We start from the raw sequence: 144,179 nt of genomic DNA, 5'->3' as shown, positions 1-144,179 counted from the left end.
ATCAAAAAGTAAAATTCTAACTAAATCATACATATAAATTGAAAAAAAAAATCTAATATAATCATGTGTAACAAATTAGTCTTTTTTTTTAAGTTGGTCCAAAATACCTTTTTTCAATGTATTTTGAGTTAGCTGAAAATGTGTGGCACATATATACATTCAAAAGGAAATCTTTGAGTTAAACAACTTATAATAACTGAGTTTAGTCTGTTGCCATTGGCAGCTTCTTTTCCATTGGCTTCTGGCACAATCTATTTGCATACTGGTGTGTCACTTGTTTCTGACACTCACCATCAGTGTGTCACCATCATTCCCCCTACCTAAGGTACATTGCCTGGCATCTCTCCTAGTAAGCATTTTCTGAGCTGCTTATTCTGTGTTGGCTGCCTTTTTAATGATGTACTCTCTATAGCGTTTTCTTTTTGTTTAAAACGGTTGACTTATTAGGGTTTAAAATTTACAGTGCCTCATGATTTCTAGAAATTTAAAAAGTACATGTCTGTAACTTTATGCATTCATTTAATTTTACGTCTTAAAATCATAGTTTTGTTTTTCTTTAATGCGCTATAGGGCTGAACTCCTACGAATTAAAAAGCTATGTGTTCATTTATGTTAGATCAACATGGACTGCAATGTTCTTTGGTGTTTTAAAGCACAGCAGGATGAAAATAACTGCAAACTACCGAGCTACTGCAGTCTCGCTATTTCAGATCTGCCTGAGCTTCCTGCCTGACACTTCCTTATTATATGAGAACACTACACCCCAGAATACCTCAACAGCTGGCTGTTGTAGCACGACACTGCCAGACAGAACAGACAGCACTTTCTTCTGACAAGACATTGTGATGGGAATGACTGAGCAGCTCAGGTGAGGTGTACCTCAGGGCTCAGTAAGAGGCGCTTCTCATTGTTTCAGTATATGTTCTTCAATTAAACAGCCTGAACAAAAGAACAAAGGCGGGACATGGATGAGCTTCCGTGGTCTACGGCATCAGACAGTTGATTAAACCTTGTCTGAGAGAAAATCCTGCTGAACACAACACACCCGGTGCCTCGGCTCTCCTCGCAGATAATGTATCTTTAGCTCCTCTGGTTATAGAGCTATTGAAGTCAAAAATAGTTCCCTTCTTTTCATCATCTTCAAAGCAGCGTTCACAGTGTTTCACTGGTCTGATTTACCAAAGCACCTTTGCTGGTGTCACACGTCCCCACCACACTCTTTATTCATGAGATGTTTTCCACATGAGCTGCTCGACGTATTTGTGCATCTAACTGAAGCCTAAGGGGTAGTGATTTTAGATTGCTATGGATCTAGTACACAGCTTTGAGAAACAGGGTCAAATAAAGGCCTGCTATGCTATTCTCAAAACACACGACACACAAATGCAAATTAGCGTGAGTTTAGATATATCTGCATTGGATCTACAGCAAGGTTGCCTAGACTGTGGCTCCAAAAAGTATGGAGAAAGATGCTTATTGCTGACACTGGAGGTCTACTCTGCACAGATACTACAGGGGTTGGACAATGAAACTGAAACACCTGGTTTTAGACCGCAATAATTTATTATGGTGATGGACAGTTTTGGTGGAAACAGGAGAGTTGAGGTGCACATTGAATTCTGCCGTGATTTGAGCAGCTGTAGTTTTTTGGTACGTTTTTTGGATACAATCTGGGTTAGCACCCGGACATCCCTTTCAGACAGCTTCCTCTTACAGCGTCCACAGTTAATCCTGTTGGATGTGGTTGGTCCTTCTTGGTGGTATTCTGACCTTACCCTGGATACCGTGTCTCTTGATGCATCACAAAGACTTGCTGTCTCAGTCACAGATGCACCAGCAAGACATGCAACGACCATTTGTCCTCTTTTGAACTCTGGTATGTCACCCATAATGTTGTGTGCATTGCAATATTTCGCTATTTGAACCTTCACACTCTGCTCTAACTCGTGCAATGTGCAATTAATGAAGATTGTCCAACCCCTGTAGCTAGCTCCTGGAAAGACCAAACATGAATGGGAAGATCTGGAGCAGCTGTGCCCAATGCCAACTGGCTAGAAGGTTCTAAAGCCCACCAACATTGGTCTTTGGTGCTGTATACACACATATACGTAGATATATACTCAACATATTAAACATTTTTGTAAAACTTAGAACACAGAATAAAGATGACTTGCTCTTACAACCTACAATACTGAGAACTGACAATCAACACCAACATTATACTGCTGCATGTATAGGATAAGGTAGCTTTGGACAACAGACAACACAAAGATGGTAAGTAATAGACAGAGGCCACACCCAGTATGTAAATATATGGTGCCAGGAGCCTTATGGGGAAGCTGTGTGAACCAACACTGTAGAAAGAGCCTTGACTTGTGTAGTAACAGCTAAAAGTTGGTTGAAATCACATGGTGTTTCATTGGCTCAACAATAATTTTTTTAAACTCATTTTATTGAGTTAACTTGATGATAATAATAGTTCTCCTGCCTAAAACACAAAATCACTTTTTTTTAAAGTGTATTGGTGAATGACAAACTGGAAATCATCTGCTCATTTCAGTTCCTCAATGTCTCAAATGGCCGAATTATGATTACAATCACCTGTTGACACCTGTATTTAGACTTAGACTTAGACTTGTCCTCACACTTTTTTTTGTTTGGAATGTGTTGCAGGCCTAAAAAGTTTTGGGTTGTATTTATGTTGTATTCATTCACTTAAAAAAATCCCTGTTTATAAACACTGTGGTGCTCTCTAATCAAGAAACGAGAACATGACCCTCCCTAGCAAACCATCGTGACAATAACGGTAGACCACAGTTTACAGCAGCTGTGAATTTATTACTTTACTCATAACCTCCTTACAATAAAACCAGTAAAAATAGCAGAGCTACCAGCAACCGCTACAATTCATCGATCATCATCACTTTTATAGGAACACCACACCTCAGAAGAATCACGATGTGGTCAGCGCTCCTCAGTTACAGCAGCAACAGCAGCAGCAGCAGCCACACGTAAACCCCACTGTTCCTTTGGGCAAATAAGGTTCATTTCCTGCCGGCGGCTTCGTACGACACGGAAGACCCCGTCCGACTCGGCCCAGACCGCTCCGACCGGCAGACTGACCTCTTCCTACTCTCCCGCTCTGCTCTCCTGCCTAATTATGGTGCTTCTGGGGCGGGTAGAGGGACTCCAGCCAAGAACAACAACAGCGAGGAATGAGCCGCGAGTTTTCCACAGGCCATCGCTCTGCCCTCCTCTGCCCTGTCATCCCTCCATCTGGGCAGTGATGTAGAGCGCAGGCCTGGAGGTGCAAGCGTCCCACACTAACCCATTTATAAACACTGGAGGAGGGAGACAGGAAGCGGCCCACAAGGTGGACCAGGCCAGGCTCTTTTACAAGCGGCAACTGTTAAGGGACCGAGAGGAAGCTCGGGGCGATGGTTGCAGCACTAGCGAAGGTCCAAACAAGACCCAGACAGTTAGACTATATACCTATACTGTACTGTAAACCCAGAAGTTGTTTGAACTCAAATAAATTAAGTCTGTTTAACTGAGATCTTTGAGTTGAATCAACTTATAATAACTTTAGTTATTTTAGTCTGTTGCCATTGGCAGCTTCTTTTCCATTGGCTTCTGTCACAATCTATTTGCATACTGGGAGTGTCCAACAGTTTCTGACCAACACTCACCATCAGTGTGTAGTGATTCCCCCTGGGCTACCTTAGAAATAAATCAACTTTCCCTTCAGTTCTAACTTGATGTTTTTTTGTTTTCTTTCTTCCCATTACGTAAAAAAATTTAAAACCGGCTTTTAACGCTTTTTAACTTTTCCAGTGTTTTTTTTTTTTTACTTTGACTGTGATGATCAGTTTAATTCAATTTGCAAAGTTAAATCTAATTTTAGATTTTGTTACTGTAGTTATAGAGAACACTGCTTGCTTTTACAGCTTACAACACAGAGCCCAAGCTGTTACCCATAACATAGGATTTACAAGTTTACAGCACGGGGGGAATCACTACACACTGATGGTGAGTGTTAGTCAGAAACTGGGGGACACACCCTGTATGCAAAGAGATTGTGCCAAAAGCCAATGGAAAAGAAGCTGTTAATGATAACAGATTTGTTGATTCAACTCAACGATCTCTGTTTGAATGTGTAAATGTGCCTTCAAATGTTCAGCTAACTCAAAATAGTTGAGTAATGTTTAGAAATATCCATTTTTTACTTGTAAAACAGACTTAATTCGTTCAAATTCAAATTACTTATGGGTTTATAGTGTGCAGTATCTGATGATGCTTCTGGCCATGGTATAGTATCTTTGGCTTTAAGGCAAGCTCTTAAGACAGCAGCAGCAGTGTGTGGACGAGCATTGTCCTGTTGTAGAGCTTAGATTGTCTGCCCGAACCCGACCTGACCCGAGGCCCGACCTGAAATCGGGCCGAGATTTCCCACCACATTCCTCAGGCCGAGTCGGGTCAGGCTCCAGAAAATAGTCTGAGATGTAGACATCTGTTTTTTAATTCTATTTTTATTTTTAAATAAAGCTCTGGTGTGATAATCACAATGTTGCTAAGTAACCAATTATTATTGTTAACAAAAACGAACCAAATAACAAAAACTGAAAGTGAAAAAACTAATTCATTTATAAGCGCTGTTTTCACTCCTGCAATGGTACAGCGGGGGGTGTTGTGCCGATTCTGTCCGCGAAGCAGGAGTCGGATTCAGCAGGGAGTCGGATTGGGCACAACAGCGGCAGCGCGGCGGCACCTCGCGGTCCGCGGTGTTAGTTGTAAGCGCTCGCGCTAGCTGCAAAATACGACAGAAAACACTGAGGGAGCTAGACTAGAATATGAGCACGAGGAGATAAAAGAGAAACATGAGATACAGTGTGTGAGAACCTTTACCTGTGAGTAGCTCATACACCCGAAAAAAGCAAATATCTCGGGTCGGGTTGGATTTTTTGGGCCCGATCTAACCTCTTTCCTGTTGTGATAGTACACCAGATCACACCAGAGGTAAGGTCACTTGTTGCAGGACCTTATTAACGCAACTTCAGGCTGTCAAAGTGCCTGAAATGAAGAACGAAGGTGATCTGGCATTGTATAAAATTGCGCTCACACTCACACCAACAAATTCAAGCGCCATGATTAAGGATTTGTGGCCACACATTCCAGTCCGAATCCATATCCCGTTATAAATGAGACAAATATAATACACCATGACCTCTCAGTGAAAATGTGCACACTGGTCGTTTGTTATCGTCTTGGAAACATGACTTATGGCTGTGCTCAAACAAGATATTGGATGTGATTAAATGTGTCTACTGTCCTGGGAAGGCTTTTTATTAGGCGGCTTTAAAGCATAGCTGTAAGGATTTGATTGTATTCATCCAATTTAAGACAATTCGGGGAACCGATTACCCTGATGAAGTAAAGTTTATTTATAGCTATTATTAAATATATTATTATATATTATTATAAGATATGCTTACTTAATGTCTACTATTTAAGTGTACTTAAAACACACTAAGTACTGACTTTAATTAGAATGATAACGTTAACGTTAAAGCAGCACTAGGTAGGATTTCCTTGATTTTTGATCTTTTTAAAGAAGTGAAATTACAGCTTGAAACTCACTGCAGCGCTGCATTGAGGTGTAATAGGAGGAATAGCGGTGCTCTCGTGTCTCGTGTGCCGGAGCTCTTATGAGCTCAAACCAGACTCTGTACGTTTTTTTTCCGAGGCGGCCACGACCAACGCTCGCGAGAACTGCAACCTGCTTTCCGACCTTTAGTTCTAACAGTTCTACAAGGACTACTGGTTCATTCTTTACAAACTAACATACAGACACTCTGACAGAAGCTGGAAAGAGACCGAATATGTCTGTGAAAGCCAGAAAACGAGAAAGAGAAACTAATCCGCCTGAAACATTTATTACACTCTGCAACTGTAGGGGGAGCCCACGAGCACAAAAAAAAAATCTCAATCCTAACTAGTGGAGCTTTAAAAGGTAAATTAAGTATTGGTTCCTGGCATAATTTATCAGCATAATGGATTTGCCCATTCTGCATTATGCACACCATTAGTGTGTAGTGTTACCAACAAGGGCAGAAATAAGGGGTTTGAATATATATTTTTATTAGTCCCTAAATATGCATGCAATATGAATACCGTTTATTTGAGCAAGGTTAGCTGAAGGTTTGGCTTATTTTTTATGGATTAAATTCTGAACTTAAAAACTTACGCAACGCAGAGTTCTTTCATAGTAGCTTTTAAACATAATGAAGTCTTCACATCACAGAAAAAAGTAATTTGCTTTTCCAACCTACAAGGCAATAGTCCGACAGTCTACCAATATGTAAAATATGGCACAAAACACACCGAGGGTGAGTTAGCATAAGGGACACAACCATTATGCAAATAAATGATGCCATAAACCAATGGGTAAGATGCATGGGTTAACATGATCCTATATTCTTTCAGTAAGCTCTTGAAAGGGTGAAGTGCAGTTCATTTTACTCGTATATTTAGTAGTAAACGTTCACAAACGGGCAAATACTTTAAAAAAGTATTTTATTTTAGATTGTATTCTTTAATTCTGCACACCAGCCAGTATAACTGGGCACTAACACAATTGTGAACCCTGTAACACTCAACAATGAAGAAAACAGTGACTTGTTCTTGTATCTGACAACACTGCATACAAGAATTCAGCTATTACATTATAAGTCTCTTAATAGCTCAGAGAAAATTCTTTAAGGGAACTATTTTACAATGATGGTGAGGAAGGTCACACCCTTTATGTGTAATAGTAGCGACATTAACCAATGGGAAGAGTGTGAGACTGACTGATAGAAAAACTCCAAGAGGAGAGATCTGATGTGATACCATAACCTCTGAAATAAAAATATAATTTGAATTAAAATATTAAATAAAAATATAATTTGAGTTGAATTATTTAAGTTGTTTTAATAGGGAATGGATTTGCTTTCAGGCAAACTGAGAAAAACATTGTAATTTTTCATTAGACCAACATAAAAATGCACTTTAAATCAATGACACTGTTGTTTTACTTTTTTCAGTGTACATTCAAACAAAGATCTCTCAGTGGAACTAACTTATAATAGCTGAGTTTTGTCTGTTGCCATTGGCAGCTTCTTTCCTATTGGCTTCTGGCACAATCTATTTGCATACTAGGTGTGTCCCCCATTTTTCAACCCTCACCATCAGTGTGTAGTGATTCCCCCCAGGCTACCTTAGGTAAACTTATAGCTTATACGTTGTACTGTGTTGTAGACTGTAAGAACAAGCATAATTTTGGCTGTACTCTCAATACTGGAACTGGGTTTAGTTTGTTGCAATTGCTAGTATCTTTTCCATTGGCTTGTTGCATGATCTATTTGCATACTGAGTGTGTCCCTATTTTCTGTCAATCTCTCACCATCATTGTGAATTGATTCACCGTGGGGTTACCTTAGTTAAACTTGTAGCTTGTATAATATCTTTAACCACCTGGTCTCTTTGTTGTAGGTGGAAAGAACAAGTTACATTTTCTGAGCTGCAGTCTCTGTATTGGTTGTGTGCTTTACTCTAAAGCTGTTCAAAAGAAGAATTATAATGCCAAGCAATTGAAATTACAAAATATATTTTAGAAAGCATTACTTAAAATTTTAAGGCAACATGTTTCCCTCAAATTATTTAAGTGAATTTAACTCAGCCAGGTTTACAGCATATGTAATCCAGGCTTAATCTCTGTCTGGAAAACAAACTGTCCTATAATGTTTAAAAAGTACTACACATCTTTACAGCAGTCCCGCATCAGACAGCAAATCCATAATCATTTTGCATAATAGCTGTTTTTTTTACTTACCTCAAAGGCATTAAACATCCCAGCTGACTCCATTATCATTCCTATGAGCTTTTCTGGTTCTTTACGTTTCTCTAGAATACAGCACCTCACTCTGAGCCTCTGTGAAAGTGAATACTAGTGATATAGGCTTCACAACATTGTTCCCTTTACATGGAAGCTTTCATTTTACTATTTATATATACATCTATATACATTACACTACGTTTTAAAGCACAGCTGCTATAATTTATCTTAAAAAAAACACCTTCCTCACCTACATTATTTAACACGTATCTTGTATTTAAAGCTGTGCCATGAGCAAAGCACTACTTCCAGTACATTTGACTTATTTCATTTCATACAGTTCTCTCGTGTAACTGACTGATTACAATGCTTAAACTCACTCATTCAGAAGAAAGGAGTTCAGTCAGACACCAGCCCAGTAAAGCAGAAGTAATTCTGCTAAACTGCTGCTTGCCTGTAATGTATATAATACAATGCTTCTTATCCTCACTGTTGTACACGAGCCAGAATCTTACTCATACAATAAGACCCCATTCAGTCCTGATCGCCTTCTGTGGTTTTGAGCATCAAAATATGTTAAAGAAGCCAATTTCTGCCACTTAAAAAAATCTCAACAAAACATATTTTTTGTTATAATTATTATTATTATTATTAATAAGTGAATTTTTAGTAATGCTAAATAGCGACATAGTAGCTCAAAATAATAAAAAAATAAAGTATCTCAAATTGGGGCTCTGAGTGGTCTAGCAGTCTAAATCGCTGCCACTATGATTGGGAGATCACTTATTTAAAATCCCGGTCATGCAGCTTGCCATCAGCTGCCGGAGCCCTGAGAGAGCACAATTGGCTTTGCTCTCTTCCCACATCACTCCAAAAGATGATGTCATTTAGCACAAGGCATCTGTGAGCTGCTGTATCAAAACCGAGTCGCTGCGCTTTCCTCCGAGCATGCTGTGATGCTACTCGGTAATGCTACATCAGCAACAGAAGTTTTTAAAAAAGAGGCGGAATCTGACTTCACATGTATCAGAGAAGGCATGTGTTAGTCTTCACTCTCCTGGTGTTGGGTCATCACTAGTGACAGGGGGCAGTCCTAATGAGTGAGTTATAGTCATGGGGAGGCCCTGGTGACCGCGGGCAGGACCTCTCGCTCTCTCTCCAGGGTTGGGATTGGGATTGCGTCTGCTCCGTCCATCCGCCGACAGGGTGGGGGGGGTAGGGGGGTAGGGGGGTAGGGGGGTAGGGGGGTGGCGGAGAATGATTTGGGTTGTTTTGGGCAGGTTGGGGATAGGGTGGGTTGTGGGTTGGGGTGGGTTGGGTTTCGTTAGGGTGGGGGGGGGGCTGTGGGTTTGGGCGGGTAGGGCTGGGTTTTTTTTGGTAGTTTGTTTTTCTTTCTGGGAATTTGTTCATGGGAAAGGGGTTTATGTTCTGCTTTATGTTTACTAATTAAGGGGCGGCCCTCAGGGGTGCGTCAGGAAATAGGGGGCCAGGTGGCCCAATTATTGCGATTGCGCTTTAACTGGGAGTTAGGGGTATGTTTGTTGGGGGCTGGGAGTGGTGGTGGGTTTGTTTTTGTATGATGCTATGTATGGCCTGTAATAACGGAAATAAATGCGCTGGTTGCTAAAAAGAAAAATATTGAGATAGCAATTTATTTACTTAACAATAAATGAACAAATGAAGTTGTACTTACAAAACATCCTTCTAGACAACCAAATAAACTTTTACACACAACCAGTTACTCTCATACTCATCCACACACAAGTTGAGAGGCGACAGCCAATCGTGCTCAGCGTACTCTCAACCAGAAACAACTGTCTACCTGAAGGACTGAATTGGGCAGTGAGGGGTTGAACCAGCAAGGCTTGCCAATCCATATTGGTGCATACCGTCATTCACACATCAGGACAATTTTTGGGCAATTCAGAATATCTAATTCACCTGGTCTCCATGTTTTTTAGACTTTGGTAGGAAACCGGAGTCCCCGGAAGAAACTTCACCTAAAAAGGGACAAAAACACAAGTCAAACAGGTTGACCTCTAACCCACCATGCTACCCTTAATAATCCAGCATAATATAGAATTTGCTATCAGTCAGTCTTTCAAACATCAGTCCAAATGCTTCTTTTACTTCCACTGACAGTTCTGTAGCTCTCAGCTTGAAATGCATGTGAAAAGTGTGTATATACACCTAACTTCAATTGAGAACAAGAAATATGAGTTGTTGGTGATTTGGGGAAAGGATTAAAAGACATTTAGTCTTCTCAGTAACGATATGAGTGTTTTAAACTCTAAAAAGGTATTTTGTGTTTTAGTAAGGAGAACTAAAATGATCAAGTTGAGTGAATTTACAGACCAGTACAACTCGATAAAATGAGTTCAGAGAACTTCCACCTGAAAATTAAAAAAATGTTTGTTGAGCCAATGAAAAAATGTGATTTCAACCAACTTTTAGTCACAACACGTGTCAATGCTCTTTCTACAGTATTGGTTCATGCAGCTTTCCCATAGGCTCTTGGCACCTTACATTTGCATATTGGGTGTGGTCTCTCCCTTACTTACCGTCTTTGTGCTGTCTGTTGCCCAAAGCTACCTTATCCTAATACTTGAAGGAAATGACTCGGAAAGTAAAGTATGTAATTTTAGAAAAAGACGTGTATATGTATGTATATTAGCAGATATTACAGATGATTATTGAAATTGCTTATCTGACACATGGCCTTTTTTCACTGTTTCATTCTGTTCTTTTAAAGGTCTGTTTTTTTAGAGGGCTGCATTTTTTTTTTTTTTGCTGTTGAGGACAGAGCAGAAACTGGGCAAGGTTGGGCTGAGCTTATGTAAATGAAAGACGAGGTTAAAGTGCTCTGGCCTTGAATAATCTGGCCTAAAATGAAAAGCGTCCCAGCCTGAAATCCCGCTGCCCGTGACCCCTGAATGTCACTGTGTCCAGTTCAGCAAAAAAAAAAAAAAAAAAAGCGCATGCAGACGGGAGATTACAGGCTGCGCTCTGCAGTCCGTCCCCAGCGGAGAGGAGGAAATGTAACCCAGCGGTGGCCGAGCTCGTCCCCAGAACCGCGTGACCGGAGGCAACGGAGGCAGTGTCTCTTGTTTTTAACAGTTCTCTGAACGACCTGCGTCTGCTCCTCTCGCTTACTGAACTGAAAAACACATTTACATTTTTAACTGAGCGCTGAACATGAATAAACAGGCTGTTTACAGAGCAGAGAGCTTTCCGTTGCAGCCTGATCACAGTCTGAGAGAAACGTCGAGCCGGGAATCGGTAAGGCGGACTAGCGTCAGAGACCTGTCTGCAGAACTGCACTTCTGTGGGCTCGGAGCTGAAAACCCGGTGCTTTGGTGCTCTCGCTTACGCAGCAGATGTCCGGGGGGAAATCTGAGAAAGGTTAAAGTGACAGGATTTGGCCTGAATCAAGGGGATTTCTACGCTTTTCTTTATCCCAGACTTCAGCAAAGACCACACGGACTGGAGATATCCCTACTGTACCCGTACTTACTGAATCAGCAGACCCAGCAGACCTCACCAGCTGCTGTTTAACCCACTGCAGACTGCCTAAGTACTAAGTACAACCCCAAATCCGAAAAAAAGATGGGACAGTATGGAAAATGCACACAAAAAAAAAATAAATACAAATGCACTATTTTTAATTAACTTTGACCTTTATTTCTTTGGAGATTGAGACACATTTCAAAAAGGGTTGGGTACTGACAATCTGCAAAAAAAAAAAATAATAATTGTGTCGAAGAATTATAAAACTATTTCAGAAAACGTCCCTAAATGTAAAATTGTAAATACTCTCCTTTGTCCCACCATCTAAAAATGAAAAATCCCTCTGCACTGCACAGGGCAAAAGGCTGTCACTCAGTATTGGATGCTTCCTGTACAGAATCCTGGCTGTTTTAACACCATAAATTACCAGCATTTTATACATTTTCTGCCAGATATTACATAGCTATTTTTGAAAGTTTCTCTTTAAGCGTTAAATATACACACTAAGAAAAGTAAGTACAGATTTGTACTTAAAAGGGTACTGGGGCTGTACCTTATATTGAGGTACAAAAAGTACCTTTCAGTGAAAGTCCTTTTTTGTACCCATGGTTTTTATGCCAGTAAAGATTATAAAGATTATAAACATCGCCATCAACTAAATATGGCTCAAAAACTTGATGATCCCAAATTGTCTGGCTTCCAAATAAAAAATATGCCATTAAAGTATATATTGTTCATTAGTACAGTGATAGAGAATACTGAATGTACCTTTCGGTTTGTTTAAATGGTACAAATTTGTACTTATTGCTGTTAGAAATTACTTTGTACTTCAGAGGGAACAAATCTGACCCTGTAAAGACCAGTATTGTACCTTTGAGGGTACAATTATGAAGAGTGTTCCTCTGTTTTTTAGAGTGTACAAGAAACATTACTGAAATTCTACTGAAATTGTAATTGTAATAAAAAATAAAAATATTGAAATAAATCTGCAACTGTAAAAATGTAATGGATAAAAAAAATCACACAATTGGCTCTTTACTCAACTTTTAAAATTTTAAACTCAATACTTTCCTAAATACTGTGAAATTAATCATTTCACTGTCCTCCAAACTTTTCGTTTCTTTACGGTTTTCTAGTTTTTATTTGGGGTGGGCGATATGGCTCTAAAATAATATCACGATATTTCAGGGTATTTTTGCGATAACGATATACTTGGTGATATAGAAAAACAGAAAAATAATTAATTAATTTCAGGAATATAGTATAATAGTATAACAGTATGATCATAATGTGGCAAAATAAATAATACAGCATAAAATAATATAATGCAGCAAATAATATTGCAGAATATTTAGTGCATGCATATAAACTGCAAACTAAAACAATTATACAATAAATACATCTAAAGCTTCACAGTAAATAATAGACTACTTTTAAGACAGAACATCTCTATTATCACAATATGGATTTTTAATATCATGATATTTCTGTGTCGCGATATATTGTATACGATATAATATTGCCCACCCTTAGTTTTTATGTCTAGTTTCAATCATGCAGAATTCGTGGCTGACTTCCTCTTAAAACTGATCTGAAATTATTAAGAGTATTAAAAGTACAATACAGCTTCTCTAAGTGTTTTTAGGAGTCTCCAAAGCATTTCAAAATGTGAATAAAATGTGAAATATTTTATAATGAAAAAGGAATTGTATCACCTTCACCTGCAGCCCACATCTAGGCCAAGGACTGTAATTACAGAGGTCACTTTAACCTGGGATTTATCTGTAATTTCACAATTCAACTGTAATTTAAAACGTTTCTGGTTTCCGGTATTTGCAATTGCAAGTCTTAGTTGCAATAAGAACACATTTATATATATATATATATATATATATATATATATATATATATATATATATATATATATATATATATATATATATATATTACTACTCTCTCCCTCGGCACACCCTCTCCATCTCTCTCTCTCTCCCTTTCTCCTCACCAAAGCCTTAAACCAAGTCTGCTCCTGACCTGGAATCCCACACAGGAGTGTGGAGGCTTTCATTTTTGTTTGTTTGACTGCTCTGAGTTGGGGGTAGTATTTTGGTTGGGTTTTTCACTATACTGACCATCACATGCACCCACAACACAGCACATACACCCTCTCTATCCTTTATTGATTGCATACATGTTTTAGTGGCTCTATTTTCCCCCAAGCAGACTGAATTGACCAATAAACAACGCTTCAGGGTCCTTTCTTTTTGGCTAAACTGGTCTCCCTGTCTTTGTGTACACACACTGGTAGTGCCCAGACCGTTACAATATATATATAAATATATATAAGAATCTACTCAGTGCGTTAATATCTCATAATGTTTCATATGGCTCTTTCAATGGTATTGATATAATTAGTTTTTATCTGCTTAGTCAATTTTACTCCGCCATAATTCATTTTATTACTTCACAGTACACAGCAAAAAGGCAAGTGTTAAATTTTAACTCTTTTTCAGGGTTTATACAGCTCCACACTCTTTGGAGTTAAATCAACACTTTCAAAATAGTTAAACATTTAACACCTTGCCAGAGTTCCTTTTTAACTCACATTTGCGTTTCTTTAAATTCCTAAATTGTTCCACTAAGACTGGAAAGAGTTAAAAAAATATACTAATATGACTTCATTATTTAATTATTATTCAGGACAGGTTAGCATGTAATTTTCCATTGTATCTCTTAGTGCATTACCAACACTTTATCACAATTTACTGTACCTTGCTCTTATAGCCTACAATATATTGGCTAGACAAACAACCATTAAACAACATATAAAACACTACCCAATGGAAGGTAGCCCTGGTGGGCAAGATTTCACACTGATGGTAAGTTAGGATCTGGGGGACACACCCATTATGCAAATAACATGTTTGACTGGGTGGAGTTTAATTAAATCTCTGTGGAGTTGGCCAGTATTTATTGGGTTTAGTGGGATTAACAGTGAAATATTCAACTCTGTCAAATAACTCCAACACTGAACACCATTTAAATCTGAAAGAGTTCAAATTACACTTTGAGAGTGAAAATCAACTCTCAGCTGTTTAACTCTGAAATTTCAACTCTCCTGTTTTTGCTGTGTATTGAAATCATTTGTAAAAGGGTATTTATTTGAACTTTGCACATTAGTTTGAATCTTTGCACTTTGCACTTATTTTTAAACAGACATGTTCTAAAGGAATTGGCTTCCATGGCTTTTCTGAGGTCACATGGTGTAACTTACACCATGTTACACCGCTTTTCAGTATTGGTTAAAGGGCTGCACTTCTTTTTTTTTTTTTGCGTTGCCTCATGAAGGTCAGGCGAGGTCTTTTCGTTTGCAGTATTCTGCCCACTCTTTCTTTAAAGCATGTCTGAGAAAAGGCCTTTGAAGTCAGTTTTGCTACATGACATATGAGAAAATCAGAACTGATGGATAATTTTTTTTCAATGTATTGAATTCTTTAAAATTCACCCTCTTTGGAAGTACTGTGTGTTGAGATATTTAAACATCAAAATCAGACCAGACTGTTATATTTTGAATGTTATAGCATGCATCACCATATTATTGGCCATTTCAAACAAAAATTGAAAATCTAAGCTTACTGTAATTAAAAGGAAACTATATTCTTTACCCCCAGAGAAATGTGTGTACAGTATATTAATATGCAGGTCTTGTTTTATGACCATAGTTTTACTTAGCTTATGTTTCCATATAATATAATAACAGCTCTTAACATAATATTGGTGGCTGAAAATGTTTGTAATAACGTGCATTATGTCAGGATAACATGGTGGCACCCATGTTCACTTCAAATTAGGCATCCTTGGAAGTTCACAACACTGAAATAAAGAAAAAATAGCAATCGAGCTATGAAAATGCACTGTACACTTCACGTGATTTTTTTTTACACACAGAATTGCACAAATATTGTACACTATAAAAATGATTTTTTGACTTTGTAAATATAATTACGTTTGTTTAAGTACTTTCTACAAGAATAATCTAGTGCAGTCTAGTTACTTAAGAATTTCTCATATTATTGTATGCACTACTTGGTGTTTCTTTGTAATTGTTTGTCGTCAAATACATTTGTAATTTAAGTCTAAATGCCACAGTAAAATTTACAACATTTTTGATGAAGTAAAATGTCTCTTACAGCATCCACGCATGCTCAGAGACGTCAGCTTTTGTTCCAAGTAAACTTTTTTCTCACTGAATGTAGAGGTTGAAATCACTCTAAATTTATATATTTTTTTTCTGTACAAAATTTCAAAGCAATTGTTATTTTGTTTCCATTGTAATATACAAGCAAACTTTGTCCGACAATCTCCATTTTATAGAAAATCGTGCGGCGCGACAATCAAGAAACTACTACTTTGGAACTTTTATGTTGAAACCAATTTGAAGACAGAAAGTTGCATTATGTAACTTAAAAATGTTTGTTGAGCCAGTAAAAAAGGTAAATTGAACCAACTTTTAGTTTTACTACATGTGTCAAGGCTCTTTCATCAATGTTGGTTCATACAGCTTTCCTATTGGCTCCTGGCACCATATATTTGCATATTGGGTGTGGTTTCTCCCTTACTTACCATCTTTGTGTTGTCTGTTGCCCAAAGCTACCTTATCCTGTAAGTGTAATATATATATGTGGTGGTTGCTAGGTCTCAGTGTTGTTCTATCTATCTATCTATCTATCTATCTATCTATCTATCTATCTATCTATCTATCTATCTATCTATCTATCTATCTATCTATCTATCTGTTATCCAAAGGTGATCTGGCTTTGTACAAAATTTTACTCCAAATGTTGTATCTGTTCATCTTGGATTTGTTGGTTGTCTCCTACAGAAAAAAGCAAGACTCCTCACTTAAGATGACCCATTGTCATACTGCTTTTATCTACCCATCCATCCATCTATGAAGACCAAACATGATCTGGCATCGTACAACACTTTCTGGGCGTATGGTGCACGACAACAAACTATTTATCTTGGATTTATTGATTGTCTCCTCTAGGAAAAAGCAATACTCATCACTGAAGATGATCCATCCATCCATCCATCCATCTCTATCTCCATCTAGTTTTTGTTCTTAATAACCTCCACAATTATGCACATTGTTAGTTTGTTCCAACAAGATCCAAAAGATGGAGTCTCTCATGATGACAGTAGGAGAGAACCCTGGTTTCAAGCATTTAATAAACATTCCATCCCAATAAACAAAACATGGTTATAATAAACTTCCTTTGTTATGATGAAGTTAATACAGGTGAGGTTGTACAGAATGCCTAGCCTCTTTATTTAGGTGATCTGGCATTGTACTCCAGATGGTGTATAACAACAAACTGTTCATCTTGGATTTGTTGCTTGTTGTCACCAGGATGTATGGATGTATGGATGGATGTATGGATGTATGGATGAATACTTGTCACTGAAGATGACCCACTGCCATATTGCTTTTATCTCAGACTGATACTGATACTAGGTATACTCTTTCTAAAAGAAATAAAGAAATGTATAACGAAAATACACACATGACATGTTTTACAACTTTGACAGCAATGTCCACATACAGCAGCACACCTTTATCCACCCATCAATTTTCTTCTATCCTTTTCAGCCCTAACCTGCCATCTTTCAAACACACGTTTTTTTTTTGTGTTTTTTTTCGTACTAACATGTCAAAGCAAGGGATCTGCTCTGATAGCATCTGCCCTGACTCCTCCTCTTCTAATCCCAGCTACATCCACCCCATCTCTGCACCCTCTGATCTACACGCACTTATCTCCTGCGCCGCCACCGCCGTCTGATATTCCAACAGAACAAATCCTCTGCTGTCAGCGGCGCTATCAGAGGGTCCCTTTAAAGACCTTCCGACAAAATCTGCTCCCGACACTCGCCACGCTGGATCTCGGCCCGACGTCTACCGGCCGCAGCTCAGCGGTGGGTTAATTGTTTGGGGGGCTGGTGGGTATGACAACAGGAGAGCCCACAGGACAAACGTGTTTGCTCTGTAATCACACACACGATGACACTCCAGAAACAGCGGCGTGGAGAGGTGGCAGCCGGCGCAAGGTGCCTTTGATTAGTCTGGGCCCCGCTGGGTTAACCGCTCAAAAGAGCCCTTTAGCCAAAGCTGCTCCTGAGTCCCTATGCAACGTTCAACCCACATCACCTTACCTCACTAAAATAATGCCTGTTATTCTGGATTCCATAATTACATTCATTTTATTTAAAAAAAAAACCTGAAAAAATGTAAAGAAAACTTTTTCTAAAGTGAATGTTTTTTTATGTATCAACAACCTAGTTACAGTACTTTCAAAGCAAAGCACTATATTGACTTCTGTTGACGTTTTCTTCTTCTACTTCCTTTTTTTATTACTATTACAAACTCTTATGAACTCTTATAAACTGTTTAACATAGAAACTTGGTTTAAACTTTGTCGTAGGTATTGGAACTCACATAGCTGTTAAGACTTTTCATGGTTCTACTCTTCAATTTCTATCTATCTATCTATCTATCTATCTATCTATCTATCTATCTATCTATCTATCTATCTATCTATCTATCTATCTATCTATCTATCTATCTATCCATCCATCCATCCATCCATCCATCTATCTTTGATTTCAGTGAAATTGAATTGACACAATAGGCACACAACAGTAATAACACATTAATAACACCATTATATTAAATAACTTTATAATACCATGTAATAAAACAATAGTAATAACACCATAGTAATAATTTGTAATACCCTGTAATAAAACTTCAATAACACGATAGTAATAACACATGAGTGATATCATTGAAATAAAATTTTAATAACAGTTTTAACATGGTCATGACACAGAAGTTATAACACTAATCGCACAGAAGCAGCAACATCACAATAACATGGTAATAACACAATAGTTAAACACAAAAGTAGTAACATTGTTATAACTTGATCATAATACAAAATCAACATAGAAATAACAGAAATAACATTGTAATAACATGGTAATACTATGCCATAAAAGCAATAGTAATAACATTGTAAAAACAGTGATAACAATTGTGATAAAAATGTGATAACAATTATAATAACAGAAAGTGGTAAAAACATGATATTAATAAATTAGCAAAGCGAAGAACTTGATTGTTACAGGATGGCTTTTTTATCTATCTATCTATCTATCTATCTATCTATCTATCTATCTATCTATCTATCTATCTATCTATCTATCTTTGATTTGATTGATTTCAGTGAAATTGAATTGACACAATAGGCACACAACAGTAATAACCCAGCAATGACACCATTATATTAGATAATAATAAAACAATAGTAATAACACCATAGTAATAATTTGTAATACACTGTAATAAAACTGCAATAACACGATAGTAATAACACATGAGTGATATCATTGAAATAAAAGTATAATACCAGTTTTAACATGGTCATGACACAGAAGTTATAACACTAATCGCACAGAAGCAGCAACATCACAATAACATGGTAATAACACAAGTTATACAATACAGCATTGTTACTGTATTGTATAACTTGATCATAATACAAAACAAACATAGAAATAACAGAAATAACATTGTAATAACATGGTAATACTATGCCATAAAAGCAAAAGCAATACCATTGTAAAAACAGTGATCAAAATTGTGATAAAAATGTGATAAAAATCATAATAACAGATAGCATTAAAATAGCATGGTAATAACATCTATCTATCTATCTATCTATCTATCTATCTATGCTGGTTCTATGTAGAAAAGTGTAGAAAGTCCTTGTCTCTGGTCAGGAAATGATGAAATGGGTTGAATGGTGTCTGGAGAAGCTCGGTGGCCACAGACAAAGTGTAAGTAATGGCTGCATGATCAGAACACCCAGGGGCTGGAGGGGTCTGTCATACATCTGGCATCACGTCACGTCGATGGTGCTTCAGTGTTGTGTGACAACCGGGCCCCATTACGGTGATGAGTGGAGGAGAGACGGATCGAGGTTCGAGACGGAGCAGCATCTCACCTGATGGATGAGCAGGTGAAGTGATGTTACGCTGACAGGCTGTGATTCACGTGTCCTCCATAGCCAAGAAATTACCCCCTGAGGCTGCCACCGCCAGGTGAGGGCAGATACATTATGGATGCAAGTTCACCACATACAAATTTACACCAAGGTCATTGGCAGTTCCTGAAAAAAATACCCACATGCTGCTTGCACCAGTCCCTTCTAGCAAGTCCGTAGCAATGGGCCTTATTTTTCAAAAATAATAAATGTCTCACTGCCATGTTCAAGGCTTGTGCTATATATTTAAAGCAACAGTATGTAGCATTTCTGCCCTAAAATAGCTTCAAAAACATCTTCAAATTCATTTAATGCTCCACTGACTAACAATAGGCAGAACAGTGTCTCAAACCTAACCAGAATATTAAGGAAGTAATTCATTTCCCTCACATTTTCAATCAGAGATAAGTCTGGCCATGGCATAACATGTGTGTCCTCAAGACATGCTCTTAAGATGGCAGCAGCATGTGGACAAGCACTGTCCTGTTGGAATGTTGGAGTGCACACTCAGAAATGGTAAGGTCACATGTTTCAGGACCTCATTGCTGTATTGCTGTGGACTGAAACTCAGTTATTTGGAGGGTGGTTCTTCTTAATGCATGGAGGAAAAAGATCACAGCATTCCAAGACAAACACTTTTTTTGCTCCCCACAGTAAAATGTGGTGTTGGTTCCATCATGCTGTGGGGCTGTGTGGTCACTGCCCAAAATCTTTCATACCACTGTCTGGCCACAGTGAGTCCCTGCTGATTTTACACCTGGATATCAAATCCAGTCCTGATCTGAGCACAGAAGACCCATGGTTGATAATGCTTGATGTAAACAGCACAAACGGGTTGTGAAAAAAAAAAGAGAACAGAAGATTTTTTCCTCTGTTTTATTACCTTTTTACTCTTTGTCTGTGAGATCTTCGAGATTCGTAAACGCTGTAACACGGAAAGCAGCATTTTTCTCCATTCCAAACTGCAGCGTCTGCGTTGGGACTGAAATGAATAATTAAGGCTCGGCGGATGGTGTCTGTAGGCATGTAAAAGGTCAGACACGCCTCTGCCATCAATAATGGAAGGAACTCATCTGCCTTGGGCAGCAATGTAAGTGCAGGCTGTCGTTTACAAAAAGACAAATAAATGCCAAGTGCGATGACTATTTGTTAGTTCAGAATGAAGGAGCGGCTCTTGAGATTATGAGGGTGGATTGTTGTTTTTTTTTCTTCTTTTTCGTTCTTGCTTTCTTTCTTTCTTTCTTTCTATTTTCCGCCGAGGAAATGGAAACAGCGTCGTCAGATTCTGGCTTTGATCTGAGTCTAACTCTGGTGCTCTTTTTTCTTCCCCTCCTTTTTTTTGTCTTTTTTTTTTTGCATGACAACGGTGAATTGTTTTTTAGGCCAGAGATGCTATATTCAGATTTGTGTCTTTTTTGTTCCATCTGCGCTGCATTACTCACGGCCATGCCACTCACTCCTCTCCTCCCTCCCTCCTTCCCTCCCTTCCTCTATCTATTTCTGTCTGGTCGGCCCGGCAGATCGGCCAGAATTGAGCCGCCGACTGGCGACCCACTGCGAAGCTGAGTGAAGCAATTTTGTTGTCGTCTTTGTTTTTTTATCTCTCAGCTGGCTCTCGACTTTAGGCCCTCATTAATTGTCTGTAATGAACGTAATGGTAACTTTCCCGCTGCAGAGTCCAGTCGCTCTCTTAGTGTCAGAAAATTAGCCGCAATTTGAACCCCCGGACTCAATCAAGTTGTTAAGCCGCTCACATTACCGACTTTAAATACCTCCAGGGTTCATGGCAGGACTCTCCGGCCCTCTCTGGCTCTCTCTGGCTCTCTGTAGTAGAGATGTGTTTTGATGAAAACTTTGGCGATATGATACATATCACTGTACACGGCTTACAATACTGTAAGCAAAGAAATATATTGCGATCTTTCCCCTTGGATAAAGGCAGCAGATCTGGGGGTTCATGGACATGGGGAATTGTGGTAAACTGAGATGCTGGTGCTGTTTTTTCTGCCCACTACACACGATGACTCAGGTTTGTGGACGGTAGAGTGGATGGATGCCAGAGTTTCAGGGTGTCTCCATGTCTATGTTACCCTCTGGCTTTTTCCTATTAGTTAGGCTGTTATATTCAGATCCGAGTCATTAATTACAGTCTGATAATGTTTCATATCGTCTGTTCTCCTTAAATCCAGTCAAAACCAATTCCATCTTTCTGCCTTTCTCTGAGGGTGCTTTCACACGTGCCTTGTTTGGTCCGGACTTTTGGACTTTTCAGTTTGGTCCGAACCAAAGTAGCAGGTGTGAAAGGGGCCCCAACCCCAACCCCCAAAGAATAGGTATAGCCACTGGTTGCATGACCACATTAATGTAGCAATGTTCAGTCGAAGTGTCTGTAAGCACTTTGTAAGCACAGTGATATATTGCATATGTATTGATATATTGTTAGCAGAATGATGCGGACAAACATAGGGCCACTGATTGCAGGACCACATTTACTGTATGTAACCTTGGGCAGTCAAAGTGCCTGTAATGAAACACAAAGTGATTTGGCATTGCCCAAAATTGCTTCCTCTACCATGGCACTGCCTATTTATCCTGTTTATAGGCAAGAACTTAGAGTCGCATTATGTATACAGGGGTTACAATTCAATATATCACTATATATATATATTGCGATACTGTAAGCAAGGCAATATATTGCGATTGTTAACATTAAACAGTCATCATATTACAGACACCACCTTATATTAAAGGTCTCATTCCATCGTTTTTTCATTCATTTTAAAATGTTGAGCCACTGACATAGTCTTTGAGTCTCTGTAAAACGTGAAATCCCCCGGAGATCCTATGTAAACCTGTAGTTACACACAGGGGTGGGTATTAGTTGTTACTTTTTTTAAAATAAAATTAATACAGTTTTGCTAAACCATATTTTATCATACTTCAACATATTCATATTTTCTTACACCACTACTATCCAGGTCTCTCTGGGTCTCTCTAGGGATGGTATTTACTAAAACATGTGGACTGGAATGTGGAAGAACCTTCTGCTTTGTGCGACAGAAAGCAGAGACAACAAAACAAGGGGAAATTCAATTACCCTGCACACTGCTGTGCAAATAAACCTCGTTTTGCAGGCTCTCAGGACGCAGACAAAACAGCACATTTCAGGCTCACGCTGCTACATATTGCCATTCACATTTCGATGCATACTGCAAGCTGACAGTGTGCATCAGTGACCACTTGATGCAATACGGTTAAAGGCAGGTCTGCCTGATTTTTTGAAGGAGAAACAAAAGAGTGAGCACATTTGTCAGGCTGTAGGCCGTATGCAGGCCTGTGATTCATCAGGCTGCTAACAGAACGCTCGCCAGCAACATCAGGGATTGGTCAGTGCGTTCAGACACACGAAAGAAATTTCAGATAATTTGCCTGTAGTGCTTTCGTTCGTGCAGCAAAGCTGTTAAAATGGAGATACCATCTTACAATATCTTACAATTGCATCCCACACATTTTAATAGGTGATAGGCGATGTGAATGGCCATGGCATACTGTAGATGGCCGCAGTATGTGGATGAGCATTGTTCTGTTGGAAAAGCATACCAAGCAAATGCAAACAGAAATGGTAGAACCATTGATTGCAGGACCTCATTAAATGGCGTCATGAAATAACGAAAGTTTGGGAGGAGAAACATGCCTTAGACCCTTCCTCGCAACCCTTCACTTCTCTATCGCCAACCTTTCTCCCTGTTTTTTAATCTCTCCTGCCTGGTTCTACGTATAAGACACTGAAAGACCGGTTACCTATTACAAGCAGAAGCTACCCAAACCCAAAACCCAAAGTTCTCTTTCTGATCTTTAATCACTTCCCAAAAAAATTACAAGCAGATTGCATGTTCTGAACTAGCAAACGTAACACCGGGATGTCAAAGTACCTGTAATAAAGTATCTAAAATCTAAAGGGGATCTTGGTCCTGGTTGCCTTCACAGACAGATTTGTTGGTCATCTCCCCCAAGACAACTGAGAATGACCTGCTAACAGTCTGGCACAACTACCCACCAAGTTTCATTCCTGTCAGTTGAATAAATAAAAGAATGAATGAATGAATGAATGAAGTCACACTTATATAGCGCCTCTCTAAAAACCCAAGGATATCTTTTAAACACGTTTTACGCACAACCATTTCTACTCAGCACTCATCTACAAGCACAATTGTGCACTGCATACTCTCAACCGGAAACAACCGTCCATCTGGAGGCTTGTATCGGGCACTGGGCATACAGTCCAATATATATTTCTACACATACAATTTAGTATTCAAGACTATCCAAAGTATCCAATTTTTTCCAATGATCTCCATGGTTGTGCACTGTGTGGGGGAAACCAGGGTCCTTGGAGGAAACCCTCTGGTTCTTGAACCAGTTTCGTTTGAGCTTATATAACCGTGGTGCTTTTTAGCAAACCAGCCCTTGTTTCCACCAGTTTTATTGGAACCATCAAAACGTCATCAACAGAGGGTGTTGCACAGCAGTATTGAACCAATATCGTCACAGTTCGTACTGAAGAACCTAGTATTCTTTGTTTGCCGCTGCAAGCGAATGGTTCAAAATTAGGTTTGGGAACCAAAATAGTTGAGAATGGCTATTGGAGAACATAGAAACTCTGCCCAGATGGAGACTTGAACCCAAGATCTCAACACAGGGAGATGAATGTGCTAACCACTAAGCCACTGTGCTTCAATAAGGTTGATTCTTTATGGATGCAACTCAACTTTTTTGATGACGACTTTCACTTTATTATATTGTCAGTATTGTGACAACAATATTTTTTAAGTACTTTGTATTTATATTTCATTAACATTTACAGCACAGTGTACCCATGTGTCACTCCAAACCAAGGGGGTGGGGCAGGGGGTCACCAACTCCCAGTTCGCACCCAGTCCTGTATCTATAACTGTAGTGTGCTGCCCCAAGGAGTTCACGTTCAGGCAGTGGTGGCCTCAAATCTGGAATATGCATTGATTTTTCTGACAAAGCTGAAAACCTTCTCAGACTTTTTTTTTATTTTCTGAGAAAAAGATCCATTCCTGAAATACAGTACCTCCCTGGCATGGTGCGGCCTGTGGGCCCGGCAGCGTGGATCAATGCCAGGACTAATGCGCCTCTCTTCTGGGCCAGAACGCACCGCGTCTGAGCGCCTTTCGGGTCCTATTTATGGGCCAAAGGTCATAAACCTTGAGCGACGGCAGCCACTAAAAATGATGCCGAGATATTACCGAGGGAACAACAAGGGCTGGGTAGAGGACAACAATGCTAAATCTAACCTCGCTGAACTCTCTCTCTCGCTGGAATGTTGTTTATCTCAGCCTGATATAAAAAGCCTGCTGGCATGCTTTAAAGAGTGGCTTTTTTTTTGTTTTACTTAAACGCACAACAAGGGATAATATGGCTTGTGTATTTCTGCTTCTTTACCTTGATTGAAAAAGCTGGCTTTCTCGTTGCTGCATAGGCGCACTGTTTATACACCGTTCATATCAACACCTGGCAATTATTCCTTATAAGGACATAAGTATCACATACCTCTGTTACTCGGGACTGGTTGTCAGGGATGACTCACGATTGAGGCATCTGTAGATGTGAACATGAAGTAGCTTATCAGTTCAACTTATGGTGCTATAAGACTGCAGACTGCAGCACAGAAAACACATTTTCTGGTGAGAGTAAAAAAAAACCTTGATAAGTTGTGAGGTGATATCTTGTGATTTACATTAACTGCGTTTAGCTGATACCTTTTTTTTTACAGAGGAGGACCAATGTAGTGTTAGGAGTCTTGCCCAAGGACTCTTGTTGGTGTAGCACCAACCACCCAGACCAGGTATTGAACCCCAGTCTCCCACATGATGTGGTAGCTTACTGGCAGGTAGTGGTGTTATCCACTGTGCCACACCAACCAAGGTTGAATTAAGCACTGACCTGCGTGCTCATGGCAAGGTGACATGAATACTGGGAGCCAGACGGACTGTCACGCCCTTGCTCTGTTGCTCTATGTTTCTCCGTTTCCCAGTGTGTTCCTCAGTAATTTTCCGTCACGTGTTTCCAATTTGTAGCTCCGCCCCCTCGTTACCTGTTTCCCCAGGTGTGTACTTCCTCTGTGTGTATATATACTCCTCCTGTCCCTCGTTTATTCCTGTTTATTTTCTTGTCCTTTTTAGTTTGTTTCGTTTTGTTTTAGTTTCTAGTCTCTCCTTTGTTTTGGGTTGTTCCCTTGCTAGTTTCTTTGTTTATTTGTTTATTATTTATTTATTAAAACACTTTCCTTACCTGCGTATGCGTCCGCCTCCTCGTCTTCCTGCCTGGCTGTCCCTGACATGGACAATAAAATATTCCATTTTCAAACTTCAATGTGTTTAAAACATTGTAAACATTTTACATTACTTTGAGGCACACTGATTATAAGGTGCACTATCAATTAATGGTTTAATTAATTTTACTGTCTATTTTCATACATAAGATGCACCAAATTATAAGGCACATTAAGAGACACTACTAAGGATGCATACATCGAAGAGAACAATGTTGTCGGCATGTTTCCCTTCTAATGGGGAAGCTGAGGAAAGAGTAAACAAAACTGTAATTCTAAGAAAAAAAATACTTTCCAAGTCAAACAAGCACTCTACACAGATTTCTCTCATTAAAACTGTTTATTTGAGTGAGTGACGTGCTTCAGTTTATTCACAGTAAGCTTAGATTTCCAATATTTTGTCTAAGGATGAGTTTTCAGTGAAGTTTCTCCAGCACTAAGGCTGGGTGCAGCAGCATTAGCATTAGCCGCTAACCGCAGCACTAGAGGGATGCAAATGCCATGCTATAGTGCTACACAGAGGAACCCTGAATGTTCCGGCAACCCAGGTACCTATCAGCTAGTGGGTTATCCCATTTAGCTTGTTTCAACTAGTGCTGCTGCACCCAGCCTTAGTACTTCACTGGAGTGGCTTTCCTGCTCTTCAATGCCTGACTGGTAGATTTTTGGTAATATTAAAGGATTTTAAGTGTGCCTTATAGTCTGAAAAATACAGTAATTCAGGCATTACCAGGCATTGCCAGTAAGGACCATGACCAGCAGAAATCACATCCATATTCATTGTCCTATAGCTTCAATGGAACATGGACAAAGCCCATATACCATAAAATATTACATGACATTTAGTATATTATATACTGTGTGCAAGAACCTGGCTTTTACTACACACAAAAATGTTTTTAAAAAAGCAACTTATCATATGGTTGGCTTAATTCTAGAGAAATAAATATATTAAACTAAATTATCACGCACCTATATAGAGATATATTACACAGGCAGTCAAAATGTGGCCTAATTTAAATTCTTCCCACACATTCTTTCCCACTGTCAATCTTTGCTGTGTACCTGAGCTAACATTAGCATGATGCAAAATTTGTTGCCAGGTTTCAAAAGATAAGACCTGCCAAGCTTTTGACTAGCAACAGGTACACAAAACATAACTCAGCTCAGTATTTAGTAATAAAAATAATTCAGCTCTGTAGCTGTTTAAACTGGAAACTGGCATATAAGTGCAGTGAAAGCAACCCAATAGCCCCTGTAAAAAGACTGTAAAAAATGTACTATAGATTTAGAAATCTGTTATTATATATAATTACAAGGGACAAGGGACATGGCAAATGGTCAATACTGGATGCTGGTGATCTTCAGGCCCTCAGGTGGGATTATATTAATGGATAAGGAATCATGTAGTAACTTAAAAGTGTTAAATAAATAAAAATACTCTGTGAAGCATTTAGGTGAGCTGTTATCTGAAGTGCTGTTAACTATGGGTTTTCTGAGGCTGGTAACTCTGATGAACTTATCCTGGACAACAGAGGGAACTCCTGGTCTTCCTTTCCTGGGTCAGTCCTGATGAGAGCCAGTTTCATCGTAACATTTTTGCAGTCATCGCAACTGCACTTGAGGATACTTTAAAAGTTTTTGATTTTTTTTTTTTATTTACTGACCTTCTTTTCTTAAAAACTGATTTCTTAAAGTAATTTTACACTTTACTTAGTTAAGTAGTTCTTGCCATATGGATAATATATATGGAAGATTACTCAAATCACTGTAAAAAAACAAGTCACTTTAACTTAAAATCATTAAGCAATTAATTTCCTGACTTTTTTTAAGTTGGTACAACTTTATGACTCATTTGTTCTCTAAACTCTAAACTGTAAACTTAAAGTATTGAATCACTTTAACATATAATTTATCATAGTTATTTTATCATTATCTAATATTTTAAGTTGGCTGAACTTGTATTATATTATATTTAGTAGAGGTAATTGAAAAATGTATGCTAGACTTGCAAACTAAAAAAAATGTGTTGAAATGAGTTGCTAAAACATTTTTATTTCGATTAACAAACTCATCAACAGAAAAACTCTACTAAACTGAACATTTTTTAAAAATAAAAATATAGAAATAAAGACTAATTAATCTAACATTTTATTTGAGTATTTTTTTTTTATTTACTTTTCTGGACTTTTGCAGTTCACACAAGGCAGCTGCACACAAAACAAAGAAATAAATAAAGTAAAAACACAATAAACTGAAGTGTATTTACCTACTTTTTTACACATTTACTCAATTAGATTTTACTCAGTCAATCAAGTCAAGTAGTTTTATTGTCAATACTGCATATGTACAGGACATACAGAGAATTGAAATTATGTTACTCTCCTTCCCAATTTTACAGCAAGTACAGATAATAGATATAATAAAAGAGAGAATGGGAGACACTATGTGTACAATACAGCAGGGACACAAATAGACATACATGAGACAGAAACAATGTGCAGTAGTGGTGGAGGTGAAATAAGATATATAAATAGAAATAAAAAGAAATAAGATATATAGTATAAAAGAGTGGGAGACACTATATGTACAATACAATAGAACACAATAGACATACGTAAGATGGAAGACAATAGTGCAGTAATGATGGTGATTGAGATAAAATGACAGTATAAATAGAACCCTTATAACGGTAGTGCAAATATGGTATATAGCTTAAGGCTGGTAAAGTGAATGAGTGCGTAAAGTACTTAAAGTTCACAGTTTTTGGGGAATTAAAGTGTGTATTGACAGTGCAAGTATAGCAGTAGTGCAGATATTGGGTGTGTAGTGCAGGTCCGTTTTGAAAAGTTCCAGTGCTGGATACTCAGTGTATCTTAGTAGATTTTACTACAACAACGTAGCGCCAAATGGCTTTTATTATTTACTTAATAGTAGGAGTAGTCATTTAGAAATTCTTTAGTAATGCTTACCTGCCAAATATTTTATTTATTGAAATACTATTTAATATTCAAATCCAATCAAATATTAGTGACAAAACAGTTTTAAAGGAATGTGGTAGCTACACTGGTCTAAGGAAATAATGTCCGCAAGTCTTACTAAAGTCTTTTAAAGATTTACTGTATTTCTCTCTCTACCTTCATTGGCATTTCTCTCATTTCAACGTCTCTTGAGCTACTGTCCATTGTTAGTTATGCTCAAACAGGTTAGCTAGCACAACTGTACTGTGTTAAAGCTGCTCTTATTATTGTTTAACACATTTAACAATGATGGGAAATCAAATGACAATGGCTCACTAACAATAAATAAAAATAAACATGCCAATAAATATGTCAATTTGACAATTACATATTCATACAACATTCCAGCGATGGATAATACCAAATTCTAAATTTTAATTCTAAAGCATGGTGAGCCGTAATAAATGTATTGATTTATCAATTAATTTATTCCTTTCACACAGTCTGTGACCCATATGGAGTTTGCTAATTTAATTATTAATATTATATAACTCTAAAAGAAAAGCTTTCCTCAAGTGTTGACTTTAGATTTACATCGCTTTAACTTCTCTTCCCTCCATCTGACAAACGTTGAATGCGTTTAATACGCTGCAAGATAATCATTTTCTTGGTTATAGCGTTAAAGGTTAAGGTTGAGGTCGAAAGAAAAGCGAAGTAAAAAAGGTATATTTTCAAGCTTTTGTCGCAGTTTCCCTGTATAGACTGTTACAAAGCCCTCTTTTTTTCCAGTTCATGTGATATAATAGCATGTTCTTATGAGCTCACTTCCCGTGAATCATGTCAGGCGAAGCAGCTGGAGAAAGGAGAATATCTCTCCTGTACCACTTCCTTTGTTACACCTTGAATAGGAGTTGAAAATTGGCTCAAGTTAAGGAAGGCTTAGAAAACTGCTCAGTGACTGATTAAAGCAATTTCGTATGTGAGTTTTCTCCACGTGTAACTGCTGGCATTATCGCTGATATACACCTGACACTAGAAACGGAGAGAGTTTTTAGGAGGGAGGCCTAACTCAAGTCTCTACTGAAGGCTTTACATTTATTTTTTAATACAGATATTACAGGTTACATGTGGTCTAGACCTATCCAGGGCTGTTTCAAGACATTTGGGAGCTTCAAGCTAAAAAGAAGACCTAAATAATATTTACTGAGCACATTTTTGGATGTATATTGGTATACCTAGACATACTACCAGACAGTGGGGTGCACAGACATTTTTGGGGGCAAGTGCTCAGGGGGGAAAAAGGGCACTTTTTATCACTACCATATGCACAAATCAAGCCCTGAATATAGTTCTGGCTTCAACATGAACATCAACATGCCCACTTAAGTTTACTGCCCCCCCAAGCAAATCAGTCCAGAACCGGGGTTGTATGTGGTCGTCCTCACGTTATCTATCATTGATTTGGGCTAGAGCGGCTAGTTTATCTGGTGACCAGTCGGCTAAAGATGCTTAGTAGTTTGGTGCTGTATGAGACATTTTACTGCACAACAAACTGATTTCACGTTGGGCTTAGAGGACAAACGGTAGGATTTTTTTTAATGTGTATTTTACCTGGCTGGTGAGACACGGGGGAGAAGAAGCCTATCTGTTGCCGTGCGTGCTGTGCTGAAGACTCGCTGAACTGAACTGAACTGCTGCTGCTGCAGCGCATCTAGTGTGCCCTGCGCGACCGCGCGGGGTCATGTGACAGAGGAAGAGAGAGATCGGGTGTGTGCGAGCTGATTTCAAGGGATTCTGTTTTCACTCGTTTTTAATCGCTCAGGTTTTCAAAAGATCATTTCAAACCGGCCTCAGTAAAATCTTAATAATAATAATATTTAAAACAAAAAAGCAAAAAAAATTTTTTTTTGTAAAAGGGTAGGGTTTATAAAGGGCAGAGTTGGTGGTGCTTTAGCACGCCTCTGCTACCAGACATGAATGTTCTCGTCTTGTTATATAAGGTTACATTATAGTAGGTTATTTCTAAACAAATCGTAGGTTATTCCTACGATACCCTTATTTGGTAGATAGATTATCACAGTAGGATAACTAGCATAGCAGAGAAGCTATGCCACCATTGTCAAAACTTTTAACTGTTAAAATCATTACACTATTGCAATGTTCTGATTAAATACGATAAACATCTATGAATGAATCTAGAACAGATCTTTATTTTTCTTATCCTTTTAATATTAAATTAAATGACATGTTCCACTGATCATCAGTAAATTTTACATTTCTTTTGAAAATCTTTTGAAAAAGGTCTAGTGTGACGTTTCCACCAATCAGTGATGGTTTGTAGAGACATGTCATCTGCTGGTGTTGATCCACTCTGTTACTGTATATCAAGCCCAAAGTCAGTGCAGTGTTTTCCCACAAAATCTTACAGCACTTCATGCTTCCCTCTGCTGACAACTTTTTTATGGAGATGCGGATTTCATTTTCCAGCAGGACTTGGCACTCTGCCCACACTGCCAAAAGACCCAATTGGTCTTATATAAAATTCCAATTCTATTCTTTTCTGAGACACTGTTTTTTTTTAGGGTTCTCATTGTTGGCTGTACAATAGATCACTCTGTGTGTAATACATCTATATAAATAAATAAACGAGTTTCACATTTTCAACTGAATTACTGAAATAAAGTAAATAAACTTTACAATAATATATTTTTTTATTTAAGATGCACTAGTACACTTACTAAAAAAACACTGCTTTAAAACAATGATGAAATACAGGCTCATTCACATTAATAGGCTCTCCTTTTTCATTCGACTGAAGGCCAAAATGTTCCCACACTCTTATTGTTTTATTGTTCTTCTTTTTTTTTTAAGAACATTAAAAAAAGTCTATAGAACTGGGTTTATAAATGTTCTCACCTTTAATTTGCAATACGCCAAGGATATGAAATGCCTGAAGCTAGGTACATAAATGTTCAGTTTGGAGCTATTCAGGTGGGAGAGCTCTACATCTCGTCCATCTGGCACAATTAAGGCTGCTGCTGTTTTTTTTTTTTTTTTGCTGCGCTCCCTACCTTTTCTTGCTCCGTTGACATGAAATATTGAGCAAAACTGAGCCCATTAGAATTAGGCTTCACAGAAGCGGTGGAGGGCGGTGGTGTGAGGTGTGTGCATGCATGTACGTCAATAAGCCATAACATTAAATCCACTGGTCAAATGGACAGGTGAAGTGAAGCCAGTAACATTAATTATCTCGTTACGATGGCATATGCCAATGGGTGGGATATACAGTACATAAGCGAATAGTCAGTTATGGAAGTTTATGTGTGACAAATAGGAAAAATGGGCCGACAAGCATAAGAATCTGAGTTGCCCAATATCTAAATAGATTAAGATGGGCTGTAACAACGTAGTCCATTTGGGAAGTCCAACTGGGTTTCAGAGACAACACATTTAGAGACAAACCCATCCAGAGCCCCTGCTCACCTGGAAGCCACCTTCACCACATCCCACCCATGTGAGCCCCACATGAGCATGTTGGCTTAATAAATGAAACCATCATTTGATTTTTTTTTTTGTATTTACTCAGGTTATCTTTGTCTGATATTAAAGTTTTGTTTGGTAATGGAAATGGTAATGGAAAAAATGTAAGAAAAAAAAAAAAAAAAAAAAAAAAAAACGAAAACAAAAGAAATCTTTAAGGTCGCAAATATTTTTAATGGCACTGTAAAAAAAAGGATGAAAAGCACAAAAATGTGCTTAAGAAATAATGATCTGCTGCAAAGGTCTCAAACGTAGTCAAATTATTCAGGTAGAAGGGTAGATACTAAGGTTATCACTTTTCATAATTGGACCCTCAAAGGTATAAAATGGTCTTTACAGGGTCGGATGTGTTCCCTCTGAAGTTTAGAGTTTTTCCTAACAGCAGAAAGTACAGATTTGTACCATTTAACCAACCAAAAAGTACATTCATTATTCTGTATCACTGTACTAATAAACAATACATATATTAATTATACTTTTTTCATTTGAAAGCCAGATAATTCTTGGATAATCAAGTTCTTGACACATATTCAGTTGATGATTATGTTTATAATCTTTATAATCTTTACTGGTACAAAAAAAAAAACATTACATTACATTACATTACATGTCATTTGGCAGACGCTTTTGTCCAAAGCGACTTACAATAATGAAGTACAAAAGTAATAGGAATTAAGATAAAAGTAATAGGAATTAAGATAAACATGGGTATTTAAGTGCAAATCTATACTTATTTTTCTTAGTGTGTAGGGTGTTGCAATGGTATATGTTTATACTTCCCGACATCCAACCACAATCAGATTCACTCACAGTCTAGATGGAGAGAGTTATCTGGATAGGGTTTTTCTTTTGTTTTTGCACAATGAGAAGCAGGACTGAGAACTAACTGAAATTTAAATAGGAGTAACGAGGCTATTTTTAAAATGTAAGGAGTAGAGAGTTCAGATAATTGGGTTAAAATGTAAGAAGTCTAAAAATATTTAGCTTCATTACTTCTCCCCTCTGATCTACTGTTCATAATGTCAGGCAGGTGAGCTGGTTCTAATGTTATGGCTGATCGGTGTGAAACAGAGAGAGAGAGAGAGAGAGAGAGGGGAAAGTGGGGGGTGGGGGTTTAGGATGGGAATTATGTCCCTATTATGCCCCAATATCTTATCCCTTCTGTCCCGTAGCGCCCTCTAGCCGCACAGAGCGGCGCTGCGGGCTGGTGCGGTAGCAGAACGCGGGGAGATGCGTGCGGGGACTCGCGCGCTCGCTCGCTCGCTCTCGCGCTCGCTCAGGCTCGTGGAGGCACTGAGAAGAAACCCAACCAATCCAGTCCGGTCCCGGTGACGCGGGAGAGGGAGGCTTCGGCACGGCACGGCACGAGCTCCATCATAATATTTAACACCCACTCCCCCCTCCATAACCCCTCCCTCCCTGCCTCCCTCCATCCGTCCGCTGCCTTACCACCCCTAACCCTGGAGGAGCGCCGCTCACTGCCGGCCTGGCTGGACGGGCAGTGACCTGCGGGAGCGGAGCTTCTGGCGGAGGGACGGAGATACTACACCTGTCACGAGAAGGAAGGAGAAGAACGGGGCTTTTTTTGTTTTGTTTCGTTGTTTCGGGCTATAACACGACTTGACGTGGCTTTTTCATTCTCTGATCCCTTTTTTAAGCGCTAGATTCGCTCGTTTATAGCCGGAGGTGGAGCTCTCCGAGAGCGGGGAGACGGACTGCGCTGATGCGGCTTCGCGTCGCCTACGTGCCGGAGCCGGGATGCAGCTGGCCGCGGTTATTATAGGCTCGGCGGGGACCGGGCTGTATGGAAAGACTTATAGATAAATAGATAGATTGATTATCTATCTTAGGATAGATCTTTCTATTTATTATTTTTCTCATTGTAAACTTGTAAAAAAAACAAGATTTATTCTTCTTATTATTATTTATTTGTTTATTTATTATTTTTATTCCTTTCTTTCCCACGTGTTATTATTAATTGGGCTTTACTGAGTTGCTATATCTAACTATCTAACGTTATATATCATCCTATCATCTTCAGCATGCCGCTGATGTGGCACTCATAACTAACTCATAAAAAAGGACTTTTTTATTATTTTTTTTGTAAATAATATTTTCTTAAAAAAAAAAAAATGATCCTCTTTCGCAAGTTCAGACTGCTCATCTTAATGGTGTTTCTCGTGGCGTGCACCATGCACATCATGATCGACCTGCTGCCCAAGCTGGAGCGGAGAGCGGCCGGCCCGGTCTCCGGCTCTGGAGGAGTTATAGGCGGCGTTGGTGGTGGTGGTGGAGGCGGTGGTGGAGTAGGAGGAGACGCGGGCTGCTCCTGCGCACACAGCCCCAGCGAGGAGCCTCGCGGGCGGGCAAACCAACGTTCCAGAGCCGCTGCAGCTCAAGCAGGCTGGCCGGGCAAGCACACGCTGAGGATACTGCAGGACTTCAGCAACGAGCCGAGCTCCAACCTCACCTCGCAGTCACTGGAGAAGCTGGCCGGCGCTGGGGACAGGGCAGAGACGGTGAAAAGAGCGCAGGAACCGGCGGAGAAGACCCAGAGGAGCCTGATAAGGGAGAGGGGCAGCCGGGACAAGGAGAAGCCGGACCAGCGCGCCTCCTCCCGGCTCACCGCGCTCTACGAGCACCCGCTTTACAGGGGCGAGCTGCCACCGCTGACGGACGACGACACGCTGTTTAATGTCAACACTGACATACGGTTTTATCCTAAAGCTGCGGGGAACCAGGAATGGTAAGTCAGCTTAAAACGAAGCCAACATTACACGAAAAATGTCAACATTTTAATAAGAGTCTAGGTAGTGTAGTTAGTTAGCTGGCTACCTCATAAATCTCCCTGCTAAGGTACCTAGCAGGTGTGGAGGAGACCCAAACACGTTTTGTTTAAAAAATTAAAACACTTTCAGGCTCGCTCATAAAGACTTATCTTCTTTAATTGTGTGTAAACATGTGTGGTAAAACCTGGGAAGAGTTTTTAAAAGGAAAGCTTCTGTGCTTCTTTCATAATTTCTTTATTTTTTAAACTATTTTGTTATTTTGTTTTCCCATTCCAGATTTAGCCCATTTCTAGTTCTGTTATGGTAACTATTGTTTGAATTATAATGTCAAATAATGTCATATTATAGCAAAAATAAATGCCATGAATTATATTTATTTTAGAAACATTTCATACATTGTGCCATATATAATCAATATATAACTATTTAAAATAATAGTGCAATTGCACCCTTTTAACTCAACACAAAAAAAAACCGAAATCCTATATTTTTTTAAAGTTGACATAGAGACTCAACCAATACAAGATATAGTGTGCAATATTTTTAGGCGATATCAACAAAAGTGACATAGTGAGGTCATGTCCCTATTGTCGCTGACCAAAGAAAAGCATATATCTCTAAATGTGTAGATTCACATTGTATCAAAATTTCATGATAAATTGACCAATAGAAATGCTCTAAAATAAAATCTTGAATGAAATATTTAATTACACTGAGAATTTTTTTTTTCTTCGGTGTAGTTACAAAACAAATTGGAGATACATATTTTTCTTTGGACAGTCACAGTATATATTGTGCGATAAATTGAAAAGCGTAATTATTGTGACAGGCTTACCGATATGTATATCATGTACAGATACATATAGTAGTTGTCAGTATCCTCTGTGGGCATTCTTGTGGTCGTTTTTTTTTTGTGTGTGTTGATATCGGAATTATATAGTATCAACCCAAATGAAGAAATATTTTGTAAGTTTGATAAGTTTTATCCATATCGTCCAACCCTAAAATAAACCTAAATTACCATCACACCTCTAAGCTATAGCCTAATTGTACGTCACTTCATATATCCCTACAGACAATCCAATAACCTCACAATATCACAATGGGGATTTGAGAGCCAGTAAATGGACCTGAAGGATTTAAGTGACTACTAAGTCTACTTACTCAATGCTTTTTCTATCCAATGACCAACTTCCTAATCTCCTTTAATAACATTTAACCAGTGGAGTGATTCAGAAAATAGTTTCAGTTCTGTGATTCACTAAACTATTGAAAATGATCTCGTTAGGTGATCCACTATCTTCCCTACCATTAGTTTAGATTCAAGGTTTAAATGTATACCCTTACTTTCTGTTTCCCTAAGGGGCTCTTTCTAATTCTCTGCCATCTGAGAAAGTGTGACAACCTGATGACAAAGGATTCAAAAGCCATGACATGTGGCTACGGGCAGTGTACGTCCTCATGACTTACAAATTAGGAAAGGCTGGAAAAGCTCCATGTTCAGTAGCTTCCTTTGTACCTTCCCCTTGTGAGCTTCGGTATCTGCTGTTCTCCATCAGTGTACCCTTGAATACGATGTGCCCTCCGGCTGTAATGAACAGGTATTACATAAAAGCTCCTTCTTTTGGATTTGGGCCTCAGAGAAGCTCTTATCTTCACAGACAAGAGATATTTATTGGTAGGTCTTTAGGTAGCAACTGGGGCTGAGCAATATTTTACAAAAACAAAAAAAAAATCCTGATATTCTTCAAACACATGAGCGATTCTTGAGTCTGATTTTGATTTTGTTAAAGTTCTTATTACACAACTAAAAAGCAATCTAGATATGCTTAAATAACAAGAAACTGCACCATTTAGAGCTATTAAATCTGCAAAATTGTTTATTTAATAATCATTTGTCAATGGGGTCAAAAGTGCGCAAGCACAAAACAACTTGTACAAAACTAATATAGAAAAAAGAGTATTAATGAGCTATTTTTAAGAATAGCAATCAGTTTTTTATATAAATCATCTTGAAAATTGCACTAAAACAGTAATTCAATTAGTCCAATGATTTCAAATTACTACCCAGAACTTATAGCAACTAGAACTGGGCAATATGATATTATTTTTTCTGATTGTGATACATTTTGTTTTGTAATAAATTATAAGCATCTTTAAGTAAATTGTACGTCATTTGACCAACTGGACATTTCATTGCAGAAAGTGCAATTAATTGTGTTAGTTTGAAATATTTTTAATATAGTACTTATTTAGCATTTTTTAGGAATCTTCTGCTACTAATGAATAAAAAAAAATGATGGTAAATAAATATTGCATATTGTGATACAGTATATTGTACCATATCGCCCAAACCTAGTAGTAACTAGGGGTGGGACAAAATATTGATATTGTGATATAGCCTATTGTATTGTTTATGTTTGCGATACCTTATGGATATGCGGCGTCAGATATCAATATTTCTATTGAAACATATGCGCTCTAAACTCCCTAAGACTTGCCCCCCAATCTGACTTACTAAAGTTACTGCCACGTTACTCCACATGGAGGCGCTAATGTAATAAATAGGGTAAACCTGCAGTAAGGAATATCGATCAAATTCGGTGAAACCAGAGACTGTAAAAAAAGATGGACGCCGTGTCTCCGTTCCCATTCATTCAATGAAAATGAAGCCAAAATCTTCCGCCATGTTGGCGATCCTGACACCCGATTCTGCGCAGTAGAGACCAGAGGAGGGAGAAAGACTGTGGAGAGCAACCTACTCATTTGAATAACCCCGCCCCTGAGGGCTGCCTCGCAGTCACAGACTGCAGAGCGGGGCGGAGCGGAGCTGACGGTCTGTTATTGGTCCCGCCCATAACCAGCCCTTTTACAATAACCACACCTTTTTTGAATAGAGCTGAATAACGTTTTAAAAAACGAATTCTGTGGGGATTTAAAAATTTGACAATATAAGCAGAGGTTACACTAGCTGCTGCATTTAAATAATGGAGGTAGAATTACAGTATATTAGAAAAAAATGTGATTGTAGGTTGTCTGTTTTGCCATTGAAACCTATGGGAATGGGTGGGGTTACATGGCTTTCTGAAGCCAAACAGCAGGGGGCGCCCGACCTGTGGTGGCTTCACTTTTGAGAGACGATGCTCTGTCCAGCTATATACAGTCTATGGGTGAAACTGACACCAATAAATTTGTAATTCCTGGTATTTACTTATTCAGGAGTATTTTATCCTCTTCAGTAACACAGATGCAGTGAAGTATCGTAAAGAATTTTCTTGCGATATATAGAGTATTGTAGAATCTGAAGCAGAACGAAATCAAAGTGAAATGTCAGAGCGGCGCTACACTGCAGCAAGTGGCTGAAATATTAATTAATGGACTAATTACCACAGGGTGATGACACATAACAAATGGGCCAGTGCGGATTGCTGGAATATGCTGTTTTTTTTTCACGTGCTGCACTGCAACAAAATGTTGAATTAAGCTGTTACAGATAAAGTCTGGAGCCTGGGCTCTGATAAGCAGCTCACCTGCTCTCTCCTCATTGCTCATTCCTCATAGGAGTTATTGCTCTTTCCATACTGATCGTTCATAGCCTGGGTGTCCTGTTTTGTGTGGAATAGGGATGTAGTCTGGTTGGGGAGGGAATGGGGCGGAGCTAAGTGAATGCTTATTGCTGAGTTGAGTTGAGCTGAGCTATTAACTACAGGTAGATATTAAGTTTGTTGCTGTAACACAAAAACCTTGTATCGTAGTTTTAGTTTCCAGTGATTAATTGATAAATGGAAATGCTCCAGAAATCAGATCAGAAATCAGAAATAAACTGTATGCTAAAAATAAATACAAGCAACATAAATATTCATATAAATATTCATATAAACCTTCAATTTAAATTTTTTGACCTTTCTCTATATCAGGGGTTGGCAATTAAGTTTTGATGCGGGCCAGATATTTTCCAAGCTTGTGGAGGGCCACAAGTAGTGGGGGAGGGGGGTTGGGTTTTGGGGGATGGAGGCGGGGAATTAACAATAATAATTATAATAATAATAATAATAATAATAACAACAATAGGATGGGGTGCTACAGACTAGTAGCTCTCCAGCCCAGAGGGTTGTTAAACCCAATTGCAGAACAGTTTATCTCAAAGCAGGTAAACCCAAGAAGAAAGGAAAAAGATACATAAATAAACACACCGCTCCTCACACAGGATCAAACCTGGGTCGTCAGGGTCGCGGCCCAATACAATATCGCTGCCCCGGCTAGTGAATTAGTACGAGGCCAGGAAAAAAAAACTATGTTATAATGAGATAGAGAATCCGAGAATGAGCGGAAAAACTAAAACAGGTGGACACTAAAGTCACGTCTAGCGCAATAGAAAGAAAATTGAGGAATGTAAACAAAAGCTTGCCAGAGAGGCTTTTTATTTTTATTTTTATTTTTTCATTATCGAAAGGACCAATAGAAATGCTTTAAAATTATATCAGATTTCGTCAGAAACCCTGCATCTCAATTTTGCTCATTTTTGTTTTTCTTAATACAATTGAAATATAGCACTTAATCTTTGCAATGTGGCGGAATTAATGTCATGATTTAATTGACCAAAACAAATGGTCCAAATGGAGCACAAAGTGGTCCAGAGGTCTAAGGCGCTGCAACTACGATCGGTAGATCGATGCTTCGAATGCTGGTCATGCAGCTTGCCATCAGCTGCCAGAGCCCTGAGAGAGCACAATTGGCCACAATTGGGTGGGTAGATGGCGCTCTCTCCCCTCATCACACCAAAGGGTGATGTCGCTTAGCACAAGGAGTCTGAGAGCCGATGTATCAGAACCGAGTCGCTGCGCTTTCTTCCTAACTTTTGGGCTGGGCGAAAAAAAAACCCGCCAAATTCCTCAAATATAAGAGCGATTCTTGATTACGATTACGATTTTTGGTTTTTATAAACTACAATTTTACTTTTTTTGTTTTCTTCCATAAATAGTAAGTAGACACCATCAATTTCAATATTAAACATGGTGCAAACATAATGCCCTTTATTTATTTCAGGAAAGAAAAAGTACAGCACAGGAAAGAAATTAAGAGACCAAAATGAACATTGTTGTTTTATTCTATAAACTAGGGACAACATTTCTCCCAAATTCTAAATAAACATATTGTCATTTAGAGCATTTATTTGTAGAAAAGTAGAAATGAAAATAAAAAAAAGATGCAGAGCTTTCAGACCTCAAATAATGCAAAGATAATGCTTTTAATCACAGTTTTCATGCATCTTGGCATGCTCTCCTCCACCAGTCTTACACACTGCTTTTGGATAACTTTATTCCACGCCTGGTGCAAAACTTCAAGCAGTTCAGCTTGGTTTGATGGCTTGTGCTCATCCATCTTCCTCTTGATTACATTCCAGAGGTTTTCAATTTGGTAAAATCAAAGAAACTCATCATTTATAAGTGGTCTCATTTTTTTTTCCAAAACTGTATGTAAAATATGAAAATTACTGCCACATAAAAGAGTTCTTTACAGATGTTGTTACTGAAGCAGATCTCTATCTACTGAGGTTCACTCTGGCAGCTTCTGTATGTATATTCTAAATGCAAACAATCTTTATTATGCCATTTTCAAAAAATCGCATTAAAAGAGTAATTCCATTATCAAATTAATTTGATTAACCTCCCAGCCCTAATATGATGAAATCATCAAACCATAGAGAAGCACAGTGTGTGGCATCTTCTCTGCAATTTTATTTCATTGAACTCATGATCACACAATATCATTATTTTTTTTCCCATTCTAAATACAATGGATATGTTCCACTTTGCTCCACTGTTTAGGGTCCATGATTCACAGTGCATGATTCACAGTCAAAATCGTGCATGTCAACTTTTATTGATGCCATTATTGCTCCCGCAGTTTTTTCTCCCGCTGCCATTACATTAGCGCTGGAAGCTAATGCGAGCGCTCTGTCGTTTCTAGGAACAACGAGGGGAACGAGGAGGAGGAAGAGTACAACCCGACAGGGGAGGCCACTGCTGAGTCATACCCCAACTGGCTCCGCTTCCACATTGGGATTAACCGCTACGAGCTCTACTCCAGACACAACCCGGTGGTGGAGGCCCTGCTGAAGGACCTGCAGGCGCAGAGGATCACCAGCGTAGGTGAGGACCTGTCACTGTTTTGTGGCTGTTTTGTGGATATACAGGTTCTGCTCCTGTATTTGTAATATTTGTAGTATTGCTGGCTCAGGAGAGTAATCCCCCCTTCCAAAAGCAATTACTGCCAAGTGGTTTAGTGCCATTATGGGCATGGCACAAGCCAACTAGGTCACTTGTGTTTGGAGTGGAGTGGTGGGTGAATAGCAATGAATTCTCAAAGCTGGAGGGCTTATGATTGTAGCTTGTGTGTGTGTGTGTGTATTAAGAGGATTTGCAGTATTGTGGAATTAATAGACAGGACGATGGGCTATTTGAAGTCTTCCTGAATTCATGGAAATTGTTTTTTATGGGACAGACAGTGTGTACGTGTATCTATAATAATTATATATTTATATGTATTTATGCATACTCATTGACAAAAGAAAGCATGTAGAAAGAAGGACTTCATGGTATTTGCCCCATTACAGATTTCTTTTCTTTTTTTTTCTTTTTATAAAAGTCATACTTACATTTGTTTTAGATTAGGAGGGGAACTGTGATGATGTAACTTGGGGTACAGTTCAGAACAGCTTGAGACGGTTCTCAAGCCAGGTCCCCCCCGCAGCTAGGTGAGTAATGAAGATGAGTGATGAAGATGAGGTTGGTGATGGGGTGGAGGCGGGTGCAAGGTTGAAAGTCACGAAGATTAAAGAGCTCCGCAGGACAGTAGATAAACTCGCGAGACAGTTTAAAAGCTCCGCAGGACAGTAGGTGAGCTCCGCAGGACAGTAGGTGAGCTCCGCGGGACAGTAGGTGAGCCCCGCGGGACAGTAGGTGAATGTCGCGAGACAGCAGCAACAGGACAGGGAAAGTTTTTGCTCTCCCTCTCCCTATTAGGTTACAGAGGGGCGTGTAGTGTCATGTTACGGTGTTTGTTGTTGAGCCACTAAAGTTTGGAGGATGAAGAAAAAGAAATTCAACTGATTTGAAAGAATCAGAAAAAAATCTAATCTTGACTGCAAAAATCGATTCTGAATCGAATTGTGGGATTCCCAAAGATTCACAGCCCTATTATGCAGTGTCTCGCTAGATCATCACGCCAGCATCTGGGGCAGTGTGCCGCTCCACAGCAAGGAAAGGCAGGATTGAAGGCACTGAGGCCTCTATACTTGAACCCAAATGCTGTTTGGAACTCTAAACAGATTCTGGATTTGTTGCTACAGACGTTACAGTTGTAGCAACAAATCTGTTCCAGTATGTATATAAGCATGTGTGTGTGTATGTGTGTGTGTATGAGCAAAGATACAGTATGTGTGTTTTCATAGCAGCATGTGATTCGAAATTTCTATAAATGATAGCTGAGGACTAGCAAGACCATTGTTCTGATTGGCTGTCAGCCTAATCTCTCTCTCTCTGAATATCAACTCTCTCTCTCATAGCCCTACAGAGAGGACCATGATGTGACTTCATGTGCATCAGTTCAGGCCATCAGAGCTCTGGTGCTCTACACTAAACCTGAGCAGCAAAAAGCCTGGTGAATTTGATTACATTTGCCTGCGAGGTGACTGTTGTGCTTACGTACGGTACGTTGCGATGACAACGATCAAACAATAAACTGTGCAGCCCTACAGTGGGTACGGAAAGTGTTTAGACCCCTTTAAAAATGTTCACTCTTTGTTTAATCGCAGCGTTTTTTTTATTTCTCATTAATGTAAACTACATCTACTCCAAATGTATTAAAAATGTACAGCACTACAAATGTATTAAAAATTAAAAACTAAACTGAAATATCACATGGTCCTAAGTGTTCAGACCCTTTGCTCAGTATTGAGTAGAAGCATCCTTTTGAGTCTTCTTGGGAATGATGCAACAAGTTTTTCACACCTGGATTTGGGAAACCTCTGCCATTCTTCCTTGCAGATCCACTCCAGTTCCTTCAGGTTGGATGGTGAACGGTGGTGGACAGCCATTTTCAGGTGTCTCCAGTGATGCTTTATCGAGTTTAGGTCAGGACTCTGGCTGAGAATGGTTGACCAGTTGTTCTGAAGCCACTCCTTTGTTATTTTTTTAAGCTGTGAGCTTAGGGTCATTGTCTTGTTGGAAGGTAAACCTCCGACCCAGTCTAAGGTTTCCGTCCAGCATATCTCTGTACTTGGCTGCATTCATCTTTCTTTCAGTTGCAACCAGTTGTTCTGTTCCTGCAGCTAAAAAAACATCCCTGTAGCATGATGCTGCCACCACCATGTTTCACTGTTGGGATTGTATTGGGCAGGTGATGAGCAGTGCCTGGTTTTCTCCACACATACCGCTTAGAATTAAAACCTCATCAGATCAGAGAGTTTTATTTCTTATAGTCTGAGTCATTCATGTGTTTTTTCATGTCTTGCACTGTGGAGAGGCTTCTGTCCGGCCACTCTGCCATAAAGCCCCGACTGGTGAAGGACTGCCGTGATATTTGACTTTGTGGAACTTTCTCCCATCTCCCTACTTCATCTTTGGTTCTTCTTAATCTCTCTCACCAAGGCTCTTCTCCCACGATTGCTCAGTTTGGCTGGACAGCCAGGTCTAGGAAGAGTTCTGGTCGTCCCAAACTTCTTCCATTTAAGGATTATGGAGGCCACTGTGATCTTAAGAACCCCAAGTGCTGCAAAAAATATTTTTTTAACCTTGGCCTGATCTGTGCCTTGCCTAAATTCTGTCTCTGAGCTCTTTGAGCAGTTCCTTCGACTTCATGAGCTGTAAGGTTTTATATAGACAGGGGTGTGCCTTTACTAATCAAGTCCAATCAGTTAAGTTAAACACAGCTGGACTCCAATGAAGGTAGAAACATCTCAAGGACACAGCAGAAGGGTCTGAATACTTATGATCATAGTTATTCTTTTTGTAATAATTTTGCAAAAAATATATAATATATATAATATTTTTTCTGTCAAGATAGGGAGCTGAGTGTACATTTAATACAAAATAAAATGAACTTTTTCGATTTTAGCAAATGGCTCCAAATAAACAGAGAGTAAAAAAAAATGGTACCACTTAAAAATAAGACTACCTTCATAAATGGTTTATAAATGGTTTACAATTAGTTTATTAATGCTCATTACTTAGGTTGTAAATGCCCTAAAAATCAACCCAACTGCTCAATCAGTTATAACACTTAATTAGAAAGGGCAACAATGACCTGTTGTTTGCCAAATAGTGAACGCAAAGCCATCTATATTGTTGCCGTTTCTAATTATGCGTTATAACTGATTATTAATGATTTTTAAGGCATTTACAACCTAATTAGTAACCATTAATAAACTAATTTATAAACCACTTATAAACCCTTTATAAAGGTAGTCTTATTTTAAAGTGGTACCAAAAATTTAAAGGGGTCTTAACACTTTTGGCACACACTGTATTCACACTGTGAATAATTTTAGTGTATAATCTAAGAAACAGTACAGATCTATGAGAAAGAGTCATAATTCAGATCAGCACTGTGATTTTTTTTTGTGTGTGTGTGTGTACACAATACACATTTATTATGCACTGTAGATATCAGCTGAAGCGTAATGACACATAAGAGCATAATTGCGTGTTGTGTGTACTGTCGGCAGTCCTGCAGTACCTGTGCAGTGTAGCGGCCTTGTTTAGTGTGTACACAGTGAATGTCCTCAGACCAGTTTTGCAGTTTTCTTTGTGCTGGCTCAGCTTACCGCACGCGAAAGAGAAAGAGCACATTCCTCAGCAGCTTATAAAGGCAGATTGTATTCCCGACGCTTGCGTACGCAGGGAGATATGAGTGGCGGCGGTGGACTATCTGGATGGTGAACCTACCTTATGCTGTGTGAATGAGGACCTGTAGCAGCGCGCAGTCTCTTACGGCTGGTGCACGGAATGAGAAAGCGACTGTGCTTTGTGTGAAGTGCGGGGATAAGGATAAGCAAAGTGGCAGAAAGCCAGGCCAATAAATCTGATATAAAACGCATTTGTCTGCAGTTTATAGGCGCTTCTTTTGCGAAATAATGGAAGAAAGTGTGCGCTAGTGTCGTCTGGGTTATGGCGGCCGTGTTTATGCCCCTGGCTCGCTCACTGCTCTCGCTAGATTTCATTATATATGAGGCCAATTTGTAGGCCTGCGATGGAGTTAGGCAACAGGGTAATAATATTATACCACAATATTTACATTACAAGACATTTTTATGATACACAAAAAATATATATATATATATATATATATCTTGCAGTCAAAATGCATCAGTATGTACAGAACCCTCTACGGTAGAGTTACCCTCAGGAAACAAACCCAATTTTTTATTATTACACCTTTCCATACCATTACATACCTTATTTATATATGTATTTACTTATGCACATATTTATCTTTAATATAATGTTATACGGAATATCTAAGTCCAGTACAACATTGAGGTGTACAATCAGAGGGTCATAAATAAAAATATGTATATGTGTAAAAATATTGAATTTTTACTTTATTTCAGTAATTCAGTTCAAAATGTGAATCTCATATCGTCGCTGTCCTATGAAAAACACTTATCTCCATTTTTGTCAATTTTTAGGTTACTACATAATTTAAACAAATAAACTGTCCCTTACACTGTGCCAAAATTTCTTGATAAACAGACCAATAGAAACACTTTAAAATGACCTGAAATAAACTCTTTTTACCTTGACTTCCATTGAAAGTTTACAAGGTTTTTTCTCTCTCCTGTAAAGTTGCTGTTTTGGAGATAAGTGTTTTTCATTGGACAGCGACGATATACAGTATTATAGATGTAAATGTATTGCACACAGAGTGATCTATTTTAAGTGTTTATTTATTTTATGATGATTATGATGATTATGGCTTACAGCCAATGAAAACCCCAAAATCAGTGTCAGAAATCAGAAAATTTGAATATTATATAAGACCAATTGGTATTTTTGGCAGTGTGGGCAGTGTGCCAAGTCCTGCTAAAAAATGAAATCCGCGTCTCCATAGAAGTTGTCAGGTGTTGCCGGTGTTGATCCACTGTGTTATATCAAGTCCAAAGTCAGTCAGTTTTCCCGGAAAATCGCTTCCCTCTGCTGACAACTTCTAATAGAGCTGCAGATTTCATTTTCCAGCAGGACTTGGCACACTGCCCACACTGCCGCCAATTGATCTTATATAATATTTGAATTCTCTAGGACAAAAAATATAATTCATGTCATAGAGGGTTAAAAAAACAGTAAAAAAAAAAAACTATCCTATATTTAGTACAGTAATTTATACTTAAAATGTTCAGTCCCAAATCTAAACTGGACTAAATACACTGTCTGAAATAACATGTGCAGGTAGGTCAATGTTCTTTAAGCTCTGGTGAAATTCCTGATATTTTTTTTACATTGAATCAGTTTCTCTGATTTTGCTATTTATAGGTTTATGTTTGAGTAAAATTAACATTGTCGTTTTATTCTATAAACTACAGAAAACATCTCTTCCAAATTTCCTATAAAAATATTGTCATTTAGAGCATTTATTAGCAGCAAATAAGAAATGGCTGAAATAACAAAAAAAAAAGATGCAGAGCTTTCAGACCTCAAGTAATGCAAAGAAAACAAGTTCATATTTGTAAAGTTTTAAGAGTTCAGAAATCAATATTTGGTGGAATAACCCTCGGTTTTAATCAGAGTTTTCATGCATCTTGGTGTTCTCCTCCACCAGTCTTACACACTGCTTTTGCATAACTTTATGCCTTCACTCCTGGTGCAAAAAAAAATAAAAAATCAAGCAGTTCAGCTTGGTTTGATGGCTTGTGATCATCCTCTTGATTATATTTGAGAGGTTTTCAGTTTGGTAAAATCAGACACTCATCATTTTTTTATAGTGGTCTCTTTTTTTTCAGAGCTGTATATATGAATGTTGGTACTTTATATCATTATTAGCTTCCTGTCATAAGAGACATGGCATAAGTCATAAAAACACAATACTAGTTCCTAAAAGTAGTTCTAGTTCCTTCTTATGTGTTGCGTCACTTTAACCCGTGTGAAGTAACGTCTTGTCTCGGTTCCTGTAAATGATAAACAACAATCACTCCAGGATCTCACAGTCGCTCAGACTGACTATTGTGTCGTGTAAAGAGCACAATCACGGCACAGGAAACGTGCAGATTGCAGTTATTAGCTGCCTTTGGCACTGTTGCTCCATGCCCTGGTAATCTCTACTGATGAGAGACATAGGCTTTATTACCAGCGCTCCACCCCAGACACTCTGACAGTCATAAACGGCAGATGGTTGCTTATCTACGCGTGGAATTGGATTGTTTATTTATGGGTCAAGGCATAACATCTCATTGTCGGGGAGCGTGAAGAGGCTGGAAAATATGCGGCAAAAAAAGTTCTGTAATAGCGCAGATTTAGCGCAGTGTGTTTGTGCCTCGCAAATGTGTCGTGACCAATGAGAGAATGTCTGTGTTTATGTGTCTGTGTGAAGCTTCTTAATCTGATGGAAGTGTTTGAGGGCTCTTGTCGTTCATGTTAACAGCGTTTCGCTTTTTCCCACAGCGATGAAGTCTGGAGGAACTCAGCTCAAACTCATCATGACCTTCCAGAACTACGCACAGGCGCTCTTCAAGCCCATGAAGTAAGTGGAATCCCTGATTTATCGTCCATAACACAAGAAGATTAGGGGGATCTCGGGTGCCCCCAACATACGAGAAGCACAAAGTGCACAAAACGCACCATAATCCTGCTTTATATGCACTTCAGAGCAAAGAACCCCAAACCCTGAAACCCTGAAAAGCTTAATCCTGAGCTTATCCACAACTCTGAGTCCTTTACTGAGATAAGTACACACCTATTGTGAATACGAGGGATGCACTGAATATTTCAACCTGAAAATATAACTGAAAAGAGTCATATACAGTACCTGTTAAAAGTTTGGACACACCTCCTCATTCTCATTTTCGTTTTTCTTAATTTCTTTATTTAATGTGTTTATTTCCTAAATTATAGATTCATATCAAATACATTAAACAGTTAAGATACTCATATGGAATTACCTAGTAAATAGAAGAAAAAAAAAGTGTTGGTCAGTGCACACAGTAGTGCTGCCACTATGTTCAGGAGATCACTGGTTCGAATCCAGGTCATGCAGCTTGCCCTCAGCTGCCGGAGCCCTGACAGATCACACTTGGCCTTGTTCTCTCTGGGTGGGTAGAGTAGATGGAGCTCTTTCAACTCATCACTCCAAAGGGTGATGTCGATCAGCACGGGGCATCTGTGAGCTGATGTATCAGAACCAAGTCTGATGGCTGACTAGCTTCACATGTGTCGGAGGAGGCATGTGCTAGTCTTCAACCTCCTGGTGTCGTGGCATCACTAGTGATATAGGGGATATACAGCTGAGAAGCATCTGAATAGGTTCTTTATTGATAAACACGTTACATTCAAACCCAACAAAAAAAAAAAAACAAGCAGTTCCAGCTCTTCTCAGATCTTTCTTTCCCACATTGAAAAATATCTTCTTGCTTCTGGCACCAGCAGCAGCAGCAGCAGCAGCAGTGCGTGTGTTTGAGCCCGGCTCGCCGTGTTTAGATGTGCCGGAGCGTCCGTATGATCGTTCCTGGTGGGTAATGATCAGTCTGTTTTTAATTAACATCGCCGGGCCTACATGTTAATTAAAATGAGAGAGGAGCCGCCAGGAGCTCTCGGGGAGGATGCCAGCGGAAGCAGAAGCAGCGCATAAAAAAAAAATTAAAATCCTCACTGAATGAGTGAGTCAGTCCGCACCACTCCCACGGATCAGAACGAGCTGCCACCTCGCTCGCCCGTGATCAAATAATCGCTCGGAGATGCTTGATTTCCTCTCTGACTGCCTTTTCCGTATTTCATTGCACCTCATCGCGGCACTGGACCATCAAAGCTGCGTTTTCAGATGTTATACTGAGGGGTAGATAACTGATAACTGTCGCGTTAACCAGTTCAGTTGGTACCACTTTAAAATAAGACTACCTTTATAAAGGGTTCATAAATGGTTTAGAATTAGTTTATTAATGGTTACTAATTAGGTTGTAAATGCCTTAAAAATCATTAATAATCAGTTATAACACATACGTAGAAAGGGCAACAATGACCTGTTGTTTGCCAAATAGTGAACCCACAGCCATCTATATTGTTTCCCTTTCTACGTATGTGTTATAACTGATTATTAATGATTTTTACAGCATTTACAACCTAATTAGTAACCATTAATAAACTTATTGTAAACCATTTATGAACCCTTTATAAAGCTAGTCTTATTTGAAAGTGGAACCGTTCAGTTCAGGGATGGGTTTTCCAAAAGCTTCGTAACACTAAGAAAACTTCGTTAACCCATACTTAAGATTGATCGTTAATTAAACCCGTGCATAACTAAAGTACTACGTAAACTCGCTTGCAGATTAACGCAGAGTTACCAGACCCAGTCGTTATTCTAAAAGAATTACTTTAAGGGAACTCTGCTTGCAGTTCAGCACCTCAAACACCAGGGGCCACCAATTTTGAGGGAGACAAATTATTATCATTATTTTCATGCTTGAATTATTATATTACATAGACTGTGTATAGCTGGACAGAGCATCGTCTCTCAAAAGTGAAGCCACCACAGGTCGGGCGCCCCCTGCTGTTCGGTTGCAGAAAGCTGTGTAACTCCACCCATCCCCATAGGTTTCAGTGGCAAAACAGAACAACTTTCAATCACGTTTTTTTTCTAATATACTGTAATTCCACCTCCATTATTTAAACGCAACAGCTAGTGTAACCTCTACTTATATTGTCATATTTTTATATCCTCACAGAATTCGTTTTTTAAAACTTTATTCAGCTCTATTCAAAAAGGTGTGGTTATTGTAAAAGGGCTGGGTTACACCTAGCCGGGGTGGGACCAATGACTGTATGGGTGGGACCATAGACTGTGTGAGCTCTGTGGAGGCAGCCCTCAGGGGCGGGGTTATTTAAATGAGTAGGCTGTCTCTCCGCAGTCTTTCTCCCTCCTCTGGACTCTACTGCGCAGACTCGGGTTTCAGGATCGCAAACATGGAGGAATATTTTGGCTTCATTTTTATTAAATGGATGGGAACGGCGACATGGCGTCCATCTTTTTTACAGTCTCTGTTATATTATATTATATTATAATATATTTTATCATATTATAATGCCAACTTTGTCTGTAGCTTGTATTCTAACTGAACATATTGGAATTGACCAATCAAAAACCCACAAATAAATCATTAAAATCCAGATTAGCAATGGTAGAGCTTTTGACATTAATGCTGCAAAGAATGCAATGAATATATAGACATATAGAAATATAGAGATAAAGGAGCAGACGTAATAACACATATGACTAAATTAATTAATAAACAAAATTAACTATATTAATCCTACAATCTATTTTAAAACAGTAAACAATCTATTAAAAAAAGTTTAGTGTTCTAACATAGATTAGATTTTTGATTATTTATTTAGACATATGTATCTTTAGGAGTATTTTATCAATGCCAAAGTGCATCCTCTTGTAATTTCAATTTCAGAATATATACATATATATAATGTTGTTGTTTACAACACATTTCTACGTTTTAAGGTGGTATAGTGAATAAATACTGCATATTGGAAACCCACCCAGTTCAGTTAAGATTCCAGTGCTCACATCAGCAGCATTCTACAGAGATATTCCAACTTTACTGCTGTAAATTACAAATCTTACAAACCCCGACAGAAGCACTAATAACAGAGCAGCCGTTACTTTTTATTATACGCTTTTGTACGCAGAAGTCCCAGAACTGAGGGATTTGTTTTCCTGGGTGAAATGTCAGTGAATTGCCATTCAAACCATTTCAGAACTAAAGCTAATCTCCTCACAAACAATCTGGAGACAGAGCTCACTAAAGCTGTACAGCTTAGATTCTGGAGAAAAAGAAAAGAAAAAAAGAAACGTTTTTGTCATTGCAATTGAACAGAAACAACCTTTCTTATGTTATCTTTCACTTGCCAATTTCTTTAAGTGCAAATTAGGAATGCGAGGGAACAATCAGACTCAGAGGTGCAATTTCTATTGTGAATTTACCTCAGCAGTGCCACTCTAATCATAAATATACCTCCATATATCATACTGTTACTTCAGCAGTGCTAATCTAATCATAAATTTACCTCAGCACCTCTATTCTAATTATACATTTACTTCAACAGTGCCACTCTAATCTAACATTTACCTCAGCAGTGCCATTCTACTCATAAATAGGCCTCCACTGTACTATTCCTATCAAACATTTATTTAGCAGTGCTATTCCAATCATACATTTACCTCAGCAATGCGTTTCTATTTATACATTTACCTCAGCAGAGCCATTTTAATAATACATTTACCTCAGCAGTGCCATTCTACTCATAAATAGGCCTCCACTGTACTATTCCTATCATACATTGATTTAGCAGTGCTATTCGAATCATACATTTACCTCAGCAGTGCATTTCTATTTATACATTTACCTCAGCAGTTCCATTCTAATCATATATTTAGTTCAACATTTCTGTTCCAATCATACACTTACTTCAGCACTGCTATTCTAATCATAAAAGTACCTCATTAGTGCTATCCTAATCATAAGTACACTTCAGCTTCAGTACTATTCTAATCGAAAATCGAAGTCAGCAGTTCTATTCTAATCATATATTTAGTTCAGCACTTCTATTCTAATCGTACATTTACTTCAGCACTGCTATTCTAATCATAAAAGTACCTCATTAGGGCTATCCTAATCATAAGTATATTTCAGCTTTAGTACTATTCTAGTCAGCAGTGCCTTTCTAATCATATATTGACCTATTTTAATCATAAATGGTCCTCAGCAGCGCCATTCTAAACATAGTTTTACCTCATTAGTGCTGTTCTAATCATAAATTTACCTCGGCTGTACTATTCTTATAGTAAATTTAAGTCAGCAGCGCTATTCTAATCATAGATTTACCTCAGTAAACACTGCACTACAATTGAAAATTAATCAGTCATTATTCTGTCTTTTTATTGATTCTCAAGCTACTCATACAGGCCCCACGTGGCAATGTTGTATGGGTTAAACCCCGTCACCCCAACCCAAAAAGAAAAAATCAAATCAAATAATGACACACCCAAACACACACATACAAAAATAGACTTGTTTTCACAACAAACAGTGGACTTATAAAAGTTGACCTTCAGGTTCATCCCCCATCTGACAGGAAGTCCACATTCCTCTTTTCTGTCTCATGTCTCCGTGTCTCTTGTCTATGCAGTCTGATATGGAATACAATAAAGTGAAAGCTCAATACTATAAAAGTAAACATCAGTGAAAATTCACATCACAGTCTCTTTGAATTCAGTACCAATAAGTCATGTTCATTCCATTTGGGAAATGTGTGCGCTCGTATCCGTACCACATGCCTCCAGGCGCTGCGTTCTGATCTCCCACCTATGAGAACCTCGAGCAGCGCAGCTCTGCACCTGCAAATTCAAAACACGTTCAGTGAACTCGTAGCGCCATGCTATTCGCATCTGCCTGAGGCCATTTTTTACCCTTAGCCTGGAGTGCTAAAGCTAATATTGTTATTGCACATGGTTTAGGAGGGTGTATGTGGCAGATTCTTATCAAAGTTTGCCTCTGAGCAGATAAACCACTGCAAGGCTTTAATATAGTTGGCCAAAAAAAGGAAAATTTCCCATAATTACTAGGAGCGTCTCGATTCTCTAAATCCTCGATTCGATTTTATTTCCGTTTTTTGGGTCACGATTCGATCCGTTTCGATTCGATTCTTGATTTTATTTTATTTATTTTTTTACAGCAGAGAGGCCTTTGCCAGTTTTAGATTAGTCTATAGTCAGTCATTGGTTTAATTCATCATCATTTACAATATCTTATTTCAAAAGGTGGGCTTGATATAAGTGATGCAAAGTGATACAAGTGATCTGTAATACACCACATTAGGCACTAATGGTCAAATTTAAATAATTTAATTAAGCTATATATGTAATGCCTACTGCTTTTTCTGGTAGCAGCAGTGTGCGCTATTAAAACAGCAATGTGCAACATAACAAAATAAATAATAAAAAAATACAGGAACAGTCATGTACAAAATAATAGAACAATTAGAGCCTTAATAAACTGAACTCTATCCTACTATAACAGTTAAACATGAAAAATCATGAAAGACTTGGTCCCTGAGAATGACAAGTTTTTCATGATATATTATTAACTTTATCTGAGAGAAAGATGCTCCTTAAGGTACCAAAACTATTAACATATTTGAGGCTAGACAAAACAACTGCTATTTTTATATTTTTAAGTTTTTCTTTAAGAAGATGAGAATGTCCACATTCTCTGGAGAAAGGGCTGCTGTTTGAGCAGTCACAATGTCCGCGGCGTCGGCTACAGTGTGCTGCGTCGATGATCTTTTTGACTTCTAGGCTCGAGACCATGACATAATTTTCGATTACAATAAAATGACACCTCTAATATTTCATGTATAAACTAATATGTTTATTTATTTTGTATTTATAGTTTTTCTTGCATTTTTTGCTTGTTAATTTGGAATTTGTGCTTGTTTATCTGCAAGGAAGTGAGTGTAAAGAAGTTACCATTCCATCAATTTGAAATTAAGGGACGTTGTATACAGCATCATATACAGCATACAGCAACAAATATGTTTATTTTTTCTCAAACATATACCTATAAATAGCTAAATCAGAGAAACTGATTCAGAAATTGAAGTGGTCTCTTAATTTTTTTTAGAGCTGTAGGTAGATACATAAACACATATAATATTAAGTGTGAATGCCTTTGATATATGTGATATTGCCAATGCTGAGAATACATAACATAAAGTTCTGTAGGTTTATGATCAAATCATTAATATAATATTATTATTAAGTGAAGAAATTAAACTGTAAGAAGGAGCAATAAATGGAAATACATTGGCATGGCAAAAGTCATGGGATAGCAGTATGTAAATTGATTAAAAAGTGTTTCCTCAGAGAATGTTATGTATCATTAGAATTTAAGCCTTTGAGTATTGTAATATTACATTTTTGGTGTATCCCATTTTATCAGTAAGGAATTTGATCACATAGGCCCAAACTAGACCCACAGGGAGTTCATATACCTCTGAAGCTATAGAGCCTGAGGGATAACAGTCCCTGTTTTAAGGCCAATGAAGTGCTGAGCGGCTGTCAGTCGGCGAGGGCGTGTTCGGTGAGGTGCAGTAGCGGCGCAGTCTGCAGCACTTTAATCAAACGTGTGATACTAAATTACACGTCTGAGCTTTAAGCTGACTCCTTCTCAGAGCTGAGCTTATAATCGAGTCTGAGAATGCAATCACGCTCAGCCCGGGACGCACCAGAGACAAAAAAAACCCTCTGTCTCAGGTTACATGTTGCAGATTCACACAGGGAGAGCGGACCCTGGATAAAAAAAGCAGAACAGACGCGGTGAAACGAGGACATGAAAGCAATTATAACAGCAGAGCTGCTGCTTTTCCGGTCTTATCAGCCCGCTGCTGCTCATACGGCTCAGTAATATGCATTTATTTCTATGTTTAGCGAGCTTTTAATGGAAACGGCAGCTTGTCGCATACATATAACACATTCTCTTCCAAGAAGTCAGAAGGAAAACAGTAATTAAATATGATTAAATAGGATTAAATGTGATTTCGGACCAACACGCAAATATATTTTCTTTCCGTGTTGAATCATATCACGCGTCATTAAGTTATTGCACCTTCTAGGTGTGAAGTAAACAGTGTTTATGAAGTAAACACTTTCTGCCAGCCAGCACAATCTGGCAGAGCACTGGTTTTGGCTCTGCAGTAACTGTGTTATATAATGCTATGAATAAAATATGGACAGCCATGACCGGTTTAATTAGTGTGCAGTAGGGTTGGGCAGTCAGACTGATAGTGTATATTGTCCCAGATATTTTAATAGCATTCATGCTACTTATTTTCTGCTAATATAATATAATAATAATGTAATTACAGGAAAAAGGAAAAAAATAATGTTTAATTAAAGTGGCAAGCCATATTATTTTGTTTCCAAACTGAAAGCAGAAGCATTTCTGAGTGGAGAAGGGATTAAAATATATTGTGTTTGATGGTAGCAGTGTGCTAAATTGATCATCCCTGCTATACCTTATATATTAATTCTAAAACCTGGGGTGTCATGTCACTTCTTTTGGCCATGTTACGCATCTTTACATATTTACGTCACACGTACATCTTCTAAAAGAGGATCCGGCTCAGTTTTACTGAACGCGAGTGTCTGGTGGAGCATTGGAGACTTCAGAAGGAGAAACTCAAGAGCTCAGTAGCTCATTCACTCATAGAAAAACTAAGAAATGAAGGAGTGAAGTTTCTGACTGAGCTCTCTCTCTCTCTCTCTCTCTCTCTCTCTCTCTCTCTTTCTCCCTGACTGAACATAACCTGGAATCAGATTCATCCGCTCTGAAAGGAGACCGCATCACACGCACCCAGTTTGAAATGATTCTTCTGCATGCTCGGTGCATTTACCCATTCTTACCAGAGAGGGCCCTAAATCCCAAAACTTACAGACATCAGCTTTGATAGTAGTTTGGGAGGTGTATGCTTTTTGGATATTCATGATGCTTGACAAACATGTGGTACCATGTGACAAAGAAAGAAAGAAAGAAAGAAAGGCATGCTGTTCCCCCACCAGTAAACAAGTGTTATAGTAGTTTCCCACTTAACTAAACTCTTTAATTAACTGACTGAGAACTCTCCTCAGTTCTGCTGGCTGGGTAATAATGTCTGGTAGTAATGGCATCTTGAGGGCACCAGATGGTGCTCTGAAAACTGTGGTCGAAACAGACATTTGGAACTTGGGAACTTTAGAACTTGACCAGGATAAAAATGTAAACATATTGCCCACTACTAGAATATACAGCGGATCTGATGGTCATACTATTAAGTGATGATGAAAAAAAAGTTATTTTAACAGCAAAAATGGAAACCAATCAGGGTCCTGTGAAATAGAGATATGAACCTATGACAAATATGTATAGTACAGAGTTTCTTACAAATAAAGGTGTTTTAATTGTTTCTTTAAATTATGCCATAGAAGAACCACTATTGATTATATAAATCATAAATCAGATTCATATGGTAATCTTAGGACCTTCTTCCCGGTCACAAGACTCAAGACAAGATGCTAATCTTGTCTTAATAGCATCTCTATGTATCTATGTGTGGCTTATTCTTAAAAAAATGGAAAAAAAGAAATATCATAGGTCAATCATTGAGTTTATTGAATGTATTAATTTCTCTCTATTTCATTTTCTTACTCACAGTGTGAACATGAAGATATCTTAAATATAGACCTGCTGAGTCTATCTGCATCACAGTCAGCATTAATGTAAACCACTTGACCTTTGCTTCTTGATGATTGGTTTAACTTTGCTCCAATCTAAATTCAACCAATCAGATCATTCTGCATTCAGATCATCAGCTCTGACAGATTATTATAGAATTCTAGGAGATTAAATGTTTGTTTTATATCACCATAGGCTCCAGTGTAGGACTGTTATGATTTTTTTTTTTTGGCCCCACCTGTTGGAAATATGTTGTGCAGTCTATTCTCATGCAGTCAGTCACGCAGAAAGTGCTTATTCTTATTGTTTATTTGTGCTACAATAGTGTCTAATATGTTGCATGTGCAAAAATGCAATTCTCAGTGCCAGGCCTTTACAATGGTTACTTTATTGAAGTCTGTCCCCATCTACTTGTCTTAGGTTAGCTGGTACGCTTACTGTCCCTTGTCTCACTGCTAAACCATTGCCACTTTTGAAGCTCCACAGTTGACAGACGTGGTGATCCGCCAACCAACCCACCAACAAGTTGATTCCTTTAGGGGTTTTTTTTCCACTAGCACTACAATGACCCTCCACTTCTTACAATATTAACAAAAAGTTAACTAGCTCTATTCTAAGGGGTGTGACTTAAGCTGTAAGCAATAAAAAAAACCCTGTATTTTTCCATATTTCAATCAGCTGGTGGTCACTTTATGAACTCACTCCTTACTAACTTTAATCCCATCCTGTGTGCTATTTTTATCACTCCCAGGATTGTTGGATACTTTGTATATTCTTTCATTCAGCTTAGTAAAGCTCTTCATAGACAGTTAAAAAGGTGCAATTTAACACTTAAAACTTCACATCAAGCCCAATGTGATGAGCTCTGTAAACGTGAGCAGATAAAGAGGAAAGAAAAATGGATTTTCTGAGCGTCTATTAAAAAAAAGAGTTGCCATATTTATTTTATCCAGTGTGAATCAGCGATGCAGACAGTGTGACAGTGTTATAAAAAAATCATAAACAGCATTCAGCAAGCCTTTCTTTCTGAAGGTATTTCAGATGGATATAAGTTTGATGAGCTGTTTCAGCTCGGAGCTCTTAGCATCTCCCTTTGTGAAATAAAGAAGCACAGATATCAAACAAGTCTTGGCTGATCGATTGTGGCTGGTGAGGGATATCAGGCTATTTCTGGAATGCCTTGTAGAGTCATTGACAAAAAATAACTCGCAGTGAGGGAGTTGCTGGAATGGAATGGAACTTCATAATTGTAAATACGAGGATAAATGTATTGGGGAAAACAATTGTGTAATTGAAAGGAGGCTTTAGTACCCTGATGGCCACTTCTAGACCTGGATACAAGATGAGATATGGTTGGGCATGGAGGTATACAGGTTCCTTATGGCATCATGAGGCATATTTCCCCCCGTAGATGTTGCAGCTGGGATTGTAGATCCTGTTCTACACTTATAGGCTGCTAAAGCTGGTGTCCCAGCTGATTCCATGAATGCTCCTTGATTTTTAATAATCTGGTGATCAGGCAGGTATGAAAAAGTACTGGAAAATGCCAGGCAGGCATATATAGCAGTTTACAATCTCTCATCAAGAGGTACACTACCTAAATGTAGCATCTAAAAGCATTTTTTTAAAGGGCACCTAGATAAGCACTTTTTATGCCCTCTTGTGGTCAGACTAAGTGTCTAATCAGACTGCAATTGTAATCAGTTCATTGTGCATTGTGTTTTTATCGATTATATGTAAAAAAATATATAAAAAATGTTAGATATGATGTTTTTTCATATGACAGCAGTGATGTACTCAGTCGGGTGTATACAAACAGTTGAGTAGTGCTGAACGTCGGGGTGCATTAGGAGCAGTGCTGTGGTTGCGGTCATGTGCTGTGTTCACACTGCAGGGAGCCGAGCGATGCTTTATTGTGATGGATGAACAGAGTCTACAGGTACTCCTGGTTCCCAAGCTTTTCCTCCATCCCTCTCTCTCTCTCTCTCTCTTTCACTTACTCTCTCTCTTTCTGTGTATATGGCTCGTCCGCTCTTTAGTTGTTTAAAGGCCAGAGTAATTCCTGGAATCCAGGCTGAAATTGCAGTGCTCTCTCTCTCTTTCTCTCGCTCACTCCCTCTCTCCCTCTCTTTCGCGCTGCTCCTGTGCAGCCGCACAGTGCATCAAAGCCTCTTTTGATGTGCTGCTGCTGCTTTGAGCTAGATGCAAATCTGTCTGCAGGCATGTAGAGGGGAAACAACTCTAACGCCTGCTGCTGCAGAGGGACACTGAGAGAGAGAGAGAGAGAGAGAGAGAGAGAGAGAGAGATTGAAAGTTAAGACAGAGAGCGACAGGCAGAGAGAGGCAGGCCGAGAAAAACAGAGAGAGAACGCAACATTTAATGTGAGGGAGAGAGAAGAGAGAGAGTTACAGGGAGAGACAGAAAGAGAGAGAGAGATCACCTCTCACTGTGAGGAAGGATAGAGATAGAGAGAGAACGAGTAAGCACCACTCACTGTGAAGAAGGGGAGAGATGGATAGAGAGAGAGACAGAGAGAGAGAGATAGCACCTCTCACTGTGAGTAAGCAGAGAGAGTGAGAGATTTCCACTTACTATGAGGAAGGAGAGAGAGAAAGAGAGCTCACCTCTTACTGTGAGTAAGCAGAGAGAGAGAAAGCACGGCAGAGAGAAAGAGAGCGAGAGAGAAAGAGCACCATGAAGAAGGAAGGAGAGAAAGATAGAGAGAGAAAGAGAGATAGGCAGAGAAAATAAAGTGAGACAAAGAAACACCTGAAAAAGGAAGAGATGAAGAAATGGAGAGAGTGAGAGAACACTGTTTACTATGAAGGAAGACTGAGAGAGATGGAGTGAGAGAAGGAGAGAGTGAGAGAGAGGGAGAGAGAGATAGTGACTCCATCCTGTATCCACACCTATATTCTACACTCACGTTCAGCCGGCTAGTTCCCTCCTCTTTTTGTCCTTCTTTTTTTAGCTTTGTCTCACTCTCCCTCATTCTTTTTCTACCATTCTGGCTCTCTCTCTCTCTCTCTCTCTCTCTCTCTCGCTCCCTTTTCGTCTCCCTCACTCTATATATCTCGCTCACGGTCTGTGTGGGAATAAAAGTGTTTTACTTCCTCTCCCTCTCCATTTAAAGGTCTGATGGTGGGATACCCCATACCATCAGAGTGAGGGAGTGTGAGAGTGAGAGAGAAAGTGTGTGAGAGAGAGAGTGAGTGAGTGAAAGAGAGAGAGAGAAAGAGAGAGAGTGAGTGAGTGCTAGCCAGAGCAGAAGGCTGCTCACTGAAGGATTTAATTATTCCTCACATCCAACATTGCTGAGTCCACAGGTATATTGTGAATAGGAGGCTTTTGGGAATGCCCAATTCATAGGTTTGACCATATGAAGGGTCCTGTAAAATCTGTTTCATTAGCTTATTTTTTATAGTATTTCCATATAAAAAAATTAGCATCATCAATCAACTACAATTATATAGACAACAGCAAAAAGGCAGTGAAATGTATTTTACTAAAATGTATTCATTTATACATCTACAGGAGAGGTGGGATAATACAGTATATCGATATTGTGATACATGATATCAATTTGATCGTATCGTATTATATCATATTGATATATAGCATCAAATGTGGATATTTTTATTGAAACCTAGGTTCTCCATACTCCCTAAAACTTGGCCCCAATTTGAATTACTTGAGTAAATTTAAGTTACGAGTTACTGCTTCATTACTTCACATGGTGGTGCTAATCAAATGACTCAGGTAAACCTATAATAAAGAATCATGGTGAATTGCTAGTGTCAAACTGACACCAATAATCCATAATGCATAGTTTTAAAGCATTGTTGTGCGATACAGTATATGGAGTATAATAACACAGTTACGTGTTGACACTGCAACGTGATTGGCTGAGAGGTGTTCTACGAGTGCCGTTATCAGCTGGTAATGCACTGTAACTGAAGCTCTTCGTGTATTACTCCACCACATACAGGTAAACTAGCAATGATGCAGCGATTACAAGCCAAACAGCGCAGCTACAAACAGAGCAGCAATGGCGGAGTGTTTATAACCAAACAGATCATATTTTCTCGTCCTCTTTAACTTAAAATCTTTCAATAAACAGCGATAATGGAACTGTGGTATAATCGCATTAATAATACACTCGTGGTTCGTGTTATAACGTGTAATATTGGCACCGCAGCCGAGTGCCGTAGATCAGCACCACAGTGCCAGTATTACACATTATAGCACTGCCTTTCATGTACTGTATTATTGCTTAATCGCAAAATCAAGCAATATCATGACTCCTAAGTGAGGATAGAAGTATCCCTCATATCTTTGGTTTGCAGCATTTGAGAGCATTGTGCAGTTGTGCAGAGGTAGAGATGGTATACATTAAAAAAAACTCTATTTGAGTAAGAACTACTTAACTAAGTTAAGAAAAAAAATGACTTCAAGAACTGAAGGTCAGTCAGTCTGAACATTTTCAAGAACTTTGAAAGTATCCTTAAGTGCAATCTCAAAGGCCATCAAAAATGTTATGATGAAACTGGCTCTCATCAGGACCAGCCCCAGGAAAGCAAGAGTTACCGCTGTTGCACAGGATAAGTTATAGGGGTGTGCCATATCGTATCGTATGTGATAATATCGCCAAAAATGTTGAATATCGTGAACGATATTATGCCCTGAAATATTGTGCCATATCACTCACCCCTAATTAACATATCAGGGTACTATTTTTTTTTATTGTTTTTAGTAAAACAAAAATTCACACTGTTCTCATTTCCCATTATATATCTACTAGAGACAGATTATATCTGTTCAGTATCATTTAATGTACTTTAATCCTGGATGTATGGAGATATTTGGAGTGCATTATTAGTATCATGACATTCTGGATCATTGACCTCTATTATAAATCTGATAAAATTATTTTTTTTAAATATCTCAGTTAGCCATATCATATCGCATGCAATACAATAATACAATAATACAATTCAAAATATTTTTTCTAATTCAGTGTTTTGTCATGTCGTTAAAAGTATCGTTATTGTGAGAATACCATGAAATATCGTGATATAATTTTAGAGCCATATCGCCCACCCCTAATAAGTTATTTAGAGTTACCAGCTTCAGAAAATGCTATATGTGAGCCAACTAAATGCTTTACAGAGTATTTTGGTTTGTTTAACACTTTTAATTTACTACATGATTTTCCTTATGTGTTTCTTCAAAGTCTGGATGACTTCAGTATTCATATATATTTAAATTAAAATGTATTAAAAAAATAAAAACGTAGAATGAGAAGGTGTGTCCAATCTTTTGACTGGTGACAGTCATATTATTAATTGATATTTAATTCTACCTCGTTTTCCCCTCAATTCCCATTCATAAGACCTCTACCTGTTATCAGTTAGGAGGGACCATAGACTGTGTATAGCTGGACAGAGCATCGTCTCTCAAAAGTGAAGAAACCACAGGTCGGGCTCCCCCTGCTGTTCCGTTTCAGAAAGCTGTGAAACCCCACCCATCCCCATAGGTTTCAATGGCAAAACAGACAACTTTCAATCACGTTTTTTTTCTAATATACTGTAATTTTACCTCCGTTATTTAAATGCAACAGCTAGTGTAGCCTCTGCTTATATTGTCAAATTTTTATATCCCCACAGAATTTGTTTTTTAAAACGTTATTCAGCTCTATTCAAAAAAGTTGTGGTTATTGTAAAAGGGCTGGTTATGGGCGGGACCAATAACAGACCGTTCCGCTCTGCAGCCTGTGACCTCGAGGCATCCCTCAGGGGCGGGGTTATTTAAATGAGTAGTTATTTAAATGGGCTGTCGCTCCACAGTCTTTCTCTCTCCTCTGGTCTCTACTGCACAGACTCGGGTATCAGGATCGGCAACATGGTGGAAGATTTTGGCTTCATTTCCATTGAATGAATAATAACGGCGACACGGCATCCATCTTTTTTTACAGTCTCTGGGAGGGACCAGCTGAAGATCAGCACACACCATGCCCCCTTTGATACAAGCAAAGCCACCGCATCTTTTTTTAAAACTTTTGCTGATGCAGCATTGTGCATGCACTTAACTCGTGTGTGTGTGTGTGTGTGCGTATATATATATATATATTTGTGATGCTGTGTGGACCTAACTCTGGCAGAGTTCCGTTACTCATGAGCTGAAGAGCTTGGATGATGCTCAGCGCCTCAACTCAGCTGCCAAGCTAATTGGACGTGTCTCTACAGAGACCAGAAAAAAAAATCCCTCTGTTCATATGCAGCAGAAAGTCTCAAGCATCCTTAAGCACATCCAGCCAAGTTTCAGCTTCTCCCTGCTTTGATCTGGGTGAGTTTTTTTTTTTTTTTCTAAACCCTGGGTTTGAATGACTGCGCCGCTACCAGAAATTAGGCCTTTCATTCGATCCGTCACAATAGCTGGAGTGAGTGTTCTTCCCTCAAGCTGCAGATTCAGATCCACAATCAGGATTTATGGACTGGGGTTTTCTGCATGTGCTTTTGCAATTGTGTTCGGTTGCGCACTCTAGTAGTTTACTGCTGATTACACTTGACACACATTAATTTCCTGTAGTCATTCACATACAGTACGTTAGGGGTAGAGCAATTTTGTTTCAATCGTATCGTATCAATGATTTTATTTTTTAAAAATTGGATTCTTAAAATTTTATATCTAATTTTTATCCCATTTTGTCCCCAATTTACAAGACCAAGTAGCCAACCCACTCATTAGGACTCCCCCCTATCACTAGTGATGCCCCAACACAAGAAGGGTAAAGACTAGCACATGACTAGCCTCCTCTAATACATGTGAAGTCACCCACCACCTCTTTTTAAACTGTGCACTTGTAGGAAAGTGCAGCGATTTAGTTCTGATACATCAGCTCACAGGTGCCTTGTGCTGATCGACATCACCCTTTAGAGAGCATCATCTACCCACTCAGAAAGAACAAGGCCAATTGTTCTCTCTCAGATCTCCAGCAGCTGATTGCAAGCTACATGAACGGGATTCAAACCGGTAATTTCCCGATCATATGGGAAGCGGTATTTGCTATTTGCTTTCTCAGGAGCATTTTATCCTCTTAAGTAACACAAATGGCGTGAAGTATCATAGAGAATATTGAGCCAGTATTTAAAATCGCTATTTTGTTACGTATTATGTATATTGTGCGGCAGAAAAGATACAGTATAAGCATGCAAAATATTGTCATCGGCCCATAGTTCCCACATCGGTGCATCCCTAAGAACAATAAATGATTAACATTATATATATATATATATATATATATATATATATATATATATATAGTGTTATATTATAGTGCACTATAATGTGCATTCAGAAAAGTGATGTCCTATTAGAGTGCCTGTATAGAAAACTAAAGGTGATCTGGCATTGTTTAAAACTGAATTGTGACACGTTATAAAAAACATTACAAAACATTCTAAAGGTTGTAAAACCTTCTATAATGGATTCCCAGTATACAGCTCTGGTAAAAAAAAAAAAAAATAAGAGACCACTTAACGATGATGTTTTTCCTTGATTTTACCAAATTTTACCTCTGGAATATAATCAAAATGAAGATGGATGATCATAAGCCAGCAAACCAAGCTGAACTGCTTGAATTCTTGCATCAGGAGTGAAGGCATAAAGTTATCCAAAAGCAGTGTGTAAGACTGGTGGAGAAGAACATGCCAAGATACATAAAAACTGTGATTAAAAACCACAAGGGTTATTCTATCAAAATATTGATTTCTGAACTCTTTAAAAATATATAAATATGAACTTGTTTTTATTTGCATTATTTGAGGTCTTTTTTTGGTTATTTCAGCCATTTCTCATTTTCTGCAAATAAATGCTCTAAATGACAATTTTTTTTTTTTTTTTTGGAGTTTGGGAAAAATATTGTCTGTAGTTTATAGAATAAAACAACAATGTTCATTTTACTCAAACATAAACCTATAAATAGCAAAATCAGGAAAACTGATCCAGAAACTCTCTTAAAAAAATCCAGAGCTGTATATAGAAATATACTATTTTTTAAATACTATTTAATATTTTTCCTGGCTGTTTTTACTGTGTCTATTCAGTTTTTAAAAGATTTACAATCATGTTACTATCAAATTACTTTAGTAAATACTATTATCCAATTAAAACACTTAAACACTTAAACACTGCACAGTTTAAGCTCAATATTAGTACTAAACAAACACTGTTTCCCTTGTAAAAAAGCAGACAGTAACTCCTGCAGCTTCAGTTGAGACTCTGCAGCAGGGGCTGAAGATAGCAACACCTCCATGAGCTGTACTGTAGCTGACAGTGTGTCAGTGCTCGCTTCTTGAAAGGAGCTGGACTGTAGCCCACTTGCCGTTTTTACACAGAGCCTCTTGCTCTTTTTCCTGCAGGCCGCCTCCGTGCCACACGCAAATTTCTGCAGGCTAGCTGGAGCCCAGGAATCGGCGAACTCCGTGTACGGAATCAATCTTACGATGCTAACGCCTGGAGTGGAGGGGTTATGAAACACGAGATCTCATGTCCTAATGCTGACTGGATGTGAAAACTTGCATGTGTTTCCAGGCTAGGTCATTTTGTTGATGCACGTTTGGAATGTGACTGCTAGCAGAGGCTTTATAGCATCTCAACTAAGCCATAACACTTTTTATTTGCATTTTTTATGATTAGTTGGTTGGATCTGATGGATTGAACTCTTAGAGGTTAAGCTGCAAAATTGGCATTTTGGCTACATTCACACAGCAGACAGGGAAGCTAAAATCTGATTTCCCACCATATCTGACATTTTTTTTAAATGGCTGTTCACATTGTCTTTTAGATTTTTTTTTTATTTCATGTGGTATTTTTACATCTGAAGGTTTGGACCAAGTGTCCAAACCAAAGATTGCGTCCCAACCATACATTGCTATCTAGTGTCATTATCATCATCATCTACATAGTCTCTATGTTTCTACACTTATCATTGATTAGTTTTTTTACATTACATTTGGCAGACGCTTTTGTCCAAAGCGACTTACAATAGTCAAGTACAAGGTAATAGAAGTTTAAAGGTAAAAACATCTTTAGACAGGGCCTAAAGGAGGTCGAAGAGAAATAATGGGATAGAGGAGTGAAGGAGGGGAAGAAGGAAATGAGGTTAGAAGTTGTTAGTATGTTAAAGGTGTTAGGAGAGTAGGTGCTCTTTGAAGAGCTCTGTTTTCAGGAGTTTATTAAAGATAGTGAGAGATTCTCCTGATCTGGTAGTAGAAGGTAGTTAGTTAGAGGTGTTAGGAGAGTAAGTGCTCTTTAAAGAGCTCTGTTTTCAGGAGTTTATTAAAGATAGTGAGAGATTCTCCTGATCTGGTAGTAGAAGGTAGTTTGTTCCACCATTGGGGAACTCTGTATGAGAACAGTCTGGATTGCTTTGTGTGAATGTTTGTTTGGTAAAGCGAGGCGACGTTCATTGGAGGAGAGCAGCGGCCGGGAGGTAGGGTAAGCCTTCGGGAGTGAATGCAGGTAGGAAGGAGCTGTTCTGTCATCACCTTGTAGGCGATTGTAAGAGCTTTGGATTTGATGCGAGCATCAACTGGTAGCCAATGGATCAACTGGTAGCCAATGTGCCATTCTAAATGCAAAATTGGCAAACAAAAAGTGCATTCGACTTTTAAAAAAAAAAAGGTGAAACGACAGAACAGTCACTTACTCATTTATGACTAAGTCATATTGCAGTGTTTCCTCTAATTTCTCTAAGACTAGGATTGTTTTAAACAGCTGAGAAAGGCACACAACTAATTGTAGCTTTGCAATTGCTTTTCTTTGAAAAGCAAGACAACAAAACGTTTATGGAATGTAAATTCATTAGTGTTTAGTGGTGAAACTTGTGGCAAATTTATAAAGAAAGCCAGTTCATACTGCTGTGCAGAGGAGTCAGATTTCGGCATATCACCTGTTCAATTTTCTTTTTCTTCTTCTTTTGATTAAAGTTCTTATTTCATCGTTTTTTCATTAACTTTAAACAGTCTAGTTGTGGTCTCTAGTATGTATGAATGAATGACGTGTGCTGTTATTGTGAAAAAAAAGTGCTGCTAAACAGAAACAGTGAATTAGTTTCTGAAAAAAGACAGGATTTGGCGCTTGCTCATGAATATTCATACATGCCAATATATCGCCTCTGATTGGCTAACAGCACTGCAGCAGAGAACGCCTATCTGCCTTCCCCCACAGTCAATTGTACAGTACTCTTAAACTAAAAGGACAAAATGTTTTCAGAGATACAGCCTTAGTTATAGAGATAAAGCCACTTTCCAAAGCAGCCGAGGTGGGCGAGGCCATGAACTTACTGGTTGATGTAGACACCTATCAATCAGAGTTTCCGATCAACTCGTATTTCTGAGGATTTTCTTTTACTAGCTACTGCTGAGAAACAGTTTCATATGCAGAAAAAATGGATTTAAATGGGTGATGGGTGATGACAGCCTGCCTCATCTTGACCTGTAATTGGTTCAAAAGATTGAACCATCTAGAAATCCGACCATGGTTCAGTTGATCAATGCAAACTCAATGAAAGCAGTCTGAGATGCTTGATCAAATAATTAAAAGTAGGCAAATCTGGCTCTGCCACTGGTCTCTACTGTATACTATCTCATGTCTACAGACTTTGGTTGCACATTTGACAACATAGTGTAAATCTTTGGCTTCATTTCAGAAAGGAACAGAAGGGAACGTGGAGCTATGGCATCCATAGCCATCAGCCTAACAGATGGCTTCAAATGGTTTAAAGGCGGAGGCTAAGTTCTGTCGTACTGCTGCACGTTGGCTATAAAAGATGATCTCTTAATCTTAATTTATTGCCTTTAGACGTTCTTGATTATCTATCTGGAAGGGATGCGTTAGGTATGGATGGATGGAATATCAGCCAGGATATAGGAAGGAAGATCTTCAAAAGGAGGGTGGGTAAGCTCTAATGTAAATCCATTTTATGAGGATGGCCTAGCCTGAAGTGAGGGGGTTAAGCCGTGTGGAATGGGACGCTGGGCAGTGTGTGTGTGTGTGTGTGTGTGTGTAACTTTGGGTGAACTCTCCAGGCGTCTCAGTAGAAAAGGCAGTGCCGGCCGTTAAACAGGCGTCTGATTGAAAGCCACGCTGTGCTGGGATTACGACCTCAGGCGAGCGCGCTATCAAATCCAGCTGCAGCGTTCAGAGGATTGATCCCACCAAATCCACCCTGCTCCCGAGCACTGGCAAAGCTTTAAGGGGAAAAGTGCACAGTCTATTCCTCGCAACCACTAACCCCTACGCCGTGGCAGACTGGCTTTAACTGTGAATGGTGGGAATCGGGGGGACCGTGCACCATGCAGAAACTCACAGATAATCAGATAACTAAGGCCTAAAGCTGTGTCTGCACCAATAGGAGAAGAGACACCATATAGTGTCAATATGCCTGATCAAAATCAGTTTCAACTCCCCACAGTATATTCTCTCTCACAGGCCCTGCCACCTCACAAGGACGTTTCCCAGCATGCTTTGTGGCTGCCCAACTTCTTTGTCTGGTGCTCTGTGCACCAATATATCCAAAACTGGGAGTGTGGGAGAGAGCCGCTAAAGAGCTGGCTCAACAAACGGCAGGTTTATGTTCATTTTGTGCTTTACGTTTATGCATTTCAACAAAGGGATTCAGCTGAAAAATATGAGCTGGGCCAGTATAGCTGACGTTTTTTCTTTTATGATTAGAATTAATAGCACTACTGAGGTATATATATATATATGTGACTAAAATTGCACTACTGAATTAAACTGACTAGAGCAGCATTGCTGAAGTCAATTTATAATTAGAATAGCACTGCTGAGTTAAATGTGTGGTTATAATTATCAACTACTGAGGTAAATGTATTGTGCTTTGTTGATGTTTCTGCTTTAATAATAAAATCGTACCATATATTTTGCACTATAAGGCGCACTGTATTATAAAGCACACTGTATTATATCGATAAACGCCTATTTTCGGATCTATTTACATACATAAGGCGCACCAGAATATAACGTGCACAATTTTTAAAGTCAAACGAGTGCTGGATTTTGATCTACACAGATTTCTCTTCTAAAAACTGTTCATTTGAGTGAGCACTTACTTTTGTCTACAATAAACGTATAGGTTTCCAGATTTGCACTAAGGCTATCCAGACAACACTACACTAAGGATCCCTGAGTGTTCCGTTAACCCAGGGTAATATTAGCTAGCGGATCATCTCGCATAGCTTGTTTTAACATGGTAAGCGGGAAGGCTTCAGTCTGATATACTCACCTCTCAATGGCGAAAGAGCTAACTAGAGCTTAGCGCGGTTAGTGGGTAATGCTACTACTGCTGCAGCAGTGCTAGCAGGGGTTAGGAGCAGGCTACAGTCTAATATACTCGCCTCTCAATGGCAAAAGAGCTAACTAAAGCATAGCGTGGTTAGCAGGTAATGCTAATGCTGCTTCAGCAGTGCTTGACAGGGTTAGCAGCAGGTTACAGTCTGATATACTCATCTCTCAATGGCGAAAGAGCTAACTAGAGCGTAGCACGGTTAACAGGTAATGCTAATGCTGCTCCAGCAGTGCTAGCAGGGGTTAGGAGCAGGTTACAGTCCGATATACTCACCTCTGAATGATGAAAGAGCTAACTAGAGCTTAGCGCGGTTAGTGGGTAATGCTACTACTGCTGCAGCAGTGCTAGCCGAGGTTAGGAGCAGGCTACAAGCCGATAATACTCATCTCTGAGCGGCGAAAAAGCTAACTAGCGCTGTTAGCGGGTAATGCTTACCCCTGCTATCAGAGGTTAGCAGCAAGCTACAGTCTGATATACTCGCCTCTGAATTGCGAAAGAGCTAACTAGCGCGGTTAACAGCTAATGCTAACGCTAATGCTAATGCTGCTCCAGTCTCGAGTCTCAGTGCTGGAGAACAAAACCATAGAACTAAACTAAAAAGCAACAGAGTGACTTAGAGTGGTAAAATTTATACATAAGGTGCATTTTTAAGAAAATTAAAGGATTTAAAGTGCGCCTTATAGTGCAGAAAATACGCTAAATTCTTCAAAAATACACTCAAACAATTCACAAAAGTGAAAAAAGTGTAAAACACGTTTGTATCTTTATTGAGTTCTAAATCCATCCACATCAGACAGGCTTTGGCAGTTTGTGCTGAATGTTTTCCAGTTTATCCCTTTGTAAAACAGCCCTCTGTTCGTATCTAGATCTTTGGAATCACGACCTGCAGTGCCCTTCCAGTGTCTCCGACCACAAATATTGTGTAGTGTCAGATTTCAATGTCCCGCATTTGAACTGTGTCGGTCTTGTCATGTGTAGACATGTTGGTGTTGTGTTGTGGCTCTCCTCATCTGTCTGGAGGCTCTGGGGAGGGGGAGAGTAATGAAAGAATGTCTGTGAGACAGGCCAAAACTACATTCGAGCCACTTCAGGTCGACAGAGCCGTGGCCCTGTTCCCATAAGCCCCTGAGAGCGAGGGAGCTGTCGCTGTGTCATTTCTGGACCTGTAAGAATCTTCGTATTGCCTTCCACAAAGGTCTGGTGACATTACAGTTATTAAAAATGAACAATTCAGACATGTTTTCCAGTATTAAAGAGGCACATTTGATGTGTTTCTGATGATTTGATGATCTGTTCTTAATTCGGTGTAGGTAGGAACTCATCATTTAGCAGCAACTACAGTATGTTGATACAACTACTGTTAAATTAAACTGTATTTATTCAATAGAAGGGAAGGAGCCAAGGTCTAGCCATTTACTTACATCCTCATCACAACAGGTGTATGAGAGTTAAGTAGCTAGCTGATACAGGAGAAGAGGGCAGTGAGTTGGTCTCAGAACAAGTGGAAAGTGAGGCTCACTGAGGCAAACAGTTCTCTGCAGTTTGTAATCTAGGCTTTTTTGTAGATCGACTACATAAAAATGAGGATGCTTTGAGCTGTGGCATAGAAGAACCTCATTGGTTCTCTTTTGGTTCAATGAAAATCATTTAGTATAAATTGAGTAAAAAATATTGTATAAATTGTATGAATTAAAGCTATAAATTTGTAAGTAACTTTTACGTTGACTTTAATCATTAAACATATTATTCACACACAATGCTGGTATTGGTTTGGTGAAAAAATTGTATTTTTTAAAAATATTCTAGGTATTGGAAATGCTATCCACCAAAACATAACTAATATGTTACTGCTATGGCTGAAACATGCCATTTGATTGGTATCAGTATCAGAGACAATATGATAGTATTGGTATTAACGTGGGAGAAAACATGGCTAATACTGGTATTAGTATGCGTGAAAACTGGCAATTTTTTGATATTAGTATCAGTAAAAACATGGCTAACACTGGAATTGCTAGGAGTGAGTAAAATTTTAATATTAGGTATTGGTATCAGTAATAACATGACTTATACTGGTATTTGTATGGGTGAAAACAGTGCTTATGTTTGGTATTAGTATCAGTGAAACATGGATAATACTGGTATTAATATGGCTGAAAAGTTTGGAATCAGTATCAGTAAATATGTGGTAATAATATTGGTATTGGTGTGGATGACTAATATTGGCATTGATTTCAATATGGGTAAAAATTACTAATATTGGTATTGATATGGCTGGAAACTGGCAAATTTTGGAACTGCTGTCTGTGAATTATTGGAGAAATGTGCTAATGTTTGGTATCACTATTAGTAAAGACCTGGCTAAGATTGCTATTGGCATCAATGACAACTTGGTTAATAATGCTATTAGTGAAAACATGGTTAATATTGGTATTGGTATCAATGAAGACTTGGTTAATATTGGTATTGGTATCAATGAAGACTTGGTTAATATTGGTATTGGTATCAATGAAGACTTGGTTAATATTGGTATTGGTATTGGTATCAATGAAGACTTGGTTAATATTGGTATTGGTATCAATGAAGACTTGGTTAATATTGGTATTGGTATTGGTATCAATGAAGACTTGGTTAATATTGGTATTGGTATTAGTGTAAAACATGGTTGATATTGGTATTGGTATTAGTGTAAAACATGGTTGATATTGGTATTGGTATTAGTGTAAAACATGGTTGATATTGTTATCAGTAAGGGTGAAAACTGTTTCTAAACAGTTTCTACTGTGTATAACAATTGATATCTGTATATAATTTAAGTGCATGTTAGTTATTACTGGATTTTTCATCTCTTTAAATCTGGCATCAGTTTTTCACCAAAATTTCATTTCCGTCAGGCCTCATTGCTAACCATTCCCAGTCCAGAATAAAATGCAAATTTAGTTGTGAAGAACTTTGGTCACACCGGCCGCCTCCAGGCCCACATTTCCTTCTGCGTCGCCATAATCCCTCCCTCCGATAGCCATCTCGGTGGCTGCCAACGGCGCGGTGGCGGGCCAAGGCGGGCTGCTCTGTCACAGTGTGTAGGGTCAAATTTCTCAGCGCACTCCTCCAGCGTGAGACACACACAGCCTCCCTCGCTGGCAGGAAAGTAGGGCGCTCGCGATAGACTGTCTGAGTGCATCAGCCATCAATTTGTCAGATCAGGCCGTACTGGCAGCTCTGTGCAGAATGTGAAGGTTCTTCAGCTCTTGCTGCCAGGAGAATCAACGAGGTTTAATGAAGTTTCATCAGCTCGGTGGGAGAAGCCGGTGTGGCGGAAACATGCTTGTTTTTCTTCTCTTTTTTTTCTGAGTTTTGTGATAATCTTACTCTTGGCTGTTATGTAATTATGTGAGGATATGAATAAATAATTCACTTCATGCTAAAATATTAGGCTCAGGGAACGGCTGGGCTGGGAATTACCGAGTGTGTCTGTCGGCTTAAACCCACTCATAATGTGCAGAAGAGAACATGGACAGTAATGAGTGTACATTATGCCTCTTTTTTGTTTCGCTGGTCTGCATCCTTCCTTGTGGTGTCTAGATTTCATGTACCAGAATTGCAAAGGGGTGTGAGAAAATCTCGATAATTTGAAGCATTGCGATATTTTGCTTCACGATATCATACAGCATCGATTTTCTATGTGTAAAGAAACAGCAGTGCTGCTGGAGTTTTTAAACACCTCTGTGGTATTGCTGTACAACACACACTTACAACAACTTACAACAAGGGCTGCACGATTTGGGCAAAATATCTAATTGCGATTTTTCCTCAGAATATTGCTATTGTGATTTAAATTGTGATTATTTTTAAGCAATTAAACCCTAAGCCTGTATCAGTGGTTAATATATCTATAACATAAGGCTGCTACTTTACACACACACTTGCAGGCTATTGGCTAATTCAAATCGCAGCTCCTTCAATTGAAAAACGAGAAGCATCCATTCAAATCGTGATGTCAATTAAAAAACTATTAATTGTTCAGCCCTACTTAAAACACACTACCAGTACAGTCACTACAGTGCTAAGAAGAATGCCCCACCACCCAAATAATAATAATAGCTGCTCTGTGGTTGTCCACTGGGGTCCTGACCATTGACCAATTGTATAATCTGTAATCATAGAACGTTATAGAATGTCCTATATGATCAGTGGAGAGGGAGAAAATAATAATAATAAGTCATAGGGCCCTATTTTAGCAATCTATAGGCAAGCCATCAACAAGCACTGTGCAGCTTGATTTAGGACATGTCAGTGTGTCTTTGCTATCATAACGATGGGAAAAGTACACCAGGCAGTGTTTGAAACACTCAAAAGGCATGTACTAATTCTCTTAATTAATCATAGGTGTGTTTTTGAGTGTAACGTGACATAAACCAATCAGCGTGTCCCTTGTCATTCTCTTTAAGATCCAGGTGTGCTCTCACTTTGGCTAATTTAAGGGCGCAGTGCATACACTGACCTGTTCATTCACGCTGTGAAGGTTTGTGAGCAGGTCATTTACAGGAACAGCAATGTGAATTTAATTTGTATTTTGTTTATTGTTGATGTAAATAATTGGGTTTGTGCACTGCTGCATGTACTTGTGTGCATATGTGAGTGTGTGTAATGAGTGGGGAAGTACGTGCGTTGCCAAGATAGCAATGAACATCTCACGGTTGACTGTTGTTTAGGATGTGTTTAGTCAGTGGCGCATCTGTGTTTTTTTCATGGCCAAGATAGCAATATGCCAGAAATGTACTTGAACATACCAGACCTTTTTATTGAAACACGCAGGTGCAAGGCCTGAACATATACTGTTCAAGGGGTGTAAGGTAGCAATAATCATTGTGACGCGTCTTGTACAGGGTGTAAGATAGATAGGGCCCATCATGTTATGCTGTACATCACCTTATATTAAATTGTAACACCTGTATCATGATACAGTATGTATAGTATCGCCAATACACAGCCCCAGAAGTGCCAAGCAGAAATATGATGCATTTTATTTCAGATAGCACCCCCCCTCCTCACCCCTCACAACCCCCACCCCACTTCTGAAGCCCACTGGCACAGGCTGTGTGTGTAATGCTTTGAAGACATCTGTTCCGCAGCTCAGGCCGAAGCAAACACAGCTCCGCTTCCTGGATCTCCGCGGCCCGGCCTTTTTTTTTTTACCCCCTCTCACTTAAGCTGATCCGATGTGGATTGCTCATCTGAAATGACCTCCTGTTCCCCCCTCAATCCGCCCACCCCCCCATTTCTTGGCCTGCGATCCTGTCTGCAAGATGGCGAGCAGTCAAAACACGTTTTGATAACAGCCTCTCCTTTCATTTTCTCTCCCTCTTACTCTCTCTCTCTCTTTTTCTCCCGCTTTCTTTCCCAGCATGCCCACTTTCTCTCACTCCTCCTCCTCCTCTTCCTTCTTCTCCTCTCGGCTGCTCGACTCCTTCACTTCCAAAAGCACCCGATCGCATGTGACAAAGGGAAGTGTGTGTCAAAACCAATCGCTGGAGTTGTGTAATAAGAAAATCTGCGAACTCAGTGCTGAGGACGATCACGGAAAGTGGATTAGTGGAGACTGTAAGATGAACGGGGGGCCGTCGGAATGTTTTTAGGACATTTATGGAATGATTTTGGGATATATATCGCTGCTGTCCAATGAAAAACAAGCATCTCCATTTTTGTCGATTTTTAGTTTGCTACAAAATCTGAACACACAACCTGTCCCTTACACTGTGCCAAAAAATCTTGATGAATGGACCAATAAAAATACATTGAAATGACCTGAAATAAACTCCTTTTTTTACATTGACTTCCATTGACAGTCTAAAAAGTTTTTCTCTCTTCTGTAAAGTTGCTGTTTTGGAGATACTTGTTTTTCATTGGACAGCGACGATATAAATGAATAGGTGCTATAGAAAGAATGCATTTGTTGAGTACTTTAAGTTTTCTTTTATGTATAAATAGCAATGTATATGTGTGGCTGTGGTTGCTCAGATGCAGTTTTACAAGCCTATTTACAACAGTGATTTGTGCTTTAGAAAGAAGCGCAAAAATTTCCTTTGACTTGTGGAGAAAAACAAATATATAAGCTCTACTAGATATATCATGATAATTACATTATCAACATCATATTATTATTGAGTAATATATGTAGACAGTATTTAAGACAATATTTTTTCCTATTTGTTTCCAAATCATTGAACTGAGGTTCCAATTTCCTTAATGGCCACAGGTGTATAAACCAAGCACTCACACATCCAAACTGCTTCTATATTAGTGATTCCATATTAGTGAAGGAATGGGTCGCTTTCCTCACTACTAAATATTCCACAGTCAACTGTCGGTGATAATATAACAATGTAGAAACAACTGGGAATTAAAGTGACTCTCTTAACAGAGCGAAGGCAACAGATGTTGAGATACATAGTTCACAGAGGTCACCAACTTCCTGCAGAGTCACTACATCACTACAGACTTAAAGGCTTAAAGGGGCACTAAACCCCCTGATTTTTGCTTCCCTCAGCTCAAATTGGAAAAAGGCGGAAAAAGGGGCACTGGGTGATGTATGGGTTTAGAGGTGGGGCAGGATGCAATGCTGATTGACTGAGCAAGGAGGTGGTATTATTATTATTGGTTGACTGATCTGCATATTGTGATGCGTCTGCGAACCAAAGTACACGAACACATCATCCTCGCCTATAGCACAGTTGAACATGAGATGGCAATACAGAGGCAGAACTAAAATAAAAGCACAATAAAAGCATTTTTAAAGGTTAGGAAAGGTTTATAAAAAAATTAAGCAGCGCTTTAGTTAGTATAACGTGTCTGAATATTCTGAATAAGTCAAATGTATTGCTCTTGTAACAACTTTATTAATAATAGCTTTATTATGCTTTATTATGTTATCATTACATCCGTGGCACAAAATGTTACAAAAATGACAATAGTATACTTTGTTGCATCTTTAGACAATACTGTATATTGTACAGACAAAAAAAGTTTTCATGACATCTAACATCTAACAACTTTTGTTAGCTGATTGATGCTGCTTCACTTGGTTAGCTAGCATTAGCTTTTAGCTATTTTTAGACTTGTTTAGCTATTGTATTTTTTCTTAAGACTGCTTGTGGGTTGAGTCTATGTGTATTTTGGGCTTGTAAATACAGTATAATGTGCTGTAATCTACTGTAATTTAGATTTAGACAGTTTTTAAAAGAGGACACAGCAGTTGTGCCATAGCAGAACCCCTAAATCTTTCCAATAAGTCGTTTAAATTGCTAAAGTTCTTTTTGGCATATTTACTAGACTCTTTATTTGACTCGCCAACTGACATTCACTCGCTTACTCGTATTTAGCAGGTAGTAGATTCTACAATAGGGGTTATATTCCTAAGGGATGCAAGTATTTTTTGCTAAGTATATGTTTTTCAATGCATTATTTCATATATTGCAAATAGTTTTGTCCTTTTTTAACTGCTGCCAGTGTAGCATCAACCAATCGTTAAGCATCAACCTGTCCTTTACTCAGATTGGGAGTGATGTGGGTAGTAACCAGTTGTGCTCTATCGCCCTCTAGCTGCTGGTGGTGAACCAGAGATTTGAACTCCCGGGATGTTCTTTTTAGGGTGTTTAGGGGGTTTCAGCATATCATTTTATTCAAAGTAATTTTTTTTATTGCAGAAAAAGCTGTAATAGCAACAAAATAAGGATATTGCTGACGTCACGCACGCCTGCAGCGTCACTCATCCCTAACGTGAGCTGTCAGAGCGTTCTTCTGACGGACAATCATTCCCATCTGTGCGTTTCTCTTCGCTGCTCTGGTAAAGATTTGAATCTTTGTCGAGGCTTTTACTGCCCTTCTCGAGTTCAGCTCGTGCCCATCGTGCACTTCCATTCTGAACGCAGGAGGTGGGGGAACAAACCACATCTCCACTGGAACATAGTCCCTGCATGTCACCTTCCATCACTTCAAACTGGTTTCTGAATGTCAGCCAAGCCTCCAGAACCCCCCTGCCTGCTTTCTTTTACTCTGTTCGGCTCAGACTTTAAAACTACTCTTAGAAATCTTACTCTTAGAAATCTTTTATCTTCTCATTTTTGTCTCTGGTTTTCCTGAATTCTTCTTCTGGAATTGTGTATTTGTTGGACTGTTTGTTAGCCAAGTTGTGCCACTGCTTGACTTTTGAATTCTTCAATTCTTGAATTAAATTCTCCACAGCTTTTTTGAGTCTAAGGATCTTCGCCTTCAAAAAAGATCAAAATCTACTAAATGAAGATACACTATATGGACAAAAGTACTGAATCACATGCTAAAAACTGGATTGTTTCTTCCAAAATCAAGATTATTTTGATTAGTATTTCATCCAGCTTTTGTAGGAAGAACTGTCTCTACTAGGTTTTGGAGCATTGCTCTAAGGATTTGATTGCCATCGGCAATGTTAGATTGGCTTGGTGTCAATTGGTACATCTTTATCTGCTGCGGAAAGTCATATTCTGTTGGCAGTAGCTCTCTACAGGGACTAGGAAAGCTGTGTTTGTGTGCATTTGCACATTTTTTGTCTTAACTTAAGCTTAAAGTAGCTGAATGTATTCATTTAAAGGTTGTATCCACAAACAGAAATTTTGACCGTTGTAGCAAAATGCCCACAATGGCAAGTAGAGACAAAAAGAACTACCAGAGTTGCTCTGCTCGTCTCTTTGCCTGGACAATTTTAGCCAGACACTGCGGGTCACGATCATTACTACCACTGTAATAGAAGCTAATGACTTTTAATACATATTCTCAGAGTACAATGACCAGTGTTCAGAATCACTCACATAATAACACCTCACAACTTATACAGGTGTGAACGTTTCCAAGCCGTCTTCTGAAGTAACACCTCATGGTCAATAGAGTTCAGTTAGTAAAACGTTTAAATTGTTTAACCAAAAACTTCAGTATTTGAGGTTGTTTAACCATTACAAAAAAAATCTACAGACGCTATAAGAATCTTAGCCTCTAAAAATTTAAACCGCTCCCACAGATGCCCCGCCGTCAGAACCTCACAACTTATACAGGTCTGGGCGTTTCCAAGCCGTCTCCTAAAGTTACACCTCGTGATCAATACGAATCAGTTTGTGAAATGCTGTTTAACCAAAAACTACAGTATTTGAGGTTGTTTAACCATAATAAAAAAAATCTGCAGGCGCTATAAGGAATTATAGCCTCTAAAAATTAGTACCGCTCATGCAGATCTCCCGCCGTCAGAACTCTAATCCATCTGCAAGCTTCAGCAGGTGTCCTCCTTTCCAATTCTCCTTACTTATTATTTCTGAAATTTCAACTAGCAGCTCCATTTCAGATGGAAATCAGATGGTAAGAGATTCTGAAGTATTTGATAGTTTGCTGAGCTTCTGGAAGCTGAGTGAGAGTAAAGACCTCCATCTGACAGCCTCATTAATTCTATTATTTTAATGCCAGAGGCAGACAGAACAAATTGCAGTGACAAATTGTTACGTCTGCAGATGCAGAGACAGGCCCGAGAACACGATCAGGAATAAGAGTCAAAGGAACGAACATACTACTTTAAGGTGCACCCATTGGTGCAATATTGACATAAATGTGCAAATGCACACAAACACAGCTTGCCTGGTACCTGTAGAGAGATATTGCCTAAAGATTATGACTTTCTGGAGTAGATAAAGATGAACCAATTGACGCCAAGCCAATCTAACGTCTTGACTTAACTAATGCAATCAAATCCTTACAGCAATGCTCCAAAACCAGGTAGAAAGCCTTCACTGTACAGTAGAGAAAATGAATGAATGAATGAAGTTACACTTCCTTAATGCCATTCTAGACACCCAATGATGCTTCTTCTCCCACTCAAATTCTTCATAGAACCCTGTTACCCTCAGCACTCAACCAACAAACACTGGTGAGAAGCAGCAGCCAATCACACACAGCGTACTCTCAATCGGAAACAACCTTCCATTCTTCCACCTAGTGACCCGACCTCCAAGTTTTTGGGCTGTGTAAGGAAATCCCACAGGGAGTTTCTGAAAATAACCCATGCAAACATGGGGAAAACATGGAAACTTAACAACCAGACAACCAGAAAAGAACTTGACCCGAGTCCCCAATTGCTTGGAAGGCAACTAAGCCATTATGCTGGCCAATGGGACTGGACAATTTGAAGTGACAAATTGTGGCGTCTTTTGAGACATAGATGGGCAAATCAAGAACAGAAGTCTTGGAAACAAGTGCAGAACCATTGGTTGCGTGGAAAATTATGCAAGATTGACAACTGCTGCAATTACTTTCAGACTTTTAGGCTTAGAAGCAGCACTTTGGCTTTTGCTGCATTACATTTCATAAAGAAAATTGCATGAAAAAATGCAGTTACACTCATGACAGTGTCTTTCCAGATATACAAGGAAGCTTTAGAATTATCTTCTAAGATCATAACTTCTTTTACACTCAGCTCACGTTAAACTCTACCTGAAAGGATTGTCCACCGGGCACCAAGGGCATTGACCCAAAATAGAGTTACAGTCCATTTCTGGGCATTTACAGACATTTAGAATAACCAATTCAGCTAATATCCTCAGAGGGAGCCCACGTAAACCAACGTTTTCAACAACTTGGAAACTCTTTGTCAGCCAGATAAGGACTTGAACCAATGTCCCCAGTGCTGGGAGGTAAATGTGCCTACCACAAAGCTACCATGTTCCCAATCAGGAACAGAAGTCTTGGGAAGTGTGAATGTCAGGAACTAACGCAGAGCTAGTGTTAGTGCTAGGAAAATGGACTTGAACCCTGTAACCCCAGCGCCAGGAGGTGAACATGCTAACCACCAACCCAACCACCATATATCCCAACTGAACAGAACAGATTGCAGTGACAAGTTGTGGCATCTGTAGAGGCAGAGACGGGATCAAGCTCACAATCAGAAACGGGACTCTTGGAAAGTGTGAGTGTCAGGAGTGATCAGAGAGCTACTGTTTGCATGGAAAGCGGTGCGAGACTGACTCAGTAATCGCTCAGAGAATCATTTAGGTTAAGAGGCAACTCTTCAGCCTTTGCTTCATTGTATTTAACCGGAGAAAATTGCAGACCTTAATTACCGCCTAATTGAGCTAGGGGATTTAATGTCTGTGATTATGACACCCAGTTTTTGCAATTAATCATGCATAGGTGCAAAACAAGGCGATGCGTGCGCGTCTGATCGTCCTAATGGTTTACCCTTTCAGACATGCCATTTAAACAGGGCTTTTCTAATCAGTCTGATTGTTATGGATGAATAAATTCAAATTAGGAGCTGGAATATGAAAAGGAAAGAATGGAATCACTCCTGCACTTTGTGTGATTGTTAAATTAACACCATGGAATGAAGGTTTTATTTAATCACCCAGAAATTGGAGGGGGGAAAAAATACAACAAACAAGGCTTCGGAATATATCCATAAAGCCAACTTCGCTTCGTTTTAGCGGTTTGAGACGAATTAGCTCGGGCGAAGAATGCCTTCAAGGAAACAAACAGCGGGCTCACACTGATAAGCCTGTGCACTTTGTCCCGATGAAAGATAAAGAAAAGTAAACACCTCCCTTAAAGGAGGGCAAGACTTCTCAAAGTCATCTGAGTCGAGGACAGCAGTCCGTACCCGTTCATTAACTCCACGTCCCTCTCGAGGAAAAGGTATAAAAGCAATCATTATCTCTCCTCACGCACCCTCCTCCTTTCGGCTTATGGCTCCGCGGAGGCAGGATGTAGGTGGGATTTTGATTATCAGGTCATGTATCAGTGGGTTGCGGCTACGGCAATCTGATCCCACAAACCGCTTTCCTCCACCCCCCCCTCTACCCTGCTTACCTTGGCTCCAGCAGGAGTTCAAACAGAAGAGGCTCTGTGCTGCAATTCTTCTCAACATTTAACCATTGTCCGTGCTGTGACCGGCTACGCTCCAAGGCACAAGCGAATCGCCATGGAAGAGGGACAGTTTCTCTTCCCCTCTCTCTCTATTTCTCTCTCGCTTTTCCTCTTTTCCCTCTCTCTCTCTCCTCTTAATCCTACATAACAATACAATACACCTGCCTCTCAGTTTGAAGCTCAAAAGTGGTACACAGTGATGTGTTATAATGGCACTACCTGCCTTCCGCAATCATGCCAAAATGCCTTTATTTGGGGGGCATTTTTCTGCTCCAACACGATTGCCAGCAGGTTTCTCGGGTTTGCTGCATTTTCCCGTAACTGCAGCACATTGTGTTTCCTTCAGGCACTGGAGATAGGCCTGGGTGAGTCACTGCTGTTTCGAGGCAAGACGAGGCGAGCAAATGTCAAGAGAGACCTCTTGCCAGGCTTTCTAGCACATCTTCGGCAAATAACCCGGCCCAAATTGCCCAAGTCCGGGCGAAGCAAGGGACCCAGATGGGCCGAGAAGAATTGCTAACTTTTGTTCCTGTTCCAGCAGACCGTATAGTGTGTCTCCCACTTATACAAGAGGAGGGAAAAAAACAAACAAACCCCAAATGTAGGAGGCTGTTTTTAAATCCTTTTAGCCTGGGCTACCACCACCATCCGCCCGCATTCCAGCAAACAATCTGGAAACCACAATCCACTAAGTGCTGTTTACGAATTTGTTCTATTTAAGTAGCGGATACGCAGAAACCGCTTGCTGGTTTTGGGGAAGATGACAGGTTTGCAAAAGAGAACACAGTGTAGAGGAGAAAAAAAAAATCTCTTTTCCTGAGAGTGTAAACCTCAGAGTGATCAGTGTGTAGCCTATTAATAGTTTCTGGTATTGCTCTGAAAGAAACAGCTGGATTAAATGTTCTAATTTTGTAGATCTACTTCTAGTTTCTTACCAAATGAAATGTAGCCATGACACACATGAGCATGTTTTGTTCTTTAGCTTTCCAGTGGAGCAAGTGTTTTTTTAGTAGCACCTGTTGAGGGATGGGATATACAATATCCAGTGCATGCACCAAGACAATTACCTGGAAAAAGCACATCAGAGGAACAAGGCAACTTAGCTGTCACTGCAACATCGTTGCAGCAATGTTTAAGCTTGCATTGCATTATGGAATGCATTCTGACATATGCTTTTTAAAGCAACTATGTGAAAACCCAGTCTTCTCGGCATGCAGGATGTTGGGTCTGAGAATCTGAGTGGCGAGGACAATGACAGCAGAGAGTATCTACCAAAGTTGGTGAACCAACAGCAGAATCATACTTTACGTGCCCAAGGGTTACTGATACACCTGAAGAGTGAAGGCTAAAACTAAGTACAGTATATATTAGCTGTTAGCTATACAATTATTTACGCATGATGACTGACTTCCAGTGTCTTTTTTGGTGTATCTGTTGAGCCATCCTCAGAAATTAACACTTTACACATCTTTATGATGTGACTTTGCCACTTTGGCAAGTGGAGGCCTCTAGTGGAAGCCCCAAAAACACTTGAAACACACAAGCAAGTACAGTATGTGAACAGTTCTGTTTATAATGCAGCAGGTTGACTACACGCTGCTGCTCAGATTTTTTGATGATCTGAACTAACAGTGAGATCTGTATTGAGAAAAACAGAATTTTGGGGAAAAAAATAAAACTGATTAAATATGACAAAGTTATACACAAAACAAATTGATGTTCTTTGAGCTTCCGTTACTTTCCTTGCTCTTCTTCCTCATAGCTCCAGTGCAAAACATAAGTAGCAAAATTTGGACACTTAACATTATTACATTACATAATGCTGCGCATCCAGGCTAAAGGGAACACTGTGTAAATTAGATTTCCCGTCCAGCTACTGCTCTAACTGAGAAGACACAGTAGGAGCATTGCTGGTTGGTACCTGGGCATTGTTTTGAAAGCAGTCCCATGCTCGACAAGTTGTAAAGGATATAATTGATGGTCATGCTGTAGGAGCTGAAATTGAGCGTGTAGCTCCCGTGGTCCGGGACGCATCGGGGTTTGTGCAACAACAAAAGTGTGCATTTCTGAAGTAATTAATAAACACATTCATTAGGCGCCTAAATAAAAGACAGCGCTCCTAAATCAACCGCAATTCTATTATCACTCATGCGCCGCTGGTAAATGGCATTTTAATGAGCCTCACGTTGCATTAATTAGGCACGAGGCAGCCACTGGAGAAAACAGCAGGGTATTCTTAGACTGTTGTTGGACTCCGTGGAGAGAACTCAACCCAAAAGTTGAAGAAAGCCGCAGAAACCTACACTTGTTGTGTTTAGTTGGACACTTCTGAAGCTTAAGGAGTTTGGAGTAAGTAGATACAGATGGTGCGTGAAGGGGATGTTTTACTCCGCCTTTCTTTTTCACTCTTTTGGCGTTTTCACACTAGCCTTTTTTACAGTCCCAGGAGTGTACTCTCTTGCTCTGTGAGTTCGGTAGGTTTGGTAAAGTTGAAAGCTGATTTGAGACTGGGAGAGGTCCAGAACTTTGATCCCTGGTCCTCCTAAAATCAGTTGTCTGGGGTTCATTTTTTTAATGCTGACTACAGCGCGGTCCATTGCAGGTGTATAAGCTATCTGCTCCCCTTGCCATGCATGGGGGTGCGTGATTGGTGCATTTTGTAACCTGACTTCTTTGACTTCTTTGAAGAATTACCTTCTCTTTCCCTCAGTAAATCCTAAGAAACCCATACTGTGATAGGACTGGAGTAAGGGTACTGTAAGAAGCTCAGCTTTGTGGAACACTCTTCTTTCAATGACGTGCATGGAAACAATTCTTGGTTTGGAGGTAAAATTCCATGCATCCCAAACTGAAGCAGCAACAGGACAAAGCCCTTGCAAACCTATGCATCGATCTATGGTTCAAATGGATTTCTGGTGAGGGAAAGCAAACATAATAATGAGCCCCTCCCCCAAACAAACCCAGAATCAGCCCTGAGCGTGGATTTGGGACAAGTCCAATGGACAAGTCCATGGGACAAGTGTAAAAACCAAGGCCCTAGCCCTTTGTTTCTGCATTAATACCTATAATAGTGTAGGGTGTCCCAATTCTTGTTTGACTAGAGGGCTAGCGAGAAATGTTCGGTAAACATGATTCTCCAAACTGAGATTTTTCAATGGCACACTCCAAACAACAACTTCAAGCTTGAAACATTTGCTAGCAGAACATCTAGCTAACTACCTAGCTAGCTATTTCCTATTCCACTTTAAATGGTACAGCAGCAGCATGACTTAAGGTGGAACTGGACAATTCGAACAAGAGGCTTGCGAATAACTAACTTTAGCTCAGTATCACAGAAGAATTAGAGGTGGACGATAATAATTAATAATTGAAGAAATGCGATGCCCTAAATGTAACTAAAGCTCCTCTGCAACATCATAACATACAGTACTTGCAGGGTCGTATACAAAGCACTGCAACAGTGGTACCAGTAGCCTGATAACGAAGCATTGATTTATTTGGATGACATATTGGGTTCTTAAAGAGTTTTATCATTTATCTCTTAGGAGAAAGATTTTTTTTCAACCACATTCCCTTCTAACTCAGTTTAAAGGGGAAGGGTGACTACTCCCAAACAAGGGGTAAGGGTACAAATGAGAAATGGAATAAGGCCTTACTCTTGGCGTCAGCAGTCGCCGGTCTCCAATGACTTTGAGTTCACTATTGAAAGTGCACGGAAAGGACAGTGACGCTAATAACGGCTGGGTCAGTGCTAGCCTCAATTCCACACTGTCCTTTAAAGTTTGAAGTATCATCTTTTAAATTAAAGTTGATTTCTTCTGCGAAATTAAGCAGCCTACAAATTACATGAACTTTCACGAGCTGGTACTTCCTCTGCTGGTGTATCAGATTCATACTGGCTTTAAATTGCATTCACGCTGCTTTGCAGAAATCAAATAGAGTGCGCTTGCGACTGGAAGCGTGTCAGTGGGAGTTTAAAAGGCGGCTTTAGAAATGAATCAGTGCTGAGACTGATTTAGAGGTTACAACTGCTGACTCAAATGCTCAGCCAACATACAGTTCAGTGTGTAATTGGCGTGGTCATTATTATAACGATTAAGGACGAATCTGCTCCCAAAAGTAATTAATTAGATTAAACCATTAAGCTCATTGTTTTATTTTTTTTTTTTCTTCATGGAATCAGAGATCAGAGTCCTTTGCTCCTTAATTAGACGGCCAATTTGGTAATTATATTAAAACTGTTACCAAGACATGTTAACCCATTACATGCTTAAATCTTAAAATAGAAAAAATCTGTAGTGTGAAAGGATAATCAGAGGAATGGACTTAATTATATGAAAAAAAAGAAAAAAAAAACTCCCTAAATCTCATTGTTCCACATTAATGTTTTAGTAAAATGTATACACAACATGGGCAAACAATAAAATGTGCGATAACGCTGTTGAAGATCCCAATGTCGATGTGAAAAACTATATTATTCAGATCAAAATTTAGGCTCCTCAAAGGTTTCTAAGCACTTGGTTTGGTTACACTAATTTTTCCCAGGTAAAGGAAGAGTTTGGTGTGTTCACTGTGGACCCCTACCTCACTTTACCTCACTCTTTACCTTTAGCCTTATTGCTATGTCACATTAGCACTGTCTTCAGTGTAAAGAGCTCTCTCTTTTGCTGCATTCAGATGCAAGAAATGCAAGAAACCAGTTAAGAAGCTTTCGTAGCTCTCACAATAAACATGCTGTGTTTATTCTGAAAATGTATATCACGATAACAGTAAAAATATGCTTTAGTGTAGAACCTTATCTCTAAAACATGTACAAGTCAAGTCAAGTACATTTTAATCTTGAGAGAACATTACAGAAGCACTGCACGATGATGCAGTACCAAATGTCTCAGGAAAGGGTGATGTAGCTTCTAGATCCACCTTTAATATTGGCAATTAGATAATCATACGTTATTTAGTCTTACTGTATATTTCTTCCTTCAAGAAGACATTGAACCAAAGGAACATACATTTATAGAATAGAAGAAAGAATGACTGATTTCTCATATGTTTTAAAGTACTATTTCAATTCAGTATTGATTTTAAAATCAATTTGGAACATGTTCTTTACATTTATGTCAGAATTTCATAACGTTTCATTATTATTGGACCAATAAAAAGGCTCAAACATTACGTGGAATTAGCGCTGGACAATAATTGTTGCCATATCAACCAGCCACACTTTGAATAAAATCGTTTTTATATAGACTTCCATTGAAAATGGTATTTGCAACAGCTTTTTCCTTCTTCTGTAAAGTAGGCATTTCAGAGAAATGGGTTTTTCGCGTGACAGTGATGATGATAAGCGTAGTTGTGTTTTTTTTGTGGGAGATGTCTGACAGGTTGGAGGCTAAAACCAGGTCTGATGTGTTTTGCACTCTTTCTCCGTACCTGTCAGGGGTCTTTTGCAAGTCCTGCAGTTTTACGCGGCGCAAGCGAGCGACTGGCTTTTCCCATCAATGGCTGGCCTGGCTGGCAGCGCATGCTAAAAGGCCACAGCTCAATACGCGAGACCGCAGCAGGATGAGAGCTTGATAAATACCAATTGATTTTGTGTGCTGGAGAAGACACAGGAAAAAAGTGCTTAAGATCCCTATCGGAGTTAAGCAGCCGAAAGTGCCCGGGCTTGTCTTCATTACTGCTCCTGATCGCTGATTTCTGCTCCCGTCTGCCTTTGTTCCTGCTAAACCCTGCATGTCATGGAAGGAGGAGACTTCTGGCCATGTTCGCCCTGTTCCGTTTTCATGGTTAATCTGGCTCTCGGCCTTCAGACTGACATTAAGGCCCAATCCCATTCCTCCCCTTCCTGCTATTAGTTTAGAGTCCCAATTAGGGCTTTATATTGTAAATATTGATATATATATACATATATATATGTATATATATATATTTATATAACAATTTTATACAAGATATACTGATTACCTACATGATTCTAAGCATATAGAAGCACTTTATAATTCTATAATTACAGACTTTAGTCTGTCTGCTTCTCTATATCTCTTTCACTATACCTCACTCTACCTCACTCTTCCTCACTCTGCCTCATTCTACCTCACCTTACCCCTCTCCATCTAGCTCTACATCAATCTAAATCATTCTATCTAACTCAATTTCACTCTACCTTGCTTAATCTTATTCCACCTAATTCGACTTCAATCTGCCTCACTCTATATCACTCCACTACCTTGCTTTGCCTCTTTCTACCTCATTCTACCTCACGCTGCTTCTTTCTACATCACTCTACTTCTCTCTCTGCCTCTTTCTACCTCATATTACCTTGCTTTAACTAACTCCGCCTGTTTCTATATTTCTCTACCTCTCTCTGCCTCTTTCTACCTCATATTACCTTGCTTTAACTAACTCCGCCTCTTTCTATATTTCTCTACCTCCCTCTGCCTCTTTCTACCTCATACTACCTTGCTTTAACTAACTCCGCCTCTTTCTATATTTCTCTAACACCCTCTGCCTCTTTCTACCTCATATTACCTTGCTTTAACTAACTCCGCCTCTTTCTATATTTCTCTAACACCCTCTGCCTCTTTCTACCTCATATTACCTTGCTTTAACTAACTCCGCCTCTTTCTATATTTCTCTACCTCCCTCTGCCTCTTTCTACCTCATACTACCTTGCTTTAACTAACTCCGCCTCTTTCTATATTTCTCTAACACCCTCTGCCTCTTTCTACCTCATATTACCTTGCTTTAACTAACTCCGCCTCTTTCTATATTTCTCTAACACCCTCTGCCTCTTTCTACCTCATATTACCTTGCTTTAACTAACTCCGCCTCTTTCTATATTTCTCTAACACCCTCTGCCTCTTTCGACCTCATATTACCTTGCTTTAACTAACTCCGCCTCTTTCTATATTTCTCTACCACCCTCTGCCTCTTTATACATCACTCTTGCCACTTTCTATCTCATTCTACCTCATTTTACTTTGCTTTACCTCACACTACTTGCTCTATCTCTTTTTACATCAGTTTATTATGCTCTGCCTCTTTAAAGCATTACTTTATTCCACATCATTCAACTTCAGTCTGCCTCACTCTGCGTTACTCTGCTTTGCTCTTCATCACGCTACATCACTCTACCTTGCTTTGCCTCCTTTTACCTCACTCTACCTCAAACTAACACATTTAGCCTCTTTTACCTCATGCTGCCTACCTTATGCTGCTTCTTTTTGCATCTCACTGTGCCTCTTTCTACCTCATACTGCCTTGCCCTGCCTCTTTTTACAGTTCTTAACCTCCATCTGGCAATTTTTATCTTCTCAGTACCTCATTCTACCTTGCTTTACCTCACACTACTTGCTCTGCCTCTTTTTACCTCACTCTACATTGCTCTACCTAACTTCCACTTTCTCTTCCTCTTTCTACATCACTCTATCTCGCTCTTACTCTGTCTACCTCACGCTACCTTGCTTTACCTTGCACTACCTCGCTCTGCCTCTTTCTACATTTTTTTTTACCTCCCTTTGCCTCTTTTTAAACCAGTCTGCTACTTTCTGTCTGACTCTACCTCATTCTACCTTGCTTTACCTCACACTACTTGCCTCTCTGCCTCTTTGTATCTCACTCTACATCACTCTGCCTCACTCTACCTCCCTCTACCTCTTTCTGCCTCCAGCCTCATTGTGTCACGTGACCACAGTCTGCATCATGAAGAGCTTCCTCTGCAGATAATGCAGTTGAGTTTGCTGTTATTTACAATGTTATTACAGCTTTTTCTTTGGGTTTATCGCTAAAACTGATATTGTGAGATGAATATGATTTATATTACTACACTGAAGGATTGAAGCATCTGGCTGCTGGTGGTAGGATACTGGTGGCGGTGGTGGAGATGAATTCTTTCGGGTCTTTGCTGCCCATTATTCTAGTAAATCCAGGCTGTGAGCGAGGGGTGGAGGCTTTGGGAAGAGGAAGAATGACCAGCCAAAGGCACTCTGAAACCCCAACTGCAGCTTCATTATCTGAGCCTCTGTAATGGTCTGGTCACACGTCTCTTGAATGGAGAGCCGCTCTCAGCCGAGCCGACAGAGCTCATCTATTAACTTTCCCGTACAGCTTGTTATTTTGCTGCAGCGCAGAGGTGCGATAGCAGACAAACAGCGCCTTCACTTCAAAAGAGAATGCTATCTAATGATAACACAGCCAGTGGAATGTAAGCACCTGAGTCGGAAAGGAATCGTCTGTTCTCCAGACGTTTTGACTGCGGTGTGACCCAAAGGATGTTTGTTTTTCTGCATTTCATATCTATTTCAAGTGCAGTTCCTCTAGCAAAAGAAAGAACTCCTCACATGTGTTCCCCTTTATGCTATAGTCGACGGCTAATCCGCGTGTTGGTAAACATTGGGAAGCGTAACCCTACGTTAGAAAAGCGTACTTTGAACACTGCTTTACAGCACTTCTCTCGTTTTTGCCTTTAAATGGAAGCGACAGTGCAGAGCAGCTTTACTTACTGGAAGAAGCAAAACATTGAGCTAATCGGAGTGTTCAGCCCTTTAGGGTTAAATGGCCTTAAAAACAACCAAGATATGACAGGATGTGAATAAAAATAATTGCAGTGGAAATGTGTATTGTGCTTGTATTCCAAATATTTTCAGGCAGGAATGCATGCTGTTTGCTCTGGACCAAAGATGAAAAGCTTGAAAAAATCCAGACTGTTATCAGCAAAAAGCCGAAAGAGACGTGGCAATATTGGCCATCCCATTTTTCTTTTGGAGGATCTTCTTTTTTAATTGCATTTTCCATATGTTGCCAACATTGTACATATTGGGGTCATAAGTTCCTCCAGCAAACCATGCCGCAAGTGCTAACGTGAAGCTGAAATCCGAAGAAATTCCACTGTATTCCATGTACATATTCATTTGTTATGGGTCATTGTGAGCATGGCTGAGATCTATATTCGCTACCTTCCTGTTACCACACACACGGTGCCAGCTTGTGGGAGAAAAAAAAAAAGGCACAATCTCCCTCTGTTGCCCTCCAAGAAATCCATTTAAAGACGGGGATTATGAATTATGTAAAGACGTGTGGTGAAGATGTACCGTGCAGCATCTCCTTAGAGATGGTAAATGCAAGGAGCATCACAGTCTTGCGGAGAGGAAGCTTTACATCATGAGATACTCCCAAGCAAGACTCACTGGGGAGAATTAAACACAGAACTGTAGATTTAAGAGGTTTATTGTGCAAGAGATTAACGAATTCTGAAACTACACACATTGTTAAAGAAAAAGTTGGTTGAAAAAAATAGTTGCATGCAGAGGGAAGTGCTGGATTTCTATTCTGTATATTTGGAAGGAAGATAAAGGTGACCAGGAACAAATAATTATTAGAAATTTAGACTGATGTACTGTAGATATGGTATTCTTTGTCATATTTACTGACCTACACTTACACTTAGAAGATGTGTGTAACACACATATAACACACTACAACATGTCAGACATCTCTGCATAGAGTTGTAGAGGTTCCTAATGGTGTCCTGCGATAATCCATCCCATGCAGCTTGTATATTTTCACAGAGTTCCTGCAGATTTTGTGTTAAGGGTGTGGAAGTGTTGATGGCATGTCCAACAGCATTCCAAAAAAAAATATTCAGGAATAGGTTTGCTGGTTCATTTGACCATAGCATAGTATCTGTATTTGTCTTCAAGGCAAGCTCTAAAGAAGCAGCAGTATGTGGATGAGCATTGTCCCGTTGGAACAGCTCAACTGGACTATGAATATGGCATGTCTAAAAGCATCCTATGCATTTTTAGCCAGGAAAAGGTTTGCCTATCCATTTGGCCATGGCATAGTACTTGTATTTGTCTTCAAGGCAATCTTTTAAGAAAGCAGCAGTATGTGGACGAGAATTGTCCTGTTGGAATCGTGCACCGGACTACGAATATGCCATGTTCAAAAGCTTTTCCACACATTTTTAATTTGGGAAAGGTCTGGCGATATTACTGGCCATGGTATAGTGTCTGGGTTTATCTTCAAGGTAAGCTTGTAAAAAAAAAGCAGCAGTATATAGGTGAGCATTGTCCTGTTGGAATTGCACAACAGACTACGAATATGCAATGTTCAAAAAGCATCCCACACATTTTCAATCTGGGAATGGTCTGGCATACCACATGTTCAAAAGCTTTTGCATACATTTTCAATCAGTGAAGGGTCTTCTGATGCATTTGGCCATGGCATAGTATCTGGGTTTGTCTTCAAGGCAAGTTCTTAAAAAAAGGAACAGTATGTGGGTGAGAATTGTCCTGTTGAAACTATGCATATACCATGTCCAAAAGCTTCCCACACATTTTCAATCGGGGAAAGGTCTTCCAAAGCATTTGGCAATGGTGTAGTATCTGGGATTGTCTTCTAGGCAAGTAGCAGAATGAGAATGAGTATTGTCCTGTTAAAATAGGGCACCAGAGTAGGCATTTAGCAAAGGTAGGGCCAATGGTTGCAAAGACTTTTTACAGTAATGTAACGTTGAGCAGCCAAAGTGTTAGGAACCAAAGGTTAAAATGAATTGCTTTCTGGATGCATGATGCATGGCAACAAACTGATGGTCTTGATCTCCACACTTGTGAATTTGTTGCATGACCCCACCAAGACAAAAGCAGGACCCTCTGTCAGGACTACCAACTTAGTTTCATTCCTGTCAGTTAAAAGCCAAATTTTGTTTGAAGGAATTCGATTTTTTGGCCTTCGCCTCAAAGAATAGGACCTCAGGATTGGGTTTTTCCTCTTCAAACGATCTTCCTCTTCAAAGACGTCTTGCCACTCTTGACTTGTACTCGTACTATTATCGTCCACTCTATTTTCAGACTGGGTCAAGTACAGTGCAGAAGAAATGTAAATGGAACAGACCAAGCAAGCGAGGCAGAGCGAGTGTGTAATGTCGAAGTCAGTGTGTCCTTTGAGGTATTTCCATCCATAAGTTTCATCCATAAGTTCCATCTCATTAGTGCTGCGGGCCTGAGGGATCTGGCGAGCCTGGCGCTGTCTGCACGGTTTGGGGATTTTCCCGCTGATTCGCAGCTTAGTCTATATCACACCCTTGTTAATTAAAGCGGCCCTGAGAGGCGCGTCTCCCATATGTGCTTTCGCAGCGGGTTTGCTAGCGGGAAGGCTCTGCCGGCATCTTCCCCAGTCTTATCCTCCTGTCAGAACCAGCAGGAGGGGGCTGCAGAGGAGGCTCGGCTGGGCGGCCCGGAGAACCCACAGTCCCATGGTGGAGGGAAGGTGGCATTTACCAATGTGGTCCCACTAATGAGCCTCGGCACCGGGTCGTTTCCTCGTCATGCTGTGTTTGACCTTTCTGCATCAAGCTGAAGCGATAGTACGTCATCACGTTTACAGTAAATCATAAAATCGAGTGAGTCATAGTCTGCTAACAAGGGTTGCACAATGATATCTGTTTTACATCGATATCGGCTGAAAACATCTTTTTTTATCAACGGCCAATGCTTAAATTTGGCCGATATTTCAAACCGATACTTGTTGACGCATTTAACGTATGCCGGAAGAAGACCCCAGCAACGCTAGTCCGGCTGTGTTAGAGTGGTGCAACTAAATGTTGGCGATGTGGAAGTTTGCAACATATGCTCAGCTAATGTATTGTGTATAAGGAGCAAAGTAAGAAATGTATTTTACTTTCTTTAATTTTACTTTACTTTTACTTCTTACTTAAATTTCAGCAGATATGTACAGTACATATATAATATTGGATATTGGCATCGGCCCATAATTACCATATGGATGCATCCCTATTGCTAACAGTAACAAGTATTTTTAACACTTCCAACTACTTTGTTTGTTTATTATTGTAATATTTCATCAAAGAAATTATCCAAAACCTGTGAACAAAAGTCCCATTTTTTTAAAACATATCCAAAAGTATTCAGACATCTGGTCACCAACAATTTCAAGAGAAGGGTATAAATATGCTTCCAAAATTAAGATTGAGAAAGTATAATCCAAAGTTAAATTCTCTTTTATCTTACATAAGTATTTAATTAATTAATTAATTAATGTCTCATTTAAGTTTTGTTTGCAGCATTTAAATTGTAGGTGCTATTAGTTTTTTATGTTTTTATTTTTAGTGTTTAATTTTTTTTTTAGAATTTTTAGTTCACTTTTTTGTTCTTTTAATCTTTTCTTTTATTGTTTTTAGTTATTGCTTATTTATATTTTAATTTTATATTTTAAAGTTAGTTTACTAATTTGTGTGTTTCTTTTTGATTTATTATTTTTATTACTTTTGTTTTTCCTACCTATGATTTTATCATTCCTGCTTTTATTTATATATCCGGGGTCTTTTTTGTTTTTTGTTTCTTTTTTTTACAATCCCTTTTCTATGTTTTGGCTCGGATTCTTACATTGTAAATGAGGGCCAAACCTTAAAATTGATCGACTAATTGATTAATTACATTTACATTAATTTCATAACAATAAAACTTTATTTCTAAGTTCTTTTTTATTGTTTTAGGTCATTTAATGGACTTAATGTCCTTATTCCACAGACAGATATCTGTGCTTGCGTTTAGCATTATTTCTTCACAAAAACTAAATTATCTGTTTTATCCTAAAATAAGAAAATCATCTGCTTATTTTTTAAAAATCACTTAAAACAAGTACAATGAAGATATTAATAAATCTTAATTCAAATAATATTGCTTATATTCATCCATAATATCAAAATGAGAAAGATTACTTATTTGCACTATATCAAAATGATTTTACTTTCATATATATATATATATATATATATATATATATATATATATATATATATATATATATATTTTTTTTTTTTTTTTTTTTTTTTTTTTTTGCAGTGTAGGGATTGTTTTTCTGGTTTTTGCCTTATTACCAGTGTTTACAGTGTTTATGGGAGGGATTCACACTAACTATTAGACCATTGCTTTTTAAAGATGATCATTCAGCTCTAAGAGCATTCCTGAAGTCAGCTACTCCTGTTGACTAATTAAATTACGCAGTGACACCATAACTCATCTCAGAGGCCTCCAATATTGATTGATAAATCCACTATTAATCTCATCACCATAATTGATCACACAGTTGATTGCTGACTAAGATTCTTAAAAACGATTCAATCAATAATAACAAGTTCACAAGACAAGACAAAAAAACTGCTACATGACCAAACTGAATCAATGTTGAGTTATTGGTGAAGAAAGTGCGACAAAATGAAAATATGTAGGATATATTGTATGTATATTGATAATATATTACACTGCCACAGAGCAGCTATTATTATTTGGGAGATTGGTCATTATTCTCAGCACTGCAGAGATAGCACTGACGTCATGTTTACTGTGTTAGTTAGTGTGCGTTGTGCTGTGTGCATTTACCAGTAGATGAGACACTGCAGCAGTGCTGCTGGAGTTTTTAAACGTTCACTGTGTTCCCTCACTGTCTTACACTCTTCCATTAGACACTCATACCTATAGCTGCTCCACTTTGTGGATAAAGTAAAGTAAAGTCAGAAACAGAAGCTCTGAATCTGTTGCTACACAGCTTCTGTTGGTCATCTTCTAGTCCTTAATCTGTGATAACAGGATGCTGCCCACAGGACAGGACTGTTGCGGGACTATTCTCAGTCTATTTTATCAGTGTATAATGGGTATGTTTTGGGCGTAACGTGCAATAAACCAATCATCATGTCACTTTCCATTCCCTTTAAGTGCCAGGTGTGCTCTGATTGTGGCGGATTGCTATTTTAACAGCGCAACGCTTCTGCGCTTCTCAGCTGAGGAAACTGACCTACTCATTCACACTGTGAAAGTACATGAGCAGGTAATTTACTGCACCAGCAATGTTATTTTATTTAGTATTCTGTGGGCATTAACATAAGGTAACCAACCAAAGGGCCTCCACATGGCTGGGCACGTGCTTGTAAATGCGGCTGACAGCCTGACGAAGGCTGTGCACCTCAGTCCGGCACAGTTTGGCGCAGATGTTTCCAGTTAGAGCCAAAATCTTGCTTTTAATCCCAGAAAAACGCTCTTATTTACCTTTTAAAAGGCTATTTTAATGCCCGATTAAAGGGATGATTATTGTTGTTTTGGTGTTTTCTTTGGGTTTTAAGTGCTTGACTGACTCTAAATCGCTGACTCGCTGACTCTGTTCTCAGTAGGTCTTGATCTCTGACGCGAGAAAGCGTGCGGGTTGGGGCGGGGCTGGTGATGTCACGGGTCCTGCATTGTTTAATATTGCGATATATTGTATATCATCAAGAAAAAAATATTGCAATGTCATTTTTTTCCAATAACGTGCAGTCCTAATTCACAAGTACTGTTGCTATTTAGAAGGTGCAGGTGCAAGACGTGAATCCAGGCTGTTGTTGGGGTGTAAGATAGCAATGAGCATCATGATGCGTCAAGCACAGGTTAGTTCCCATCCCATATTCCTAGTAGTAACAAAATTAACTAACAAATCTTTTCATATTATTCCTTTGTTATACGTTACAGCATCCCTAAGGCATTGCGTTATTAAATTGAGAAATGCAGACTAAACCACAGATATGGTGCCCACACTGGATGGTTTCTGGACACCTTTGGACATACAATGCCTGGCCAAAAAAGAAAAAAAAAATCACGTAAATGTAAATGATCTGGGGTTGATGCTGCATTTGGTCTGCAGGTCTAGGTTCAGCAACAGTATGTGCTGAAAGAATGAGGTCAGCTGACTACCTGAATATACTGAATATAGACCAGGTTATTCCATCAATGGATTTTTTTCTTCCCTGATGACACGGCCATATTCCAAGATAACATTACCAGGATTCATGGGGCTGGAATCGTGAAAGAGTGATTCAGGGAGCATGAGATCATCATTTTCACACATGGATTGAGAGAGTTCACCACAGAGTCCAGACCTTAACTTCATTGAGAATCTTTGGGATGTGCTGGATGGAGAAGTGCTGCTTTGTGCAGCGGTCAGACTCTACCATCATCAATGCTGCTGCAAGATCTTGGCGAAAAATTAATGCAACACTGGATTGAAGTAAATCTTGTGACATTGAAGAAGCTTATTGAAACAATGCCACAGTGAATACACAGTGCTGCAATCAAAGCTAAAGGCGATCCAACCAAATATTAGAGTGTGTGACCTTTTTTTTTTGGCCAGGCAGTGTAGTACTATATCATGTGGTTCCTCTTCAACAAGTGGAGCTGGAGTTTATGCTGGCTGGCTCCCGATTGCAGCTTGAAGGGCATCTCCCAGCCAGTTCCCAGACGAGTCTCTGGAAGAGTGATGACAAAAAGCCGTGTCGGTGGACACGCTGGGTACCGCTGGCAGTGTGTGCGGCAAACCCAGACAGAAGCTTGCATCTCCGCAGCAGGCAGGGATCCACAGCTCGGGGACAATGTCAATTATTGAAGAAGAGAGAAAGGTGCGGCACGGTGAGAGAGAGAGAGTGAGAGAGAGCATGCAGGAGAGAGAGAGAAAGAGAGGGAGAGAGGAATTGAATCGATGCACTGTAATCTTCCCCTCTAGCGCCCTGGGGCAATTCTAATTAAAAATCACAATGACCCTTAATTCTCTTAACCCTGAAATATAATTACTTCAGTAATTTCACTCTTTCCAATTATCTGACATGCCTTAATATATGCGAGAGTGGCGACGCAAAGTGACGCTGACAAATGCGGTTAAGCAAACATCCTGCATCCTCGTTTCAGGATGATATGTCACTCCTGTTCAGCAGCAATCAGCTCACCCCTCTTTAAAATCCCACTTAATTCGAGTTTCGTTTTTACATATTTCACTACTAAAACGGATCAAATGGATCAAAATTACCATGTCAAAGTGCCAGTGTTAAAGCACACCTCCCACACAGCGCTCAGTTCATTATTGTGAAACATGAATCCCTATGGAAAGTTCTGTTCATTGCTGTTTAAAGCTTTTTTTTTCTCTTCTGAAGTGTTTCAGTTCGTATTTCATCTTATTCTAACAGCGATAATAAAGTGCTTTTTGTGGACAAGACAGGATATTTTTTTTCTGTAGCCATGTTGTTTTGCACTGCCTTGTTAAAAAAATGCATGGACTGAAAAAGATGTCATCTTGGGGGCACCATATGTTGATCTAAGAACTCCCTGCATTCAGTTCATTATTGTTAAATAGAAATCCCTATTGAAGGTTCTGATGGTTGCTGTTTAAAGCCATTTTCTTTTTAGGTGGGATTTCCTCTTATTCTACCAGCGACAAAGTGTATTTTGTTGACAAGACAGAACTACACATTGTATTTGCAATGTCTGCAGCAATAAACCAATCAGTGTGTCACTTGCCATTCCCTAGCATTGCTATTTTAATGGCACAGCTACCTGGATGTGTATATAGGTATATAGGACAAGATAGCAATGAACCTCTGATGGTTGACTGTTGTATAGGTTGTTTTCAGTCAGTTGCGCACCTGTGTTTTCTGTTGTCAAGATAGCAATACGCCAAAAATTTACCTGAGCACACCTCATTTCAAGAACACCGCATCCATCAGCATAGATACAGATATTCACAAGCACAGTCCCTATTTGAACAATACATGCAGAAGGCTTGAATATAGCCTGTTGATGGGGTAAGATAGCAATGAGCATTGCAGCACACCTTGAACAGGGTGTAAAATAGGGCCCTCAGAGTTAGTCAGAAGGTATGATTGGATGATTTCCTATGATTGACTTTTTCAGTATAAATTAGAAAAGTTGTGTTTTGATGTTTTGCCTGGTTTTGCTTCATTTCGCTTGTTGATATGAATATATATATATATATATATATATATATATATATATATATATATCGACAAGTATTTGAATCAAGGAAGAAGTGCTGTTCAAAAGGTAAGTATTTTTTTTTTTTTAATTAAGACTAACATGGGCAATATTTATTGAGTTACACATACAGAAATAGGTGTAACATCTCTGCAAGGAGTTGTAGAGGTTCCTAAGGGTGTCCTGCAATGATTGTTTCCGTGCAGCTTTACTACTGAATACTCTCTCTTTTGCAGTTCCTGCAGATTTTGCGGTGGGTGTGTTGTTGAGAGTGTTAATAGCACATCCAATAGCATCCCCCATATTTTCAATTAGGGATAGGTAGCAGTTAGCAAAGGTAGCAAATGGCAGCAGTATGTGGACGAGCATTGTCCTGTTGAAATACTGCATCTGAGTTTTATTAAAAAGATTTAAAAAAACAATGGTTTGTAAAGTGCCATTACATGTTATAGCACGAACCTCGAGTGTATTATTGAGATTATACCACAGTTCCACTCTATTCACTTATCACTGTTCATTAAAAGTGGTTTGAGTTAAAGGGGATGAGAAAATATGATCTGTTGGGTTATAAAAACTTTACAAGTTAAAATAGTTCCATTGCTGCTCTGTTTGTAGCTGCGCTGTTTGGATTGTAAGCGCTGCATCGTTGCTAGGTAACCTTTATGTGGCAGAGTAATGCATGGAGAGCTTCGGTTACAGTGCATTACCGGCTGATAACAGCACTCGTAGAACGCCTCTCAGCCAATCACATTGCAGGATCAGAACTTACAGTGGTAAAAGGCCAGATAACCTATTCTTATTCTTATTTTTTTGTTGTTGTTTCTCCCCATTTTAATCTGAGCCGTGGTCGCAGCTATTAAAAAGCTTCAGTGCGGCTAAAACGAGGACAGGGAAAACAAATGAAGAACAGCAGTGCCATTTGAGAACGATTTGGTGAACTAAATCAGTTTGGGAATCTTATAAGCAGATGAAAGTGTATAATATTCTTACCACAGGCTTATGTAAGCCCTGTCTAAGCCCCTACATGGCTGTATACTGTTCCCCTTCAAATTTCTCATGCTGCTTCTTGCACACAGGAAAATGCAGGGGATTTTTTTTTATTGTTGTTTTTTTTTTTTTTTTTGGAAGACAATTTCTTTCTCTCTTTTGTTTGCAGCTATTTTTTCGCCTCTTCTCTGGCTAGATGAAGGGCTTTGCTTTGTGGCCTGGTTGCTGTGTGGCGGGTCTCCCACAGCAATAAGGCTAGGCTCACAGATGGAGACCCATCTCTGACAGAGAATAAAGAATGAAACAAGTACTCCACCACTGTTTTTGTCTGTCCGTCTCTCTCTCTCTCTCTCTCTGTCTGTCTCCCTCTCCTTCATCCCTTTCCCTTTTGCATCTCGCTTTGTTTCTCTCTCTTGAAGATTCCCACTTGCTCTTCCATTTTGCTTTTTTCCCCCTTTTCTTTTCCTCTGTTCTGGTCTCCGTTATCCTCCACATTTCCCATTTTCCCCTTTTACTGCTTCCTATCAAGCTTAACGTACCTTCTTTTTTACCCCCTCTTATAGCTGTACCCTTTACTAGAACTGTCTTCATACAAGCCCATGATAGTGAGACCATAATCCCAGTCAGGATGACCAACTGCGTATAGATTAGGGATGCATTGAATATTTGGCAACCAAAAGTATTATAAAATTACACTATAAATACTATCAGTGCTGCTGTGTAGCTAGCTAATGCCACTGTTGTGATAAATCTATTACTAAAATAGCACGGTTGAGGTAAATTTATTACTAAACTAGCACTGGTTAGGTAAGTGTATGACTAAAATATCAGTGCTGAGGTAAATATATGACTAAAATAGCACTGTTGAGGTAAATCTATTACTAAAATCGCACTGTTGAAGTAAGTATATAACTAAAACAGCGCTGGTGAGGTAAGAATATGACTACAATACAGGGTTCTCACGGGTCCTTAAAAAGTCTTAAAATGTCTTAGATTAAAATCTTGATAATTAAGATCTTAAATTGTCCTAAGTTTACTGTAAATTTGCTGTAGATATTACATGTTTAGATGGTGTGTTTAATGCCAGAGGGAAAGCACATACTAGCGGCGAGTTACTGGGGAGAGAACTAAGGTTAGCAGAGAGCTAGCTAACGGTACTTGGGAGAGAACTAAGATTAGCGTAGAGCTAGCTAACATTAGCGCCGAGCTTGCTAACGTTACTGGGGAGAGAACTAAAGTTAGCATAGAGCCTGTTAAAATTAGCAGAGAGCTAACGTTAACAGGGAGAGAACTAGGGTTAGCAGAGTGCTAGCTAACATAGCTGTGAGCTAGCTAACATGTTAACATGTTCTGCATCACAATGGAACTAAATTGAAAAAGAAAATTGATAACAAATGGAAAAACGTTAAGTTTGAATTTTCAATACAATAAATATTTTTTACTTAAGAAGTTATGACTACATTTTTGGGCCTAAATTATATTTATAGAGGTCTTAAAAAGGTCTTAAAAAGCATTAAATTTGACTTTTAAAATGGAGCATGAACCCTAAAATTGCACTGTTGAGGTAATACTTCTACTAAAATAGCACTGTTGAGGCAAATCTATTACTAAAATAGATATGTTGAGGTAAATCTATTATTAAAATAGAACTGTTGAGATAAATCTATTACTAAAATTGCGCTGCTAACATAAATCTATGACAAAAATAGCACTGTTGAGGTAAGTATATGGCTAAAATAAAACTGTTGAGGTAAATCTATTACTAATTTAGCACTGTTGAGGTAAATCTATTACCAAAATAGCACCGTTCAGGTAAATCTATTACTAAAATAGCACTGTTGAGGTAAATCTATTACTAGAATAGCACTGCTGAAGTAAATTTATGATCAGAATACTAGCACTGCAAAGATTTATTGTGTGTTCTTGGGTTTGCCTGCTGGACTTTTCCCTATAAAAACTATTGTGTTTAATACATATTTTTAAATTGTTGCTTTGTAATTGGTTTTCTTTGAAAAACAAGACAAAATGCGTTTAGTTTAATCAGTTGTGAAAAAAGTGTCAAAATTTAGTACCAAAATAATACTATTTTCTGTCAAAAAAGACATTCATTTCCGTGCAGCTGTAGTATAGCTGACAGACCCCGCCCCCTCCCTGCAGTGCAGCAGCAGCAGTAGTTTAAGACTCCAGGAGAAGTTGTGATCTACTTAGGATTTCAGGTGTTGGTAACAGGGGTGAGTCTAGGTCCACAGTCTGGCTCGACATCCACATCGCTGCACGGGTCACCGGGTTCGGTCGGGCAGGAAGGCCTTTTTAATACCTGTGGGAACAGATGAGGGTCAGACTGAGGTGAGGTTTTTACAGAGTGTGGAGAGAGAGAGAGAGAGAGAGGGGAAGGGAGGAAAAAGGTATCAAAGGATTGGTAAATTGAGTCCCCCCAGGGTCTCAACACTTTCACACTGCAGGTTGGTAGCAGCTGTGGCTGGGTGTTCTCAAAGGCCAGAAAGTTGTAATTATCATCACTGAACTTTGCCAAGGCCCGCCCACTTTTACAGGTGGGGGCAATTACTATAGACTGACATACTGTGACATACTGTTTACAATAGGGGTGGGCGATATAGGCCTCGAATAATATCACAATTTTTCACAATGTTTTTGTTATAACAATATACCAAATGACTTGACACATTGAAATATGAATTAATCATTTTAATTACTATTGCAACAAAATAAATGTACGTTTTATACAGTATACGTTTAGTAGCAAACATTTAGTAGAAACAAATAGCCTTACCTTTTGTCTATTTTGTAAAGAACAATAACTTGTTATATCTAGTTAGATTTATATATTTTTTGTACATTTCAATTTTTTTAATTTGTTGATTTTAAGTTTGAAATAAACGTTCTGTATATTGAACTTAAACCTGTTGCTCAGGGCTTTTTAGCCCTCTAAGCATACACTCGGCACTATTTTATTCTATTCTATTGTATTCTATTGGGGATGCTTGTCTACATAGAGTAAAAATAAGAGATCTGAAAAAAATAAGAGATCACTTAAAAATGATGAGTTTCTTTGATTTTACCAAATTGAAAACCTCTGGAATATAATCAAGAGGAAGATGGATGATCACAAGCCATCAAACCAAGCTGAACTGCTTGAATTTTTGCACCAGGAGTAAAGGCATAAAGATACCCAAAAGCAGTGTGTAAGACTGGTGGAGGAGAACATGCCAAGATGCATGAAAACTGTGATTAAAAACCAGAAATATTCCACCAAATATTGATATTGAACTCTCAAATCATTTTGAATATGAACTTGTTTTCTTTGCATTATTTGAGGTCTGGGAATAAATGCTTTGAATTACAATATTTCTATTAGGAATTTGGGAGAAATGTTGTCTGTAGTTTATAGAATAAAACTACAATGTTCATTTTACTCAAACATATACCTATAAATAGCAAAATCAGAGAAACTGATTCAGAAACTGAAGTGCTCTCTTAATTTTTTTAAAGTTAGAATTGTAAATCTGAAACTGTGTGTTTAGATATTCAGTGCTATTTATTGTTTGAATAATCAATGTAATTGAGAAAACACAGCTGACAGCAGTCACATGTTCCAGTACTTTTGCTTGAGACAAAAGTTCCAAATGTTTTTTAGTCTACAGCAAAAACTATGGGAATATTGGTATTGGTCTCGCTGTTGCAATACTGTTGGAGGGGAGTGTTGGCGCTGGGGTTCAGAGTCCAGAGTGGAATTCTGGCTGCCTCACTGACCACCAGTCAACTCTGCCCTTATCTCACTCTCCCGACACCAGTGTCACCCATCTCCAGCGCTCGGCGGCTCAGCAGCTGTTGCTGCGCTCCGAACGACCTTGTTGGTGTGCTGCAATTATTCGCGGATTTACTTCTGGCGTGAGACTCGCTCGTTGAATTTCTATCACGCCTTACAGAGTTCATTTTAACCATAATACAGCGCACCCGCCTGGAACCTGCCTGTAAATAAAAACTCCACTTTTAACTGAGGGGGTACAAAAGTAATCAAAGCCACAGCTGCGGTCAGTGCCTCGCTCCCTAAGTGCAGACCACCCGCTAATCCAGTACACACAGGGACAACTTTAAAATCCCTCTTCAGGCAGGAGTTGTATGAGGTGAAAGGGATATTTGTCAGTAGGGGTGGGCGATATGGCAATATTATCATATCACATTTTTTTTCTTCATGATTTTTCTTTATGTTAATTGAGTACAACTAAACAATCTAATCATTTTTAAATACAGCACTGAAAAAACAAACCATTTTTGCAAAGCCACATTTTGACACTGGTTTAAAATGGCAAACATCAAAAAACATCATTCAGGTAAAGTGAATATCACAGAAATAACAAGGTAAGACTGTAACAATAAAAAAAACTGTTAAATAAAACAATTGCTGTAATTTAAGTATTACTATTAGCATTCAACATTTTGACAGGATTGAAGACTTAACTGCTTAACTGACAACAAAATTTAGAAAAAAAACTTTTTTTTTAGAAAAAAAAAACGGTACGGTGTCTTAGTGGTTAGCACATTCGCCTCCCAGCACTGGGGTCTTGGGTTCAAGTCCCTATCTGGGTGGAGTTTCCATGTTCTCCCCGTGGCTGCGTGGGTTTCCTTCGGGAACTCTGGTTTCCTCCCACAGTCCAAAAACATGGAGATCAGGTAAACTGGATACTCTAAACTACCCAGAAAAATGGGATACTCTAAATTGATCTGGTAAATTGAATACTCTAAATTTCTGGTAAATTGAATACTCTAATTTGCCCAGAAAAATGAATACTCTAAATTGATCTGATAAATTGAATACTCCATGTGGGTGGTCGTCTCCGGTTGAGAGTACGCTGTGTGCTATTGGCTGCCGTTTCTCACCGGTGTGTGGATGAGTGTGCAAATTTTGCAAATCACCGTTGTTTGCGCCACGTCAGCTTGGGAAAATCCAAACCAGGTCCATATTACTGAAGTCAACTTTTTTTCGGAACTAACTCTCCCGCTGTGTTTTCATTCATGGCTTCGCGCTTGTGAGAAAGGGAAGGGAAAGTAAGCAAAGGTGTTCCGGTGAGCTGACTGGTTTATGTGCTGGCCACTAAGGTGCGTGAAAGTGAACTAGCAAATAGTGTGCTTTGGCTGAGCACAAAACTTCTTTAATGGATGGGCTTAACGATGCAGCGTTTTTTCTCTGATGGCTTATCGTAGACGCGTAAAAAAAAAAAATATCACAATCTGTTATCGTCATAGCGCACACCCCTATTGGTATAGCAGGACCTGCAGAACCTGGCAGGAACAGTTAAATGTATTAAACTTAACCTCTCCCAGCAGAGGACATCAACATGCAAGCAGCCATTAACACTCATTAATAATCCAGCTCCAGCCACTGCTTTCTGCACTGCCCTTTTCACTTCAGTGAAAGGACATTACTCAAGTTACTCACATCTTCCTTTCATCGGCACAAAGAAATATAGGCCTCTACATTTTAAAGTCTCCGCGCAGACGAAACAGATTACTCAGGGGTCTGGGGTCTAAAGGTTAAGCCGTTCTTTGCTAATTCATTCATGTCAATCACGAGAAGAAGAAAAAAAACGAGACCCGGTGTGTTTTTATCACGTTGCACATGCATTTGCACTGTGATCGGATTTGCATCACTTCACTTTTACCTGTTGTGTGAATGTAGCCCAACAGTAGCAGTGGAGGAGTTTAAGGGCTGGCAATATGGTTCTAAAATAATATCACAATATTTCAGGGTGTTTTTCAGATAAAAGTATTTTTGGCGATATGACAAAACATTAAATAAAAAAATAAAAAAGAATTTGAGAAATTCTCACCAGTTCAGTAACAAAAGTCAATGATCCAACATCACATAATACTAATAAAGCACTCCATATATAGTATCCAGGATTGAAATAAAATAAATGATAATGGACAGATACAGTATAACCACTATCTAGTGCATATTTAATCGGAAATGAGAACAGTGTAAAATATAATATTACAATATCTCAGGTTATTTTTGGAGTAACGATAATGTTGGTAACAAAAAATGTTTGCTGATATTATTGCATGCGGTACAAAATGGCACACCCCTTGCAGCAGAGTATTATAAATATTCATATCATCATCCCCATATTTTAAGCAAAATATAATATAAGGAAAATGGTAAAATAATCTGGACTAGACTGGGTGTAGAGACTGGACAGAGTTAAGATACTTACTTAAATAAAGCAGGTGGACAAAGGGTAGTCAGAACAATGAGATCAACACCAGTAAACGGCAGCAAGAGAGAGAAAACATACCATAAACTAGAAACAGTCCAAGGTGATACGAGAGGACAGGCAAAAATCAGGGTCAAAAGATGCAAAAACAAGGAGGAAGAAAGGAGGAAGGAGATAGCTAACACGTGCCAGGGATAAACGTGTTGTAAAGTGGAGAACCATTAATTCTCGGCTAAGAGGGAACGAGGTGAAGGTGTATATCGTCGCTGTCCTGTGAAAAACACTTCTCCATTTTTGTCGATTCTTAGTTTACTACATAATTTGAACAGACCATCTGTCCCTTACACTGTGCCAAAATTTCGTAATAAACGGACCAATAGAAACTCTTCAAAATAAACTGAAATAAACTCTTTTTACATTGACTTCCATTGAAAGTTTGCAAGGTTTTTTCTCTATCCTGTAAAGTGGCTGTTTTGGAGATGAGTGTTTTTCATTGGACAGCGACGATATATTGTAAGTGGAACAGGTGCTGTCAATATTCTGGTGATGAGCTTCCAGGTAATGTTGTGTGCAGTGATGTCAGTGTGAGGTGCATTCTGGGTATCGTAGTCCGAAAGCTGCAGATCGCAGGTAGAGCTGATTGTGGAAAAGACAAAAGCGTGACTCTGGGACGTTGTTGGTGCTGTCTGGTTGGAAACCATTTGATTTACAAACCATTAGCTGTATTATTATGTATCATAATTAATAGATGTCATATAACAGTTGGATTAAACGTCACAACACACATTGTTTCAAAGGTTGTTTTAGATGTTTTAAAGTTCTGAATCTGTAGCTTGCCTGATAAATGTCTCCACACTCTTTTCTCCCAAAACTGGTGTGTCTGGTGTGTTTGCACTCCCAAATCTGTGGGGACTGTCATTGGAATGGCGATGTCTCTGAATTACAAACATCACAACCTTAAAAAAGACAATTAGCAAGCAAATAGCTGTAAAGGTGATTCTTCTAAAACTAAAGTTTAGATGTGTGCATGCTGCAGCACTGTTATCCTGGCCAACAATACATATTTTTCATTGCTGTGCTCACTATTTCTTTCACTACTATTCTACAGCTGGCATCATCATAGGAGTAACTTCTGTAATTTCACTATACCTTTAGTTCCAGACTGTTTACTCAATGATAAACTTGGTTAAAGACCAGTTCTGAGAGCAGCAGTGCAATTAAAAAGAGAATATTTGAGCGTAACAGTGTGTTAAATACTGTTTATGAAACTCCAGACATAACGGATTAGGTTATGAGGTCATTGTGAGTAAACACTGACAAACTGTATTGTTCTCATGATGTCATCTTCACTCCCTGAACTTCTCTGTCCAGGTTTTTTTTTGTATACAGTGTAAAACCATAAGCCATAGTGTTGTTTTGGTGACTTGTGTTTTTTCTTTAGTGTTTTATCATACTCTTTCTTTCTCTATTCGCTATTTCTCCAACTCCCTCACTCTTTGATGTGCTCTTAAATGAAATCTGGAGAAGTCTGATGATCTGCTGCTGTTATTCTCCAGGCGAATCTCATTGGCTGGCTTTCGAAAAGCTTAGCAAACCAGGCTAATCGTATAGTAACCCCATTAGAGTGGCATTGTAAAAGAATGTGCCAGTCATTTCTGCTCCAGTGTGCTCCAGAGTTATATTCTAATCATACATTTACCCTGACAGTGCTATTCTAATCATACCTTTACCTTAGCAGTGCTATACTTATCATACATTTACCTCAGCAGTGCAATTCTAATCATACATTTACCTCAGCAGTACTATTTTAATCATAAATGTACCTCTGTATTTCTATTCTAATCATACATTAACCTTGGCAGTGCTATTCAAATCATACCTTTACCGTAGCAGTGCTATACTTATCGTACATTTACCTCAGCAGTGCTTTTCTAATCATTAATGTACCTTTGTAGTGCTATTCTAATCATGTATTTACCTGAGCAGTGCAACTTTAGTCATACGTTTACTACAGTAGCGCTGTTCTAAACAGGTATTTACTATATGCTGAATGCTTTTTTTTGTTTATTCTATGTGAGTAGAGAGTAAAAATAAACTTAAAGCCACTTGATTTATGATCAAGTTCAATATAAATTTTTTGGCCTTTTCACTTATTCAAAAAGCCTATTTTTTTTTTTGTGCCAAACATTTTCGGTTGCCGAATATTTCTTTCAGATTTTTTCAGCTCTTTGATGCTCCTGAGGGAAAGTCCTTGTGCTGCATTTTAAAGCCTGACTGACAATGCTATTCCTTTCAAGTCAACATCAGAGATTCATCCTAAAGCATTCTCAGGAGTAAAGCATTTAACCAAGCAGTGACCCATCCTTTATTCACTGCGTCCGTCTTGAGTGACACTCGTCCCTGACACTTCTCCCGCTTCCGCTGGCAGCAAATAAACGTCCCACCTCACGCCACCATCTATTGCTGCTTGATCTGAGATTTATATCAAGGTAATTATCCCGGTGTCCTCTCAGCGAGGACCAAGCGGCATTTATATGGGATGACACCGCCTTCCTTTTCGGACGTGTAGCGGCCTGTCACATCAGGAGCCATCAGAAACACCACGGCTGGCCAGGGCACACTTCCAGACAGGAAATTGCGGGCAGGGCTGTGGCGACAGTGGCAACAGGCCTGCCAGTCAAAAGCCAGCAGGAGATAGCAGTGAGAGCCAGCAAGATGTGAAGCACAGAGCTGGGGAAAAAAGAGAGAGATAGAGAGAGAGAGAGAGAGAGAGAGAGAGAGAGAGAGAATCTGTCAACATTGTTTTCTCCTGCTCTTTTGCCCTTGTCATAAAGGGCACAAGGACACTGTACTACACAACACTATACTGTAGAATCAGCAGCTTTCTACTTTACTGCTGTTTTCTCTTATTTCTTACTTCTGTCTGAGGTTAAATGCACTAGAATTACTAGAAGACATTAAAAAACCAATACAGTTGCAGAAAAATGTACGAAAAAATACTGCAAAAAAACACAGGCTGGTAGAAACAAATGGGCACATGATTGCTTTAAAAAACCTAGATCAAGCACTACAATAGAAACTTTACTGTGCAAAACTCAAGCCTTTTCTTAACCATGGCCAGAATTGGTGCCAACTTATCTGGGCCTGGATGCTTCTGAGATGCACCATTATACAGTGGAAACCTGTATTGTTTTGTGGTCAGTCGAATTAGTATTGCAGAAGATCCAGACAACATTTAGAGTAGAGACATATCTAATTAGTTTAGTCATACCTTTACCTCAGCAGTGCTATTCTAATCATTCATTTACCTCAGCAGTGCTATTCTAAGTATGTATTAACTTCACTAGTTCTATTCTAATCATGTATATACTTCAGTACTGCTATTCTAATAATGTACTTACCTCAGCAGTATACATATACATACCTATTTATATCAGCAGTTCTGTTCTAATCATTTGTTTACTTCAGTTGCGCTGTTCTAGTCACACATCTATATAGTTACCTCAGCAGTGCAGTTTTTTGTAGTGATCAGCTGAACTTCAGTAGTGATCAGTGGAACATGGGATTTGAATGCCCTTTAAATGCCTTGAAGACTGAATTTAAATGTGAAATTTTGTGATATTTAGTGAGTAAATATGTAATCTGTTGTGTCTGTCACCAATCTAACTATGAACTCAACCCTTAACCCTCTGCCATTGTGTTTCAGCACTTTGTGTAGTGCATTGCGATTACAAATGAATGGTTAGTTTTGGGTTTATATTCAGCATTGTCGATTATGACGAGTAATCATTGCAGCCCTATTTAATACTGAGAGACAAATCGCCTTTGGTACTGATAATGTGTGTTGTACTCTCAGTGTGTATCAGGTTAGTGGTGATGAGTCTTTAATCTGCTTCCTTCATGAGAATCATTTTGCAGAGAATTTTACAGAAGCTCTGATTGAGTGTGAGTCAGATTAGATTAGATTAGGTAAAAATTGGCGTGCATGAATCTTTACAGTGTCACTTTTTTCTTTTTTACACAAAGGATGCAGTGCTTAATTAAATGGTGTGAAAGACTTTGAGTGTGTGTGGACTGTGGAGAAGGCTCGTCCTCACCTCCGTCAGAGAGCAGATGAGAAAGAACAGTGCTATTGGCTAGGGCTGCACAATATATAATTTAAGAATCATCATTGCAATGTGCGCATATGCAAAAGTCTCACCGCAGGATGTGCGATGTCATTTAAGCTGCTGCTGCCTGAGAAGCACGAGAGGAAGCGTGAGGAGTAAACACAAGGTAACCGCATGGTCTTCATCCAGATGGTTGGGCACATGCTTGTAAATGCATGTGTCGAAAGCTGTGCACCTCAGTCCACTGTGCACAGTTTTGCAGTGCAGATATTTCCAGTTACAGCTGAATTCATGCTTTTAATCCCAGAAAACCGCTCCTGTTTAACTATTAAAAAGCCATTTAAATGCCTGATTAAAGAGCCGATTACTGTTGTTTCTCTTTTTTACTCGGGTTTTGAGTGCTCGATGTTGACTCTTGATCTCTTGAGCTCTTGATCACTCCGGATTCGAGACAGCGTGTGGGTTGGGGCGGGGCTGGTGACGTAATGGGCCCTGAATTGTAGTGTGCAGCGTAAATTTTTCCAATATCGTGCAGCCCTACTAGTGGCTAAAATCAATGGCTCCTTACTGGTTTCTACGCTCCTTTCTTTTGTTGTATCTAGGAACACTCCACCCTATCATACTGGACCTGCATGTACATGTAACATGTATCAGTTACTTAGTGACAATGCTGATGTGAGATGAGTGCCTTTGCCTTCGGAACAAGACCCAAAGATAGAGTTTCTCTAATTGAGGCCTGACGCAGAACGCACACCTCCCTGGTGGTCTCGGTCTGACAGGTTGAATCATACGGCAGCGCTGTGCGGTGCAGGTGTGAAAGCAGGCGCTACCCGGTCCACCTCCCGAGCAGCACATTGAAATCTGGGTCAAAAGCCTTACAGGCTCTCCTCCCCCGGGGAGGCGTCTGCGCCTTTTATTCCTGGGTGAATCAGCGCCACATCTCTGCCCTCGCTGTGCAAATAAAAAGCCATTAGTTCCCTTTTGATCCGGGAAATTGAATGGATCATAATGGGGATTTTCGCTGAAAAGCTGGGCGTTCTTTTTTTCTCATCAAAATGAAAAGATGAGAGGTAACAAAAAAAAAGGGAAAAACTTTTTCCCATTCAAGTTTCGGCGGCGGGGAGGTCACGGGAGGCGGGCGAGGGGGATGCTGCGTGATGCACTTAGGTCTAATAGCGGGAGGAAAAGGGGGAATATTCGGAAAAAGGAGAGCCACTCTGTTAAATGGAAAGATGTGACAGGTTTCGAAGGCAGGTGCGGCGGCTTTGTGAGCCGAGAGCGCCGGCTGTAATGATGTTTATGGCAGGCCGCTGCGAGGCTGCACTGCACACCTGGGTCACACTTGGTTCTGCCGCTCTGCCTCCACTGAGAGACCAGCTGAAGTAGCCATGGATAAGTTCGCTGTGATTGGTCATTAACGGCCTGTCACACAACAGCGGTTCCAGGAAACAAGCCTGAGTTTAGGCCTGGTTAAGAGGAAACACTGGGCTGCAGAGGGAAATGGGAAAAACAAGGACACGCGGGGCGTGATGGATATGAAGAACGACTCTGTTGTAGCAGCCAAGGTGTGTTCTGCTCAAAGCATCTTGAAGCATCTATGAGGATTTTTAACAGTGTACAATTGCTTTATATATAGGGGTAGTTGTGAAGGTATATATTGCAGGTAGTTCTGGGTGATATAAGGCAGCATTTTATGCTATGTTCTCCCCAATTTGGAAGGCCAATTATCCAACCCACTCATGAGCACTCCCTATTACTAGTAATGCCCCTAACACAAGGAGGGTGAAGGCTAGCACATGCCTCCTCCGATACATGTGAAAATAGCCACCAACTTTTTTCGAACTGCTGCTGATGTAGCATTACCAGGTATTCAACTCAATTGGAGGAAAGCGCAGCAACCCAGCTCTGATGCATCTGCTAACAGATGCGTCTACAGACCATTATTACCCTGGGAGTGATAAGGGTAGAGAGGGTTATCTATACTCACTCAGAAAGAAAACATTAGACTCCAGAGTTAGAGGTTCTGAATGTCTTTGAAAATGCTTGACCTTGACCTGGTCGTAAAATTGCATAATGAAGGACACAAAATTCTACCTCAGTAACTGCTGTGTGTTCATGCATTGTACGCTACAAGCTGACCGCTAATCCTGTGTTCACACTGGCAGGTGACAGAACGACAGGCGACAATGAATTTCTTAACAAAGGATGTAATTTGTAGGAGCAACAAGCAACAAAAAGGGTTGAGATTTTCTCATCTTTATGCAAAAGAATTATGATGCAGTAAAGCACCATTCTACACTGATTGACCAAACAATTCCTTTAGAACAACCACAAATCTGGGGGTCTGAGCTCCCAACCTTCTGCTCTGTGAACTTTTGATTTCTGCCATACTTCATTTATATTCCTAGCAGTGTGAATCTGAACATGACAGAGAGAATTATAGCTTCTTCCTTTCCTTTATTATATAATTCATATTTGCACAAATACAGGAGCAGTTTAAAGAAAATGAAGCGTGGAATACAGGAGCAATAGTAGCCCAATGGGTAGCTTGCTAAATTAGCCTCTAATACAAGCTTGAGACGTGAACAACATGTTACCTGCCAGTGTGAGAGCAGGGGAAGTCCTGTATAATATGTAACATATCTCTGTACCTTTGTCCTCTCCAAACACGTCTAATACTATACCAAATGCTGTGTCAGCTATGGCTTTCCTACATTATGCGTTTACTGCACTTTGTACTAGTGTTGTGTTAGTGTGTAGTGTTGTGTTGTTCAGTGTTGGACCATGGTCCTTGTAGAAACGGCCTGGTAGAAAGGGCTAACGCTTAGCACGATTAGCGGCTAATGCTAATACTGCCCCAGTCTTAGTCCTGGAGACCTAAATTGACCCTCCTGCATAACGCTGTACTTCAGTGGAGTGGCTTTACTGCTCCTTACAACCTAACTGGTAGAATTCAAATATAAGACACATTGGATTATAAGGCACACTGAGGATTTTTGGGACAATTAAAGGATTTTAAGTGAGCTTAATAGTGCCAATCTGTTATACAAATCAAATGAAGAATATAATATAAAAAAATAGATATATCAAGAGAGGGTTATGAGTACAGCAGTGTTGCATTCTGTCTTGTACTTTCCTCTCTCTGGCTTTGTCTATCTGTGCTGCTTTCTGCCAATCTGTCTGACTAGTGATATAAAATCAGCCTCCACCTAGAGATTCTTCATGCCAAAATTCCAGGCCTCCATTGAATCAGAAATGTGGCTCGCTAGGCAGAGTTCCACGCTGCCTGTCTGTCCGTCTGCCTCCGTGTCCGTCTGTCTGTCTAGCTGTCCGTTTCTGACTCCAGCAGAGGAGAGAACTGCTAGAGTTCTTTGCCAAATTCCCTTTCAGCCCAGCTGTCTGACACCACTAGATCAAATCTGCGCTAACTGTAATTTCATAGTGTTCCCAAACCATGAAACAACTGTCTGTAGGTCTCTCTCTCTCTCTCTCTCTCTCTCTCTCTCTCATTCTCTCGTTCACTGCAGCGGCTCCTGTCTCTCGGACCTCCTGCCGAGCGAGATGGAATGTTGAGATTTCAGTCATGGTGCACGTGTGCCAGCAAACGTCTTTGATACCACTTGCAGCACTTTGCCTGGCATGCTAATCTTAACTCCCATCTCTCCCTCTTTCTTTCTTTCTCTCTCTTTGTCCTCTGTTCTCCAGGCAGACCAGGGAGCAGGAGACGCCCCCGGACTTCTTCTACTTCTCCGACTTTGAGAGACACAACGCAGAGATCGCAGCATTTCATCTCGACAGGTAGGCCCACCCCCTCCCTGACACCTGCTGAGCCCAATGTAAAGGCTGGATTTGCATGCACACACATTCTGTTCGCCTGCAAACACACACTTGCCTCGTCCCTAGGCGTGTGCCGTATTGGATCCGTCGCACAAATATGTTAACAGTTTTAAATCCATGAAAAAGAAATCCTTATTGTGCCTTACTATTAGCCATGTAACAATAATTACATTACCAACAGTAAAGGGGCCCAGTACTGATCCTTGAGGAACTCCATGTTTTATAGTCTTTGAATCAGATTTGAATGGATGTATTTGTTTTTGTATTGATGTAAAAATTGAAGGTATAAGATAAAGATAAAGCAACAAGTAATAAGGATTTATTAACACAAAGAAGGTAAAGACTACCAAAAGCCTCCTCTGAAACATGTGAAATCAGCCTCTGCCTCTTTTCCAACTGCTGCTGATGCAGCATTTCTGAGTAGCATCACAGCGCATTCGGAGGAAAGCTCAGCGACTCGATTCAGATACATCAGTTTAAAGACGCCATTGGTTGATTGACATCACCCTTTTGGAGTGATGTGGGAAGAGAGCACCATCTACCCACACAGAGAAAGCAAAGCCAAATGTGCTCTCTCAGTGCTCTGGCTGCTGATGGCAAGCTGCATGACCAGGATTCGAACCAGCGATCTCCCGATCATAGTGGCAGTGATTTAGCGCCTCCTTACAACCAGTTCTGTAATCAACAGGTAGGCCTGCCCCCTCCCATATACCTGCTGAGCCAAATGCAAAGGCTGCATTTGCATGCACACACATGGCATGAAACTCTCACCTCACCACTGTGGGGGTGCCATATTTTATCGGCCATAAGAATGCCGTTATTATTTATATTAAAAAAAATAATTAGAAAACCATATTGTGGTAAATGCGGCACTTTTCTGTCTTGAAACCTGTGTATTTTTTGTTTTCCTGTTTACTGCATAGCTTTAAGGCTATTTTTATACAATTATTTATGTTTGCATTTATTTATTTTGTAGCGTTATTATTATTATTTTATTCAAAATCAGAGTCTTGCTAAGTTACTCCTGTTTACACTTAAAAAAATAATAATAATAAAAAATACATGTTTGTCTTCTTCAACCGTCTTTGTAAAATATCCAGATGAATCACAAGCATTAACAGCATTATCATTTATAAAAAAAACTTAAAATTATAGTAAATATGTATCTTTTTATATTTTTATATATTTTTTGTTGCAATAGTGTATTCTAAAAATGTATACAATATATATATATATATATATATATTTTTTTTTTTTTTTTTTTTTTAACAATATCACCAAGAAAATCTCCATACCTAAAATACCCTAAAATATTTTGATATTATTTCAGGGACATATTGCCCACCCCTATTCATTCACCTGACTACAGCCACCCACACACACACACACACTCACGCACACACACACACACACACACACACACTCACGCACACACGCACACAAACACACGCACGCACACACACATGGTTATCAGCTGGAGACCGGCTGTATCACCCATTTACAATGTTAACAATCTTTCCGCATTGTTTCAGGAATCTTGCCCGTATTACCGCCTCACCCGCATAAAAGCTAGGTCAGCTTCCAGCTGAAGACTGAGAAGAGAGTGTCGCAATCACCTTATCTTCTGATCCACGCTAACTCAAGATCTAGAGCCAGAGCTGATGTTAATGTGCCCTTGCTTCTGGCAAGGAGGTTCTTCTCCATATAGAGGCAAATTCTTCTTAAGCATCTCATCTCAGTTTTTTTTCTATACGTCAGACTCACCCATGAAGATTTATGATCTCTACAACAACCAGTAGGAGTTTTTTCTATGTTTTTTAGGTGCCATACAGTTTACAGGTTTATGTATTTGAAGAAAAACAACAAATAAGCACATAAAATATCCATTAGAGTGGTTAAAACTACAGTTCTGTAGGTTACATTTTATCTTTTTACAGAAAAATGTTCACTATTCTTATCAAATATATAGATTTCCTCTTTAAACACAATTGCAAAATGAGAAAAGAGGACAAAAACTATGTTAAAGCACTAGCTTTGCGAAAAATTGAACACAATTTTTTAGACGATGTAAAAAAATGTACTCACTATATTGTGTATGAATATTGAATCATACACGGTAAATTCAATATTAAAGACAAGGCTAAGGTGAAGTAAACAATAAAAAATAAAAAACAAAAGAGATCGGTAACAAGGCAATTAATAGAATAGGCAAGTCAAAAGAAATGGTTGAAGACAAAACGGATCATGACCAAAGACAAAACAAGAAACGACATTGAATGAGATCTAGAAAACTAGAACTCGACAAGGACAGGAAGGAAGTGAGGGGTAGTTATACACATGAAAACAGGTGTGAGCAATCAGTAGCTCGGGGAGTGAGAACACAGTACACAGTAGCGTCATGTCATCGGTGGAGTGTGAAAGATCTGGTGGAAGTGCATGCTGGGAAGGTTTAGAGTCTAAAACAGGCAGACAACAGCGCCAGGAATGAGAATGGTTATCTGTTGGTAGATTAAAGTAGAAATAATTGAAGTAATAATTTTCTTTTCATTTTGTTACATTTTTGTCATCTGATAAAATGAACACTTTTTCAGTATTGTAAAAAAAAACACTTAAAATGATGTAAATTATGGCATGTTATTATATTATTTCTGTGTGTAAAACTACAGAAGCCAACTTCAGACACCCAACATGTCTTGTCTGATTGACTGCATTAACTGAGTTTAAGTGGAAAATTACGTAAATTAGATTTTTCACCAAACTACTCCTCTCAGAACTTTCTGGCCGTTTCAGACGAAACGGAAAAGCTGCCTTTTGGGATTCAGCCCAGCCTCCGGAATGCCAGTGCGCGGCCCAGTTGGTCCTCAGGCATGTGCGTGGTTTTGGCAAAAGCGGCCGTGTCCGAGCCCACACAAGTATCGATTTTAGTCAGGAGGAGGCTTTAGCCGACCCTAAAGAGCAGCTCGGACCTCCGTTACGCAAAGCAGCCCCGCCAGCTCCGGTTCTCCACCCGCCGCCCGGGCCCTTCACTCCAGCCCCCCCTGGCCGGCAGCCTGAAAAGCACTTAGCGAGATTGATTCGATCCACCGCGCGGTGACGCGCCTCCGCAGATAACAAGGTGCATATGAGAGCAATCAAAACTTGGGAGACGCTCCCTGCTGACTTTAACGAGGAAGCTCACAGACAGGGTCTTTGTGTGGGGCAGGTGTTGATTGAGGTTTGCTGAGACCCACTTTATTTTGTCCACACACACAAAAAAAATATCCTTTTCCTTTACCAGAACCTTTAGAACACCTGTAGAGTTTGGACGAGTAGACAATTTCCTTGTACATGGAATGGATTACACTGTACTTAATGTAGTACCCTAGTAGCCAGGCCTGATATTATGTTAGCCAATATTTAATGTGTTATTGTCAGTTTAAGATTAAGTTTAAGATATTGAATTGCACTGATATAATATAATAGCATTAAAGCACTGCGTTTGCACATTACTTTCAAAGGTCAAAGAGTTTTTAATTATTGTTAATATATATTTAGACATTGCAAATATTAAAATTGTCAAAAATCCATTTATGCATATATATGCATGTGAATTGAATTTAGAAGCTATTTATTTAAGACACTGATGAGGAACATGGCAACTGCATGTATAGAAGATCTCTTTTTTCCTTAATATAAAAGACGCGTACCTGATTCCCCAGTTGAGAATCACTGGTCTAGATGATGTTATCCTTTCATAATATCAAAACTGTGAAGTGAAGTAAAGTGAAGTGAAGTGAATATCATAGACTATTTTGTTATAGTGGCACTGCTGAGGTACATTTATGACAGTATCCTCTGCTGAGACGCACAAAGTGTTGCACTGTTAAGATACGAACGTGCCAAAGTCAGAGCTCATCTGGCTCTTAAAGTAATTGACAACTGGCACAATAAATGGTTTATTTCATGTTACGCCCAAAACACACACAGTTTGATTAATTAAGAGAATTAATACATGCCTTCTGCACTTTTTAGGTTGCACAAGTCGTATTTTTGCGCCCTCATGATACCAAAGACACACCTACACTCTATGAATCAAGCTGTGTGATCTGCAATTGACCGGTGCGCTATAGATCACTAAAATAGGGCCAAGGATGTGTAGAATATCATGCAATTATATACACATTTTTTATGTACTTATAGATATATAAAATACTTACAGTACATTGTTCCACCTTTTTTTAATTATCAGAATTTGAGTGAGGTCTCATAGGGAGTGCCAGATTGATGGGACATGCCATTTGTGAAGTTTTCCAGGAATTTAACATTTGTCGATCCATAGTGTTACGTGTGTTGAATGCCTGAAATACATCATAGAAGGCATCGCCACCCACAGTGGACAGCACAGTGGGTGGGAAGGATCGTGACCGGCAGTTTCTGGCTGGAATTGTCCATTACGATCAGATAAACGCCTGGAAGTATTTATATCCAGATTTATTCTGAATATTGAACCTGCATATCCTGCAGGTCATTGCATTGTTTTTTAGCTTCCAATGGACATGGCAAAAGTCATGGGACAGGAAGTAATGTACAACACAGCCATCCAGAACACATTAGGAGTATGCTATATTCTTTCTCTAGAATGAACAAATAACAATAGACAGATTGTTCCTGTCCATGAGAATGGAGTAAAGAACAGAATCTCAAACAGTGGTCCACTTTCTTCCCCCCTTCTGCCTATCCCTCAATCCCCATTCTGTATGTTCTAGTCCCGCGCCAATACCCCCGTATGGCTGACAGACTGTTCACACACAGCCAAGCCTCCACACTGGGCTCTTTGTCATCAGCCTCTAGCATGACTCCGTGGTTTTGTAGGCTCGGGTTTCCGTCCCTCAGGGGCCGAGGGCTCGGGCACCTCCAGACGGCCAGGCTTTAAAGCGATAGGTGAAAAATCAAATTCACACACTTTTCCTCTTTCCCCAGTTACAGTCACTCAGTCAGGACCTGTTCCAGGTGTCTGAAGTTTCCTTACTTAGATTGCACTGGAACTATGAGGCTAATGTAGCCAATGAGTAATGGAAGGGACAGAATGGAAGCCTATACCCCACTTATTAGCATGTGAAGTGCACAGCTATGTTACCACACACTTGCTTTAAACCATGTTGAGATAACTTGAGTAATGGAGAATTGAATATTTGACTTGTTCATGTGGTATCTTGGGCTGTATGACATTCTGTTACCTGTAGAATGGACACAGGTACTGACAGAACGGAGACTTCTAGATAGCTGCCACTGCTGCTGTTGTGTATATCAAGGATTCTCAACTGGTCTCAGGACCCACATTTTCTCATGGTCATTAAGTCACAACCCACTTTTATAGGATACAAACCAAAAATATATATATTTGTGAAAAATAGCCTTCAAAAACCCATTTAAACATACATATGCATGCAAAGTAAATATAGAAACAAATATTTTAGGACACTGATGAGGAACATGACAACTACATGTATAAAAGTTACTTCAATAAAATTAAATATCAAAACTGCACAAAAATAAATAAGGCCACAAAATTTGATGTTTCACTTCTCACTATATCTCTGCATTCAGAGTACATGAGTAAGAAACTCTGTCTCTTTTTTCCTCAACACAAAAGACGATTTGATTATATTGAGACTAATTATATTGTTATAGGGGCACTGCTGAGGGACATTTATGACTAAAATTGCACTGCTGAAGTGCCTAGCTGTCTAAATGTTCTAAATGCGTGACTAGAGTAGCAGTACTAAAATAAAGGCATGATTAGGAAAGCACTGTTCAGGTTAAGTTAATGTTTTGTGCTTGTTGGTATTTCTGATTAGGTGTTAAAAATGTTTAGTTAGAGTTCAATGCATAACTTCTAACTGTAGTTATGTTATTGCTTTGTCTATGCAAAACAAGACACTTAAGCTATGTACCTTATATAGTGTTAAAAATAGTGACAAATGGTCAAATGTGTAGTTTATTTCGGTTTCAGTTCAGTACGTTTATAAATTAAGAAAAAATAAGAGATTTCATACTATGATTGCTGACTGACATTCAAATAAGTTGACAGTCAATCTCCAGACCTGAACCCCACTGAAAACACCTGGAATTTAATTAAGAGGAAGATGGATGATCACAAGACATCAAATAAAGCTGATCCAAAAGCATGGTGTAAGACTAGTGGAGAGCATGCCAAGACAGATGCATAAAGGCTGTGATTAGAAATCTGGATAAATCCACCAAATATTATTTACTGAAATCTTCCTAAGATAAAATATTAGTATTGCTGTTTCTAAATCAATATACATTTGTTTTTGGGTTTTTTTTTTTTTTTTTTTGCATTATTTGAGGTCTGAAAGCTTTGCGTCTTTTTTGTTTTTTTGCATAATTTTGACCATTTCTCATTTTCTGCAAATAAATGCTCTAAATAAGAATATTTTTGTTTGGAATTTGGGAGAAATGTTGTAAGTAGTTCATAGAATAAAAACAATAATTTTGCAGAAACATGTACAATATTACATATGAATGGTAAAATCAGAGTAACTAATCATATAAAGTGGTCTTTTTATTTTTTCCAGATCTTTATACCCTGTAAAATCACTATTAGTTTGAACTCAAACAAATTAAGTCTGTTTTATGTAAAACTGGATATTTAGAAAACATTACTCAACTATTTTAAATTAGGTGAACATTGTGGGAGCATATGCATTTAAACAGTGATATCTGAGTTAAACTAACTAAATAATAACTGAGTTTAGTCTGTTACCATTGGCAGCTTCTTTTCTCTTGGCATCTGACACAATCTATTTGCATACTGGGTGTGTCCCCCAGTTTTTGACACTCACCATCAGTGTGTAGTGATTCAACCCCCGGCTACCTTAGGTAAACTTATAGATTATATGTTGTTGTAGGCTATAAGAACAAGCATCCTGAGCTGCTAACTCTAATGCTGTGTGCTATAATCTTTCTTTTTTATCTATTTTTCGATGAGTATTTCAAATCTGTATTTAACTTGAATTAAGTTAAATAAAAATCTATTTTATTCAGAAGTTCAAAGTAGAATTACTTTGAATGTTATGGTCACATGGTCAAAGCAATTTATATAAAAACATAAATAAAAAAAATAACTTACAACTTACAACTAAAAGTTGTTAGTAGTTGTTAGTAAATGTTAGTAAACATTACTTAAAAAACTTAAGGCAACTGGGTTTCTCCAGTAAATTTCAACGTATCCACATTACAGTGTATTAGCCAAATGTAGTCTCAGCCCAAAACCAAAGAAGCGCACTTTCAGTCTTCAGTCATGTCTTGGCTGATTGACTACATCTGTAGTAATGGGGAAATTGTGTAAATTAGTGTATAAAAGAGAGAAAGCGAGAGAGAGACAGGGGAATTCGACTCGTCCTCTGGGCCTGTATGTGGCCAGACACTGAAGGCCAATAAGCAGGACTTTAAAAGGCCATTAAGTAGCAATCAGGGAGATGTCATAAAGCGGATAAGTTATGAACAGGCTCACGTGCCGAGACAGGGCTGAGACAGCTGCTGTCGGCAACTGGAAGAATCATTAAATCATTACGCAGTCAGTTTGAGAAATTGCTGCTTATTTCCATAGATCTTCTGAGCTCTGAAGATTTACGCACTTATTAGCTGATGGAGCTCGTACAGTGATTACGCGTCCAATTGCTATGTAATTAGCATGTTGATTGTGCTGTTAAATTAACAGTGAGACAAATATACAGTAGCACAATTGCAGTATTTATAGCTGGGCTATTTAAAGACTGTATTTGGGGGGGGTTGAGGTATGAGTTGTGGTGAGAGTTTGTATGTGGAGCAAGTAGGCAGTTGTTGTTTCATTTGTTTAGTCAAATTTTATGATAAAATTCTAGGGATGTACAATGATACTAGAGTAATATCGGTATCGGCTGATTAATGTTGTACATTTCCTGTCCCACCACTTAAATTTCAAGTGTACATATCCAAAATATCTAAATGACTATTTTTTTGTGAAAAATGTACTTGTAATAAGACAAACTGTAAAATATGGTGGAAAAATAAGCTCCTTAGATATTATTCAAAAGACTGAATACCTTTGGACCGCCTCAAAAAATGGCCTTTTTCTCTTGTCCCTCACATTGGGTGACCAACTCCTTTGGCAAATTTAACAATTAAAATAAGCTCTAAATAAATGACTTCCTCTTGTATATTGTTGAAATGCATCTCCTTTACTTATGAAAACAACTTCTTTGGTCTACATTGTTTTGCATGTTACAGTTTTTATGCTATTAAGTTGTGTCCCACAACATGCGCGCAACCCTGTTACCATAAGGAATTTTACCTGGCAGAGAAAGAGTTAAAAATATTTGTCTACTTCCACAAAGGAAGTGACATCACAAGGACATTTTCTGCCCACATGGCAAGACCAAGAGTAAGTGCCCTAACAATTTTCAAGTTTTTTTTCCAAATATGTTTGTCCAAGTTGTGGGTGTCACTCAGTGAACGCAACCCTGTTACTCATATTGTAAGACTAATAATGAGTAGAGTCAAAATTTACTTTATATACTTATATAACCATGTTTGTCCTTGATCTTGTATACATAACTAAATTTTACAGTTAGCATCTGTTTCTAGGGTAAACCACAACTTAGCCTAGATTTGCTACCCTGTTACTCTCAACCCTGTTACTGTAAGTTACCCAATATATTGCATAATCTAATAAAAAAAACTGCTTTGATACCTGAGCTTGACCAATCAAACTTTTTGATAGTCTGTTACCTGTATTTAATAAATATATGACTAAAAATGATCAAATTTAAGATCAAATTTTCAGAAGTGACCACCCCTGAAATGTACCAAAATCCTGGAATGTCCCTTTTAGAAACTTCAGCCAATATTTCAAGCCGATAATCGCTGACGGTTGGCAGATACTAGCCGTGCAATTTTATAACTGATATAAATAGATAAAAATTAGATTAAGTTTTATGTCTTTCTGTCAATAAAAGTTTTCTTCTGGCCACCATTCAATAAAGGCCAGATTTGTGGAGCACATGACTTATGATAGCTGTCCCACCTGAGCTGTGGATTTCTGCAGCTTCTCCAGAGTGACCATGGGCCTCTTGGCTGCTTCTCTGTGCTCAGTGCTCTCCTTGCTCGATCTGTCAGTTCGGGTGGACCTTGGCCACATAAAGTGGTAGGTTTGTAGAAACAGTTGTAAAATACTTTTTCTATTTTTGGATGATAGATTGAACATTGCTCCTTGTGATGCTCAAAGCTTGGGATAAGTTTTTATAACCTAACCCTGCTTTAAGCTTCTTCTCCTCAACTTTATCTCTGACCAGTCTGGAGAGTTCTCTCACCTAGATTAAATTACACACAGCTGGACTCTATTAACTAATTAAGTGACTTCTGAAGGCAGTGGTTGATTGCACTGGATTTTATTTAGGGGGTTCAGAGAAATACTTTTGCACGTCACACTTTTCAGATTTATATTTGACTAAAAATTTTGTAAAATCTATCATTTTTGTTGAACTTTACAATTGTGCTACCTTGTATTGGTCTATCACTTTAGTTCTCAATAAAACACATTTACACCTCTGGAAAAAAAATAAGAGGCCACATAAAAATAAGGTGTTTCTTAAATTTTACAAAAATGAAAACCTCTGGAGTATAATTAAGAGGAAGATGGATGATCACAAGCCATCAAACCAAACTGACCTGCTTGAATTTTTGCAGCAGGAGTAAAGGCATAAAGTTATCCAAAAGCAGTGTGTAAGACTGGTGGAGGAGAACATGCCAAGATGCATGAAAACTGTGATTAAAAACCAGGGTTATTCCACTAAATATTGATTTCTGAACTCTTAAAACCTTTTGAATATGAGCTTGTTTTCTTTGCATTATTTGAGGTCTGAAAGCTCTGCATCTTTTATGGTATTTCAGCCATTTCTCATTTTCTTCAAATAAATGCTCTAAATGATAATATTTTTATTTGGAATTTGGGAGAAATGTTGTCTGTAGTTTATAGAATAAAACAACAATGTTCATTTTACTCAAACAAATACCTATAAATAGCAAAATCAGAGAAACTGATTCAGAAAGTGAAGTGGTTGTAAGGTGATAAAATTTGAAATATTCATGGGGTATGAATACTTTTGCAAGCCACTGTGTATCAACGTTTTGGATAACACTGACATGCCATGTTCTATAGAAGCTAAAGAATGGTGCTCAGACTTGTGGGGTCATCCTTCATTAAATGTGGGTTTCTTGACTTTCGTATGACAGCGATGATTGAAAAAAAAAAAAGATTTTTTTTGTTTGTTTTTGTTGTGCTATAATATTCAAATGTAATTACACACTCGCATGCTGTATTTAATTACACAGTAAATTTATGCAGAGAGTCACATTTACCTTCACATTTGCATTCTGTATAAGAGAGCGCTAATTAACATGAAAAATGCATGCCTAAATTACCATATTTGCCTCAAACCACACTGAGATAGGTGTTAAAGGGGAATTCCACAGATTTTTCAAGATTTCTGCATATAATTCAATGGTTGTGATTCCCAGTCATTTAAAAGTCATTCAGAGTCATTTAAGGTGAAGTAGTGGTGATGATAGAAACTGATTTATACAACTTATTTAAGCGATTGACTCCACTCAGATAAATGGTAATATAATTCAATTTTGGCATTTTTATTCTATTCATGTGTTGGTTTACATTCAAATATCAATCATCAATTCAATGCTTAGTCTTAAAAGCCTTAAGAAGAAGAACATGTGTGATTAATCATAAGTTACAGTATTTTGTTTCGATTAATCTGATGAATCATTTTTTTAAATGATTGACACAACTACTATACATAAAATCCAGTGAAATTTCCATGTAATTATCCGGTAACATGTTCAAATCTGCACTTCATATCTGACATTATATCTCTCTGTCTCTCTCTCTCTGTCCCTCTGTCTCTCCAGAATCCTGGATTTCCGGCGTGTCCCGCCAGTGGCAGGCAGGCTGGTGAACATGACGCGGGAGATCCGGGACGTGACCCGCGACAAAAAGCTCTGGCGGACATTCTTCATCTCCCCAGGTACCAGCGTGCCCCTTTCTCTCCAGCTCACACTCCTCCTCTCATCCAGCGAGCCCTTTCTCACGAGTAGCACCCAGATCCCTGCTGTAGCCTGGACTACTCATGACCTTTAACTAAAGAGTCACAGCCAAGCAGAGTGCGGTGTTCATTAGCCTGAATTTCAGACGCCTGAGACACGCGGAGGCGTGTTTTCTTTGGCGTGTTTTCTTAACTCATTAACTGTGCTAATTAGCATTTAGCAATTACCTTTAGCATGTAGCTTTGACTATTTAAGGGAACCAGAGAGTCATGTCAGAAAAGGTTTACAATAATAATTATTATAATATATTTTTCCAATTTGAATTTTACCAGTCAGGTTGTAAGGAGCAGTAAAGCCACTCCACTGAAGTACAGCGTTATACAGAAGTTTCCAGCATCAAGGCTGGAAGCACCAAGTAGTATTAGCATTGGCCGCTAACTGCACTAAGAGCTAGCTCTTTGATCATTCAGAGATAAGTATTATCAGACTGTAGTCTGCATGTTTACCATGCTAAAACAAGCTACATGGGAGGAACCTCTACCACAGTGTAGCACTAGCGGCTAGCGTTCACCCTTAGGCGCTCATCCTAAGCTTACTGTAAATAAAGGAAGCGCTTTACTCACCTAAATAAACAAGTTTTCAGGAGAGAAATCTGTGTAGATTAACATCCAGCGCTTGTTTGACTTTGAAAAAAACCTATATATTTTTTCAAAAATGACTGTTTTGTTTAGTTAGGCGCTTCCCCATCGTTGAGACCTGCTGAATAATAAGGAAAACTTGATGACACCCTTGTTCACTGTTTAAGTATGCATTCTTACTAGTGCATACTTGCTAGTGAAAACCAGGCCAGAAAAAATAGATGTTCACTGATAGTGCGCCTCATAATACGGTGTGTCTTATAGTCTGTAAAATAAGGTAATCATAAATAAAAAAAAAAAAAATCATTTTCAGAGAAACCCACACAACATACGAACTCTTGGTCAGATCAGTGACATCAGCCGATCACAGACAGTCCTGTCTGCTTAAAGGTCAGAAGTTTCTCTACGGCGTTTCTCTCAGAAATGCTATCAGCAGCACTCGAGCTCTCTGTGAGAGAAGGCCTTGTGCTGGACAGTGTGTCGCTGTTATCAGATGTGTCTGCCATTATAAAGACCACAGAAAGCACTGGAACTTGTGCAGCAGCAAGAGGCAGAGTTTAAGGGTGTTTTCACACCAGACCTATTTCGTCCCGTTAAAACAGATTCTGGTTCGTTTGTACTTTTAGTGCAGTTCGATTGAGCAGGTGTGAAAACAGTAATCGCACCAGATAATGCTAATTACTACAGCTATGAACAAACACTGTCTCTGCTGCTCCATGCTGTTTACATACATAGCCTGTGCTGTGTTCACTGCTCGCAGCCACGTGACTCTACATGTTTACTACATGTACATCTGCACTGCACGTCCTATTGACAACACTGTGTTTGAAAGCGCAGCGACAATTTTCAGCGTTCAGTGTTAAAGCAGCTTCACACTGCACAGATATTCACGCTGGAACACAGAATCTTCTCGCTATATTTACTTTCTTGCTTCCGTGCCAGACAGCTCTGACCAATCAGAGGAGACAATGTGCTCACAGTTTATTGTTTATTGGTGCACGTTTTGGTGCGTTTAGGTTTGTGTCTGTGTGAAACCAAACCAAAACGCTTCAAGTAAACTAACTCATTAACTGATACGCACCATAGAAACCAGCTACAGGTGTGAAAACGCCATACACTGTCCAAACATCCACCATCGAAGCAGTAACCACAAAGCTCCAATAAATGCAAGCCATACCAGATTGTAGTCTGACTATCGGGTTAAACTGAAAAGCTTAATTTGTCTATAATGTTTAATTATGTTTTGTTAAATTGTGTGTTTTTTACCTTGTTATTTAAATTTGGACCCTGTCTCAGTTCCAGTGTTTCTTACATTAACATTATTTAATTTTATTGAATTTTCAATTCATCACATAACAAGTTTTCATGATACACACATCATAAGAGCTGTGATGACAATATGAAGAACAGCAAACTCAAATTGCATTACCTGCATGCAGCAACAGAGGGAGATATTTACTGCATTTACTGCAGACTGTTCTCACAGTCTAGGTCTAAGCCAAGGTTTCTGGTTGGTGGCCTGACTATTCTCAATCCAGCAATTACACCGAGGTGTTTAAAAACTCCAGCAGCACTTCTTCTGTATCTGATCCACTCATACACACACTAGACGTCTAACTAGACTTAACAACAAATGTATGTATGTATTTCCACAGCCAACAACATCTGCTTCTACGGGGAGTGTTCGTACTACTGCTCCACTGAGCACGCTCTGTGCGGAAAGCCAGACCAGATCGAGGGCTCTCTGGCCGCCTTCCTTCCTGACCTCAGCCTGGCCAAGCGCAAAACCTGGAGGAACCCCTGGAGACGCTCCTACCACAAGCGCAAGAAAGCAGAGTAAGGCCTCTCTTCTTTTTCTCCTTTCCTGCTTTTCAGTCTGTTTTGTTTTCCTTGCCATGTGCTCCCGAGCACATGGCTCTGTTTTGTTTCTGTCTTGTCACCTCCCTTGTCTCCGCCCTAGCCCCACCCCCATCATTAGTGTTCTCACCTGTCTTGTTTGTCGCCCTGCCTCCTCCTTGCTTGCCCCAGGTGTTTCCTGTTTCACAGTTTGTATAAAAGTTCCTTTGTTTTCTGTTGTGCTTTTTATTTGACCCTGTGCTGTTAAAACCTGCTTTAATATTTCATTGCTATTAGTTTGAGCTACAATCCCGCTGTGTTTGTGTAAGTTTCTGATTTGTTTCATTTAGTTTGTTTGTTTGTTAGTCATTGCTAGTCCTTTATTTGTTTTTTAGTCTTAGTTCAAGAATTTCTCTGTCTTTATTTTTGTTCTTTTGTTGATATGGAAAGTAAAACAAACTTGCATTTGCATCCGGCCCCAGAAGTGCTACACATAAACATGAAAAAAAAAAACACGTAGGGATTAAGGAAAGGGTCAAAAGTCAAAAAAGTCAGAAGTCTAAAATCAAGCAAAAAGTAAAAAAAAGAAAAAAAGAAAAAAACAGAAAATCCGGGAAGCTGGGCTAAGGGGCAAGTTCAAAAGTTTTGGCAATACATTCCAATGGACAAGTGCAAACATACAAGGCTTGAATACACAAAGAGGCAATCAGGCACAGGTGAAGGGAATCAGTAATTAGTCACAGGTGTAGATAATTAGAATTCAGGTGACAATGAGCATATTTTAAAAGGAGCATGTGACCATGGTCTGAGTCCTGTATACATTCCAAGGTGTCAGTAGCAGGAATACTGTAGGTCCAATAACCATGACAGAATGACCCATCACCCAAGTAATAGCAGGTGGTCCAGTGGAGTCCTGACCATTGAAGAAAAGAGTAAAAAGATTTATAGTTTTCTATGAACTATTTCTAGTTTTCTAGTTTCTTTCTGCTTCCTTTTACCCTTTCTCTTGTTCCTCCTTTTCTTTTCTTTGTTCTTCTTTTCATCTTCTCCATCCTCGTGCTATCTCAGGTCACCACACACCACCTCACATCTTCATTAAACTCACAGACCGGCGTTATCAGCAAAAAAAATGGAGTCTAGCGCAGCTCTGGGACGAGACAATGGGCCGTCCTCCACTGAGACAGCAGTTTTAAGACTCGTTTATGCTGAATGTTAAATATGGACACAGATGGACTGTTCATTCTGTTCGTACTCCACATTGTGGACATCCTATATTCTTAGATTACGAATATCAGTTAATATATATACATTTCACTGTCCAAAATGCCCGTCTCTACTATGCTAGTGGTGATGGTGATAAATTACGTAGCTATATTTAGCAACCTTACTGAAGCTCAGAGATGACCTGTTCAGCAGAAAAAGTAGCCAACTCATCCGTTTCCATAGCTGCAGCACATTGTGTGTGTGCTGTTGTCTATACATGGCAACCCTGAATGTGGAAATAATGAGACTGAAGGAATGATATTGGTGAGATTAGGAGGCTAAACCCACACAGATTAGTGTGAGGTATTACACAGTTCAAATAAGAAAATACTGGCTGAAGCTATGCTGTCAATAGTTGACACAAAAAAATATAATACTTCCATATAAAACACTACTTTAAGAGATTTTTTTGTAAAATGATTTATATTTGCAGTTTATGTGCATGCACTAAATATTTTCTGTAGATTAGTACTTTGGTAGATTTTTTTTTTTTGCTAGTTTTTATGTTGCAATATTCATTTTGTTACATTATATATTTTTTTATACTTCGTAATTTTTTTTTTTGCTGCAGCATTAGATTTTTTAAAGAAAAAAAAATAAAAAGCAAAAATATTGTTATCGCAAAAATACCCTGAAATATTGCAATATAATTTTGGAGCCATATTGCCCACCACTAGTGAGCACTAAAGGTTACATTTAGGCCAGTCATGATAATTACTTTATTATTGTATAGAACAATAAATGTTTGATTATTCAATTATTGTGTTTATTTGTATGTTTGTTCATATACAATATATAACAGTAAACAGTATTTTAGCCAGTCATGCAATACCAGACTGATGCTTCAGTATCTGTGACTCCATACACACAGTGTGGACAGATTGCAGTAGGTGAAAAAAAAATTATATATCTCCCAAACTTTGATTAATCAAATTTTGTTATCTTAAAAAATGGTATAATTGCTCAGTTATGCTTTTCTTTCCCATTGTGAAAAGGAAGTTTACTTAAAAGCATTGAAAAATATGTTTAAATACTAAAAGCAAATTTTCAATTTAATACACTTGATGAAAATACACATTAAATATATTTTCTTTGTTTGTCCAAAAATGTATTTTTAATTAATATGCTTTAAATTATAGGTTGTGTTCACAGATTAAATACTGCCTAAAATGTACTTTTTTCCCAGTAGCATTAGGGTGTATACAATATGTGCATCAATACACAAAGCAGTACATTTACAACTTCAATACTTCAATTGTATTAAAAATTATGTTTAAAAAAACACATACCTAAATCTATTTAAGTTGACAGAAGTTGTACGAAAAAGGAATCAAAAACACTAAAATATACTTAAGTTGCAAAAAATTGTTCCAAATAGTAATTTAGTATGTATTTAATGTAATTTAGTACATATTTCAATTTTACAAAGTATGTACTTTTCCATGTTAAGTATACTTTTAAAAATATATATTTGATACACTTACCTTTACAATTGTAATCATTGTGTCATATGTGGCATTTAATGGTCTTAAAATGACAATAAAATAGTTTTTCGCAATAATTTATGGATCGATATATCATCCACAAAAATTGTTATTGTGACAGACCTATGTACATCGTTCAAAATGAAACATATTCATACATAAAAGGAAGAATAAATAAACGGAATCGAAACTGCTGACTGGGCCTTTCAATGATCTGTTTATGAGAAACAGCGAATGTTCACCATGTTTATTGTTTATACAAGATATTTTCTCCTCTGTGCTCGTAAATGAAGGACATCCAGCATCCAGAGCTCCAGGCCTGTTCATAAAACTCTCTATCATGAGTGATTCATGCGTCACAAATATAGAGCAATTGCTGACGTATTTCAATAGGTATGATTGTGGCTGATTCATTGAGTGTTATTATCCACATATGTGTTTTTTTAGAACCTGCAGTGGATGGAAAATAGAAATAGCTCTTCTGTTTGTGTGCAGTAACAATACTCTGTGCTCAGAGTAAAGAAAGAGTAAAAGAAGAGCTCTGTTCTTATTCACTCAGGTGGGAAGTGGATCCAGATTTCTGTGATGAAGTCAAGCAGACTCCGCCCTATGACCGAGGAACACGCCTGCTGGACATCATGGATATGACCATCTTTGATTTCCTCATGGGTGAGTGGAATTAGTGTTTGCGATGCTATCAGAATTAGCATCAGTGTTGCCAAGAACCTTTCTAAGATGTCTATAGTTGTAACTGATAATAGGCTATACTGATTAAATTGTACAGTCCTAATTTAGAAACATTTGGGGCAACACAAAAAAACACAATAAAACATGTACATTTACATTTACTTTGCGTTCATTTGATTGCAGGCGTTATGAACCCAAGCCATTTCACGTTCTGGTCAACTTTATTTTTTATTAATAGACATACAATGGCATGAAAAAGTATTTACCTTTAATGTCAGACAAAGATAACCTGAGTAAATATTAAAAGCACTTTTTAAATGATAATTTTGTTTATTATAGGAACAAAACTATCAAAATCAATCGAGCCCTGTATGAAAAAGTATTTGCCTTTAAATCTAATAACATGGCTGTGCCACCTTTGGCAACAACAACTGCAATCAAGCTTTACTGATAACTGGCAACAAGTCTTTCTCATCTCTGTGGAGGAATTTTGTTCCACTCTTCTTTACAGAATTGTTGTAATTCAGCCACATTGGAGGGTTTTTCGTGCATGAGCAAAACCTTCATTTAGTTTTTTTAAGCCATTTTAGTTGGACCCTAAAATAACACACCTAACACAACTAAACTAGGATTGGGCAATACAAACACTTTTAACAAACAAATACTCTCAAATAACTCTTTTTTTTTTTATTATTGGGACAGGCAACATGGACCGCCACCATTATGAGACCTTTGAGAAGTTTGGGAATGAGACATTCATCATCCATCTGGACAACGGCAGAGGGTGAGCCATCTATAAATTAAATGAGCACCAGTAAAACCACACAAGCACGTTATCTCCTCTGATTGGTCAGAGCTATTGTCTGACACGTGAACAAGAAAGTACGTAAATAAAGCGAGAAGATTCTGTGTTCAGTGTGAAGCTGCTTCAACAAAGAAAGCTGAAAACAGTGTTTTTTTTTTAAGTGTTTTCAATGGGACGTGCAGCGCAGATGTCCGTGTAGAAATAGGAGTGGTGTGGCTGTGAGCAGTGAATGCAGCGCATACCACACTCAGGGTGTTAACAGCATGGAGCAGCAGAGACAGCATTTGTACCTAGCAGTATATTATCTGGCTAAAATATTAGATTAAACTGCGCCTTGTCAGCATTTAAGCTCAATTAAAAATAAGTATATTTGATAGCTGGGTCAGATCAAACCAGTCAGATCATGCTCTCACCACAAGCGATCCGTTAAAGTAAAAAAAAAAAAAAAAAAAATGTGTTGAGCAGTGCAGATTACGACAGAAGCTGGGGTCAAATTTGGTGGCATAATGCAAATTAATTTGCATTAAAAAATAATAATGTTAACATTACTGATTCCAAATTAATTTGCGTGCATTAACGCTTTAACGTTGAAAGCCTTATAAACAACACTTTAAATTTCACTGTGCAAAACAGAAGACCTGTCCCTAATAGGAAATGTGTGAAAAAATGTGAAAAATGTGTGTAAAAAAGCATGATTACGTACTATTGCATTTCTTATGGCATGTTTGCATGTTTCATACTTTACTGAGTGCAAAACAGGAAAAAAAGAATGTGTAGGCAATTTTTAAATAAATATTAAATGAATTAAAAATATATATAAATCAGAAAAAATAACACCGCAAACACTTCATCAATTAATATCCTTTTAATTAGCAATGCAAATAAGCCCTCATTTATAAACATGCATGCATCATTTATTCCTCCAAGCCACATTTCTCCACCAGCACAGTCATCAGAAACCATAAAAAAAAAAAAAAAAACTGAGGGATCACTTTAATAGAAGTGGATATGTACGCCATCTGTCAGGGGAAGGTCAGACTCAAATGCCAGTCACATCTCACAGCTGATAATGTACAGACTGCTGAAGGATGTGCGTAAAAGTCAGCATGTGGAGAATCAGGGTGTTGCTGAAAGCTGTGCAGAGCGAGAGTAAAAGCGTATGCATGGATTATCCTGTGTGAACACGGACAGCAGTTTCCACAGTACTAAAATAAGCCAAATTACAGACCGAAAAGAGTTCAGGCAGAGATTTAAACTATTCAAGCAGTCCTCCAGGGCAGAATTTGGTTCATTTGTCCACTGAGAACGGACTGTTCAGAAAGTAGGCCACACTATTACAGTCCTCCTTCAGCAACTTGGGGCTCATTGCGGTGCTCTAATGCAGCGAGGCAATGCTCAAGGGTATTGGCTCTGCCTACCTTAGAGCCTGGCATCAGATTTGAACTCGCAGCCTTTTGATTCCCCGGGTGCAGGGCCAGGCTTTCTCTAGCCAAAGTCAAAGCCTGGCAATTGCATCTCTGTGGGAGGGTTAGTTGTTTAGTCAGGTGTTAAAGTGGCAGTGCTGGGTGATGTGACCTCAAATTATTTTTGTGGAATAAAGGACACTTGAAGGGCATTTTTCTTTTGTATTTTGTTTGGTCGTTCAGGTGGCCCTTGTGTAGGTTTATTACATTTTCAAAAGTACAAAGAATATAAAAAAAAAAACTTTAATTTCTTCATGTATAAAATGAAGGGTTTGAGCACTGTAGGTTTGTTTTCTCTGACAAAACTACATAATATATGAATAATGCTGCATATTGTTAACAATTTTTATTTATAAGTTTTATTTCTATTAAAATGCCTGTTGATTTGTTACAATTTCCTAACCTAGTAGCGGGCAGTATAGGCAAAAATTCATCACACAATATTTAAGCTATAATTACAAGAGAGGGAGTGATATATCGTGTAATATTGGCACTACCATGAATCATCACAGCAGTGCCAATATTACATGTTATAGCACGAACCTTGTGTGTATTAGTGTGATTATACCACAGTTCCATTATTGCTGTTTTATTAAAAGATTTTGAGGTAAAAAGAGAAAATAAAATCTGTTTGATCTGTTTGGTTATAAACGCAGTTCCATTGCTGCTCCGTTTGTTGCTGGGCTGTTTGGCTTGTAAGCGCTGCATCGTTGCTTGTTAACCTGTATGTGGTGAGCTTCCTGGTACATGGAGAGCTTCGGTTACAGTGCTTTACCGGCTGATAACGGCACTCATAGAGCGCCTCTCAGCTAATCACATTGCAGGGTCAGAACTAACTGTGGTATAATATAAATTAATTGTTTTTTATGAAACATTATTAGAAACAGCGGAATTTATTACCAATACACGTAAAGTATCAGTTAAAAGTTTGACCAAAAATAAATGTGGTTGTTTTTTCATTATTTAAAAAAAATCCTGCACTGTAGGTTAATAATAATGATGTTATTTTGTATTATCTTAGATTATCTTAGATTCCTCAAAGTAGGCACCTCTTGCTTAAATGACAGCTTAAGCTTTGAACATTTTGGCGTATTTTCAGTCAGATTTATGAGGTAGAGTCACTTGGAATGGCTTTCAGTTAACAGCTGTGCTGAACTCGTCAAGAGTCAAGAGTTAATTACTTAATTTTCTTGCCTCTTAATGTGAGTTTGAGAGCATCAGTTGTGTAATGTTGTGAAGAGGTAGAGTTGGTATGCAGTGAACAGCTCTATTTGAGTAATGTTCTAATCTATAATATGGCAAGAACAATATGACTAAGAAATAAAGGTCAGTCAGTGTGAAAAATTTAACATTCTCAAGCATAGTCTCAAAAAGCGTCAAAAATTGTTAAGATGAAACTGGCTCTCATCAGGACCGTACTAGGAAAGGAAGAGTTACCAAGAGTTTCTTCTGTTACTTAGTATAAGTTTATCACAGTTACCTGCATCAGAAACAGCAAGTTAACACCTTTAAATTTTGGTTTGTTTTACTACATGATTCCTTATGTGTTCCTTTATAGTTAGTAGCCTATTCATTTACAGTGCAGGAAACAAAACAATGAATAAGCAGGTGTGTCCAAATTGTATCAAATATATCAAATATTTGTATTGCTTGCCTGCTGTTGCCATCAACACAACACTAAGCATTTGTTTATGATTATGTTTTGCAACAGAAGTGATGGTGGTTTAAGTTGTAGTTCAAATATAATTATTATTTTTCACATTTTAAATGTCACGTTTAATTTTTCTTGTAATATAATGTGTTACTCTTATACTGAATACATTAACAGTAATGTATGTATAAGCCTGATATGTTGAAATTCAAACTCTTTCTTCACATTCTCCAGGTTTGGAAAACACAGACATGATGAAATGTCCATCTTGGTACCTTTGAGCCAGTGCTGCAGGTAAAACCACTCACCACATATATCTAATGCTTTTTTTTTTTGTGCACATTCACAATTGTCCCTAGCCTTAACACTTCCTCTAACCCACCCCTCCAGTCTAACAAGAATTGGGACACCCTACCTTCTAGACATGCACATACAAAACAGAGGGGTAGGGCTAAGTGGTAGACAAAAAAAATAAGACCACTTGAAAATGATGAGTTTCTTTGATTTTACCTAATTGAAAACCTCTGAAATATAATCAAAAGAAAGATGGATGATCACAAGTTATCAAACCAAGCTGAACTGCTTGAATTTTGCACCAGGAGTGGCATAAAGTTATCCAAAAGCAGTGTGTAAGACTGGTGGAGGAGAACATGCCGAGATGCATGAAAACTGTGATTAAAAAACAGGGTTATTCCACCAAATATTGATTTCTGAACTCTTAAAACTTTATGAATATGAAATTGTTTTCTTTGCATTATTTGAGGTCTAAAAGCTCTGCTTCTTCTTTGTTTTTTTAGACATTTCTCATTTTCTGCAAATAAATGCTCTAAATGACAATATTTTATATGGAATTTGGGAGAAATGCTGTCTGTAGTTTATAGAATAAAATAACATTGTTCATTTCACTCAAACATAAACCTATAAATAGCAAAATCAGAGAAACTGATTCAGAAACTGAAGGACTAACTTTTCTTTTCAACTCTCCTCTTCTATTGTTCCTATTTCACACCTCCTCACTTTTTCATTCCTCCTCCTCTTCCTTCCTCGCTCCTTCAGGGTGAGAAGGTCCACCTACCTGCGACTGCAGCTGCTGGCGAAGGAGGAGTACCAGCTGAGCTCTCTGATGGAGGAGTCGCTCCTGAGGGACCGCCTCACCCCCATCCTCATCAAGCCGCACCTGCAGGCTCTGGACCGCCGCCTGCGCCTGGCCCTCAACGTGCTGGCCGAGTGCGTGGAAAAGGAGGGATATTCCGCCGTGGTGGAGGACGACCTGGAGCCCCAGCCCGCGGCCGCACCCCTGCTCCATCAGGCCACCAGAGCCAGGTAGTAGGGGCCCTGGGAACTGGGAGTGGCAGAGAGCCCCGCTCCCCTGCCTCGCTGGAACAGGCCCGCCATGAGCCTGAGCCTCAGGCTCGCGCTGGAATTCAGCCGCAGCTTTGAATTCAGTGAATTCCGAGACTCGCCACAAACGCCTCTGAACTGACTCAAACTGCCCCGCCTACATGTCCATGTTCACGTCCACACGTGTGTGTTGTATGTCCACAGATCAGATTCCAGACGTGGAAGTGCTTATTTTTTTCCAAGAGGCTTTACGGAAAGAGAAAAGAAAGAGGTCCACTTACTTTTTTTCTTTTCTTTTTTTTGTCTTTTTTTTTGATGGTACACACAAGTACCTGGGACTGTATTTATTGTTCATTTTTATAAAAAAAAAATCTTTTTTTTTTTTTGTCTTTTTTTTTTTTATCGGTAACCGAAGCTGCAGGACATACGGTTTGTTTGTTACAACATCCTGCTTTTTGTTGTTGCAGAGTGGGTCATGCTGAAGTTTAATTTATTCAGTTTTGCTTATTTATCTTTCAGATATTTTTTTTTTATATATATTTTGAGCACGGCCGAAAAAAAAATGGCAGTTTTTACATGATTTAAATGTGGCTTGTGGTTGCAAATGAAGGGAATGTTGTAAAACTTTTAAGAATTTCTTGCTACCCACTCACTAGGACTTCTCTCTGACTCTCTGACTCTGGCCGCTGATGCTGATGTCCATGATTGGAGCCTGCGTTACTCAATGCCACCATAGTTTCAGCTTAAATACATGCTTTTTTTAACTAGTTTCTTTTAATAGTTTTGCTTACTGATTAAAATCATGTCCATTCAAATTGCCATTTTTATTTCACAGTGCAGGTGTGCAGAAGTCCTCATAGTATTTTATTTTATTTGTTTTTTTAAGATGAGGAACTGTTGGAGGAACAGTAGAGTGTAAAGGGTAGTCCAACTTTAGTTAACACTACGCTGACTTACTTCACTACGTACTTCTACGGCTGCTACGGTTTAGCTGTTTTGTATGTGGCCAACTGTTGCCGTGCCCTGTGTGAGATCTTTTCTGCATAAGGGCGTATTCAAGCTTTAAGAGGAGTACTGCAGTGCGGTGCTTCTCCTGCAAAGACTCTTATCCAACTCTTCAAGCCTGCTGACCTGATTTGCTGTTCTTGGCCTCCGGTTGCTTTTGGCACCTTTCTCGGAAATGTTCCGTAAATTGGATATTGTGCAATACAACATCGAGAGGTTGATTTTTCTCTTTTTTTTTTTCTCTCTTCATGGTACGAACTTATCTCCTATCACTTTCATTTGGGTTTATTCAGCGGCGGATTGCGCACGCCATTTGATGTTATTCAGAAGGTTACACTTGGTAGGAGGAGTGGAGAATGACTCTGATTGGTGTTTTTGTTCAGGCAGCCCGGGAGCCGCCTGCCGTCTGCGACCCCATGCTGAACGCACCTGTTCTCACGGCGCGGGTAGCTTCGCCGCTTCCACAGACACTAATGCAAACGCCGCTCTGCTAACGTCTCAGTGGGTGCGCTCTTACAGGCCTGGAGATGTGATCGCAGAGAACAAATCAAGGACACTTTAATATATATAATAGTTTGACTGATTGAAAGATGCAAAGACTATACCAACTGACCCCTGTTTTCACAGCATCGCAGGCCATTTCCTTTAGCGTACATTGTTTCGCCCACACTTTGGCGTGTGGGTTCTCTCTTGGGTTCATCCTGCCATTTAGACATTACAAAGCAGAAACAGTCACACTTCTGCCCCACTGTATATAAAGCCTTTGTGTTTTTTGTACGATAAAGCAAAAGGCCTGTTCGCTGCAGTTGTTACTGGAATTTTTTAAATACTAAAGAACCTTCTAGAAAGTTCTAGTTATCACAGTTATCACACTTTCACTCTGAAGCTCATTTTTACTACCATGCTTTACTGCACATTTTACATGACTCTGAAAAAGGTCAATATCTTTAGCATCTCTCTCGCATTTCCAGCTCTCAGTCGTGAATCATCATCTTCTAAACTACAGCCAAAAAGGCAAGCGAGTGCCTTTACCATTTTCACAGGCTTAAAAAAAAAAAAAACAGACTCTTACTGATACATGCCAACTTTTATTTTAAAACAACAAGCTATTAAGAGGCACTCAGTGCACCTGTGTGTTCTATTTGAAGGCTAATTTTTATTATTTATTGCTTATTAATGTCTAAAGGCCCTTTTGCACGAAGGTACATACATGATATTTACAGACAGAAAAAAGTCATACATTTCAAGTTTTGAAAATGAACTGTATTTAATGATATTAAATAATATAAAATACAACTAAATAACTAAATCAATAAAATCAGGCTGACCAACAAAAGCTCCTTTGTCATGGTTAAAGATAAAAAAATTAACATAAAGGTGGCAGCAAAGTTGCTCAATTTGTTCTGAGCGGAAAGAAAAATGTATGTGACGAGAAACACACCGACTATAAAAATACCAAAAAAAAAAACTATAAAATATGGCGGATCAGAGCTGAAAGAATGTGACATAGCCATTAGGTTTGGACCATATAACTGTATAATAACTCCAAATAAGCACATTTCAAAATAACTGTGTCTAATGTGTAAAATTTCTGTGTAAAAATGTCCATCTAGTACATTTGTGTGCATTTGTGGGGAAAAATATACAAACCCATAGTAGTTGTGAGTTTAGCGACTTGCTAAGTTCGTCTAAAAGCTATCCAGTCTGAAAGACGTGCCTCAAAACAGTCGAAAACGCTTTTAAAACCATTCACTTGACTGTGTGCTCTCAGAAATGTGGATTTAGATTCTAAACCTAAGTGATTTGAGCCTCAGTTAGATGAAAGATGCTATGTGCTGTGGTGTTTAGCCTGTTACTTCACTAACTTAGGTCTTAGCCGAGCTAACAAGCTAATTATAAACCCAATAATGGCAGAACTTGTCACATTTTTTTATTTCTGTCAGTTCAAACTAAGTTTTTCACACTTTGCTCCCTCAGACATGAGTATTTATTATCGATATTTGGGTCAGTCGGTCAACTGTAGTCATTAGTCAGCAGTTAAAGCTAGCTAGCTTAGCAAGTGAGCGAGTGAGCTAGCTCTAAAACAACACACTATGTAAAATTTCAGTTCAATGTCCATCTTGTCCATTTAGGTGTGTTTAAGAAAATCCACAGTAAATCCACATAAATCCACAGTAGTTACGAGTTTAGCCACTTGCTAAGTTTGTCTGAAAGAAATCCAGTATGAAAAACGTGCCTCAAAACAGTCAAAAACTATTTTTAAAATATTCCCTCAACTGTGTGTTATCAGAAATGAGGATTTATCTGTTAAACCTAATTTATTTGAGCCTCAATTAGATGGAACATACTCTGTACTGTGGTGTTAAGCCTCTTAGCTGAGCTAACAAGCTAATTACAAGCCCAAACGTGGCAGAACTTGTCACATTTATCATTTCTGTCAATCAGAAACAAGTTGCTCAGACTTTGCTCCCACAGACATGAGTATTTATCGTTAATATTTGGATCAGTCAGTCAACTGTAGTCAATAGTCTGCAGTCAAAGCTAGCTAGCTTAGCAAGTGAGCGAGTAAGCTAGCCCCAGAACAACACTTCTATTTCTATAACTGCAGTTGCTGGATCTGACGTGTTTTTGTCTAAATGTTTACAAGTGGAGTTTCAGTCAGTCAGACTTGAGTGTTTTCTGTAGTGAACTGAATATTAGCTAGCTTGCTAAATAAGCTAATCAGCTAACAAGCTAATGCTAATCACCTTTTTTTCTCTCTCCTGATTCTGAGCAGCCTAACCTTTTTTATTAGTCAGACTTTAGGTTTAACATTTATTAAACAATTAATTTGTGTAATAAGTGTTCACTAAGACTAAGCTCTGTGACCATGTGATCATCAAATTCAATCTCTGTAAACAATCATTTTTTAATTGATTTGTTTTAAAACTAGACAGGATGAGATGGTACTGAAGTACACAGCACTACCATCTGCACTATTTGCATAGTTTACGCTATGCTTTACGCAGATCTGTTTCTACGTACGAAAAAATTAAAATTGTACTTGGTGTGAAAGGGCCTTAAGCATGTTACATTTGCGCAGAACTTTATCTCGCGTTATCTCTTTGTTGTTTTGTGTTTGGCTTCATGCTGTTTTTGCACCCTGCTTCACAAGGTCCCCGTTTCCGAGAAACATCCGAACCAGTATCAAATCCAGTATGAGTTGAGTTGACCATCGAGTTGCGCCGGCTCAATATGAAAAAAGGCTGGTGCGTGTATGTGTTTGTTTCTGTGTAAACTCAGTGCCTGTGCAATGCTAGCGATACTTGAATGTTTTTGGATTTGTCACAAACGGACATTCGAAGCCCCGCCCTCTGGACTCAAGACCCGCCCCCGAAGCCAGAGGTGGGTGGAGTTTTGTGGGGTTTCTCAGCAGGGAGAAGACAGGATCACACTGGGCTTTTGAAGGTTAATCTGGCTGGAATATCTCCCTGCTCTTTCATCGAGTATGTGTACATATCTATAAATAGTGTACGTAGGATCCCAGAGGCTGTTGGTAACAGTCGAAATGCTTCTGTTTTTTCTCTCTCTCTCTTATGCATTGTTACTGTGACGACTTGTTTGCAAAATGATAAAAGTGTGCAATAAATGAAGCGAAGCTGTTGTTGAATTTTTTTGTAGGTGTGCAGTACAATAGAAGAGGCTTCTTGCCATGCTGTGGTTTGTCTCTATGTAACATAGCAAAGCATGCTAAAAAAAGTCATGTAAACTGATTTTTTATGAAGTGTTACATTAAGGTACAGCTTGGGAACATCCACACATGTATAAGTTATGAGGAGTTATCTTCTCTGCCCCTCACAATCAGAATATAAGGAAAAATATTTTCTTTATTTTCTGATTTATATTCTTCATTTTTGCATCTTGTAACAAAAGTTTTTTGGATTATGTAATCAAGAAAATATTAACTTTTTCATTTTTCCAAAAAATTCTGCTTACAAAAGGCTGAAATAAAAAAATAGGAAAATAAATGTCTTATTTACTATACTGAATGGAACAAAACAAATAATTAACTTTTACTCCTAATTTTCTAATTTTAAATTTAGCTTGAAACGTTCAGAAAATGGAACCGCTAAATGTTACACTGACCCATTCCTCACCACAAGCGCATGAATGTGCATGGGACATAATGCATTTTCTAAAACATATTCCAGCTGTTGTCATGGTAATTATATTATCGATTTACAGATGTGACCTTAATATTTACTTTACTTTTTGATGACCTCGATATTACCTATTGTGTTTACTTGCACGCTTGTGTACATAATGAATGCCACTGATATTTTACATAGTAAATAAGTTATTTTTTAAAACTATAAATGTTTTTTGTAAATTAAACACTACAACAATTTGAATGCTAATTTTACACTTTTAGTAAGAAGGTAAAAGGATTGGCATAAAGACTGGTGGAGGAGAACATGCCAAGATGCATAAAAACTGTGATTAAAAACCAGGGTTATTCCACTAAATATTGATTTCTGAACACTTTATGAGTTATGAAAACTTTATGAATATTATATATATATTTGAGGTCTGAAAGCTCTTTATTGTTATTTCAGCCAATTAAATGCTCTAAATAACAATATTTTTATTTGGAATTTGGGAGAAATGTTGTCTGTAATTTACAGAATAAAACAATGTTCATTTTATTCAAACATAAACCTATAAATAGCAAAATCAGAGAAACTGATTCAGAAACTGAAGTGCTCTTGCTGCTTTTGATGGTTTTGATCTCGTGACCCCTGCTGCCTCTGAGCTCAGTGAGGGGCTCTCTGACCATGAGGTTCAGCAAGGTTAAACAGAGGCGTACGCTGGATACCCAGAGCCATGAGGAGTCTGATCCAAAACCATTTCCTAATGCGCTAATCCTTAAACCCCTCTATCACACACACACACACACACACGTACATAGACATGCCTCTCTCTGCTGCTTTATCCTCGGCTCAGAATGGAGTCCTTCAGTCTTTCAGCTGAAGTCCAGCAGAGACAGCAATATCACTGTGACCTTAACTGGAAAAGGTACGTATCAGAGCATTACTGCTAAAGCGCTAATGCAGGATTACAGCAGGCAGGTTTCTAAACAGACCTTAACATGCTGGTACAGTTGTAGCAACTACATTTAAATCATGTGGAGCTTCTTTAAACTTCAAAAGCAGTGGAGGATGACTGACCGGCCAGGCCTACTGGGCACATGCTCAGGGGTCCAGACCAACAGGGGGCGCTCTAGATTCACTGATTTCCATTAGCCAAAGGGTACTGAATCTGATTGCCACAGTGCTTGATTTATTTAGTTCACAGACAACACCAAATCAAGACATTGAGCTTAGAGACAAGAACTTTTAATGCAATGCAATGTCGTAGTATTTTAAATACTATACATTTAAATTTAAATACTAAAATACTATTAATGATAAAAAAAAAATGATTGATATGGATATGCAATGTTTGGTCATACTGTATTCACTAAGCTACACATACAAAAGTACACATACTGTGTGTGTAAGGCAACATGCCAGACGTCTCGATGTGGAGTTGTAGAGGTTCGTAATGCTTCTCTGCGATAATCCATTCCATGCAGCTTGAATATTCTGATGCAGTTCCTGCAGATTTTGAGGTTGGGGTGGATGGAGTGTTGACAGCACAAGTAACATCCCACAGATTCTCAATCAGGCAGGGATAGGTCTGCCGAAGAAACTGGACATAGAATCTGTTTTAAATTCAAGCTACTGAGATGGCAGAAGTTGTCCTGTCGGAGTAGTGCACCAACAAGTGTCAAAGTTGAGAAAAAGAAGGTTCCCATCTTACAGAGAACGTTACGAGAACATTTAGCAATATTGTGAAAAGGTTCCAGAAATGATAGTCTGTGGCATTAAAGAAAACACTAGCAAACTATTTGTATACTTTTTATAACATGGGACTTCAAAGTGCTTTACAGAAAGATTTAAGACTCAGTATAGAAAAAAGAAGTTGAAAAATAAAGTTTTTAAAAATATATAAATTAAAGGGAAAAATGTGCATTTGTAACAAAAAAAATAAATACAATGGAAATATTAGAAATAAATTTAAGACATAATACAGAACAATGTTGAAAGAAAATTGCAATACATTATGATAAAAGAATATACAAGTAATAAAAACTAAGTAACAGAAAACAATACAAGAAATAAAGTACTAACAATGAAAAACAAAAAAGAGCAAGTTAAACAGTGTGAAAATTGCAGGTAAACATATATGTTTTTAGCCTTTTTAGGGTAAATTATAGTTTCTAGTTTTATTATTTATGACACTGTGGAGGATTGCACCTTAATGTAGTTATATTTGGTATAATGACAAATAAAGATAATCTGATTCTGATAAGGTAACATTAGGATGTCAAAATGTCATGTCAAAATCAATATGTCAAATCATACAAAATTAATTACACCACCCACTGGAACATCTGCCCGCCCAGTTAAATTTTTGTTGTTCAATTCCTACTGGGTAAAACATTTTTTTAAACGAGTGTAAATGCTAAAATATAATTGGTAAACAGTAGGAGTCTAAATTTGTAAGCAGTGAGAATTCAGTTAGATCTGAAGTGTTTTTTGCATTGAAGCATTAAATTAAGGTGTTATTATAACAGTGCAAACTCTCTCACATCTCACTCTCTTCCCTCTGACCTGGACAGTAGAAGCTCAGCTGATGAGCTGATTCTGATTTTAGATCATTTATTAAAGACGAACAGAAGAGATCATTGGTTCATGCCCAGGGGGCCATGATTTATTCATCTGCGTCAGTTTGAAAGGTGCTAAAAAGATCCATTCATTAAAAAAAAATAAGTGCACACTTACCCTGTAATTCACTGCTGCTACTTTAAATCCAGCCCCAGGAGTTGCAATACATGGGTTTGGCCACCAGATGGCTCAAAACAAATCTTTTATTCTATCAATAAATTAACCCCTAAGAGCCAAGAACCATTTCTGAATACTGATACCAAACGCAAATAAAATTTAAATCAGATCAATTTAATGAACAATAATTTCATGTTTTTGTGTGCACATTACAACTATTTCATAACTTGTATTTTAACATTATGTTCTAAAAATTAGGTCAGAACTTGTTATATGGATCGTAAAAAAATAATTATAGCATTTACATTGTTAAAATGGTTGTAACAGAGCTGTAGAAGCCAAAAATACACTTTTAAAAAGAGCTAGTTTAGTTTTATCTCCCAGCACTCCAACATTCTGTAAATAAGGTCAGATGAATGAACACAGTTTCACTGTGACTGTCCTGTGATGCTCTCAGGATGTTCATTATGTGTCACTTACATAAATTCATGACTTAAAATGATAGACAAAATGCTGTAAGGAACTTTCCACATCTTTTTAAGCGTTTGTGACATAGGCTACGTTCACATTACCAGGTTTAAGTGACTCAAATCCATTTTTTTTTTGCTCAATGTGGCTCAGATCTGATTTATTCATGGCTGTGTAAACGTGCCAAATTTGAGTCGCTTTTTTATATGTGGTCCTAAATCAAAAATATGTATCCAAATCCAGTGTTGGGCACGTTACTTTGAAAAAGTAATTAGTTATAGTTACTCGTTACTTCTCCAAAAAAGTAACTGAGTTACTAACGGAGTTACTCCACTATAAAAGTAATTAGTTACCAGTAAAAGTAACTATCGCGTTACTTTTTATTATTCACCCGTCAAAAAAAGGAAATCAATTATGCATTTACTATTATTATTAGAAAAATAACAAAAAATAACAAACGAAAATAAACCCAAAATGTTGACAAAAATATAATCTAACGAATTTCAAAAAAATAAAACGAAATTCTCCACACAACCAAAGAAAATTACTAAAACTTGTAATACTGAAAAAAGCGGAAAAACGCGTCTGGGGATGAAATTTAACAAACCAAGCCACACTCAAAAGAAATATGTATATATAAAACAAAATAATGGACAAAAACAACAATTTAATGC

At 38.7% G+C, this 144,179-nt stretch overlaps 1 protein-coding gene across 1 annotated transcript; it reads left to right on the top strand.

The window, feature by feature from the left end:
* Nucleotides 1–33,954: 33,954 nt before the first annotated feature.
* Nucleotides 33,955–139,820, top strand: fam20ca (FAM20C golgi associated secretory pathway kinase a). Its single transcript, XM_022673312.2, has 10 exons — nucleotides 33,955–35,089; nucleotides 41,103–41,284; nucleotides 47,789–47,867; nucleotides 112,767–112,859; nucleotides 123,864–123,979; nucleotides 126,292–126,472; nucleotides 129,779–129,888; nucleotides 130,609–130,690; nucleotides 134,060–134,119; nucleotides 134,882–139,820. Exons 1-10 carry the CDS (start codon nucleotides 34,476–34,478, stop codon nucleotides 135,150–135,152), a joined length of 1,788 nt encoding a protein of 595 aa, XP_022529033.2. The 5' UTR covers nucleotides 33,955–34,475; the 3' UTR covers nucleotides 135,153–139,820.
* Nucleotides 139,821–144,179: the final 4,359 nt, after the last annotated feature.

The sequence above is a fragment of the Astyanax mexicanus genome, chromosome 19 (assembly GCF_023375975.1).
Source record: "Astyanax mexicanus isolate ESR-SI-001 chromosome 19, AstMex3_surface, whole genome shotgun sequence".
NCBI classification, from domain to species: domain Eukaryota; kingdom Metazoa; phylum Chordata; class Actinopteri; order Characiformes; family Acestrorhamphidae; genus Astyanax; species Astyanax mexicanus.
The sequence above is the reverse complement of the archived record's forward strand: the minus strand, read 5'-3'. Positions and strand labels throughout refer to the sequence as shown.

Bases quoted from the DNA above. Each gene is read 5' to 3' on its own strand.
- fam20ca (XM_022673312.2), top strand. From the start codon at position 34,476: ATGATCCTCTTTCGCAAGTTCAGACTGCTCATCTTAATGGTGTTTCTC. The intron at 41,285-47,788 runs GTGAGGACCTGT...TTTTTCCCACAG, and splicing joins GCAGAGGATCACCAGCGTAG to CGATGAAGTCTGGAGGAACT. The intron at 134,120-134,881 runs GTAAAACCACTC...TCGCTCCTTCAG, and splicing joins CCTTTGAGCCAGTGCTGCAG to GGTGAGAAGGTCCACCTACC.